Raw genomic sequence first — 144,179 nt, 5'->3', positions numbered from 1 at the left:
TAATATGTCGGTTTTCTGTATTGTTCAGTGAAAGAACATAATAACAGTGTATTTAAGTGAAACCACTAGTAACTGTTGTCGTTTGTAGATTATTTACGAAATAGAGGTGCCTTTCAAATTTACGACCTAGGAATATTGACTATATGGTGTTTACTTACAGCAAATGTGGTGGTATTGCTACGGCTGCAGTTAATGAATATCGCGCACGTTATCCGACTCGGAGGATTCCGAATGCACGAACTATTAGTGGAGTATTTCAAATGTTACAATCTTTTACACCCGGGAGAGCCTACCCTTCACTTGGAGTTGTGTAATTGGTTAAATACTAATCAGCAGTTACACAAATACATTTTATTTACTGATGAGCCACAGTTTACTCGAGATGGTATAAACAGTTTACATAACGAGCACGTATGGTCTGAAGCAAACCCACATGCAACAGTGCAACGCAATTTCCAGCAGCGATTTAGGATAAATGTGTGGTGTGGTATGATCAACATATACTTTATTAGACCATTCATTTTCCCAGGACGTCTAACTGGCGAGACGTACTTACAATTCCTTCAAGAAGAAATGCCCCGCTTGCTCGAAGATGTTCTACTTGCTACGCGACTGCAAATGTATTTTCAACATGACGGCGCACCTCCACTTTTCACCAACGCCGTTACTACACATTTAAATGAACATTTTGCCCAGAAATGGGTTGGTCTGTGGCCACACAGATCGCCCGATTAAACATCAATAAATTTTTGTGTATGGGGATGGATGAAAGATATAATTCATGAGAACGAAGTCAAGACATGTGAAGCATTACTTGCTCGCATTATGAATGCAATAGACGAAATTAAGAATAACCCTGTGAAACTGAAACGAGCAACAAAATCTATTCATACACTTGCAGCTAAATGCATTGAACTTAGTGAAGACATTTTTGAACATTTATTGTGAATGTATTGTGAAATTGTACATATACTGTACAATTCCTTAACGCGGACCTTGTTTTTCGGTTTAACATGAATTCACGTGTGCTGTGGTATTAATAAAAGCAGATTATCTGCTACATTCATACAGTTTCAGTCAACGTTATTACCATCATTTTTCCAAAATCAAATTCTTTACAACTTCTGTTAAAAACACTGTGCAATTGTCTCGAATTTAACAAAAAAAAATTGGGCCAAGTCGTTAATAAATTAAAAATTTTACTAAATTACTTGTTTGCTCCTCTGGATGTTCTGGAAAACTAGTGCAAATACAGGTCTAGAACACCAGATCGATAACAACAAAATAAATGGAAATCGTGCTTTACAGTAACCTCGTATAGTTTTGCGATGGCTCCACATTAGTGTAGTTGCTAAATTTCAGGCAAAATCTTTTATTAGCCGTAATTCCGTAACTAAACTTTTGCGGAGCTATGCTTATATGAACTTTTTTCTTTAGTTTTACTTGCAGAATAACATATTAAAATATTTGTATGTCTTCGTGAATCACCCTTTATGTAGTCCTCAGGGCAGTGCGGGCAACCCGCATTACGCTATTACAGCATTATGACAGGAACTGTGGCTCCGTATCCATTTTTTAAAGTCGCAAGTGTTTCAAAACGTATGAGATTTAGAACACTGAAAACAAGTCTGCCATCAATAACTGTACCTCGAGTTTTCATTCCGGTAGAAAAAAACACGTGTCATTTTAAAAAAAAGTAATTTTGTGTTGAAAGCGATGTTAGTTTACTTGTAGGTACTGTGAATTCCTGCGCATTGTGTGAACTGCTGGCAGGTGCTTTCTTGATCAATTGCATTTTAATTTTCTTGACAACATATCTTTACTCATCCTCATAATTTTGATGGTCCTTCTCAAAGTAGTCTCCCATGAATGCGACGCACTTGTCCCAGAGTTTCTGCCAGTCTTCAAACACATGAAGGAAACCATTTTTTGAGAGGTCCTTCAAAATTGCCTCCGCAGCCTTCACCGCTGCTTCTGATGATTGATAATGCCCCCCACGAAGGCGTTTATTCATGTTAGGGAATAGAAATGAGATGAAATGAATAGAGGGACGCACTTCACGCTGATTTTGGCAAGATATTCAGCAACAACATTGGCAACATGCGGCCGCGCATTATCATGGTACAGTATCCAGCTTGCTTGACGGAAATGTGGTCTTTTGCTCCTGATATGGACTTGCAATATTTTCACGATATACCTGTCGTATTTTCCAGTTACTTATGAGTGCGCAGGTACAACATGCTTATAAATCACCTATGAATATCAGAGAATGAAATGATCTTAACTTTCCCAGCACAAGCAACCACTTTTGCCTTTTTCGGGATTGGTGATGAAGCATATTTCCAAACTGAGCTTTGCTATTTGGTCTCAGGATCAAAATGATGTAGCCAAGTTTCATCAGCAGTGATTACGTTTGAAAGAAACTCCGGATCTTCCCCTAACATCAACTTTAACTGCATGCAGACCTGCATGCGAATGTTTGGGAATCAACAGTCTCGGAACTCATCTTGCACAAACAGGTGTCATGTGTAATTAAAGTGATCTTAAGATAATTCGTCGATCCTCTCTTGCAATGACAGTAGCAGTGTTGATGTTTCCTTCCGTAAGAGCAATAACTGGAGCACCGCGTCCACCTCCCTTGAAACTGATTGTCTCCCCTCTTTAACTATTTTATACCACCTTCGATCTGTGCTGTAGGGAAGAACAGACTCTACTTAGGCCTCCTGTAACACTGTATAGGCCTCAGCTGAATATTTGTTGAGACGAAAGAAGAATTTCGAAGTCGCATATTGTTCCTCGCGTTTTACCTTCATTGCAGCGGTAGGCGATACTGAACATATCGGAACTTTCCTGCCTGTCACAGGCAGGAACCATGAGTCCGACCAGTAAAACTACTACGGCGTGTTTGTTGTACATTAAGCTAACAGAATGACATAACATTAAATTTTAGCTCGAGAAATTATTACCATAAAAATTATGATCATTCTTTATTGAACAGCCCATACATATATATAATTTTCAATAAAGAATGATCATAATTTTTAATTTAATCTTGTGATATTCTGTTAGTTTAATTTGCAACGAACATGCCGCAGTAGTTTCATTGTTGGTACTCATGATTCCCGTTTGTGAGAGGCAGGCAAGGTCAGACATGTTCAGTATCGCCTACCGCTGCAATGGTGGTAACACGCGGGGAAAATATGTGGCTTTGAAATTCTGCTTTCGTCTCAACAAATCTTCAGCTGAGGCCTTCCATTCGTCATTATATATAAGGAGGGAGAAGAGAGTGATATGGGACGGTGGTAAGAATCGAATCCAAGCCAATGGCTGAGCGGTCTCGTGCGCTGTCATCTATACTCTGATGACAACTGACACTGTATCTAGCGGGACGCTTGAATTTGCGCAAAAAACAACCTGACAGGATAATTGCACTGCTAACTAACCCGGAAAGTATGCAAAACATCGAATTATTTTCTTAAAAATTGTTTCTCAGCATAACCTATCCTACAAAACTGTAAAATGCGTTTTAGACAGGTACGTGCCAAGTAAAACTGTGAGGGACGGGAAAAACCCACCGTGGTTCAACAACAAAGTTAGGAAACTACTGCTAAAGCAAAGAGAGCTTCATTACAAGTTTAAACGCAGCCAAAAAACGTTAAATCAGTAAGTGGCTCGAAACAGCATATCCAGACACTCTGGGACGATGATGGCATTGAAACAGAGGATGACACGCGTAAAGCTGAAATACTAAACACATTTTTCCAAAGCTGTTTCACAGAGGAAGACCGCACTGCAGTTCCTTCTCTAAATCCTCGCACAAACGAAAAAATGGCTGACATGGAAATAAGTGTCCAAAAAACAGAAAAGCAACTGAAATCACTCAACAGAGGAAAGTCCACTGGATCTGACGGGATACCAATTCGATTCTACACAGAGTACGAAAGAACTTGCCCCCCCCCCCCCCCCTTCTAACAGCCGTGTACCGCAAGTCTCTAGAGGAACGGAAGGTTCCGAATGATTGGAAAAGAGCACAGGTAGTCTCAGTCTTCGGGAAGGGTCGTCGGGCAGATGCGCAAAACTATAGACCTATATCTCTGACATCGATCTGTTTTAGAATTTTAGAACATGTTTTTTGCTCGTGTATCATGTCATTTCTGGAAACCCAGAATCTACTCTGTAGGAATCAACATGGATTCCAGAAACAGCGATCGTGTGAGACCCAACTCGCTTTATTTGTTCATGAGACCCAGAAAATATTAGATACAGGCTCCCAGGTAGATGCCATTTTCCTTGACTTCCGGAAGGCGTTCCATACAGTTCCGCACTGTCGCCTGATAAACAAAGTAAGAGCCTACGGATTATCAGACCAGCTGTGTGGCTGGATTTAAGAGTTTTTAGCAAACAGAACACAGCATGTTGTTCTCAATGGAGAGACGTCTACAGACGTTAAAGTAACCTCTGGAGTGCCACAGGGGAGTGTTATGGGACCATTGTTTTTCACAATATATATAAATGACCTAGTAGATAGTGTCGGAAGTTCCATGCGGCTTTCCGCGGATGATGCTTTAGTATACAGAGAAGTTGCAGCATTAGAAAATTGCAGCGAAATGCAGAAAGATCTGCAGCGGATAGGCACTTGGTGCAGGGAGTGGCAACTGACCCTTAACATAGACAAATGTAATGTATTGCGAATACATAGAAAGAAGGATCCTTTACTGTATGCTTATATGATAGCAGAACAAACACCGGTAGCAGTTACTTCTGTAAAATATCTGGGAGTATGCGTGCGGAACGATTTGCAGTGGAATGATCATATGAAATTAATTATTGGTAAGGCGGGTGTCAGGTTGAGATTCATTGGGAGAGTCCGTAGAAAATGTAGTTAATCAACAAAAGGGGTGGCTTACAAAACACTCGTTCGACCTATACTTGAGTATTGATGATGAGTGTGGGATCCGTACCAGGTCGGGTTGACAGAGGAGATAGAGAAGATCCAAAGAAGAGCGGCGCGTTTCGTCACAGGGTTATTTGGTAAGCGTGATAGCGTTACGGAGATGTTTAGCAAACTCAAGTGGCAGACTCTGCAAGAGAGGCGCTCTGCATCGCGGTGTAGCTTGATGTCCAGGTTTCGAGAGAGTGCGTTTCTGGATGAGGTATCGAATATATTGCTTCCACACACTTATACCTCCCGAGGAGATCACGAATGTAAAATTAGAGAGATTCGAGCGCGCACGGACGCTTTCCGGCAGTCGTTCTTCCCGCGAACCATAGGCGATTGGAACATGAAAGGGAGGTAATGACAGTGGTACGTAAAGTGCCCTCCGCCACACACCATTGGGTGGCTTGCGGAGTATAAATGTAGATGTAGATGTAGATGTACAACACCCTTAAAAGGTTTTCACAATGTTTCTGACCACTCTGTATATACTTGAACCTTAAAAGATACATATTTGTGGGTTTTGTCAATAAAAGAGCGATGTGCGTTCGTTTGGAAAACAGGAGAGCGTTAAGAACAAAAGACTTCAGGTACCAGGGGAAGGGTTTGCTTGAAGGACCGAGAACACAAGGAAAAAAGAATGAGGGAGGTAACACTTTTACAGAAAACGCAGTAATAGAAAACTCAGAGCGACCATTAATCTTGTTCCCGGGGGTGCGAGTTAATGTGATTGCTATTTTAGCATGGGGCCATTGCTCATCTCGACTAACAAGCAGTAGGGGGCGTCGCGCGGTCTGCTTTTTGTGGGAAAGCATCGCGAACGCTGGACCAGCCACCCAAGAAGAGGCGTGCAGAAGACTGGCATTTCTTGTGATGGACCCGCGCCGGTAAAAAGTGCCACCTGTTGGGGCCGCTTCTTGCCGGAAGGCTCGAGTTCGCTTATAAACAGCGCCTCCTCCGGCGGCAGGCAAATCTCTTAAAAAGATGCACGCTAGGCAAAAAGCCGGCCACGAGCGGTGTTTCTTATCGCTTGCGAGGCAGCCCGTGACCTGAATTTAGTTACGCGTTGCAAACAATATGGTTTTATATCCGGTGCCAGGCAACCGCTCGTTGCTTTTTAAAGCATTAAAATTCAATTTTCCTTGTGCGTGAATATTAGGTGAATTACTCGAGAGTGGAGGAGTCATTTTATAACTAAAAGGGAGAACATTATCTGAAAATTCAAAATGTACTTAGAGATCTCTTAAGCCACTAGACCGTTTCTTTACTGGTCTTGAGAAATGGCTCCGTAGTTTCAGTCGATACTAATGTAGCAGTCAGGTTTAAAACTGTCATTCATACAAGTTATTTCTACCGTATTTAACCACGAATCTCAATATTCTTAGAGTCACGATTATGTAACAGCAACAAAAATAAATGTTAACATTAGCGTTAGGTAGTTGAAGAAACTCGAAAATTGATGGTGTGCAGCACATGGAACTATCATCTGTAGCGCCAGGACTAGTAATCTGAGAAGCAGTTCGGTTAGGTGGAAGTGATGCGACGATTGTACGTCAAAATAACAATAATATTGTAATGACGCACTATTAAACTCAACACATAGCTGAGATATGTGAAGACTTTCGATATGAAATTTACAAAAACTTTCCACGTCAATGGTCAAAACCGTGAAATCAAGTGGAAAAAGTTTTAATAGAGGTTTGAATGTGTGGAATTACCAACGGGATGGATCTCTCGATCTTCTGAACACAAACACGTGGAAATGTAGAATTATAACTTAACCGTTGTTTCTCCACTTACAACGCAAGACCTGGGACAAAATGCCGCTTGTGATGCACTCATGCAAAATTCAAAAAGTACGGAAGTAGTGGAAAATATCAAAATTCCTGGTAAATGTACTTACTGGGAATGAAATCCAGTATCACGCAGCCTGAAATCTACGTTAAAGGATCGGCCCACTATTTTTCTGCCACAAGGAAAGAATATTTTTTCTTCTAATATTTTGCATGATGCTTTCGGATTATTCGAATTTTCCATTCCTGCTGTGTAAAAAACGCCAGTACACGAATAAAAAGGCAAGTAGAACAGATAGGTATGCTGAATTTTACAGATGGCGTAAACTTTAAAGCCGAAAGTAAGTACAAATTGAACGGAATGGAGAGGCTACTTACGTAATTCTGATTACAGATAAACTGTACCGTTAATATGATGAGGACTAACGTAAACGAAAATAATGTTCTGATGAATTCTGAAACTGCGGAAAGCTTAACAGAGAAATGAAAGAATTTTGCCCGTCTGAATAGCAAGACAGTACCAAATAAACGAACTGAGGAGGATGTTAGAAGTAGATTGCCGCAGAGGAAAACAGTATTTGAAACAAACAAAAAAAACATTACACTAGAGGTTCGTTCCAATATATTCAGAGTGGAGAGATTCCCCAGTGTGTAGAAGATGTCAGGAAGCAAGAAGATACAATAAATATTTACAAAGAAAAACACATATGCTAATGTACCTTTCACATATTCCAAGTGAAATGATCCTCCTGAATATGGAATAAGTCAAAAGATCTTAAATATACACTCCTGGAAATTGAAATAAGAACACCGTGAATTCATTGTCCCAGGAAGGGGAAACTTTATTGACACATTTCTGGGGTCAGACACATCACATGATCACACTGACAGAACCACAGGCACATAGACACAGGCAACAGAGCATGCACAATGTCGGCACTAGTACAGTGTATATCCACCTTTCGCAGCAATGCAGGCTGCTATTCTCCCATGGAGACGATCGTAGAGATGCTGGATGTAGTCCTGTGGAACGGCTTGCCATGCCATTTCCACCTGGCGCCTCAGTTGGACCAGCGTTCGTGCTGGACGTGCAGACCGCGTGAGACGACGCTTCATCCAGTCCCAAACATGCTCAATGGGGGACAGATCCGGAGATCTTGCTGGCCAGGGTAGTTGACTTACACCTTCTAGAGCACGTTGGGTGGCACGGGATACATGCGGACGTGCATTGTCCTGTTGGAACAGCAAGTTCCCTTGCCGGTCTAGGAATGGTAGAACGATGGGTTCGATGACGGTTTGGATGTACCATGCACTATTCAGTGTCCCCTCGACGATCACCAGTGGTGTACGGCCAGTGTAGGAGATCGCTCCCCACACCATGATGCCGGGTGTTGGCCCTGTGTGCCTCGGTCGTATGCAGTCCTGATTGTGGCGCTCACCTGCACGGCGCCAAACACGCATACGACCATCATTGGCACCAAGGCAGAAGCGACTCTCATCGCTGAAGACGACACGTCTCCATTCGTCCCTCCATTCACGCCTGTCGCGACACCACTGGAGGCGGGCTGCACGATGTTGGGGTGTGAGCGGAAGACGGCCTAACGGTGTGCGGGACCGTAGCCCAGCTTCATGGAGACGGTTGCGAATGGTCCTCGCCGATACCCCAGGAGCAACAGTGTCCCTAATTTGCTGGGAAGTGGCGGTGCGGTCCCCTACGGCACTGCGTAGGATCCTACGGTCTTGGCGTGCATCCATGCGTCGCTGCTGTCCGGTCCCAGGTCGACGGGCACGTGCACCTTCCGCCGACCACTGGCGACAACATCGATGTACTGTGGAGACCTCACGCCCCACGTGTTGAGCAATTCGGAGGTACGTCCACCCGGCCTCCCGCATGCCCACTATACCCCCTCGCTCAAAGTCCGTCAACTGCACATACGGTTCACGTCCACGCTGTCGCGGCATGCTACCAGTGTTAAAGACTGCGATGGAGCTCCGTATGCCACGGCAAACTGGCTGACACTGACGGCGGCGGTGAGCAAATGCTGCGCAGCTAGCGCCATTCGACGGCCAACACCGCGGTTCCTGGTGTGTCCGCTGTGCCGTGCGTGTGATCATTGCTTGTACTGCCCTCTCGCAGTGTCCGGAGGAAGTATGGTGGGTCTGACACACCGGTGTCAATGTGTTCTTTTTTCCATTTCCAGGAGTGTATTTCCATTACACTGTAATAGCAAAACTGACACAAAACACATGTGTGTTCAATACACTAAGGTGCATATGATAATTTTTAGGTTTTTGTAGCCATGCATAATCGAACTGAAAAATCATTTTACAAAAAATGTTCAAATGTGTGTGAAATCTTATGGGACTTAACTGCTAAGGTCATCAGTCCCTAAGCTTACACACTACGTAACCTAAGTTATTCTAAGGACAAACACGCACACCCATGCCCGAGGGAGGACTCGAGCCTCCGCCGGGATCAGCCGCACAGCCCATGACTGCAGCGCCCAAGACCGTTCGGCTAATCCCGCGCGGCAATTATTTTACAACACTTATTTTCAATGATATCACTACTGCACTGAATTAATACAGAAGTGAAATTGTACTTATTACAAGCATTATTTGATACTGTTGGCAATATATAGACGTAAGCTGGTTCTGTTAAGAAACTCATCAGTGGACTAGAGGGAGTTGGCCACCAATAAATCCTTTACAGATTCCTCTTAAACTGAAATTTACTAGTATTTAAGCCTATCATTGCTGATGGCAAGTTGTTGAAAATGTGTGTTCCTGAATAATGAACACCATTCTGGACAGAAGTAAGTGACTTTAAATCTTCTGCTTTAAGATGGTGGTAAAGAAACGACGAAAATCTTTCTCAATTTGTATAAGCCTAGCGCAGTAGTACATGTTGAGGATCACGTACTTTCTGAGAAATGAAGGGAAAAAAAGAAGTATCATTTGAAATGTATTTCTGCAGGAAGATACCACAGATTAAGCGGGGAGATAACGTAAAGAATGGAGAAACGTACTCAAATGAGAAGGATAAGAACGAAATTTACCAAGATATGTTAACAGAAGAAAGTTCAAGTATACGTTCATTAACAGAAGAAAGTTCAAGTATACGGGACATGTCTTACGACATCCAAGACTGGTGTTTTAACATATATCTTAAAAATTGTAAGGGGATTTCAAAAGGAAGTTACACAATATTATGGTAGACCAAGTAACTTTTATTGAATGCTTTACTATACTTCAAAGTATCTAGCAATCGTTCAATTCCTCGACAATACAAATCCGCTCCTTAGTCACGTAGCCATCCGAGAACAACTGTCTGAACGTCCTCAACGATGAGTCTCTTCTCCCCCTCCCCCCTCCCCTCTCTCCACCAAGCTTGCCGAGAAGTTTCCGTGGATATTATCGTTTGAGGTGGATGTCGATGGCGTTTCTTTCTGATCGTTTTCACTCACGTCTGCGGGCTTGGTCAATAAGTTGGCAACATTTCATTACAGATGCGACATTGTATTTGCTACTCATACCGCTAGAATCTTACGCTGAACGTGTGTGCAGTTTAGACGTTTCGCCGATATAAATCGTAGTCCCACATACTTTTCTTTGTAGTGTGTTTCCAGAAGACACACAGTTTCACTCGCATACTACAATGCACATGTCTTACCGGTACCGCAGCAGAAGTGTGTCGGCAGGACACCCGGGGTACATGTACTCTTTTGTGACAATGGCTCTTTCCTGTTGCTATTCAGCTTGGAATAACAAGTACGACTTAGATATTAACAGCAAGAGACGTTGGCAAGGTTAATAAGCCTCCATCGATAAAGCAAGAATTCTCAAGAAGTCACCACTATTATTCATTTTGTGTGAGGATGATGTAGTCAGAACTTAGCGAGCCGAAGCACATACTGGTAAACAGCTAAGGTGATGGTAAAGAGTAAATACAGTCTATCCATTATCCATCCGGCAATATTAGCAGCCTCAGAGGATGACCCACAAACTTCCCGTTGTCTTCTACACATTTGCAGTGTCTTAACGTGAAAATAACGTGAGATTGTGACGTACCAAGAGAAAGACTCAAATTGATCCTCGATCTGTAGCGACAGCGTGGTAGTACAGTATGTGCAATAGAAAATCGGCTTTACTCTGTAAAGCATTCGCTCGATTTTTCTGTCACGTAGCGGTCCTGGTTAATCGTCACAAATTCAGTTTTGCTTTAAAAGTAAGGGTCGTTTCGTAGTTTTCTTGAGTTTTCCAAGTAAAGTATTCCATATTCTGTAGACGGCCGGAGTGGCCGAGCGGTTCTAAGCTCTTCAGTCTGGAACCGCGCGACTGCTACAGTCGCAGGTTCGAATCCTTCCTCGGGCATGCATGTGTGTGATATCCTTGGGTTAGTTAGGTTTAAGTAGTTCTAAGTTCTAGGGATGCTCAGAGCCATTTGAACCATATTCTGTAAATGAAACGGTGTGTGTGTAGTTGAAGCTTATATCCGTACTTGTTCATTAAGATGATAACGTATAAGAACCACATTGAGGAAACCAAAGCAAAAATCCCAAACGCCGAACGGCATACTAAAAAAATTAACACCGGCAAAGTGGCGGCCCACATCACCGTACTAAGGTCCACAGCGCGCGCCACCTTTTTCTCGGTAGCCGAGTATGGTTGTCCTATTTAGTAGACAACTAAAGGCGCCAAGACACACTCGTTTATGATATCTGCAGAAAGATATCTTGCTGACACCGACCAGGCTGGGTCCTTTGCATCCTTTATTGGTTATCGCTCCACCACACATCAGAAAATAGTTCCTGAGAAAAGAACGGAACGAACAGAAAAATGACAAGCGTCACTCACTAGGCAACCACATACCCGTGTCAAAAAGACTTAAATCTAGGGGAAATTTTATAAATTCAGTGCAACCATGTGAGTTATCCATAAAATCACTCTGGTGACAAGAATGTGCAAACGTCCTTAACAAAGCTGAAGTTCTGCCTTGGGCGCTTACCAGGGCTGGTGGCACTGCAGAATTTCGAAACGACTTCGGCCAGGCACAGTACGGTCAAAAAAACTTCAAATGGGTTTGGGCAGATGATAATAATAAGTGTGAGTGTGGTAAAATTCAGACCAAGAAGTTACTGAAATGCCAGTTAGTGAACTCGCCCAAATTATGCATTAATGAGGATGTTATGAAATGCAGTGAAACTGCTGCAGTCTGCACTGACAAGTGTGTTCTGGATGAGCGACATACGATACCTGTTCAGCGTTTGTTCACGTATTATGTATTTTAGATCTTCGCTTGTGTGAAACATGTCTCCTCTGCTGGAATTTCTTTGCTATTTTCTTAAAAACAACCTGCAGAATATAGTAAGCACGTGGGGACACATTCACTGTCCATGGTTACAGGATGTAGCAAATTTCATTTTACGGTAGAGCGCATACAGAAGTTCTAATGGAGCAAGTTTATGTACTAATAAGTTTGTAAAATGCTTTTAGATTGCTGTTTTCTCTTTGTAATTACCAGTGTAATGGAAGTCTATTATTCCACGACATTGGCACGACGGTTGCTTCTCCGTGGCAGTCTATAACAGATCAGTCTGTCATTTTCGGAATGGGAATATCTGGGAAAAAAGTGAGGCAGCCAGAAGACAAAAGTCCCAGTCCACCACGTCTGACCACTACAAGAGAGAATAGCCATATTGTGCATCAAGCACATCGTAACCGCTTCACATCTGTGCCTGCCATCTGAGAACGAGTAATGGACTCATTGCTGCATTCTGTGTCATTCCAAACGACTGATGTGAGGCTAGCTAAGAGCAGTCGGACCTGGGAGTTACCGTCTCACACGTGGGCTGACGTTAACATCATAACAGAAACAGCTGCCTTTGCAGTGTGCCGAGACCAGGAAGCATGGACATGTGACGAATTGGGTCGCTTCTTCTTCAGCGATGAATCGTCGTTCTGCGCTACTGTGAAGGACTACTGGGGCGAGTATTGCGGTGAAATAGGGAGAAGTATCATCCTTCCAAAGTTTTGGGGAGGTACAGAGGTGTTCCTCTCTGCGTCATAGTAGGGGGAGTCACTGGGTTTGACTTCTAGTCATGTCTGGTGGTGACTGAGGTAACTCTGGCGGTGCAACAGTACGTCACGTGCATCTTGCGTCCTCGTGTGTTACCTTTCGTGTGACAATAATGTGGTGCCATATTTTAACAGGACACTGCTCGTCCACACATTGCACATGTCTCCATGAATAGTCTGTATGACTTTGGGGTACTATCCTGGTCGAAAAGATAGCCAGGTCTGTCTCCGACAGAACATGTGTGGAACAAAGTCGAATGTAAAATACGTGCAGTATCGTAGACCCATAACAGTAATTGTGGGCTAGCTTGTCCAGCAGAAGATACAACGCCTTTGTGACAGTCCTCCCAACCGAATCAATGGATTTATTCAGGTCAAAGCGGGTGCAACGTCATAGTGATAAGTGGACTCATACTGTCAAGTTCTTTATAAATTCATCTCTATTTTGCAATCACTGCAGCAACATCATATATCCTGTAAAACGAGCCATGATTTACGGTAACTTCTTGGAAAATCGAAATTTGCGATACTACATTCTCTTTAGTGACATTTAATCTGGTTTTCAGCAACAAATTATGAGATTCATATTTCCCACGTCTTTACGCTATGTATTGGCACATTTGATAAGTCTTCTGTCTTTCAAAATTTATACTCAGCACCGTAATAATAACTTTGCATATTTTTATGGTTTAATGTTGTGCTAATAAAATTAGTTATACTCTATAATCCACTTTACATGATTTACCAAAAGGTCCACGTAATTTAGATACTTTCTAAAATGTTATTTACGTAATTGTTCACGGAACTTGTTTATTCAATAAATAGGAAACTACTGTTGTGTATGGAAAACATAATTATTTTTTCATAAATGCATTCACATAGTTGAAATAGCTAAATATTTCTTTTCTTGCAAAAGTGGCCTATTTATAAATTTTAAAACTACATTTTCTAAGTGATGAAAACAATGTATATCACTAATTTTGTTACTACATTTTTGTAAGCTTCAAAAGATGGAGACCTGTTTAAATTATTCACTCCTGAAAACCAGGAAGTAAATACAGACAGTAATTGAAACCATTACCATTTCTAAAACATCCAGAAAGCCATGTTCTAATACATAGAAAAAATTCCTCAGCAAGGCACAAAACCGATTTATAGTCGATGTTGAGGCAAGATATAACGTGTAATTTGTGCATCAGGCGCGAGTCCTTTGTGTCACATGAATGTGAGAATATTGCCTCTTTTGCTTACATGCGTGTTCTGTAGATTGGGGTTATCATGAAAATGGCTTACTTTTGTTTATGAAGGTTTTGTGTTCTAACGAGAAACAAAAATTTGAAATAAACCATCATACGTGGTCATTGTAACAAAAGCTTCTTTGCTATTAATCAGAAAACCAAGGACCTGTATTTCATCCTCCATAACGAAGACAGACAACCTGGAGTTGGGAATTAAAATTCAGATGTGTGCAAAATTTCACTCAAATAATAATTTTCTAGAACTTTATTTAATGTCGACCTTTTGATACAATTAGACATATGCTAAAGTAGAAGTGTCCACTGCTAGAAGAGTACGTATTTCTGTTTCGTATCTGCAAAAATGCTTAATTCGTAAAAGAGAAGAGGAAGGACGACATTAAAGCTCTCAATCCTTGGAGTATCATTTCGTTTGCTCCTCCAGTTCTGGGCGCTTAACTTTTTTTCTCGGTCAGTGCTGTCACAAACGTCGCTCTTCTTTACCTGAGGATGGTCTGTTGCTTGATCAACAATGGATAGTTTTAAGATAATGACATAAAGCTAACCTGAAAAACCATGATTATTTTCAAGAAATAGTCATAATTTGTAAATCATCGCTACCTTAAAATAATAATCGACATAGTTTTACTACTCTAATTTTCACTTTTTTTATTCATTGGTTCGGTAAGATTTTTCTATTTTTTTCCTGGTAGGGAGCAGGCAGACAGCTTGGAGTGGTAAGATGCCAGACCACGGATATTTCCCAACTCATTTCATGCGTTGTGCAATATTTGTGACATTAATAAGCAGTGAAGGCCTTCGAATTACTGGTTGAATTAATTAAATGGCTATTGCTCTTCGTAGTTCCGTTAATACTTGAGTAAAACAGACGAATCTCTGAAAGAATTAGATCTACGGGCTTGATATAGGCATTAAACCAGACAACATCATGACAGGTTGCTTCTTAACAGGCCAACTGGAGCCTTGGAATAGTAATAACAGTATTTAAATTAGTCAGAATAACGAATGGTGCAGAAATACAACACATAGAGAAAGAAGACCATTAAAAGCGTTGAGGCACCAATTTAGACAGCTAGTAATATATGACTAAAAAGACGCGGAAGATGCCAATTAAACTGGTTCAACAACACAATGCTTAATACGCTAGAAATACTCTGAAAACATTTAAAAAATTGCAGAATAATATGAATAAACGGTAGGAAACGGGGTACTGTTGGGAGAAAAGCTGTGAATACGAGCTCTGAGGCGTGCTTGGGTAACTCAGTTGGTAAAGCATTTGCCGGCGAAAGTGAAAGGTCCCGAGTTCTGGTCTCGGTCCGGCACACAGTTTTAATTTGACAGGAAGTTTCGCGAATACAACGTAGTTGTAGTAAAGTAATGAGAAAATGTGTTCTCATTTGGAACGTTCTGTATTAACACAGTAACTTAAGGAAAAGGAAATAAGGGACATTAAAGGCCTCCATTTCAGGCAATAAGCCAAAAACGTTAAACACAGTACTCAGCCGTTAGCAAGTGAGCCAGAGGAACGTGAGCTGTATACATTAAATTCGAGAAAAGTCATCACCCAAAATGACATTTAAATAATATTTATAAACATGGAGGTAAGTGAGACGCCCACTAAACCCGGTGAGCAGAACAGGTGATTAGGATTGTGGAAAGCGCCAAATAAGGTTGGGGTCAGTTTCACCTTAAAAGTGTAATTTATTGTAATTTAATAACACATTTACAACCAAAGCGGCACATAGCCGAACTTTAACAACTACGAGTTTGAAACTCCAAATCTTTCACGGCTGAAGGCTTCCAAACAAGAAATCTTAAAAACCAACAAGGTAAATTTCAGTGACTGAAAACAGGCAGTTACAGTTACAAATAAAATAATTAAAATATATATGCATCAGAGCTAGGCTGAAAACTTCGAGGCAAGCGCGGATAGACAAACATAAACAAGATGCAATACAAACGGCTGAAGGCCCACAATAAAAGTTTCAAGATTTTAAAATAAATTACCAAAACCTTTCAAAGGCAGAAGGCCGCAATGTTTAAGCTTGAAAGGCAATTTTAAGAATAAGGTTCCTAGGCTGATGGCCCACAATTTTTCAAAAATTTAGAAAAAATTTAACCGTAAGTCTTAAGTTTTAATTAGCTGAAACCGGACTAAAAGAAAAGACAACACAATGGAAATAACCTTTTCAGCAAATATCCACTTGCCGTAATTCAAACTTACTTAATAAAAGACAGTAACACCAAGAAATTTTCTATCATCATTGGCAATGATAGATTATAAACAGACAATTAAACACCGGTGAGAAAGACAGTAAAGACAACAGCACTCAGAAGCCTCCAGGGGGTCGGTCTGCCCTCGATCACTTAGGTGAGACAGGTGGTGAGCTCAACTACACTTGATCCGTCGGAGCCCAACCAAGGGACAGGCAGAAAATTCCGCCGGTGCACTTGAATTGTAGTCAACCAATATAGTTAATTCCACCGCATGGCGGCTAAATTTCAGCAATACAAACACTAGGTGTTGATCACAGGAAAACCTCCCCAACAGCGAACCACCGAAACGAACCACACAACATGAATTGACGTGGCTCGGGTACTTGAAACCACTACCAAACTTTGACGTCCTGGGTCGGTGAGCCACGAAGCTCGTAGCGATCGGACAGCTCCACACACGCTCCGACACTGCGGAGGTACCGCCAGCGGACCCAGCCGACTGAACCGCGCGGAGATAACTTCCCTGGTCCGCAGCAACCGACCGACTACCCCCAGAATGCTGACAACATCTAAAATAGTCGTCAATGGAAATGACGCCAACTACACACACAACCTGACAAACACTTGCACGACGACGTGAACGATACTCCAACAGTAACTAAGCAAGGACGAAGACAAATCGGGAATCGATGCACGCACACACGCACACACGCACACACACACACACACACACACACACACACACACACACACACTTACACACATACACACACACATGACTCATGAACGATCGGCGAGCCAAAACGCGTCGCCCGGTAGGACGAACGTCTCAAGTGATGCGTGGCGGCAATGGTCGGGCGAGCCATGTCGACGCTCCAACTGACTGGCAGCCCGAACTCGCTTACGACAGACAACGTCCGGGAAGTAACAGCAGTCGAGCAAAGATACTACGAGAGGGGATATATCGATACGCGGTGCTAACGCCGCTCGCGGTCACGCCGAGCAGCAACTCTGTGACAGTATTAATTTAAATTAACGTAGTGAGGTGGAAGTACATTAAAGAAAACAGGGTGTAAAGTACATGATGGCGGGGACACGAGCCACGCATGGTGTTGTGTCTAGACAAGACAGCCTAGACACAATGAGAGGAAGCCGAAAGGCACGCGCTTAAACTCACGCAGGCTGGCGTGAGGTCTGAAACAGGATACGTAATGAATGCTATAAAGAAAAGTACGTAGCTTCTGGAATACTTAACTTTAATCCACATTTGTAGAACATCGCTCTTGATGATACATTAATAGAATCTCAATATCAATTGAATACGGCGCCTTGCTAGGTCGTAGCAAATGTAGCTGAAGGCTATGCTAACTATCGTCTCGGCAAATGAGAGCGTAGTTGTCAGTGAACCATTGCTATGAACGTCGGCTGTACAACTGGGCGAGTGCCAGTACGTCTCTCTAGACCTGCCGTGTGGTGGCGCTCGGTCTGCTATCACTGACAGTGGCGACACGCGGGTCCGGCGTATACTAATGGACCGCGGCCGATTTAAAGGCTACCACCTAGCAAGTGTGGTGTCTGGCGGTGACACCACACATGACTCAGTAAGATTTTAATCATGGCGAGCAGATGAGCTAAGCCATCAATGCCAATTTTCGGGTGGGATCGGACGCGACGATAGCAACAAGTTTAACATAGAGTCCTCACCGTATAATTTTCCTCTGTAACCTTCCTGGATTAACGGATTCGTAGCCTTAGACGTCGTGTACCAGACTTAATCTATTAAGGCTACTTTCCTACTCGAGGCGTTTCACCAAATTAAGAGCCAGGCCTGGATTGAAGGAAATGCGCCGGAAGTAGAAAGGCGCCAAGCATAACTTTTGTCACTCAGCCACAGCCTAGAGTAATGTGGCAATGAACCACGCCTAGCCCATCACCGGTGACAATGTCACAATTCACTCCAGAGCACGTCTCTCTCGACGACTTCGGCCGATCCGCTAAAGTCAGAGTTGCACCGGTTGCTCGCAGGGGGCGCGGAAGGTAAACACGGTCTCGTCAGTTAAGAACAGCGGTGAACCACATTTTTATTCCTACCTGCCAGCGCTTGCATCAAATTAATTGCGGAATGGGATACTGCGATAGCTCTACTTTGAACAACAACTCTTTTCGCAATTGTCTTTAACCTTCCCTGCAGCAAGTTTCCAATCAATGATTTGACGCCAGAATAGAGGCCATGGAATCACCGAATACCTCATAAAGCTCTCACTGGCAAAAACAAGAGTACTCGGAGAGATTTGTAAACTCGCTTTTGAAACTCCTGCGTAATTTCTGGTCCGTCATTACCGGAGTTGATTAAGTGGAGTGAGACCGGAGCCGATCTGGGCCGCGCAATAACTCGACTTTAATGCCGACGTAAATTTGACAGGTCCTCCGCTCGGCCGACCGCTCGTTGCGAAAGGTGACCACGTTCACTCTGCGCCGCGGCTACAAGGAGACGTCCCGGCAGAATAATGGCCGCCATCCTTAAGGACGTCTGCCGAGGGCTCGCAGTTAAACGTGATCGTTTGCCGGTCCCCAGCAATCGGAATAGTGACGGCGTTCGTCGTGCCATCTTCACAAACGTCTGCCTCATGCTTCCTCTTAAATTTGGACGTGTTCAGTTGTCTGCTATCTACCTGTGAATGAATACTTATGGCTTAGGACGTCTCTCGGCTGATATTAAATCAGTATCTATGGGTTTTAAGAGAAATGATTTCCTTTCTTTTCGACATGTTTATCCCAGCATTACGTTCACTACGCATCTTTTCAGTTTGCTCAAATACTAAATGGTTGCCATCTGTGCCCGTCCCAGCTGAGTTGAAGATGGACCTTTCTTCGGACTATTAGATGCCACCTATCTGTCTTTTCCCAGTGTACTGCGAGGCCACTGTAAACGGATTGTTAGGCTACCTCCTTAAGCTGCAGCATTTACATTGATGATCCAAAACATTACGTTTACCTGCTTAATACCTTTTTTGTCCATCTTTGGAACGAAGTACATCACTAATTCTGCGTATCAGGGATCCGACACTTTGTTAGCTTGTGGAGGTATGTGGCTTAGATTTCTACGCGCAGGTCATGTAATCCGCATAAATAACGGGCCGCTGATTTGCGTACGCAGGGATGGCGACCGGCAGCGAGATAGGATTTAAATTAGGAGAATTTGGTAGCCCATACATCAGCCTGAGTTCACTATAACGCTCCTCAAAACACAGTAGCACTGTTCTGGATCAGAAACACGAGCACTTATGCTGCTGGAAAATGGCATCACCGTCGGGGAGACATCAAGCATGAAGGGATGAAAGTGGTTCGCAATTGTCGGCGTGTCTTCGATTACTACCACAGGTTTCATGCAAGCGCAGGAGAATGTCTCCCATAGCATAATACAGCTACCTCCATCCTGCGTCCGAGCAGCGCTGCGTGTTTCGAGCTGCCGTTTACCTCGATGACGGCGGTTGTGGAGACGACCAGCGACCTAGCGTAGCAAAAATGTGATTGACCCGAAGAGCCGACACGTTTCCATCGATCGACAGTCGAATCACTATGGTCCTGTGTCCACTGCAATCATAATTGACGATGTCGTTGAAAAAGAATGGCTCTGAGCACTATGGGACTCAACATCTATGGTCATCAGTCCCCTAGAACTTAGAACTACTTAAACCTAACTAACCTAAGGACATCACACACATCCATGCCCGAGGCAGGATTCGAACCTGCGACCGTAGCGGTCACGCGCTCCCAGGCTGAAGCGCCTAGAACCGCACGGCCACACCGGCCGGCGACGATGTCGTTGGGTCAATATTAGAACACGTAATGGTGATCTGATGCGTAGCTCCACGTTCAACACTGTACAGTGAACGGTGTGCTCCGAAACACTTCTGCGTGCACCACCACTGTACTACTGTACTCTTTCGGCAAAGATGCCAGAGATCACCATCTGTCCTATTTTACTGAGCAGACAAGCGTCCGAGCACCACGTTCTGTGAATACATCTACATCTACGTGATTACTCTGCTATTCACAATAAAGTGCCTGGCATAGGGTTCAATGAACCACCTTTAATCTGTCTCTCTACCGTTCCACTCTCGAACGGCACGCGGGAAAACGCGCACTTAAATTTTTCCGTGCGAGCCCTGATTTCTCTTATTTTCTCGTGATGATCATTTCTCCCTATGCAGGTGGGTGCCAACAGAATGTTTTCGCAATCTGAGGAGAAAACTGGTGATTAAAATTTCATGAGGAGATCCCATCGCCACGAAAAACGCCTTTGTTTTAATGATTGCCACCACAATTCACGTATCATGTCTTCGACACTATCTCCTCTATTTCGCGATAATACAAAACGTTGATGTCATCCACCTGATGCGGATCCCACACCGCACAGCAATACTCCAGAATAGGGCGGACAAGCGAAGTGTAATCAGTCTCTTTGGCAGACATGTTGCACCTTCTAAGTGTTCTGCCAGTGAATCACAGTCTTTGGTTTGCTCTACCCACAATGTTATCTATGTGATCGTTCGAGTTTAGGTTATTTGTAATTGTAATCCCTAAGTATTTAGTTGAATTTACAGCCCCCAGATTTGTGTGACTCAGCGCGTAATCGAAATTTAGCTAATTTCTGTTAGTAGTCATGTGAATAACTTCGCACTTCTCTTTATTCAGGGTCAATTGCCACTTTTCGCACCATACAGATATCTTACCTAAATAATTTTGCAAGTCGTTTTGATCATCTGATGACTTTACAAGACGGTAAATGACAGCATCATCTGCAAACAATCTAAGACGGCTACTCAGATTGTCTGTTATGTCGTTAATAGAGATCAGGAACAATAGGGGGCCTATAACACTTCCTTGGGGAACGCCGGATATTACTTTTTTTTCGATGACTTTCCGTCTATTACTACGAACTGTGACCTTTCTGACAGGAAATCACGAATCAAGTCGCACAACTGAGGCGATACTCCGTAGGCACGCAGTTTGATTAGAAGACTCTTGTAAGGAAGGGTGTCGAAAGCCTTCTGGAAATCAAAAAATATGGAATCAATTTGCATCCCCCGTCCATACTTCATGAGTATAAAGAGCTAGTTGTGTTTCACAAGAAAGATATTTTCTGAATCCGTGCTGACTATATGTCAATAAATCGAATAATCGTGGTCGTCCAAACATTTAGCGCCTTGTGGTAGTTTCACTGTCCTTCTACCTCTATACGTAGATGCTCATGACAGTAGCACGTGAACTTCGACCAGCTTCGCCGTTTTCAGGCTCTGCGTAATAACAATATTCCCATTCTCAAAGCCGTTTATCTCAATGGATTTCTCGACTTGCAACCCATATCTTCACTAGGGTGAACCCCGGCCGTGTCCCACTTACATACTTTTGTTACCAAGTTACGTGCTCGCCACGCCACCACCCGGCATCCAACGTTGATGTGAGCAGTGGTCATAATGTTTTGGCTTATCAGTTTATGTATGTGTCAGTCGGCATGTTATCGCAGTTCATTAATTCCCTGTTTCGACCAAATCTGCAAATAGTGACTGAAAGAAAGGAGCTCCTTTTTTAGTTCATACACGTTGTGTATTTTAAAAGAAAATACACTATTGACCATTAAAATTGCTACACCACCAAGATGACGAGCTACAAACGTGAAATTTAACCGACACGAAGAAGATGCTGTGATATGCAAATGATAGCGTTTCAGAGCATTCACACAAGGTTGGCGGGGGTGGCGACACCTACTACGTGCAGACATGAGGAAAGTTTCCCACCGATTTCTCATTCACAAACAGCAGTTGACCGGCGTTGCCTGGTGAAACGTTGCTGTGATGCCTCGTGTAAGGAGGGGAAATGCATACCATCAGGTTTACGACTGTAATAAAAGTCGGATTGTAGCTTATCGCGATTGCGATTTATCGTATCGTGACATTGCTGCCCGCGTTGGTCGAGTTCCAATGACTGTTAGCAGAATATGGAATCGGTGGGTTCAGGAGGGTAATACGCAACGCCGTGCTGGAACCCACCGGCCTCGTTTCACTAGCAGTCGAGATGACAGGCATCTTATCCGCATGGCTGTAACGGATCGTGCAGCCACGTCTCGATCCCTGAGTCAACAGATAGGAACATTTGCAAGACAACAACCATCTGCACGAACAGTTCGACGACGTTTGCAGCAGGATGGACTATCAGCTCGGAGACTATGGCTGCGGTTAGCCGTGACGCTGCATCACAGACAGGTGCGCCTGCGATGGTGTACTCAACGACGAACCTGGGTGCACGAATGGCAAAACGTCATTTTTTCGGATGAATCCAGGTTCTGTTTACAGCATCATGATGGTCGCATCCGTGTTTGGCGACATCGCGGTGAACGCACATTGGAAGCTCGTATTCGTCATCGCCATACTGGCGTATCACCCAGCGTGATGGTATGGGGTGCCATTGATTACACGTCTCGGTCACCTCTTGCTCGCATTGGCGGCACTTTGAACAGTGGACGTTACATTTCAGATGTGTTACGACCCGTGGCTCTACCCTTCATTCAATCCCTGTGAAACCCTACATTTCAGCGGGATAATGCAGGACCGCCTGTTGGAGGTCCTGTACGGGCCTTTCTGGATACAGAATATGTTCGACTGCTGCCTTGGCCAGCACATTCTCCAGATCTCTCACCAATCGAAAAAGTCTGGTCAATGGTGACCGAACAACTGGTTCGTCACAATACGCCAGTCACTACTCTTGATGAACTGTGGTATCGTGTTGAAGCTGCATGGGCAGCTTTACATGTACACGCCATCCAAGCTCTGTTTGACTCAATGCCTATTCGTATCAAGGCCGTTATTACGGCCAGAGGTGGTTATTCTGGGTCCTGATTTCTCAGGATCTATGCAGCCAAATTACGTGAAAATGTAACCACATCTCAGTTCTAGTATAATATATTTGTCCAATGAATACCCGTTCATCATCTACATTTCTTTTTGGTGTAGCAGTTTTAATGGCCAGTAGTGTAATTAAATTATTTGAGTCTGTCTTAAAAAAAGTAAAAGATTGGTGTTCAACGCTCGCACACCCCGCTCCTCAGCCACTCGTTTGTTTTTCTTGCTCGAGCCTCGTCACAATAGACATTTGCTTGCTATGAATTTAATAGTCACCACCACTAGACATCGCGCTAATATAATGCAACGCTGCTTCTAGCTTAAATAACTGTCTAATTTCACCACAGGAGCGGCTTCTCTTCATCTGCCGGGTAGTTATAATGAAATTGCAACTACCCACATCGTTCCAGCCCGGCTGTAACTGCCATACGGCAGCAAAACTTGGTAGATATTCTAATGCTGTAATGCAGAGCCGTTTTATGCTGAAAAAAGTTTCAATTTTTGCCACCAGGTGCAAATCTAGCGCTGTGAATGTAAGAAATGTTTCAGTGTGTGATGGATTAACGGGACATGGGCACAAAAAGTCAGACAAGTGAGAAAGGCATAATGTTGATCTTATTATTAACCGCCGCTTACACAGTTCGTTCAATATGAGCAGCTGAAACGTCGACGAGATGCTGTAGAGCGCCAGATTTGCACCTGGCGGCCAAAATAGGGAGTATTTTTTCCACGATTAATCGGTCCCGGATTAACGCATTCACCTATCTACGAAGTTTCACTGACATACGATAATTACTTCCACATACGATCTCGTGAGTAACAACACTTTAAATGCAACCACACGGTATGTCTCTTCATTTACTTCACAAGCGGCTGTAGCCCTTTACTGACGACTACATTGCGCTTAACCCGCTGTTCCAAACACTTCCAAAAGTATTGCTCTAGGATTAAGGCTGCCATAATTTGCCACAGATCGTAAAACCAGTAACGTATGCATGCAGCCTTGTGAACAAGTATGTTGTCACCTTGGAAGACGGCAGCATGCTTATCATGGAGAAGAAAGGACAACACTTGGTCACCGAGAATGTTGAAATAAAAGTCCTGTTTCCCGAATCTTCGTGAGGTATTAAAACTGTGTGGTGGCCTGGAACTCGAACCTTGGATCTTTGCCTTTCGCGGGAAACTCTGAAAGGTAGGACGTGATGTACTGTGAGGACCTGTCGACGATAACTAAGTCGGTGCAGCACTCGCCCGCGAAAGGCAAAGGTCCCAAGTTCGACTCCCAATCCAGCACACAGTTTCCATCTGTGACGAAATCTTATATGAGGGCGCACCCCGCTGCAGAGTGAGACTACATTCCGGATGCTGTTTCTTGTTCATGGTGTAGCGCATGTTTTGGATGGAGTGAGTTTTATCTGGGGGTTGATCGAACGTTGGCTTATTATACAACAACATTTGTTTAACAGCAAATATATCGACAGACAAATATAACGAAATTAATAGAAAAATTGGTAGTTAATAAGAATCAAACAATATTTCACACAGAAATAGTTCTTATGGAAAAATCGGCGTCGTGCGGTAGTAGTGTGTTAGAAACTTACCCTAAGCAAACAGACAAACGGTTCAAATGGCTTTAAGCACTATCGGACTTAACAGCTGTGGTCATCAGTCCCCTAGAACTTAGAACTACTGAAACCTAACTAACCTAAGGACATCACACACATCCATCCCGAGGCAGCATTCGAACCTGCGACCGTAGCGGTCGCGCGGTTCCGGACTGTAGCTCCTAGAACCGCTCGGCCACTCCGGCCGGCGCAAACAGACAGAAGGGACTTCACTGAACTAATGCATTCATATCTACATTTACAGCTGTGATCTCTGTGCCACAGATGTTGATACTTCGTAAGCCCGAACTTCACCGATAAAGTTTCGGACCGTGTTCAAGGATATTTCTGAGTAGTTTGATCCATGCTCTCCAATCGTCCCTTACAGAGTAATTACATTTCGTATTATTTCTTGCACCTATTTACCTTTGTATGTATACTACACTGAAAATGTACGTGCAACATTGAAGATGTCCGTGGAGAGGGCTGTGTGTCTTGTTTAGAAATGAATATGTTCAGTTTCACTCATGGTTCTTGCTGCTGACGACAGCAACGCCCACTTTGCTGTTCGTCCCCTAGCATTCATTCAGTACTGCTCGGTTCTGTCTCTGCTTCTTCTCCGGCAATATTAATTCTGCGTTAACAATGACAGATAGAATGTTTCCATGATTGTATATTGCGGCTTCTTCACTGTTGTAAATTTAGCTTCAAATTGTCAGAATTAATTTTCATTTGAACAAAATTAATTAAAACTGAGTATATCGCAATTACGTTATTACTCTGTTAAGAGCCACAGGAGACTATGGGTCCCTTGTACCAAAATACACAGGGAATATCTCTGAATATTCACCGAAATGTCGTTGGTGGTGTTTGGGTTAACCCTATTTATTGTGGTCGTGATACTCAATACGGAATTGATTTGAAGCAGCTCTCTCCAAAACTTCATCCCATTACCAAACCGATGATTTCTTAATAACTCTAGATCTGTCATGTTGTAGGTTAATTAGCTGAGTGGTAACTGGGTAGGTATTCAACCTAATTTTCTGCTAATCTATTTCCTCTTCCCTCCCTCCCTCTACCCATTCCTTCTCCTCCCCAAGTATCTGGCTATCACCTCTTCTTCCACCTCTCCGTCCATCCTCTCTCCTTTGTTTCTGTGTCCACCTACACCTGTCCCCACTCTCTCTCTGTCTATCTCCTCCTCATCCCTTGCTTTGTCTATTTCCTCCTTTTTCCTTTCTGTGTACTTCTTCTCCTCTCCCCTTTCTCTGTCCTTTTCCTCCTTTTCCCTTTCCACCCATTTCCACCCCACCCCATCTCTCTCTGTCGCTTTGCTCATCCCCAATATTTGTGTTCATCTCCCTCCACTCTGTCCATCTCCTCCTACCCTCTTCTCTCATCACATCCCTATCTGAGTAGGAGTGTGCTGGTTCTTATCCTCACAGTATTTTTTTTCAGATAGTGACACAGTCCCAGACGCAAGAGCATGTAAGGAAGCCGAAAAAGGCTCTTACGTTTTAGTGTGCGGTATGTCTTGTGGCCAAGATAGACACAAAGCCCACGCCTACTACAGTAGTACAAGTTTATATGCCAACTAGCTCTGCAGATGACGAAGAAATTGATGAAATGTATGATGAGATAAAAGAAATTATTCAGGTAGTGAAGGGAGACGAAAATTTAATAGTCATGGGTGACTGGAATTCGTCAGTAGGAAAAGGGAGGGAAGGAAACATAGTAGGTGAATATGGATTGGGGCTAAGAAATGAAAGAGGAAGCCGTCTGGTAGAATTTTGCGCAGAGCATAACTTAATCATAGCTAACACTTGGTTCGAGAATCATGAAAGAAGGTTGTATACATGGAAGAACCCTGAAGATACGAAAAGGTATCAGATAGATTATATAATGGTAAGAGATTTAGGAACCAGGTTTTAAATTGTAAGACATTTCCAGGGGCAGATGTGGACTCTGACCACAATCTTTTGGTTATGAACTGTAGATTAAAACTGAAGAAACTGCAAAAAGGCTGGAACTTAAGGAGATGGGACCTGTATAAACTGAAAGAACCAGAGGTTGTAGAGAGTTTGAGAGAGAGCATAAGGGAACAATTGACAGGAATGGGGGGAAAGAAATACAGTAGAAGAAGAATGGGTAGCACTGAGAGATGAAATAGTGAAGGCAGCACAGGATCAAGTAGGTAAAAAGACGAAGGCCAGTAGAAACCCTTGGGTAAAAAAAGAAATATTGAATTTAATTGATGAAAGGAGAAAATATAAAAATGCAGTAAATGAAGCAGGCAATAAGGAATACAAACGTCTCAAAATTGAGATCGGCAGGAAGTGTAAAATGGCTAAGCAGGGATGGCTAGAGGACAAATGTAGGGATGTAGAGGCTTATCTCACGTGGGGTAAAATACATACTGCTTATAGGAAAATTAAAGAGACCTTTGGAGAAAAGAGAACCACTTGTATGCATATCAAGAGCCTAGATGGAAACCCAGTTCTAACCAAAGAAGGGAAAGCAGAAAGGTGGAAGGAGTATATTGAGGGTCTATACAAGTGCGACGTACTTGAGGAGAATATTATGGAAATGGAAGAGGATGTAGATGAAGATGAAATGGGAGATATGATACTGCGTAAAGAGTTTGACAGAGCACTGAAAGACCTGAGTCGAAACAAGGCCCCTGGAGTAGACAACATTCCATTAGAACTACTGACAGCCTTGGGAGAGCCAGTCCCGACAAAATTCTACCATCTGGTGAGCAAGATGTATGGGATAGGCGAAATACCCTCAGACTTCAAGAAGAATATAATAATTCCAATCCCAAAGAAAGCAGGTGTTGACAGATGTGAAAATTACCGAACTATCAGTTTAATAAGTCACAGCTGCAAAATACTAACGCGAATTCTTTACAGAGGAATGGAAAAACTGATAGAAGCCGACCTCGGGGAAGATCAGTTTGGATTCCGTAGAAATGTTGGAACACGTGAGGCAATACTGACCCTATGACTTATCTTAGAAGAAAGATTAAGGAAAGACAAATCTACGTTTCTAGCATTTGTAGACTTAGAGAAAGCTTTTGACAATGTGGATTGGAATACTCTCTTTCAAATTCTGAAGGTGCAGGGGTAAAATACAGGGAGCGAAAGGCTGTTTACAATTTGTATAGAAACCAGATGGCAGTTATATGAGTCGAGGGGAATGAAAGGGAAGCAGTGGTTGGGAAGGGAGTGAGACAGGGTTGTAGCCTATCCCCGATGTTATTCAATCTGTATATTGAGCAAGCAATAAAGGAAACAAAAGAAAAGTTCGGAGCAGGTATTAAAATCCATGGAGAAGAAATAAAAACTTTGAGGTTCGCCGATGACATTGTAATTCTGTCAGAGACAGCAAAAGACTTGGAAGAGCAGTTGAACGGAATGGACAGTTTCTTGAAAGGACGGTGTAAGATGAACATCAACAAAAGCAAAACGAGGATAATGGAATGTAGTCGAATTAAGTCGGGTGATGCTGAGGGAATTAGATTAGGAAATGAGACACTTAAAGTAGTAAAGGAGTTTTGCTATTTGGGGAGCAAAATAACTGATGATGGTCGAAGTAGAAAGGATATAAAATGTAGACTGGCAATGGCAAGGAAAGGGTTTCTGAAGTAGAAAAATTTGTTAACATCGAGTATAGATTTAAATGTCAGGAAGTCGTTTCTGAAAGTATGTGTATGGAGTGTAGCCATGTATGGAAGTGAAACATGGACGATAAATAGTTTAGACAAGAAGAGAATAGAAGCTTTCGAAATGTGGTGCTGCAGAAGAATGCTGAAGATTAGATGGGTAGATCACATAAATAATGAGTAGGTACTGAATAGAATTGGGGAGAAGAGGAGCTTGTGGCACAACGTGACTAGAAGAAGGGATCGGTTGGTAGGACATGTTCTGAGACATCGAGGGATCACTAATTTAGTATTGGAGGGCAGCGTGGAGGGTAAAAATCGTAGAGGGAGACCAAGAGATGAATACACTAAGCAGATTCAGAAGGATGTAGGCTGCAGTAGGTACTGAGAGATGAAGAAGCTTGCACAGGATAGATTAGCATGGAGAGCTGCATCAAACCAGTCTCAGGAATGAAGACCACAACAACAACATCATGTCATGTTTTGCATTGTGATTCTTAATGTTTATTGCTGGGTGGTAACAGAGGGGGTAGGGGTAGGGAACCTTCTTTGGGTGCGCATTAAGTACGTGGGATGAAGTTTATCCATGGTTCGTCCTACCTCACGGTGGTACTCTCAAGCAATTATACATTTTCGTATGGTCAAATATCATTACGTACGAGTATATTTCGACTAAAAGCTGTGTTGTTAACATTTGTTGTATTATGGCGAAATGTGTACTTTCAAATCAAACTGTTTTGATCATCCAGGGCGAAGTTGGTCCTATAATTGTGGGTAATAATTAGATTTAGTATTGTGTAAATAAATGATAAATTAAAACTTGTCCAATAAACCGCCAGCACCATCCACTAACCCATTCCCTTTTCCCACTATAGCCGCGTGGGATTAGCCGAGCGGTCTAAGGCGCTGCAGTCATGGACTGTGCGGCTGGTCCCGGCGGAGGTTCGAGTCCTCCCTCGGGCATGGGTGTTTGTGTTTGTCCTTAGGATAATTTAGGTTAAGTAGTGTGTAAGCTTAGGGACTGATGACCTTAGCAGTTAAGTCCCATAAGATTTCACACACATTTTTTCCCACTATAATTTCTACAGTAGATGAGCATTGCTGTAAATGGGAGCTGGACAGGAATTGAAACATGTGATCACTGTAACTGTAATTGTCAGAGCCTGACTTAATTCACAATAGTGCTTGGTAAAGTTAGTGGCCATTTTGGTCGAGTTGTGGTGCTGTATGACGCAAATTATTTTAATGTTCATTTATATTTTGTGAGCTGTAAATTTTACGAGGGCAAATCGGCCTTTGTTAGTCTTTGTGTGTCTTGTTACGAAGTTCTGGTATAGCCTGGCCTTTGTTTCTCCCAGCCTCTTGTACTTGTGGTACTTGTTGATAAGGTTGGTCTCTTTGCCTGTCCGATACGTTGCAGTTTTTTGGCCACTCGTCTTCAGGTTTAAGGGGGAGAGGGGGATATCGAATTCACTGTCTTGCCACGAGTGCACTGTGGGGCTTATTACCTGTGGTCGAGATGGAAGCGCAACGGCGTTGGCTTTTGCAGGCGCCCATTCTGGAGGCGGCCTACGAGTGAGGAAGGGAATGCATGTAGTTAGTGCCTTAGGTAGGCAGCCAGCTTGTATATTGCAATTGCGGGCCGCAACCGTGAGCAATGAGGGTAGCCACGAGTCATCCCCACTGAGTGCAGGCTGTTTGTTTGCCGCTTCTCGGTGGGGTGCACGCGTTGCGGCGCTAGTATGGATGTTGTGGCGTAACTGGCACTGAACGTAGTCTGTCTGTCATTACTCCGGTGCTGTGTCCAAACACGACGTCGGGATGGACGCTGCGAACTCTCTGACAAAGAGTGTATGCTGTCGGCTTGCCACTTTCCAGCTGCTGTGTGTGGGGTGCTGCCACTGGGACACGTTAAGCGTTGGTATAGTGCGCGCAGAATACCGTGGCCGCTCAGTGCACAGACAGCATGGCTCGTGCGGGGGAGAGCAGTAATGAATAGGTTACGGGGATGCGCTGTAGGGGAAATGCCGAGGGCTGGAGGGGAAGTGCCGTTCTAATGAAACCTACACGCACATTTTCTGTAAGCATCAAGTGGGCGCCGGCCGGTGTGGCCGTGCGGTTCTAAGCGCGTCAGTTTGGAACCGCGTGACCGCTACGGTCTCAGGTTCGAATCCTGCCTCGGGCATGGATGTGTGTGATGTCCTTAGGTTAGTTAGGTTTAAGTAGTTCTAGGTTCTAGGGGACTGATGACCTCAGTAGTTAAGTCCCATAGTGCTCAGAGCCATCAAGTGGGCGCCCTCCAGGTCTAGCCTTGTATGGGGGCCATTCAATAAGATCTACTGACATATCTGCTTTGGTTAGTATGTAAAAATAATTTAGCGGAAAATGCAGCGATTTGTATTCGTCTGGCTTGTTAACCATTCGCAACTTTCAGAGAAGCGTCATGACTGGCGAATTTTGAGTGAAACCTACACATTTCTCTGATTTCCATGTTAAAATTTGGTTTTCTTTCCAAAACGCAGCGGAGTTTACACAGTCTTACCTCACTAACATTTTGTCCAAATGCAGTTGCAAAAGTATTCTGAAAAAGTCGTTTATTAAGTTTGTTAAGAGAGGAACTGAGGAAATACGAGGTCAGTAGCTTATGAAAAAGTACATTCTTGGTGCAAAATAAATTTGGAATGTCTTCACATATGTTATTCTAAAACCCATAAGATATCTCGTTACCACCAGCTATCGCAGCTCTTAAAAATTGCATTCCTTCATCGAAAAAGACTGTAGTTAGTGGAATAACACGGTAGGTAATGAAGTTTTGCGTAAGAATCATTTTGCAAATTATAATCCTCTTTGAGTGCCATCATGTGCCAAAATCTCATTTCGACGTCTCAAACCGTTTATGAAATATGAGAAATGATGTGTATATTTCATTCTGGCTTTATTTCTGGTACTGTGCGCTAGCAAATGAGTGTGCTATGTCAGATCAGTTCTCTCGAGAGTGATGACAGACAGAGACCTCCACCCAAGTTCAAATGGCTCTGAGCACTATGGGACTTAACATCTGAGGTCATCAGTCCCCTAGAACTCAGATCTACTTAAACCTAACTAACCTAAGCACATCACACACATCCATGCCCGGGGCAGGATTCGAACCTGCGGCCGTAGCAGTCACGCGGTTCCGGACTGACGCGCCTAGAACCGCACGACCACCGTGGCCGGCTCCACCCAAGTCTAAAGAAAAATTCAATATGTTAGTTGAATTTCATACGCTGCAACATCTTATGTAATATGCACCAAACGCAAAATCATAGCGATCTCTATTTTTCATTGCAAACTTTTTCGAATTTTGCTCAGTGTGTATGAAGATAGTAACTGTTCTCGAAAGAACAGAGACAATTGATGACCGTGCAGCTTCTCTAGAATAAATGATAATTAATTGAAACACCCAGCTGCCGACAGGTGTTGTTGACATACCTTGATGGGGACAGCTGAAAATGTCCGACCGGGACTCGAACCCGGGATCTCCTGCTTATTGGTTGGTTGTTTTGGGGAAGGAGACCAGACAGCGAGGTCATCGCCCTCTCATCGGATTAGGGAAGGACGGGGAAGGAAGTCGGCCGTGCCCTTTGAAAGGAGCCATCCCGGCATTTGCCTGGCGCGATTTAGGGAAATCACGGGAAACCTAAATCAGGATGGCCGGACGCGGGATTGAACCGTCGGCCTCCCGAATGCGAGTCCAGTGTCTAACCACTGCGCCACCTCGCTCTCTCCTGCTTATATGACAGACGCTCTATCCATCTGAGCCAGCGAGGACACAGATGAATAGCGCGACTGCAGGGACTTATCCCTTGCGCGCCTCCCGTCAGACCACCATTGCCAACTGTCCACAATCTACATACGTAATGTTCCTACTAGATGCTTTGTCGATCCACTCGTTACTCGCGCCCACTTAAGTTGACGATTCCCGTAAGAGTTCGGGGAACCTGTGCGCACTCGCACAGACAAAGGTCAATGGCCGGGTAGCCATTTAACTACACTCCTGGAAATGGAAAAAAGAACACATTGACACCGGCGTGTCAGACCCACCACACTTGCTCCGGACACTGCGAGAGGGCTGTACAAGCAATGATCACACGCACGGCACAGCGGACACACCAGGAACCGCGGTGTTGGCCGTCGAATGGCGCTAGCTGCGCAGCATTTGTACACCGCCGCCGTCAGTGTCAGCCAGTTTGCCGTGGCACACGGAGCTCCATCGTAGTCTTTAACACTGGTAGCATGCCGCGACAGCGTGGACGTGAACCGTATGTGCAGTTGACGGACTTTGAGCGAGGGCGTATAGTGGGCATGCGGGAGGCCGGGTGGACGTACCGCCGAATTGCTCAACACGTGGGGCGTGAGGTCTCCACAGTACATCGATGTTGTCGCCAGTGGTCGGCGGAAGGTGCACGTGCCCGTCGACCTGGGACCGGACCGCAGCGACGCACGGATGCACGCCAAGACCGTAGGATCCTACGCAGTGCCGTAGGGGACCGCACCGCCACTTCCCAGCAAATTAGGGACACTGTTGCTCCTGGGGTATCGGCGAGGACCATTCGCAACCGTCTCCATGAAGCTGGGCTACGGTCCCGCACACCGTTAGGCCGTCTTCCGCTCACGCCCCAACATCGTGCAGCCCGCCTCCAGTGGTGTCGCGACAGGCGTGAATGGAGGGACGAATGGAGACGTGTCGTCTTCAGCGATGAGAGTCGCTTCTGCCTTGGTGCCAATGATGGTCGTATGCGTGTTTGGCGCCGTGCAGGTGAGCGCCACAATCAGGACTGCATACGACCGAGGCACACAGGGCCAACACCCGGCATCATGGTGTGGGGAGCGATCTCCTACACTGGCCGTACACCACTGGTGATCGTCGAGGGGACACTGAATAGTGCACGGTACATCCAAACCGTCATCGAACCCATCGTTCTACCATTCCTAGACCGGCAAGGGAACTTGCTGTTCCAACAGGACAATGCACGTCCGCATGTATCCCGTGCCACCCAACGTGCTCTAGAAGGTGTAAGTCAACTACCCTGGCCAGCAAGATCTCCGGATCTGTCCCCCAATGGGCATGTTTGGGACTGGATGAAGCGTCGTCTCACGCGGTCTGCACGTCCAGCACGAACGCTGGTCCAACTGAGGCGCCAGGTGGAAATGGCATGGCAAGCCGTTCCACAGGACTACATCCAGCATCTCTACGATCGTCTCCATGGGAGAATAGCAGCCTGCATTGCTGCGAAAGGTGGATATACACTGTACTAGTGCCGACATTGTGCATGCTCTGTTGCCTGTGTCTATGTGCCTGTGGTTCTGTCAGTGTGATCATGTGATGTATCTGACCCCAGGAATGTGTCAATAAAGTTTCCCCTTCCTGGGACAATGAATTCACGGTGTTCTTATTTCAATTTCCAGGAGTGTATATATGAAGATAGTAACTGTTCTCGAGAGAACAGTTGCCATTGATGACCGTGCAGCTTCTCTAGAATAAATAATAATTTATTGAAACCATCAGCTACCGACAGGTGTTGTTGACATACCTTGATGGGGACAGCTGAAAACATGTGCCCCGACCGGAACTCGAACCCGGGATCTCCAGCTTACATGGCAGACGCTCTATCCATCTGAGCTCAGCACCTCCCAAACAAACGAATGCACTCGCCCAGCGATTTGGACGCAAATTTGTCACTGTACATGGGCCACCATATCCTGTACGGGCTGTACAAGGGCCGGGCCTTCGAAGGTCAACGTTGAGTGTGTCGAGTTCAACGTGCTGCTGAACGCTCAGAAACGATGCGACTTGTGCATACGCTGCTTTTTCTCAATGTGCTTTAAGCAGTCACAGTGTGCTCAGGAGGCAGTTGTCGGCTGTATTTTGATCGCACTTAACACTATTTACAAAATGTACAGTGGTAAAATTCCTGCGTTATCTATAGTATAATGTGCATATGCTCTCTTGTCCCTATGCAGGTCATGTTGCTCCTCTGTAGTATACATAAATATGAACTTCAGTATGCACGGATATGTTATAATCCTAAGAGGAAATATCGTGTCCGGTCAGTGAGAACAGTACAAAAATTTCATTACAGATAACACGATTGAAATTTACAATGTTTGTCCTCGTAAGATAAAAATTAATTAATTGCACTCACTTTTCAGTAAAATCCTAAGGTCATTCTTACGTGAGCACTGTTCCTATTCAGCAGCAGAACCTTTACAACATCTAAAACACAAAACATAAAACAAGAAGGCGCCAGAGATCTTAGTGCTAGTAGCCCACGTTGGCTTTTATATTAAACCTATCGAACATACTCACTTCTCAGAATGAGCCCACTTATATTTACATAACACCGAATTTATTATGAGCCATGCCTCGTTCGATATGTCTCGTCACGCTCTCGCACTCGTTATCAGTGTTGTGGCTCGTGCCAGAGCCCAAGTTTTGTAATGTTTGGTTGTCATTCATGCCGCCTTACGCGGATTTCTATAAAGTAGTTGACAGATGCTTTAAGCCTATTTTCTTGCGTTACCTTGTTGGTTGGCCGGCGTACATGTCACCATTTGAGAATGTAAACTTGGACAAAAATTAGTAATGGTTTCTGTCCTGCAGCGCAAATCTCAGCTCGTTAAATTGCTCCTTTCCCAAGCTTGATTATTAATACCGTGGTCTCACGTTTTGGATGCATGTGGCGTCAATCTTTAAGCTGGCATTTGTTTATTGAGTTACTACATTGTGAAATATTTATTACTCTGATTTGCCTTTATTGTGTGCAAGTGCTATGTTAAATATTTCATTGCGGGGCCACGGAATGTTTAGAATAGAAGTCTTGTAGTTATAAATATCTTCGACACATTTAACTGGGTCGGGGATAATTGTTTTGTTCCGATCTGGAGCTTAAGAAGAACTGTCGACGTTTGGGCTTTTCATTGCTTGTTGTCACTTTAGGCTAAGTGGACCTCGGAACGGGTCCTGCAATGGCTGTAAATGTTCGTGTATGTGATGTGTTGGTATTTATGTTTTAGAGAGGCGAAGCCTGGGTACTGGGGGTGACTGTAAGACGTCCCGAAAGTATTGGCATCGTCGGGGCATTTTATTAGCCACTAAGTGGTTTACTTAGAAGCAAAATTTCCTTGTGTACAGATTTTGTTGCTCTGTACTTTACTAAGTTCGATAACTTGTTTTGACCAGTAACCTTTTCAGTGATTTTACTTACGCAGATGTCAAGAACATTAGCTGCTAACGCTAGTGTCAACCTTTTGAATATTTTCCTTTAATAATTGTTTTAAATCAAAGCATTGGTTTTGTGATCTGACGTGCACAACACTTTCATTATTCTATATTTGATACCCATATTGTGTCAACCCTTATAATCACAATGGAGGAAAGCCTGTTGCTACCACGAATGATGTTCAATACCCCTTTGCTCCAGAAACAAGGCACGGCAAGCCGTGTAGCATTATAGAATATACGTTTATGCAACTAGTAAGGAAGTATTTGAACCTATTTGAAAACGAAAAAGCTCGTGAAGAAATTTTGTGGGTCTAGTGAGACACGAACCAGCAACACATCATTCGTTTCCTTACTATTCTGTGACGTTACTCATTGCACTGTGCCATCAAGGAATATTGTGCGAACATACTTTGCGTGTCACCGGCTCCTGAAAACTTTAATCGTAGATATGTTATTAATTGACATTTATTTGTAACAAATCGTATCGAGAACATACCATTTCTTATGGATCCTCAGCATACCGTTGACTTGAAACGACTTACTTCCACAATAAACAAATTATATCAATTATTTAACCACAAATATGACGTATCCCGTGATTTTATTGCAGCAGAAATATAATTAACGACGGGTTTGTGAGAGCTCCTCAATTACGCTCAATGCTCAATGCATGATCCGTGAGCTAACAGCTTTACACATGGTACGTCCCTGTTGGTGTGGATGTTAAAGTGACGGCATCACATTAGCATCCTATTCAGATGCGACTGCAAGTCGTCGACAATGAGCGGGAGCGACGTTATTTTGTCGGCCATTGTGGTTCAAACGCCATTTGCTTCCCAGTGTATTTGATTTTATGTTTGCTTAGTTCGCTGAGTTGTGTTAAAGTTACCTGCTACGCCTGATCTTGTGTTCTTGTTAAACTATGTATCTTAGTGCATAGGGATTTCGTACGAGTGAGTGGCCCGTTTTCGAATGTGATATCTCTTTTCTTGTTTGTTGCTGTTGGTTGAAGTTAGTGTTTTGCTTGGCTTGTGGTTTACCTCGCTGCGTCTATATCCATGTGTGTTACCTACTGCAAAGGTCAGTCATTTTTTACTGAGATGTTAAATTGCGAAGCTTCCCGCCATTCGAGTATTGCAAAATGTTTATTACGCTGCTAGCGATGAGGTTGTCTGTTAGATGGTATCAAATATGTCAAGCTGTTGATCTCAGGTTGCTACCGTTCGATTCTTTAATGTTTAGTGCGCGTGTTGGGCCAAAGCTATGTATACAGACTTTGATCTGTGTTAAGCTAAAAGATATACATGTCATGTACGTTCTTTTTTGCTGTGTTTTATTTTGGATATTAGTTTTAAAGAATTCCTTAGTTGCTTGTAACTGAGTCATCACATGAATCTGTAGAGTTTAGTGCTTCAGTTGCGCTAAGGTTAATGTAATTGATGTACCGAGTCATGTATGTTTTTATACTGAAAGGTTTTTATGTGAAAATTCATTTTAAGGAATTTGATGTTAGCCAGCCGCTGTGACCGAGTGGTCCTAGGCGCTTCAGTCCGGAACCGCGCTACTGCTACGGTCGCAGGTTCGAATCCTGCCTCGGGGATGGGTGTGTGTGATATCCTTAGGTTAGTTACGTTTAATCAGTTCTAAACCTAGGGGACTGATGACCTCAGATCTTGAGTTACAGCTTCCACAGCAGCTGTTATGCGATGTCTCAGTTCATTCATTGTTGTTCGTAGCGGAGGAACATAAAGAGAGTCTTTTATAACTCCCCCCCCCCCTCAAGAATTAATCCCATAGTGCTTAAAGCCATTTGAATAATTTTTTTGAATTTGATGTTTCCTTGTAAATACCCTTCACGATTCTCGAGAAGATTATAATCCATCGTTCAGTAATCCTTTGATTTAAAAATTACCGCACTTCCAGATGCCAGTGTGGAGTGCAGCATCCTGTTAGTAAATGAAGTCGTTCGAATCAATCTCCAAAAGTGTAGAGTTGCAAGGCGAACGCATTTCTGCGGATTCCTTGCGAAACTATGGCGGAATGCGAACGACGTCTGTCTCAGACACACACAACACAAACAACCTGTTTCTCGGAATTGTTCATGCCGTCGTCTAACGCTCTATGCTGTAGGAGGATCCACACCATACCTGATACGAAAGTCACGCTGAACAGTCATTACTGCGCAAAACGTAGAGCCCAAAACGCTTTCTCTTGTTCCGATACCATTATTACTAGCACTGAAGTGGGCGCACACTGCTGCTACCTAGCGGGAACCATATAAAACTCGAGAGTTCGCTCTTTCTAACAATACGTTGTTTATGAACGTATCTCAAACAAAATAATAGTTATTATTTTTTTGAATCGGATGATTGTTTTTGATACCCACTGTATTTAACGTACATTTAAAATATTTCACACGTATTTCTACAGATATGTCACCTGCTTCTCTAGCAAAATTTCTCCCGGCAGTTCCGTTTCGACCAAGCTCAATATATACACCGAAGCGCCAAAGAAACTGGTATAGGCATGCGTATTCAAATACAGAGATACATAAACAGGCAGAATACGGCGCTGCGGTCAGCAGGGCCTACATAAGATAATAAGTGTCTGGCGCAGCTGTTAGGTCGCTTACTGCTGCTACATTGGTTGGTTGGTTGGTTGGTTGTTTTGGGGAAGGAGACCAGACAGCGTGGTCATCGGTCTCATCGGATTAGGGAAGGATGGGGAGGGAAGTCGGCCGTGCCCTTTCAGAGGAACCATCCCGGCATTTGCCTGGAGTGATTTAGGAAAATCACGGCAAACCTAAATCAGGATGGCCAGACGCGGGATTGAACCATCGGCCTCCCGAATGCGAGTCCAGTGTCTAACCACTGCGCCACCTCGCTCGGTGCTGCTACAATGGCAGGTTATCAAGATTTAAGTGAGTTCGAACGTGGTGTTATAGTCGGCGCACGAGCGATGGCATACAGCATCTCTGAGGTAGCGATGAAGTGCAAATCTACGACGTCGCTGCGGCCGGGAAAAGATTGTGCAAGAACGGGACCAACGACGACTGAAGAGAATCGTTTAACGTCACAGAAGTGCAACTCTTCAACGAAACATCTTCGATATGGGCTTTCGGAGCTCAAAAAAATGGCTCTGAGCACTATGCGACTTAACTTCTGAGGTCATCAGTCGCCTAGAACTTAGAACTAATTAAACCTAACTAACCTATGGACATCACACACATCCATGCCCGAGGCAGGATTCGAACCTGCGACCGTAGCGGTCACGCGGTTCCAGACTGAAGCGCCTTTAACCGCACGGCCACACCGGCCGGCCGAGGGCTTTCGGAGCCGGAGAACCACTCGTCTACTGTTGATGACTGCACGACACAAAGCTTTATGCCTCGCCTGGCCCAGTCAACACCGACACTGGACTGTTGATGACTGGAAACAGGTTACCTGGTCGGACGAGTCTCGTTTAAAATTGCTCGAATCCTGCCTCGGGCATGGATGTGTGTTATGTCCTTAGGTTAGTTAGGTTTAAGTAGTTCTAAATTCTAGGGGACTGATGACCTCAGATGTTGAGTCCCATGGTGCTCAGAGCCATTTGAACCATGGACCCTGAATATCAGCAGGGAACCATTCAAGCTGGTGGAGGCTCTGTAACGTTGTGGGGAGTGTGCAGTTGGAGTAATATGGGACCCCTGATACGACTAGATACGACTCTGACAGGTGACACGTACGTAAGCATGCTGTCTGATCACCTGCATCCTTTCATGACCATTGTGCATTCCGACGTACTTGGGCAATTCCAGCATGACAATGCGACACTCCACACATCCAGAATTGCTGCAGAATAGCTCCAGGTACACTCTTCTGAGTTTAAACCCTTCGGATGGTCTCTAAATTCCCCACGCATGAACATTATTGAGCATATCTGGGATGCCTTGCAACGGGCTGTTCAGAAGAGATCTCCAACCCTTCGTTCTCGTACGGGTTTATGGACAGCCCTGCAGGATTCATGGTATCAATTCCCTCCAGCACTGCTTCAGACATTAGTTGTGATGCGGCACTTCCGCGTGCTCGAGAAAGCCCTACACGATATTATGCAGGTGTACCAGTTTCTTTGGCTCTTTACTCTACGACATAACATCTCCTGAACTATGTGTCGTACAAAAGTATAATTGTATAGATACATTCAGTTGCATACGTAGATACTCTCTGTAAAATGTGTCGCCAAGACAATTAGTAATAAAGAAGTAATAAACTGAAATGTTATACCTGATGCTGCAATTTTGCTGCATGAGCAGCTAAAATGTAGTAAGCGAATAGCTTTCCCGTTTCATCATTTTGTGCGACTGTCAGCGAGAAAAAGTTTCTCAAAGGTTTTAAAATTATGTATCAAATTTGGCGCAAGTCACTAAGTGCTGTCATTCTCAAATACTGGATGAATAACGTCTGAGTATTCGAGCGTCGTGGGCTAAACTTCTTTTTCATCCTCACACTCACTCCTCCGATAGGTAGGTGATTCTGACCCCCGCAGCTTCTTTACAGGCAGTAAGTGATACGTGTACGAAGTTCGGCTGAAATCGGTCCATTGGTTTGGGAGGAGATATAGAATATACGTACATACGTATAGACGTATAAACGTACATCTTTATAGTTTGCATAGTTTCTTACAGTGCGTACAGTGCAATCTACATCTACATCTACAAGGATACTCTGCAAATCACATTTAAGTGCCTGGCCGAAGGTTCATCGAACCAACTTAACAATTCAATCTCGTATAGCGCGCAGAAAGAATGAACACCTATATCTTTCCGTACGAGATCTGATTTCCCTTATTTTATCGTGGTGATCGTTCCTCCCTATGTAGGTCGGCCTCAACAAAATACTTTCGCATTCGGAGGAGAAAGTTGGTGATTGGAATTTCGTCAGAAGATTCCGTTGCAACGAAAAACGCCTTTCTTTTAATGATGTCCATCCCAAATCCTGTATAATTTCTGTGACACACTCTCTCATATTTTGCGATAATACAAAACGTGCTGCCTTTCTTTGAACTTTTTCGATGTACTCCGTCAGTCCTATCTGGTAAGGATCCCACACAGCGCAGCAGTATTCTAAAAGAGGAAGGACAAGCATAGTGTAGGAAGTCTCCTTAGTAGGTCTGTTCCTTCCAATTTAAGTTGTTCATAATTGTAATACCTAGGTATTTAGTTGAATTTACGGCTTTTAGATTAGATTGATTTATCATGTAACCGAAGTTTAACGAGTTCCTTTTAGCACCCACGTGGATGACCTCACACGTTTCGTTATTTAAGGTCAACTCCCACTATTCGAACCATTCAGATATCTTTTTTAAATCATTTTTCAGTTTGTTTTGATCTTCCGATTACTTCATTAGTCGATAAACGACAGCGTCATCTGCAAACAACCGAAGACGGCTGCTCAGATTGTCTCCCAAATCGTTTATATAGATAAGGAACAGCAAAGGGCCTATAACACTACCTTGGGGAACACCTGAAATCACTTCTGTTTTACTCGATGACTTTCCGTCAATTACTACGAACTGTGACCTCTCTGACAGGTAATCACAAATCTAGTCACATAACTGAGAGGATATTCCATAAGCGTGCTATTTCACCAATAGCCGCTTGTGTGGTACAGTGTCGAAAGCTTTCCGGAAATCCAGAAATACGGAATCGATCTGAAATCCCTTGTCATTAGCACTCAACACTTCATGTGAATAAAGAGCTAGTTGTGTTTCACAGGAACAATTTTTCTAAACCCATGTTTTTCTAAACCCATGTAGCGGCGCATCGAAAGCTAAGTACTAATTAATTGTTTGTGTATAGTAGTTTATTTAGGAACTTTAGTAGTCTTCAACCGGTGTTCTTGGTATTTTCCGGTGAAATAACTTCAGAAGAAATTTTTGCGAACTGCTTTCAGTTTCGTTACTGTCATTAGACGTTTGATTTTCTTTCTGTGTTAGTATTTTGTTATATTCTCATTTGTTGTTGATTAATACTGTCAATAATAGCAGTTACTTACCTTGTAGAGCAAGTTTGTGATAATTGTAGTCAGTTTTTAACATCTTCTTATTGTAGTAGCGGAACTTAGATAAAGTTGTTTTCTTGTTTCAATAATTGTAAAATTTTACCATGAGTGAGAAGTGTGGGCTTTGCCGTAGGTTCGTGAGTAGTGGATTGCGGTGTGAGACTTGTTCGAAGTATTTTCACTGGGGGGAATGCAGTGGGGAAGCCAGTGGGCATTCTGGTGAGATCCTCTCCTGGAACTGCAGGTTATGTAGCAAGAGTAAGTTGATAGAGGAGCAGGAACGTAAGATCTGTGCCCTTCAGGTGCAGTTGAAAAACGCACAGGAGGAGCTAGATAGGATGAGGAGGGAGAAGGGGGTTGGGGAATGGGAGCTGGCTGTTGGCAAGAGATCTGCTAGGAGAAGGAGATTTTCAGATAGTTTTACTATTGGTGTTTGTAATAGATATGACCAACTGTCAGAGTCTAGTGGAGAGGAATCTCTAGTAGCTGTAGATGTAGGAAGTATGCAGCAGACCTCAGCAGTTACGGTGGCTAGGACAGTTGCAAAGTCTAAGAGAAAGAAGAAGGTTCTGCTGTTAGGTAGTTCTCATGGTAGAGGTGTAGGCCAGCAGTTGCAGGAAGTTTTGGGGAGTGAGTACCAGGTCACCAGCATTGTGAAGCCTAATGCAGGATTGGCTCAGGTGACTTTTAACATAGGGGGGTTATGTAGGGATTTTACTAAAGAGGATCAGGTAGTGATTGTGGGTGGGGCTGGTAATAGTATTGATAGGGATGGGGAGTATGACATAGATGGTGACCTGGAAAAGATAGCCACTCAGACTGGCAACACGAATGTGCATTTCGTGGAACTGTTTCAGCGTCACGATTGGCCTCATCTTAATACAGCCGTCAGGCGTAATAACATGAGACTTGGGGGTGCGCTGATGACAGAAGGCATGAGTCACATTTCAGTGCTGTCGGTGGAGTCTATCAGTAGGACGGGTTTCACTAGACATGGCCTGCACCTCAACAGGTATGGGAAGGGGAGGTTGGCAAAACTTATAGGTGACAGCATAGGTGGGGGTGGTGGGATCACTCATGGGAAAATTCCGGTAGTTGTGGGTGTTAGAGCTGTACCTTTTTTAGATTGAAGTCAGCTGATAGGTATTCCTGCTTAAGGGAAGTCTCTCTAACAAAGAAACCACTTTCTACAAAGCTTGGGTATCCGATTAATGAGGGAATTAGTATATTTCATCAAAATATACAAGGTATTAGAGACAAAGTTAGTGAACTGCTTATAGATGTTGACTCTGAAATTATTGGTATATCTGAACACTTCTTAAATAAAGAGATAATTCAGAGGCTTCCTTTACCAGGATACAGGTTGGCTGGCAGCTTTTCTAGGAGCTCTTTGCGGTGTGGGGGAGTAGCCATGTATGTGAAAAACGGTATCCCATTTGAGTCAATTGATGTTTCAAAGTACTGCACTGAAAAGGTGTTTGAATGTTGTGCAGGTGTGGCTAAATTTAGTGGAGCTAAACTTCTTACTGTTGTTATTTATAGATCCCCAGACTCCGATTTCACAACATTTTTGCTAAAGCTAGAGGAGGTTCTTGGTTCACTTTATAGGAAATACAAAAAGTTAGTTATATGTGGTGACTTCAATATTAATTGTATAAGTGATTGTGCAAGGAAAAGGATGCTGGTAGACCTCCTTAATTCATATAATCTTATGCAAACCGTATTCTTTCCAACGAGAGTGCAAGGGAACAGTAGAACTCAAAAATCTTAGCAGTAGCCCAAACACTTTTAAGTCTAAACTGAAGAGTTTCCTCATGGCTCACTCCTTCTATTCTGTCGAGGAGCTCCTGGAAGAGATAAAAAATAAAGCAAATTCCAGTGTTACATTCTTGATTTTCTTTATTTAAACTAACGACTTGTCGCCTGAATATGTTTCTTATATTTCATTTTACCTGTTTCTACAATCGTGTTATAATTTCATGTATTGACTCGTTCCATGACCATGGAGAATTCTCCTAAATGTGGTCCCACGGAACAATAAATAAATAAATAAAAACTATGTGTCAATTGACCGTTTTCTTCGAGGTAATTCATAATGTTCGAACACAATATATATTCCAAAATCCTGCTGCATATCGACGTTAACGATGTGGGCTTGTAATTTAGTGGATTACTCCTACTACCTTTCTTGAATATTGGGGTGACCTGTGCAGCTTTCCAGTCTTTGAGTACGGATCTTTCGTCGAGCGAACAGTTGTATATGACTATTAAGTATGGAGCTAGTGCATCAGCATACTCCGAAAGGAACCTAATTTGTATACAGTCTGGACGAGAAGACTTGCTTTTACTAAGTGATTCAAATTGCTTCACTACTCCGAGGATATTTACTTCTACGTTACTCATGTGGGCAGCTGTTTTCGATTCGAATTCTGGAATACTTCGTCTTCTTTTGTGTAGGCATTTCGGAAGTCTGTGTTTAGTAATTCTGCTTTGGCAACACTGTCTTCGATAGTATCTCCAGTGCTATCGCGCAGAGAAGGTATTGATTGTTTCTTGCCGCTAACATACTTCACATGCGACCAGAATCTCTTTGAATTTTCTGCCAAGTTTCGAGACAAAGTTTCGTTGTGGGAACTGTTATAAGCATCTCGCTTTGAAATCCGCGCAAAATTTCAAGCTTCTATAAAAGATCACCAATCTTGGAGATTTTGCGTCTGTTTAAATTTGGCATGTTTGTTTCGTTGTTTCTGCAACATTGTTCTAACCCGTTTTGTGTACCAAGGAGGATCAGCTCCGTCGTTTGTTAATTTATTTGGTATAAATCTCTCAATTCCTACCGATACTGTTTCTTTTAATTCAAGCCACATCTGGTCTACATTTATATTATTAATTAGGTAGGAGTGGAGATTGTCTCTCAGGAAGGCGTCAAATGAATTGTTCTCTGCTTTTTTGAATAGGTATGTGTGGTGTCACCGCCAGACACCACACTTGCTAGGTGGTAGCTTAAATCGGCCGCGGTCCATTTAGTACATGTCGGATCCGCGTGTCGCCACTGTGTGATCGCAGACCGAGCGCCACCACAAGGCAGGTCTCGAGATACGGACGAGCACTCGCCCCAGTTGTACGACGACTTTGCTAGCGACTATACGGACGAAGCCTTTCTCTCATTTGCCGAGAGACAGTTAGAATAGCCTTCAGCTAAGTCCATGGCTACGACCTAGCAAGGCGCCCTTAGCCTTACATAGTTTGAGAGGTATCGTATAAATGTCTCAAGAAGAACGTTGTAAACCAACAAAGAATAAAGTTAAGTTTTCGAGGAGCTGCATACTTTTCTTATTAGCATTCAATAGTTATCCTGTTCCAGACTTCACGCCAGTCGGCGTGTGTGTACGCGTGCCTTTCTTTCGGCTACCCGTCACTGTGGACTGGCTGCATTGTCCGTCCACATCAGTATGTTTTTCGCTTATTTTTCGAGGATTTGGGGTTTACAATATTCAACCTTGGTACGACAGCCCTGTGTTCACTAATCCCTGAATCGGTTTTGATGCTCGTTATTAACTCAGGATTATTTGTTCAAGTGATTCAAATGGCTCTGAGCACCATGGGACTTAACATCTGAGGTCATCAGTGCCCTAGAATTTAGAACTACTTAAACCTAACTAACCTAAGGACATCACACTCATCCATGCCCGAGGCAGGATTCGAACCTGCGACCGCAGCGGTCGCGGGGTTCCAGACTGAAGCGCCTAGAACCACTCGGCCACAGCGGCCGGCAATTATCAACAATTCTTATCGGAAACGCTGCAGGAGCGTCTTCATTGCCCCTGCAGTGTGCGGCCGAGAAGTGGCATGAAGAAGTATCCCAGCATAATACTTAAGAGAAGAAAGATGCGTAAGCGCTTAATAGATCTTATTTAAAAGTAAAGAAAATGTACGCCAGCAGCGGCGATCACTACTCAAACTGCAGAAGCAACTGACACTTGGATTATTCTCGATTGCTTGCCTGCTGTTGGAACTAATAGTATGATTTTATCGCATAAAGATCAGAATTTCTAAGCGCTAAGGGTTATCGTCCAGTAATGTCTGAAATTCGAGAACTTCTTAGACTACCAAGAGCGTATCAACCTGTCCTGGATAAAAGTGTACTGCGGCCTTAAGGGAATGTAAAACGTGAAAGTTTTATCCTGCAGAGATCTCTAATATACGGACGCTGACGCAAAGGAAGGCGAATCATGGGGGTAATGAATGAAAAACATTTTACTATGAACGTTTTTATTTTTACGTGTGTCAAGCTCCGGATTTTTCAGTTAACGTTCGAAGAATGAAGTAGCATGAAAACTGAGGATTAACACGAAAAGGCAAAGGATCCTAGAACATAACGCGCTATACTTAACACAGGATTATGTTCAATGCTTACATAGGTACCTTCCACCCTGTGTTACTCCGCTCATACAGACAACGAACCAAGATGTGCTCACGACCGGTTTAATCTCATCAAACAATTTGTGCAAGAAGTTTCAGACAGTCCTAGTTTCTGGAAATCCCTGAAGGTGCTCGATGTAATACGTGGTATTTTTAAGGCTTGAGACAAACAGAAAACATGGAGCCCCTTCCTCTGAAAGAAATTTAGAAAGTTCTAACAGTGAGGAATGTGATACTGCTACTTGTTTGACCGATGTGGTGCAAAAAATTCGTTAATGGAGAGACGTAGACGACAGTAGCAACCGCGAGTGGTTAAATGACTATCCTAATGTACAGAGTGTGTCAAAAAAATGTATACACACTTTGAAGCGTCATAGAAAATTTGCTTCCCGTTCTACAACGTTAAATTTCTGGAAATGGGAAGCTTTAAGTCCAATTGAAAAAATAAATGTACTTCGCAAATGTGATTAATATTCAAACTGGTGGCCTTCAGCATCAATACATTCCTAAGTACGAGTCACCACTGATTCCGTACATCGTACCAAAGTGTCCAATGAGATTTCTGCGCACACCGCCTGAATCTCATTCCAAAGTGTGTCCAGCCTACGTGGTTTACGTTTGTACACCTCATCTTTTACTGTGCCCCATAAGAAGAAATCCAGCGGCGTGAGGTCTGGAGAGCGTGCAGGAAACTCGATTGGTCCCCTGCGTCCTATCCACTGGCCTGACACATTGTGATTCAGGTATGCTCGTACGTCCCTATGATAGTGCGGCGGGGCGCCATTTTGTTGGAAATAAAACTCATCATTACCGTATAATGCACGAATGGCAGGGAATATGGAGTCATCAAGCACTGTTAGGTACGTTTCTCCAGTAACAGTACCTTCAAAGCGGAAAGGCCCAATGAGTCCCCTTGTAGACAAACCACACCACACATTTACACGAGACAAATTCACAGACTTTTCCACTGCAATGTGAGGATTATCTTCAGCACAGTACACACAATTGTGCCTATTCACTGTTTCATTGAATTTGGATTGGGCTTCATCAGACCAAAGTATGCTACCCATAAATCCCGGTTCACGTCTCACCTTCTCCTGAACCCATTCACAAAATTGTAACCTTCGATCTGGAACGTCGTCACTTAGCTGTTGCACCAGCCTTGGAATGTGCATACGAAACTTGCCTTTCTTCAGAATGCGTAGCACACTACTAGCACTTACATTACTCTCACGTGCCGCTTGCCTTGAAGATTTTTGAGTCGAACGCTGAAAAAGTTCCAAGACCGCAGTTGTGGAATCATCACTTGTAGCTGTACGAGTTCGCCCTGATCGACCTCGCACATCACTGTACCATGAATTTAGAATTTGTCTCGTAGACGTGTAATTGTTAACCTTGAAGGTGGTTCTGTACCCATACTCACTTCTCCACTGCCTTCGAACCGCAGCTACATTATCAAACTTCCAGTACCACTTAATTATCTGTTTCCGCGCTATAAAGCTCAAACGCACGTCCGCCATGGTGCAGTTACTTCCTTGCCCTGCTGAAGAAACGTAACATTACTTTCTCACAGATATTTAACCTTGTAGAACGGGAAATAAATTATCTGTGACAGTTCAAAGTGTGTATACATTTTTTGACGCACCCTGTATTTAACAGTGTTCACTAGAGGAAGCAGTCGAAGACGATCGAGGAACCTCTTATCAGGCCCGTGGTGACAACGAAATGTGTTGATCTGTTATTAGAGCATACAGAACGAAACTGATTCCACTGTACTAAATATCTGAATTTCTGGAAAATAAGTACCACAGTCAGTAAGAAATTGAAACTTGAAACGGGTTTTTGCTTATATGACGCGTAGCTTGATTTGTAAATGAAATTAATAGCATGCCATGTAAAAATGTGTATTTTGGATTAGCCGTGTTTTTCTGTATCCTAGAAGGCTTGGATTCGTGTTAATCGAGGAAATCAGGAACTTGCTGTAATTATTAGCATGAACATCAGCCTCGTGAAGCACTGCAGATCCAGTTGTGTACTCATTTTGCGTCAAACCATTTGTGCTCCAGGTGCTACTGACTCATGCCGCTCGCTTACACCGTCCGTCCAAAAAGTCCGAAAACTTATTTTATTTCTGGTGTAGAAGTGACGTCAGACAGTAATTACGGTGGTAGCTTGAACTAGTAACTGTGCACGACTGATGTACATTCGATTAGCCCGTTATAAGCAGGTGGTGTTCAGTAGTTGGCATGCGACCGTAGTGTGTCAACGTTGAGTCATACTCTCTGTAAATCTATTGTTCAAGACATTCTCAAGAATTTTTTGAAGAAGGGACAAGAATGTGTTAAGTTTGTCTCTCACATCTTGACTCCAGAGCAGAAATAACGACGCGTGGACGCCTGCTGCTACTTGATTGAAATGCAAAACATGGACAGTCTTGTCATGGAAAAAATTGTCACGGGTGATGAGACTTGATGTTATCAATACGACCTGCCACATAACGACAAACTGCAGAAATTCACATGAAGGGTCACCGCATTCACCACATAATGGACAGTCAGGCGTCACTTGGCCATTTCGATAACATCCCAAAGAAGGGTTTTTCTGAATGTTTCACATGATTGTATGATCGTTTACGGCGTTGCGCCATATAGGACACCTGAAGCATTAAACCGCCATCTTAACTTCTCTCTATGTTGTATTAGTCCACTATCGAAACTTTTTCGACTAAGGACAACGTCAGCACAGAACACACCTGAGTTCCCAGTGGTTCTGTTCGTTGGAAGCAGTGAATGTTTTAACAAAGCAAATGAAATATAGTGCGAGTTCAGGCTCATGTATTATTTGAAGAGGTAGCGTGAAACAGCACGGTAGATGGCTAACAGAAGTGCTGTGCGCTTTGAATGATCACTATGATCTTTGTACGGCTTGCGATAAACTCGAAATGTTACGCGACTAACGAAAGTCACTCTTGAATTTTGCCGGGAACTTTAGCAGTCAAACTGGTCAGATTAGCTGAACGGTCAAAGATGGAAAGATGCTTCATATCTTTCGCATATGTAAAATTGTAAGGCATGAAATCCTGAGTTGTTTTCAAGATTCATTCATCCCTAGTGTTGATGCATTATCCATAAATTTTGAACTAATGTCGGTGTCTAGTGTTTTCTACAGAGGTTCCCTCAACACCATGAAGTACTAAGGGAACATAAATAAGACAGAGAAAGGTACTGAGGAAATTAAAGTTTAATTTCATTACCTGCTTGTGAATGACACAGTGATTAGGAGACACACTAAGAGAATACTCTGACATATTTGCCTTTCTCTCTAAGTACTGAGCGTTCCACTTAGATTGCAGTGTGTTTATTGACCACCTAGCGTAATGCAACATGTAAGGTATTACACTGCAAAACACGCTTAGGTCGAATCCTCGCGCAGTGTAACTGCTTTGATATGCTGCGTCGGTTAAACTGGTTTTAGATTTAGAGAATTTTTCAGACCAGTTAAATTTATCCTCAAGTTTCGCTATAGACTTCAAGCGCACAGACAAAGAGAATACTTTGCCGACGTAGACCACGCCTCCTCCTCGTCACCAATAGCTTTGATGAGGCAACATTAAGAACGACAAAAGCCAGTCCTGATTAAGGAAATAAAAAAGGCGCAAATGTTCTACGTCGTTACGTACCTCTTTCCCTCGCTTGCAAAAGAAAGGAAGCAGCTCACGGCATAAAGATGAGAAACGAGACAGCAGTGAGCTAATTACAAACGGGGCAGTGTCATGTCACTTTCACGTTGCCACTGCAGTAGTTAGAAACATTCAGAATCGTCAGCGGCAACAATGGTGACAGCTCAGTATTAGCCACTAATGACTCAGCATGTGTGCAGGATAGTGGTTAAAATTGTACCACAGGAACGCAGAGAAATTTTATACAGCTCTATGCAGCACACTTCACAAAAGATATGACTTTACCATTCGCACACAGTCGTCACAAAATCCTTTTAAAAAGTGGAACGTCGAGCATTCATTAAAGCTTGTCACTTAAATTGAGCTAGAGCGGAATTAAATACGCAAGATGCCATTGTAATTCTTATAGTGTTAGACCAAATAATTTTTGGCAAATGTCGAGGTGGTTACTTTTGACTGGTCTTTTGCTGAAAACAATAAAGCTGTTTACCAGTGGGCGAATAAATAGTAATAAATATTCAAATTATAACAATGTAGATAATTTATAGTTAAAAAGGGAGACACTCTATCTAAGAATCTTTGATTTATTGACATTTAAATATAGCATGAAGGCATCCATGCACTACCGGTACTTTGCAAGGTTCCAGTGTGAATTCGTACAGATGTTTGCTTCTAACTTGATTACCTGAAATTTTGGTCATCCTCTTTTTAGATACCGTACTTCATAATCACATTACTTATTTTTGAATATTGACAGGTGGGTTGAAGACTCAGACTATTTTCTCTGATATGCGCAAGTAACATTACATATTCCGTATATGAGGTATTTGAGCCTGAAAGTGCGGAAGGTCTGATGTTTGACAGCGATCGGTTATTGTAGTTCTCTCAAGTAGAAATTATCGTTTTCAATCTTTTTGCTGAAAAACGTTGCAGTCGCTGAGATTTTGTTGAGAAGTAGAGAAGTGGTTTAGTACGGTTCGTGACAACAAGACTTCAAACTCGCAGGCTGAATGCATAACTACCCAAAGGAGGATGGCGGGAGGGGGTCGGGGGGGGGGGGGGGGGTGGCTGCTGCTCTAGGGAGGATTCATTAATTTTGCGAATATGAAAAAGGACCTGTAACAGCAGGGCACGGATTTTTGTGGCTTAAAGTACCTGGAAAATTATCGCAAAATGACCTGAAATATATCGGTGAAACGAAGTAAAATGATGTAACACATATCTAAAATGAAAATAAGTTAAAGCAATGAAAAACTTTATAGGTGATTGGAACTGAAATTACAAAAGAGGATGATTAATTTAAAATCCCTGTGTTTTTCTTTAAGAAATCTTATTCTTTGAAGGCGTACGAAAATTATAGTATTACCATATTAGAAGTATTGTAATGTACGACAGTCAGTTTTCAGAGGTCCTCGAAAGTGTGTGAACGTCCGTTTTCGTTAACACGTGCTTGTAGTTAGAAAATCTTCCAGCATTTGTTAAGAGTTCACTTGGATATTTTCCTATAGTTTCAAAAACTAATCTACAAATTCAGCACATGTACTGTACATCGACATTTAACTAATGATCATTACATCTGTTACAGTATCGATACAAAATATCGATGTTTTTGTTTCAGTATCCATACCATCTACAACTTACCGACTGTACATGATGCGACAACAAGCAGAGGAATCATCTTTTTTTCTACATGTGTGAATACTTTAGCCGGCCGAAGTGGCCGTGCGGTTCTAGGCGCTGCAGTCTGGAACCGCGAGACCGCTACGGTCGCAGGTTCGAATCCTGCCTTGGGCGTGGGTGTGTGTGATGTCCTTAGGTTAGTTAGGTTTAACTAGTTCTAAGTTCTAGGGGACTAATGACCTCAGAAGTTGAGTCCCATAGTGCTCAGAGCCATTTTTTTTTGTGAATACTTTGTTGAACAACATGTTGCATTTTTCTAGAGGCACGTGCACTGTTCATTCTTGCCAAAATTAAAAGAATAAACTGTCGCGTCATAAATGGACGTTAAGCAAAAACTTTTAAATAAGGAAATAAAATCTAAAAAAGCAACGTCACCCTTGAAAAATGAAATACATTACGGCACATGCATCATGTAAAGTGCAAAATTAAATTTACATTTCTACAGCCAGAATATTCTGGATTTTAGTGCTTGGGAATAATGTGTGGCTCATTAGGAGAAAGAAGATTGCTGCCAACAAACATGATGTTGAGGTTTTTGTTTCGTGGGGCGCTCACCTGCGCGGTTATCCGCGTCCGTGCAAATTCCCAACCTTTGCTCAGTCCAGTCTCGCCACTTATCATGAATGATAATGAGGACAACACAAACACCTAGTCATCTCCAGGCAAGTGAAAATCCCTGCCCCTGCCGGGAATCGAACCCGCGACCCTGTGCTCGGGAAGCGAGAACGCGACAGCGAGACCACGGGCTGGTGACGTCGACAAACTCCATGCACTTATTAAAAAGCTGTAATTAAGTGAAATGAACCTGCCGCTCGACTGAGTGACGAAAGTACTTGAAGCGTACACTGTGCCATTATAAAGGCAGAGTCTGTTTAAGGCACAAGCGACAGAAGCCGCTGCTTGGGACGTTTGGGGAATGTTCGTTTCACATACAACTTGAAACATCATATCTACCTGCAACAATGGCTCCCATATATCTGATGACTGATAAATGCCGATATGCGTCATGTTAGCAATAGAGTCATTCCTTGCCTCATGTTTGACTTTTACCAGTGAGAAACAGTTTGCTTGAATTCAGAACTACCGCTTTTTTAAATTTCGAGTTTGATGTCGGATAACAAATGACCACAGAAATACTTTTTCGTGTGGTTAATTTCAAAATTACAATTCTATGACTTTTTCCTTTACTTGTTCTGTGAACTTTTCTGTCTGCCAAATTTCATGATTTACGCCAACGGGAAGTACCCCAAAGTTTTTGATGAGAGAGTTCGCAAGTATCAAAATATGTGACTAAATAGTCATATCTTTTGACTGCATTGACTTAGAAGCTAACTTTTTGGAAAACTATGCGTTTTTTTCCTACACAATGCACTAACGAGGCCTGATTTTCTGACTAGGGGTATCGTTGCTAGGGCGACATGAAAGCAGCTGTAGCGCCAAGGGACCATACACCTCAGTACGTGACATAAATTTCAACTTCTTACGTCTACCCGTTCCTGAGGAAACGGGGTCTTCACGAATGGACAGTCAGATAAGGAATGACAGAAAAGTTTTTCTTGTTATATAATTACAAATTTGCAGTTTTCGAACTTTTTCTCTGGATGTACTGTGAAAACTTCCTTTCTGCCAAATTTCGTAATTGTAGGCCAACGAGAAGTTTTCTTTAGGTTCTGATGAAATTGTTTGCGAGTATCAAAATATGTGCCATAAATAGTCGTATCTTTTCAGAATGAAATTTTCACTCTGCAGCTGACTTTCGCGGGCAAGTTCTCTCCCATCTGAGCTACCCAAGCACGACTCACGGCCCCTCCTCACAACTTTAATTTCGCCAGTACTTCGTCTCCCACCTTCCAAACTTCGCAGAAGCTCTTCTGCGAACCTTGCAGAACCAGCACTCCTGAAAGAAAGGATATAGCGGAGACATGGCTTAGCCACAGCCTGGGGGATGTTTCCAGAATGAGATTTTCATTCTGCAGTGGAGTGTGCGCGGATATGAAACTTCCTGGCAGATTAAAACTGTGTGCAGGACCAGACTTGAACTCGAGACCTTTGCCTTTCGCGGGCACTTGTTCGAGTCTCGATCCGCCAAACAGGTTTAACTTGGCAGGAAGTTTCAGCCGTATCTTTTGGTTGCACGGACTTAGTAGCTTCAATTTTTTGCACCGTCAAGAAGCAATACACCTCAGATTGTGACCTAAATTTCAACTTGATACGTCGACTCGTTCCCTATCTTTTGGTTGCACGGACTTAGTAAGTTCAATTTTTTGCACCACCAAGAAGCAATATAGCTCAGATTGTGACCTAAATTTCAACTTGATACGTCGACTCGTTTTCGAGAAAAAGGGTTTTTAACAGTCGGACAGACAGACAGGAGGATAGCATTTTGTTATTGAGGTACGGAATCCTAAAAACCTAAAGGCGTAAGTTCTGGCGATCTTGGTGATCAGTTACTTGTGCTACTACGACCAATCCATCAGTCAGGGTATGTTCCCTCACGTTGCTGATAAACTTTGGTATAACACTTTGTAGTGATATGAAATGGAATGATCACATAGGCTTGGTCCCGGGTGAAGCAGATGCTAGACTTCGATTTATTGGTACAACAATAGGGAACTACAATTAGTGTAGAAAGGAGACTGCTTACAAATGACATGTGGGACACATCCTAGAATGCTGCTGAACTGTGTGGGACTCGTACAGAATGGGAATAACAGAGGTACACAGAAAAGGGTGGCATAATGCTCATAGGTTTGATCCGTGGAGTGTCACAGAGATGCTGAAGAAACAGAACTGGCAGACTCTTCAAGAGAGACGTAAACTACCCCGAGATAGCCTACTTACTAAGTTTCAAGAACCACTCCTAAATGATGATACTACAACCCCCTACGCATCGCTTCCGTAGGAATCGTGAGGACAATGGTGGATTAATACAGTACGCACAAAGGTTTTTAAACAATCATTCTTTCCGCACTATATTTGTGAATGGAGCGCAAAGAAAACCTAGTAACTGGTACAATGTGATACAGACTCTGCCACGTATTTCATAGTGGTATGGAGAGTATATATGTAGATGCAAATGTAGTTGTAAATATAAATAGCGGTGGAGGTCCGTCATGTTGGAAGTTCAACGCAGTCCGCGTAGCAAAACGAACGTCCTCAGTTATCCAACAAACGAATTTTGGGTTGTAAGACACATAAGTGAGTAACAATGGCCCAAAAATAGATGTACATTAAATTAGTTCTCTCTCGGAAACCATTTGGAGTAGGCCATATGTCAATACGACGTTTTTTTACTTCAACTGATAGTGCATGCCGTATCCTTGAATACTGCCCATTCTTCATGAGACAACCTGCATGAAATACTGTCTTCCTTCAAATTGTTTAAAACTGCCTCTCTGGCCCGTTTACATATCCTGAAGACAAAATGATCGTCGTGCAACAGGTCATCAATTATGTTTTCCATTCATCTGTATACGATTCTTGTCAACAACGTGGAAGCATGGCCTGCTAATCTGATTATGCGAACGTTATCTCATTTATTTGTCCTTGTTATCTTTCTTATTGCATCGCTGACTTTCCTCCAAACGTATGTCTCAAGCCACTTAGATTCTGCGCAATAACTTCAGTAGGCGTTCGATTGCCACTTCCCGCGGCGATTCTAGAAATTCTGAGGGATTGTTATTTGTCTGATAGGATACGGATCACTAAATTGAGAGGATCGTTTTGAATCCCACTTTTTGTCATTTCATTCTGCCACTTGTGGGAAGGCTGAAACGGGAAGGAAACTAAGAAGAAATAATACTGGTTTTTAGGCTGCACGTTCTTTTAATTGTACATGATTTAAGAGAAATAATGGAATGTGTTAAAATAAACCGAATTTGATACGAAGGAGACGTCTTTAGAAAAGAGATGAAATGAATATTGGATGTCACGCAAGGATGTTGGCAACAACGCTTTACAATGTTTATGCTGAGTAACTAACAAAGTATTAAAAAAGTAAGCGGTACAGTAACATGAACGGAAAGGATGAAGACTGTCAACTACGCGGTTGATATTGCGGTTCTGACTGGATCACAGTCAGAACTACAATAGAGAGGATCATAAAAGACGGAAAAGAATATTTATTGATTTAACCTCATCCCCTTAGGACCAGCAGATCCCCACTTACATCGGATCAGATTTTCGCACGTGCAGTAACTTTTTTACATTAGGCCTTACCGAAGGATTGCTGTAGAAACGATTTGAGTTTGATGGGGGTGGATTTCTGTGGGTGACCGACTGATATTAGTTTGCCGTGTAGATGGGAAAGCAAGTGGCTATGAATGGTAGGAAAAATAAATTTTTTGTGTAGATTTCTGGACCAGGAAATGGTAGTCGGTTAAGGTTATCGAAGAGCACTGCTTGGTCCGGCGTCACTTGTCACCCATTTGCAACACAGAAATGAACATGGGAAAGTGACTAGGTTTCGCTTTCATGTAGTCATCAAACGACTGGTGTTCATACCTCCTAATTGGTGCATTATTATTATTATCATTATTATTATCATATTCGCTTGAACCCTTTGAAAAAGCACTTGACTAACATCATGGACAGTATTGATTGCGAGGAAGGGAAGAACTGTACCAGGAAAACGGAACATTAATGGTGACAGAAAAAGAGGATAAAGTTTAACACATATTTGTTTAGGAAGTATGAGAAGAGGCTGACAGGTGTCTAGTATACTTGAAAGCAGATACAAAGCTTTCGACAAATATGCAAGGAAGGTATGAAAAGAACCTTGAACAGGCTTCGTGAGACCGAAGAGACACATCCGACCGGACAAAGTGTAAGTCACTTATGGATAGCTGGGCAAGGGAAGGACAGAGGAAAGAAAAACGGCCACCATAAAAAGAATGCAAAGATCTTGGACTGCAAAGAAGAATTCCTGTAATGTATCATTCCCACATAACGAGGTCTTTACTTGTAGTTATCGAACAATCTAATAATAGTAATCATTAATCGTATTTCCATGATTGGAGGCGTTTCCTACCTCACAGTCAGATTCACTTTAACTATGAAGACACATTGTATGCGCATCTGTTTATGAATCGTGAGAGTTTTAATAGTTTTAACAGTTCGTGTTGTATCCCCAGGGCAGAGCAGGAGGAGTTAGCCCAGTATTTACATAGATAAGCGTAAGCGATTGCCTGAGGAATCGCATGCAGAGAGTTCGAGTCTCGGTCCGGCACACAGCTTTTATCTACCAGGAAGTTTTGTATAAAACATCTTCGACTTCTTGCTGCGTCGGTTCTGGGTTAAACGTCAAGCTTTCGTCAGTTCCCAACTTTGTCGGGAGCATCTAACTGTCTTGGTTGTGTTCTGTGGTGGCCTTGTAGAGCCCGCGGACGGCTTCTGATTGGTCGGCATACGTTAATATTACGTCACGCACTCGTCGTGGTGTCTGTGTCTGGTCTGGTAGCGGCATGACTCCCGCTGGCGAGTAAACGATTCGGCGAATTTCTTGGTTTCTTCGCAATGTCGACAACTCACTTTCACGCATCACTGTCACAGTTTACGCATGTTCCCGTTTCTACTGTCTCTTTATCCAGTATGTAGAAACGTGGGAAAAAGCTTTTGTTTCGCCAGACATTTGTCGTTATTTGTTAGTAAGTGTTCAACAGCTGATGATTTCTTAAGTTACTGATTTTTAATGTGTCGTCAGTGTTCGGTAATGGTACGGATGGACTGACCGACGTAGTTGCTTCCGCAAATGATAGGGGCTCCGAGGGCGAGAGTGTCTTTTTACTGGGCGCAGCACATCCTTTATATTCTTAGGTGGTCTTATTTCTCCTCTTCCGAGAAGCTTGCCTGTTTTGCTAAATGTAGAACCGCAGAAAGAAAGGACCGCAATCTGTGGCTCTTCACGAGATTGTTCACTATCGTTTTCGTTCCCACTTCTTGCAAAGTGCCAACTTCATATTAACTGCCCCGAAGCCATTCTTTCGGATCATGTACTTCTGAGGGTTCATTTCGGAATTAAAGTGGTTGTCGTCAGAACCATTGGTAACTCTGAATACCAAAGCTTTTAAAATGATCGTCTTCTGGACTGGATGGTGGAAGCTCTGCGCACTGAGATATAGATCTCCGTGCGTCGGCGTGCATTACACAGGGTGACCGAGCCGCTCGCCTGACATTCGTCGTACCAAAACATTTAAAAATGTCAATTTCTTTCTCCACCTCTACAGTGAACCGGATATTTGGGTATATGCTCTCAAGAACTTCCTCAAGTTGATCCATTAGCCAAGCAAGCGAAACCTTTAAGTACTGTCCTGGATCTGAAATTACCTTACACAGACACTTACGTGAGGTCAAAAGTCGCGCGAACCAAAAATGGCAAGAGATGTGGGATGTTTTCCGGCAAACGAAAGGCAGTTATTACGCAGTGCTCCAACCTCAGGATCCTTCACAGCCGTGCTTCATGAGGACATATTTGGACCGATCCACGATTTCTACCATAGTACGACTTCGCTTCAATCACGCCTCTTTTCCTCAGCATCTACATCGGATCAAAGTTCACTCTTCGAAGGCATGTGAGTGTGATTCTGAGTCGGAAGCTGATGTCAGCCACATCTTATTTATTTATCCCTAATTTGACTGCTAACGGTTGGACTTTCTGAAGACACTGCTGAGTATCGGATACCACCTTTCTCAATCAGCTACTTCTCTTTTATTTACCAAAGACGTTCGCCTTTATAAATTGATTGTAAAGTTCCTCAAGAGTACTGTGCACAATCTCTAGGTTTCAATGGTGTACATGTTCTGTTTTTCTGTCTTGCTTCTGAAGATATTTCAGGAATGGTGTGAACTGTAACTCAACACAATTTTAACTACCTTTCAATCTGATTATTGCAAAAAGATGGTCGACACTGCTGTGACGGTTTGAGCTTTCTCTAGTTGTTAATTTCCGTTTCTGTATTCTTTTATCCGTTTTGTGAATATTATGACAATATGTTATTGATAGCTAAATCGAGTTGCTACTCGGAAGGACAAATAAATAAATGATAATAACAAAAAAGTTGCTCAACAACTTCGACACCATTTGGCCAGACCATAAACATGTTGTCAACATAACGATTAAATGAAGATGGACGAAATGGAAGAAAATTTAACGCACGTTCCTAAGAATACGGAAAAAGTAATTTGGCCTCTGCTGGAGCCATCCTTGTGCCCTATAAGGACATAAAAACAGCAGTAAGGACGGTCAGCTGCTTATCACGAGTGCGATGGTGATAATCAGCGAAATCTTGAGTTTTTACTAAGGAATGACGCGGCAATAAATCGGAGAACGTTTTGTACAAGTATGACGTCGCGAAAAACTTTGCTTTCATAGTGTCTACTAGGGCTGTTGACAAAAACAGGTATATCGATACTTTCAACAAAAAATGTCGATATATATCGGTGGTATATTTTCATCCTGTATATCGACATCAAAATGACAACATCGAGTGCCGATATTTCTATTTTATATTGTACTTTTTCACAATTTTCGGTAAATAATTAAAGTTGTTCTTTCGAGATTGTGGTACAACATGATTTTACTTTCACCGTGTGAAGGAATCTTACTAGTTTTAGCGTTCATCACGTCCAATTTTTCTCTTTGTGCGAAGCAAGTATATGTGGCCGAAAAGAAGAAGTCCAATTGCACTGGGCGGTGGCGGTGTGAGTGCAATAGATAGATTTCTGATGGGAAGAAATAGCACGCCAGTTGCGTTAAACTAGTGCGCTATTTCCTCACACCAGCAAAATATTCAAGCACAGTTGGTGAAAATGATGAACAAAAATCTAAATGACAAGATTGGTCTTTAGGTGGGTGGAGACATGTGAGGGAAAATGCTGACGTAATCGGCGCCCGACGCTACGACCAGAAACTGCAATGTTTAGCTTCACCACGCAGTTTTGACACTACAGCTGTTAGGTCGCTGGCGTTGGCAGAAATGAACAAACAGGGAAGTCGACATCAAGTGTTCCGAACTAATCCGGTATATGAAGAAACCGAACAACGGACCCACTTGACACCTTTTATTGTGCAACTTCTACATCTACATCTACATCTACATGGATACTCTGCAAATCACATTTAAGTGCCTGGCAGAGGGTTCATCGAATCACCTTCACAATTCTCCATTATTCCAATCTCGTACAGCGCGCGGAAAGAATGAACACCTATATCTTTCTGTATGAGCTTTGATTTCCCTTATTTCGTTCATCCCTATGTAGGTCGGTGTCAACAAAACATTTTCGCATTCGGAAGAGAAAGTTGGTGATTGGAATTTCATGAGAAGATTCTGTCACGACGAAAAACGCTTTTCTTTTAATTAAGTCCAGCCCAAATCCTGTATCATTTCTGTGACACTCTCTCCCATTTTCCGCGATAATACAAAACGTGCTGCCTTTCTTTGAACGTTTTCGATGTACTCCATCAATACTATCTGGTAAGGATCCCACACCGCGCAGCAGTTTTCTAAAAGAAGACTGACAAGCGTAGTGTAGGCAGTCTCCTTAGTAGGTCTGTTACATTTTCTAAGTGTCCTGCCAATAAAATGCAGCCTTCGGTTAGCCTTCCCCACAACATTTTCTATGTCATCCTTCCAATTTAATTTGTTCGTCATTGTAATACCTAAGTATTTAGCTGAATTTAGAGCTTTTAGATTAGACTGATTTATCGTGCAACCGAAGTTTAACGAGTTCCTTTTACCACTCATGTGGAAGACCTCACACTTTTCGTTACTAAGGGTCAATTGCCAGTTTTCGCACCATTCAGATATCTTTTCTAAATCGTTTTGCTGTTTGTTTTCATCTTCTGATAAATTTATTAGTCGATAAACGACAGCATCATCTTCAAACAACCCGAAGACGGCTGCTCAGATTGTCTCCCAAGTCGTTTATATAGATAAGGAACAGCAAAGGGCCTATAACACTACCTTGGGGAACGCCTGAAATCACTTCTGTTTTACTCGATGACTTTCCTTCAGTTACTACGAACTGTGACCTCTCTGACAGGAAATCACATATCCAGTCACATAATTGAGACGATATTCCATAAGCACGCAATTTCACTATGAGCCGCTTGTGTGGTACAGTGTCAAAAGCCTTCCGGAAATCCAGAAATACAGAATCGATGTGAAATCCCTTTTCAATAGCACTCAACACGTCATGTGAATAAAGAACTAGTTGTGTTTCACAGGAACGATGTTTTCTAAACCTATGTTGGGTGTGTGTCAATAGAACGTTTTCTTCGAGGTAATTCATAATGTTCGAACACAATATATGTTGAGAAATCCTGCTGCATATCGACGTTAACTATATGGGCCTGTAATTTAGTGAATTACTCCTACTACCTTTCTTGAATATTAGTGTGACCTGTGGAACTTTCCAGTCTTTGGGCACGCATCTTTCGTCGAGCGAACGGTTGTATATGATTGTTAAGTATGGAGAACACTCCGAAAGAAACCTAATTGGTATAAGGTCTGGACCAGGAGACTTGCTTTATTAAGTGATTAGGATATTTACTTTTACATTACTCATGTTGGCAGCTGCTCTTGATTCCAGTTCTGGAATATTTACTTCGTCTTCTTTCGTGAAGGCATTTCGGAAGGCTGTGTCTAACTCTGCTTTGGCAGCACTGTCTTCGATAGTATCTCCATTGCTACCGCGCAGAGAAGGCATTGATTGTTTCTTGCCGCTAACATACTTCACATACGACCAGAATCTCGTTATATTTTCTACCAGGCCTCGAGATAAAGTTTCGTTGTGGAAACTGTTATAGGCATCTCTCATTGATGTCCGCCCTAAATTTCGAGCCTTGTAAAAGATCGCCAATCTTGGGGATTTTGCGTCTGTTTAAATATGGCATGTTTGTTTCGTTGTTTCTGCAACAGTGTTCTAACCCGTTTTGTGTACCAAGGAGGATCAGCTCTGTCTTTTGTTAATTTATTTGATATAAATCTCTAAATTTTTGACGATACTATTTCTTTGAATTTAAGCCACATCTGGTCTACACATATATTATTATTTTGGAATGAGTGGAGATTGTCTCTTAGGAAGGCGTCAAGCGAATTTTCATCTGTTTTTTTTTTTTTTTTTTTTTTTTTTTTTAATAGGTATATTTTTCGCTTATTTTTCGAGGATTTGGGGCTTTCATTATTCAACCCTGTGTCTACTAATCCTTGAATCGGTTTTGATGCTCGTTATTAACTCATGTTTATTTGTTGCTAAGAGGTCAAGTTTGTTTTCAAAAAATGGTTCAAATGGCTCTGAGCACTATGGGACTTAACATCTGAGGTCATCAGTCCCCTAGACCTAACTAACCTAAGGACATCACACACATCCATGCCCAAGGCAGGATTCGAACCTGCGACCGTAGCGGTTGCGCGGTTCCAGACTGAAGCGCCTAGAACCGCTCGGCCACACAGGCCGGCCAAATGTGTTTTCACAAGCGTTTACTATTCGCGTGGGTTCATGAGCTAACCGCTCGAAATAATTTTCAGAGAATGCGTTTAGGACAATTTCAGATGATATTTTACGCGTACCTCCAGAATTAAACATCTATTTTCGCCAACATATCGAGGGTAAATTAAAGTCACCACCAACCATTATCGTATGAGTCGGGTACGTGTTTGAAATCAAATTCAAGTTTTCTTTGAATCTTTCAGCAACTGTATCATCTGAATTGGGATGTCGGAACAAGGATGGTACTATTATTTTATTCCCGTTGCCAACAATGACCTCTGCCCAAACTCACAACAAGTATCTACTTCAATTTCACGACAAGTTAAACTACTTCTGACAGCAACAAACACGCGACCGCCAACGGTGTTTAGCCAATCCTTTCGGAACACCGTTACGTTCTCCGCAAAAATTTCGGCTGAGCTTATATCCGGCTTTAGCCAGCTTTCAGTGCCTATAACGATTTGAGCTTCAGTGCTTTCTATTAGCGCTTGGAGCTCTGGTGCTTTCCGAACACAGCTACGACAATTTATAACTGTTATACCAATGGTTCCTGTATCTAAGTTTTTCCTGTGTTCAACCTGCACCGTTTGTGACTGAAGCCGATCTTGTGTTTTCCCGAGACCCTCTAACCTTAACATGCAATTATTGTTAACAGAGTGGTTATCGCCAAGCGTGAACGTGCTTCGTTTTTCTTCCGATTCTTGTTTTAAGGGTAGGCTGCTAACTTGTTCAAATGGCTCTGAGCACTATGCGACTTAACTTCTGAGGTCATCAGTCGCCTAGAACTTAGAACTAATTAAACCTAACTAACCTAAGGACATTACACACATCCATGCCCGAGGCAGGATTCAATGCCCGAGGAGGTCGCTCGGTTTCAGGCTGTAGCGCCTAGAACCGCACGGCCACTCCGGCCAGCTGCTAACTTGTTGATGTACAGAATATGTAATAATAGATCAATACTCAAATATACAGCTCTACAACCGGCAGTATACCTGGTGATCAAAAAGTCAGTATAAATTTGGAAACTTAATAACCCACGGAATAATGTAGATAGAGAGGTAAAAATTGACACACGTGCTTGGAATCACATGGGGTTTTATTAGAACAAAAAAAACAAAGTATTGCTAGATGCATAAAAGATCTCTTGCGCGCGTCGTTTGGTGATGATCGTGTGCTCAGCCGCCACTTTCGTCATGCTTGGCCTCCCAGGTCCTCAGACCTCAGTCAGTGCGATTATTGGCTTTGGGGTTACCTGAAGTCGCAAGTGTATCGTGATCGACCGACATCTCTAGGGATGCTGAAAGACAACATCCGACGCCAATGCCTCACCATAACTCCGGACATGCTTTACAGTGCTGTTCACAACATTATTCCTCAACTACAGCTATTGTTGAGAAATGATGGTGGACATATTGAGCATTTCCTGTAAAGAACGTCATCTTTGCTTTGTCTTACTTTGTTATGCTAATTATTGCTACTCTGAGCAGATGAAGCGCCATCTGTCAGACATTTTTTGAAATTTTGTATTTTTTTGGTTCTAATAAAACCCCATGTCATTTCAAGCATGTATGTCAATTTGTACCTCTCTTTCTACATTATTCCGTGATTTATTCAGTTTTCAAATTTATACTCACTTTTTTATCACCCAGTATAGAGGGTATTACAAAAAGGTACGGCCAAACTTTCAGGAAACATTCCTCACACACAAATAAAGAAAAGATGTTATGTGGACATGTATCCGGAAACGCTTAATTTTCACGTTAGAGCTCATTTTAGTTTCGTCAATGGAGGACGTTATCATGATTTCATACGGGATACTCTACCTGTGCTGCTAGAACATGTGCCTTTACAAGTACGACACAACATGTGGTTCATGCACGATGGAGCTCTTGCACATTTCAGTCGAAGTGTTCGTACGCTTCTCAACAACAGATACGGTGACCGATAGATTGGTAGAGGCGGACCAATTCCAAGGCCTCCACGCTCTCCTGCCCTCAACCCTCTTGACTTTCATTTATGGGGGCATTTGAAAGCTCTTGTCTACGCAACCCCGGTACCAAATGTAGAGACTCTTCGTGCTCGTATTGTGGACGGCTGTGATACAATACGCCATTCTCCAGGGCTGCATCAGCGCATCAGGGATTCCATGAGACGGAGGGTGGATGCATGTATCCTCGCTATAGGGGGACATTTTGAACATTTCCTGTAACAAAGTGTTTGAAGTCACACTGGTACGTTCTGTTTGTGTGTGTTTCCATTCCACGATTAATGTGATTTGAAGAGATGTAATAAAATGAGCTGTAACATGGAAAGTAAGCGTTTCCGGACACATGCCCACATAACATATTTTCTTTCTTTGCGTGTGAGAAATGTTTCCTGAAAGTTTGGCCGTACCATTTTGTAACACCCTGTACACTATGTGCAGCCAGTATTTTCATAGGCAGGTACGTCGATACGTTTTCCGTCGATATATCGATACATTGGCACTTTCTTCGATATATCAATGCCGATAACGACATGTTCCAAACATCGATGTATCGGATCCCGACGTTTTTAAAAAAGTCAACAATCCTAGTGTCTACACTTCACGCTATTCTAGCAGGGAACAGAAGTGACAGTATCGTTTGAATAACGAGAAGTAGCGTATTCTGGCAGCGAAATGGCACTGCTGCTGCCTCCTCAGATGGTGAGTGACTGTGGGAGCGCTCACAGGGCGGTGCGAGTGTGGCGGTGACGGCGTCTGCCGGCCGTGCCGCGGCGAGAGCCCGCCGGCCATTAACACGTCCGAGTGACAGTGCCCGATGTACTCCGCCGATCAAGGCGTGCCACCGCGCCGCCGCCGGCCGGCCACAAAGGAGTCTCTTTCCCGCGGGGCTTACATAATTATTTCGATCCGCGCATATTTCCACTATCAAGGCCGGGAACACTCCGCCCAGACATCTGTAGAATGAGCCAGCGGAAATTCTTGGTCCAATAGCAGAGTTTCAGGAACGCTGCGGGGCGACTTGTCGTTTCGGCGGCAAAAGCAAAGGAAGCGAGTTGCCCGCGAGGTAGAGGTCGCTCGCTGCCGTGTCCGGCTCGGCCGCGTATCTCGTCTACATCGGGCCACGGGCGCGCTTTTTACCTTCCCACACCCTCCAAACCCACTACCGGCGTTTTTTTTCCCTCCCCGTGCAGTCGATCGAAGGTTAACATTTTTTGCCGTGTTCTACCCCCGGTGTGTTGAATTAACATCGGAGGGCAGCGACTGACGATGCTATGATATATGGCGAGCGATCCGTAGCGGGTGAGGAATTTTTCAGCAGCTACTCTCCGCTCGCTACCGACTATATAAATCACGTGGAGCTGTCCTCGAGTGAAGAAATTTGCACCTGAAATTATCCTGACATTCCTCTGTTTTAACAGCGTGAGAAGGCGGAAGCGAGAAGGAGCGTTTTCTGACCGAAGGGCTATGCATCTTTCGGTGCGTTTCAGCCGGGCGGGGCTCCATCGACTGCTGTCTGAGAGAGGCGGCTTTTAGCGGAGCTGCCGATGCGAGGAAAAACTTCACAGCGCCAAACTTTGTAAGTAGGGTGTTTAGGTTTTTATGTTGGTAACGCCACGTAGCGCTCTGTATGAAAATCGCTGACTGTGCTGTGTGCAGTCTGTGGCTGGTTAGCGTTGTTGGAATATTCGCTATTGTAGTGTTGGCCAGTTGGATGTGAACAGCGCGTAGCGTTGGAAGTTGGAGGTCAGCCGCCAGCAGCGGTGGATGTGGGGAGAGAGCTGCCAGAGTTTTGAGCGGACGATTTGGACGTGTGTCCGTCAAAAAAAAAAGGAAATTTGTTTAATTGGATGTCACAAAATTATATGTGTATTATGACTTTTGAACGCTATTAAGGTAAATACATTGTTTGTCCTCTATCAAAATCTTTCATTTGCTAAGTATGCCTATCCGTAGTTAGTGCCTTCAGTAGTTAGAAACTTTTATTTAGCCGGCTGTATTGGCGCTCGCTGTATTGCAGCAGCTCGAGTAACGAAGATTTTTGTAAGTGATTCATAAAAGGTATAGGTTATTGTTAGTCAGGGCCATTGTAGGGATTATTGATAGTCAGATTGCGTTGGGCCAAAAATATTGTGGCCGCGCGGGATTAGCCGAGCGGTCTGGGGCGTTGCAGTTATGGACTGTGCAGCTGGTACCGGCGGAGGTTCGAGTCCTCCCTCGGGCATGGGTGTGTGTGTTTGTCCTTAGGGTAATTTAGGTTAAGTAGTGTGTAATCGTAGGGACTGATGACCTTAGCAGTCAAGTCCCATAAGATTTCACACACATTTGAACATTTGAAAAATATTGTGTGTCAGTTTAATGATGACTAGAATAAGTAAAGACAGAAATGTCTGAGTACGTTCAGTTTTACTCAGCTGTCTGTATCAAATAACGTAGAAGTTTACTAGCCCAGTCCTTCATAATTTTTCTATGGGGTCGTTTCAACTTTAAACCACGATACGCTGATTGGTGGGGCTGACTGCTTTCCCACCAGGGGTTACAACTAAATCTACACCGCCATGCCATCTTCCCTAACCATGATGGGTATTGTCCGTCTGCAGTTTAACTGTCGCCTACTTGGCTTTTAGTGTAGGACATGCAGTTAATTTTTTACGTTTTGAGAAAACTTAACGACTAAGAAATGAGAAGAGCAGGTATTTCCACTGATTTAAGAAACTTAATTAACTATGTTGAACACACATATAGAGGAGAGTACGATAACTGTGTACAACGGGTAATCGTACGCATTCAATATCTGCATCCTGAAATAAACGTGATGACGTTCGACTATTGCTGCCCTCTTCTAATTCCTGCAAGTAACGAACAGCAGCAGAAAGACAGGCACCCTTGGAGCTGTGGAAGGCGTGAGTGTGAGAAAAAAGGCTAGTTCGTTGTCATTTTGAGCAGACAGAGAAGAAGAAGGTAACTTTACATCCGATACTGATTTACTTTTGCCCATGTATGTCATTAAAGTCTGTAATTCATGGTACCATTACATGGACTTGGTTTCTAAGTTGTATATGAAACTATTTAACATACAGAATATGACCTCTTTCGTGATAACGACAGACTTGGTAATAGTGCGCTGAAAGAAAACAGATGGGAAGGAACAGGGAGATGATATTAAGAAGAAACTAAGAAATAAAAAGAAACATCAGACTGGCTTGAAGAACAAGTACGGGAACGCTGTACATTGGTGCTTTACTGTGGACGCAGAAAAGAAGAAAGAGGAAACTTGAAGTAAGGAGGGAACACCAGATATTGAGATATCAGATTTATCTAGCATTTATGATGATGACAATAATGACTATTATGGCAGTCAGTCTACTGGCTCACTGCAATCGCCACTTGCATGTAGTGAAGAACCTAGTGAGTTATGTTGCGTCCCTGCAGGAGTAGACAAAGACAAAAAATTGTAGTGCGGTTACGATGGGGGCTCTGCTTGTAATCATGTTGCATATACCGGAGAAGACACCCCGAGATTGTCTGTGATTCTAAAAACTTTTGAAATGTAAAAATTGTTTAATAGACGAGGGACTCCATTGCATCACGCGCCAAGGTGGGAATTTGCGTTGGAAGCAAAGCCTGTCTGGATGGTCGACGTGATTAAGGCAACTTTCTAGAGAAGAAGAGCAGCTGGGTTCGTGTCCCGTTCTGGCAAAAATTCCCAGCTGTCGCCATTGCATTACCACAATGCTCTGTGTGTCTGGAAGTCACGAGTTCCGCACCCATCCTTTCCATTTCCTTCTCAGTTCTCTACTTCATATGAATGAAATAGATTACACGTTACAATGCACTGTAACTGTTCTACGAGTATATTCTAATTTTCTGTCAGAAACTGGCATATAATTTAAGTGTCTATTATTTTCACTCATGTATAATATAAGCCTCCCTTCTCATGCACATAATTCTCCAACCATAGTGACTAATTTTCCCAAGGGATGAGGTTCAAATGGTTCAAATGGCTCTGAGCACTATGGGACTCAACAGCTGAGGTCATAAGTCCCCTAGAACTTCGAACTACTTAAACCTAACTAACCTAAGGACATCACACACATCCATGCCCGAGGCAGGATTGGAACCTGCGACCGTAGCAGTCGCGCGGTGCCAGACTGAAGCGCCTAGAACCGCTCTGCCACCATGGCCGGCAAGGGATGAGGGAACGAACGAAATCCCATATTTGTAATTAAATTTTGTTGTGCCGTTTTTCACATTTAAATTGATTTGGTTTAGGAAAGTAGAGAAACTACAGCAGTCTTACTTATTGTCGAATTTATGTTACTTATTATAAATGTGTGAAAATTATAATTTTTGCTATTTCCCATTTTCTCTTATCGTTTGATGTTTCATACAGCGCAACGAGGAGAGAATATCATCAGTTGTTCTTTCTTATCTGGGAAATAGAAAGTAAGGAGTGCTTTTTTAGTGACAACCAGCACGCAACAAATTCCCATCTTTGGAGCTGTGTAAGGGTAGATGTGGATGCAACGTAGTTTTCTGTACTTGGCCCACCGTTCTTCTCGAAGTATAGGGTGAACCCCAGATTCACCTACAAAATGTCGTAGATTGTTCAGGGATAATTTCTGAATATTTTGATCTAAGGGCCCTGAGATTTCCACTTGCTCGTTACAGAGTGATGAAGTAAGTATGATTTATTTAATTTGTAGCTCGATTTACTTTTGTTTCTGTGATAATACCTTGGCATTGCTGAAAATGCTGGTAACATGCAATTACCGAAACGCGCAGTGCAAAACACAGAGTTATTAAACAGCGCTCAAACGAAACATGAACTCTTTCATCACAGTGTGTTCTATCTGTTCCGTTAGTATACACTGAAGTACGGAAAAAGTGAAGAACTGTTACACGTCTTGTTCAAAATGTCGGTCACCATGATCGCGGCAGAGTCACAGCGACTGTCTTCGACATTCAAGAATCCCAAGAGTTTGGCTTACTACTTTCGCGAATGCGTCAATCCCAGTAAACAGGTCCACTTGATTACGACTTGAGCCTCCTAAATTGGGCTTTTCACACGCCACTCCACAAGAGAAAGTCCTCTGGTGTCCACTCTAGTGATCGAGATGGCCATGGAAAAGGACTACCGTGACCAATCCACATTTGTCCAAACTGTACATCAAAGTGGTTGCTAAAACTAAGATCTAAGTTTCCCGGCACCCTCTAAAGCTGATGAATTATCAGCAGCATATCTGCTAGGAGCTGAGCTTCAAGGAACGTTTTGTACAGGACTCCGCACTGTTAATTGCGAAGTAAGCATTTTGCACCTACTTAACGTTGGCAGTACAGCGTCACATGTTTGCTAAAAACTGTTGAACGTGCCCTCCCTTGTAAACGTGACCTCGCCCTTGATCAACATGGAACCAGTATAACTGTGTTTTTTGCATGTTCCTGTTGGAATCAGTTTTCAAACCATCCCGATTGTGGAAGTCGGCTGGCTGCAACGATTGCACCTCTGTGGATTATTCAGTAGAAATTGTTGTTCGTGTGAGGTTCTCAAAACACTTGTTCTGCTGGTGTTTAGAGCTTGTGAAACGCGCTGGCTACTCTTGACATGACTGTCACAACCCCTTGTAACACATTATCTTCCAGATAGTGTGTCTCGCACACTTCGCGCGACCAGTATCCTCTGTTCTAACACTGAAAGATCCAATTTCTCCTAGGAGCCTAGGCAAAGGTGCAAAATGTACTGTTGGTGTGCTTCCGTCGGTTCGGGAACACCTTAGCGTAACGTCGTTGTGCCCTTCTGCCTTTGCGTTCCGTGAACCCCATACACGACGTGTACGTCGGCCGTGTCTGTCAGTATACATATCCATACTGTTGTGTGTCACTTATGATGTAGAGTTAATACTGCAGGAAAAACATGCCCGTGACAGACCCGAGCAATACTCAATGCAAGTTTGACGGGGAAAAGTAAACTGGGTGTTACTGTAAAGTACCGCAACAGAATTTTATTATTTGGTTTCTAAGTATATCGCACCCAGGCCAGAGAAGTGAGACAACTCAAAAAAACAGCAATTTTTAGTTTATGTCGTTGAAAAATACGTTCGAAGTGCCCCAGCGTACACGAAAAACGTCACGTGTCAGTCTTGTTGTTGGCTGCTACTTTATGATTCGCCACGGTGAGAACAGCGTCGCTTTAGCGTTGCTACTGGCAGCTACGCATTGGATCATTCAAAAAGTACGGCACTTTCGGAGCTGTGACACTTTTAATCTATAAGGTAAGTTGAACGCAGTTCTTAATATTATTAATTATGATACAATGTGTGCCTATACGTGCATCTTACACTACAATGCCCTTCAGACGTGCTAGCATATCTGAAGGAACGGACATTGTTTTGACGATTATTGCTGTTGAAAATATTACGAAAGTTCGTGTGTTGCAGCGTGCAAGAAGAAATGGAAATTTATACTGTAAAGAAAGTTCATATCGAATTTCTTTTGTCGGCTGGAGGTATTCGTGCATTATGGAGATCCTTTTATGATTCTGTGTTTTCGTAAATTGTGTTCCTTAAACTGTCCCTAATTGACGTTAATTATTAAATTTCATAAACTACAATTTTGCTTTTTGTCAGTTTGTTTTTAGTTTTTTATTCTAACTTAAGTAGTAATTTTGGCTGATACTGGTTCAAATGTCGTATTATATTACAATAAGTATAAAAATATATCTTATTTGGGATGGAAAAGTGGCAAAAGTATGGCATGAGTAGTCATAAAAAGCAAAAAAGTTTTTAAAAAGCAAGGAAAGTGACTCAATTCAGAGAACTAATTATTAATTATCTGATAACATCTCACATCGAAAGAGAACAGAATTACACGGCCACGTTACTGTTGTACAGAATATAATTGAATTTACTGCCAAATATACTTAATTGAAATTTAAAGGAAGCTTATGCTATTTCAATATAAGTTTTGTAGAATTCTTTCAACAGTTTTTCTCATGTGTAGTATTTTTGAGATGTGTCACTGTTCTTGCCATGACGCGGTATACTGTCGACATTTGCACTGTTATGCACTCAGTAAATACAGGAAAAGGAATAATCGCGGGGGGTGGGGGGACGGGGGATAAGAAATCAAATAAATTGGATTGGTTGAAATAATCAGCAACCAGCTGCACAAAGGAAATTTTGGCCTTTACCGGTTTCAGGCATCTAGTGCCCTTCTTCAGAAGGTTATGATTATCGCTTTTTGTGCAGCATATTACTTCAGCAAATAGAAATAGAGTTATTGAAAGTGGATGAAATCCTAATTCAAAGATATGTAATTAGCCTATACCGAGCTATCGGTCAATGGATGCTCCATACCAAATTACTCACAAAATATTCCTGATCAACCTTCTAGATACTGTTGGTGGCGTTTGGGTACTCCATGTAGACTGGTAGTTTGGTCATCAACATTAAGATCGTTTCATGCAGTTCTCCATTCCTGCTCCTTTCCTTTAGAATTGTATTAATACCTTCTGCTGCTAACGGGCGTTGATATATATCAACGGTGACAGGTGAAAATGTGTGCCCCGACCGGGAGTCGAACCTGAGATCTTGTGCTTACATGGCAGACGCTCTATTCATCTGAGCCACCGAGGGCACAGAGAATTGCGCGGCTGTAGGGACTATCTCGCTCATGCCTCCCGCGAGACCCACCTTGTATGTCCACACACTACATTCGTTGTGTCCCACCCCGACACACTCATTACTCGTGGAAGACGTTCTTATCAAGTCCCGCTTGAGTTTGGGGAATATGTGTGCATCCGCACATAAGAAGAAGGTCATGGTCGGTATTGCCAGAACTATATACTTATATGGACATGTTATTACTAATTGCACAGTTACCTAATAATTAATCCAACTGCCGCCATTATCGATTGTAGCTTGGCACCTTAGCCCTCTCTCCACGTTTCGCACCTTAAAATATCGTTTGACCCACTTCGCAACGAATGTCTTCAACTTCCTAAGAATTTTTGCAGCAGTTCCATATGAAAGCTTTGGTGCCTGTGGATGATTTACAAGGAATACTGCCTCGTGACCCTTCAGATGTTTAGCATTAATTTTAAACAGCAACCGACAAAACAAAACTTTCAACTCTCACACTGTTTATCTATACGCTGTGCAAAAACGCATTACTTACAGTTTAGAGACCACTACCAGAGATGTCGCTGCCGACGTTACATCTACGATTATGGCGTACACTTTCTTGTGGAACTGACTGTATGTTTTAAGGGGGGACGTTGATGAAAAACACACGCTATTTCAAAAATGCACCAAATCCACAGTTTTGGAGACATGGCAATGAAATTTTGTACCACGCTTTACATGAAAGCAACACGTTTACGTATAAAATCCGTTGATTATATGTATTCAGCTTTTTTTGAATGAAATATGAAGTTTTATTTTCAAAAAATTATCGATGCTCCTTATTCTCGGAAAGTATTCAAGAGATTTCTACAAAAATTTCTCTGTTTCATCTCTTCATATGTTGTAAGCTTCTCTCATGAGGTTTTTGGAATAGGTGGAAGAGGAGAATTTTCATAATTTTTTAATTATAATTCCACAAGTTCAATTTAGAATTCATGCAAAATTCCAACCACTTTGCCCCATATCTCAGCAAGCAATCAGAATTTAAAAATTTGATCTTGAGACAACGTTTATTATGTTTACAGAAATATGTGTACAACATTTCATAATTCTAGCATTCGTAGAATCTGAGGATAAGGTACATAAACTTTTCAGGAAACGCAATTTAAAGTTCAACCTAACTTTCTCCTTATGTCACTTCTTCAGAAGGCACCACATTTGTGCTCTGGGTCGTCTTTCTCTTCAAGGGTTCTCTTCTGGTTTCTTGTTCTCTGTCTTCTTTCCTTTACCAGGTCTTCAACATTTTTCAGCTGCCGAGACGCGTTGTAAATCTATTTTTCTCAGGATGTCTTGAGTAGAGTTTCCTATGTTGAAGCCCATTCTTTCTAATAACTTCATCCTCCTGACGTACCCATCATTAAATACAATAATTGCATCGTTAGTCGCAATTCTGACAACTGTAGCAGATGCAAATGTGTTTTTAGTGCATCGTTTCCATATGAGTGAATTTAGAGACTCATTTGGATTTTGGGCTTTGCCATGAACACACTTTTTGAGAAGTGCAGGATCGGCCATCAACCTGTAAGTGGGCTTGAGAAGATCCAGGATACAATTTGGAAGCCTCTCCGTGTGAATGTAGGGGTTGTTATCCCTCTGAGCTTGGCGTGGCAGGGAGGCCGCGTCACACTTTTAATTAATTTTCAGGCAGTTCGGATGCGATTTCAACATTGAAAATTTAGGAACTTATTATCTAGGAGTTGTACTAACAAATGAGAAATTAAACGAAAGTTGGCATTTTTGGTCAATTTCATCAACGTCCCCCCGTAAGTCAGATTACGAAATCTCTTGTACACAGTTATCTTCTTCTTGCCTTAAAGGCAAGGTGTGCAAAATCTCATCAAGATCAGAATAAAACTGCACATTTCAATGAATTACAAACAAACGGACGGACACTAAATACAGGGTGGTCCATTGATCGTGACCGGGCCAAATATCTCACGAAATAAGCGTCAAACGAAAAAACTACATAGAACGAAACTTGTCTAGCTTGAAGGGGGAAACCAGATTGCGCTATGGTTGGCCCGATAGATGGCGCTGCCATAGGTCAAAAGAATATCAACTGCGTTTTTTTAAATAGGAACCCCCATTTTTATTACATATTCGTGTAGTGCGTAAAGAAATATGAATGTTTTAGTTGGACTACTTTTTTCGCTTTGTGATAGATGGCGCTGTAATAGTCACAAACATATGGCTCACAATTTAAGACGAACAGTTGGTAACAGGTAGATTTTTTAAATTAAAGTACAGAACGTAGGTACGTTTGAACATTTTATTTCGGTTGTTCCAATGTGCTACATGTACCTTTGTGAACTTATCATTTCTGAGAATGCATGCTGTTACAGCGTGATTACTTGTAAACACCACATTAATGCAATAAATGCTCAAAATGACGTCCGTCAACCTCAATACATTTGGCAATACGTGTAACGATATTCCTCTCAACAGCGAATAGTTCACCTTCCGTAATGTTCGCACATGCATTGACAATGTGCCGACGCATGCTGTCAGGCGTTGTCGGTGGATCACGATAGCAAATATCCTTCTACTTTCCCCACAGAAAGAAATCCGGGGACGTCGGATCCGGTGAACGTGCGGGCCATGGTATGGTGCTTCGACGACCAATCCACCTGTCATGAAATATGCTTTTCAATACTGCTTCAACCGCACGCGAGTTATGCGCCGGGTATCCATCATGTTGGAAGTACATCGCCATTCTGTCATGCAGTGCAACATCTTGTAGTAACATCGGTAGAACATTACGTAGGAAATGAGCATACATTGCACCATTTAGATTGCCATCGATAAAATGGGGGCCAATTATCCTTCCCCCCATAATGCCGCACCATACATTAAACCGTCATGGTCGCTGATGTTCCACTTGTCGCAGCCATCGTGGATTTTCCGTTGCCCAGTATTGCATATTATGCCGGTTTATGTTGCCGCTGTTGGTGAATGACGTTTCGTCGCTAAATAGAACGCCTGCAAAAAATCTGTCATCGTCCCGTAAGTTCTCTTGTGCCCAGTGGCAGAACTGTACACGACGTTCAAAGTCGTCGCCATGCAATTGCTGGTGCATAGAAATATGGTACGGGTGCAATCGATGTTGATGTAGCATGCTCAACCCCGACGTTTTTGAGATTCCCGATTCTCGCGCAATTTGTGTGCTACTGATGTGTGGATTAGCTGCGACAGCAGCTAAACACCTACTTGGGCATCATCATTTGTTGCAGGTCGTGGTTGACGTTTCACATGTGGCTGAACACTTCCTGTTTCCTTAAATAACGTAACTATCCGGTGAATGGTCCGGAGACTTGGATGATGTCGTCCAGGACACGGAGCAGCATACACAGCACACGCCCGTTGGGTATTTTGATCACAATAGCCATACATCAACACGATATCGACCTTTACCGCAATTGGTAAACGGTCCATTTTAACACGGGTAATGTATAACGAAGCAAACACCGTCCGCACTGGCGGAATGCTACGTGATACCACGTACTTATACGTTTGTGATTATTACAGCGCCATCAGTCACAAAGCGAAAAAAGTGGTCCAACTAAAACATTCATATTTCTTTGCGTACTACACGAATATGTAATAAAAATGCGGGTTCCTATTTAAAAAAAAAACTCAGTTGATATCCGTTTGACCTATGGCAGCGCCATCTAGCGGGCCATCAATAGCGCCATCTGGTTTCCCACTTCAAGCTAGACAAGTTTCGTTCTTTGTAGTTTTTTCGTTTGATGCTTATTTCGTGAGATATTTGGCCCGGTCACTATCAATGGACTACCCCGTATATGTTAGGTCATTTTCTGGAATACTGAAAGGCCTGTGTCGTTACAAACGTTTCAGATCCAAGTAAGTGCGTTCAACGGGACTTCAATCCACAACGCCGCTGCTGCCGCTGTTGCTGCGGCTGCCTGTGTCCCACGCTGGCCTGGTCGCTCCCGCACCCTTTAAACGTACTGCTCGTTAGCCGGCGAGGCCGCGCGCCGTATTGTTTCTGGCCGCTGCGGCAGCTATTGTGGACGGTGACGCTGCTCTTCTCGCACAAATTGCAGTCGGCCCTCTGATCTCGGCAGAAGACGTCGTCTCTCGCTCTGAACGAACCACTGCCGCCTTTGTTTTGACGGAAGTTATTGGATAACGATGGCCTGTGAATAGTTAACCACTGTCGCTTATCTTCACGCCCTCTAGGCGATTACTGTAATGTGTTGGCAATTCCGTTTCAAATTTAGCGCCCTTGAAAACAAAAGAAACTTGCGGACGGAAACGCGGCTGTTAACAATTACGTACGGAGATAGAACACACATCCTACGATTGCTTTTCCTCTATTTTTTTTTTCTCTAACGATCTAGCAGGAGAAACTGATTCACTTACGGATCATGCGAACGCGTCCAGATTTAAAGTAACAAAGTAGTTGAGAAACTTCCATATTTCAATATAGTAATTTTCACCCTATTGAATGGTAAAATATTCTTTCTGTACCCTGATTTGTTTTCCGTTGTTTCTTCAAAGTATTCCTCGCAAATGCCGGAATGGTTGCCAGACTTTCGCCAGCCTCTTCCTCGTTCCTAATGTTGACACTTCACAAAACCTTCTTATACTGAGTGGTTGTTATCATTAGTATTACCAACGGTATTATTTAATATTTGGTATCACAAAACACTTCAATCTGTGTTCATTCTTTATCGTTTCTTACTTTTTCAGTGCTCCATATTCTCTCCATTCTGTGTTTTGCCTTCTGTCCATATTCTTCTCAATTTCTTATTTCTTCTGCCTTGAAAGTCTTCTAAATTTAGTATTTCATTCTTAACAAGTTCTGTTATTCCCAACTTTAATGTTCCTTACAGGTCTTAACTTATTTCTGTCATCCATGATAGTGCCGATTTGTTTTTCTGTAAAAGTAGGAATTTTTGTTTCCTGAGCCTGTTCTCATTCATTCGGTAGAGGAGTACAAAGGTGACTAGTCTTCGAATTGCCATTACTTCTGAGATTTTCTGTATAATTTCGTACATCTCATTGTTAATTCTCGTTTTCCAACCAAACTTTTGTTCATGTTGCACCCATTATTTTTCTAATAATCCATATTTCAAATATCTCTACTGTGTCCAGCTTGTAACTCATATTTAAGTGTTTACATGCATACATGAATTGTGGTCTCACCATTAGGCTGTAGTGTTTTAGGTTTATTTTCTGAACATGCATTTCTGGTTGTAGATATTTTTGTCAAATCGTATACCCTTTCCATGTTATTAACCGTTACATCTATCACAATTTTTTCTAGTCCTTCCTGTTGTATAGTTTCTCCGTGATTTTCGATTTACTAGCTCGGTATTTGTATGTATTTTAGTTCTAGTTAATGTTTATGATGAATTTCCTCTTTCGCCTGACATTCTGAGAACAGTTCTAATCGCTACTCTTTCCGGGAGATTTATATGCTAACTGATTCTATCAGATTTCCTGAAATTGTTCTTAAACATTTCGAAAAAAAAAAAACAGGTAGATTACCTGAATTCCATTTGATTTCCCTTCTGCATGTGTTGGCACAGTTTTACGAATTTTTAGCTCTAAATTCCAAAACCTTGCAATTTTTCTAAAACACTGGTAAACAGCAAAGGCGATAAGCGATCCCCTTGACTAACACCAATTTTTATTTCTAATGGAGATACTTCTCCTACAAATTTCACCTTAGGTTTCTTATTTTTTTAGAGTTTCACGAATTATATTTGCTAATTTTGCTTTAACACCAATTCTGTAATAAGTTTCTTCAAATCAACAAATGATACTATTATAGGTATGCTGGTTAACATTCTGTGGCGAATTATTGATTTTAAGTTAATAATGTGTTACATACAGGACGTTACTTTTCGAAAACGATCCTGATATTCTCCCAGTTGTTTGTTTACAGTTTCCTCCTGTCCAGGTGAATTTTTGATTGTATTTTGCATGCCACTGGCAGAAGTGACACTTCTAAGAAATTGTTGACATTTTCCATGTGTCCGTGTATTGACTCTATTAGAGCCATTTTACGCTCCTCTGGAACCATTTATGTTTTCCAAATGTTCTCACAAAGTAAGTGTACATCTTTTATAACCTGTGGTTCGGACCATAATTTTACTCCTAAGTTCATCCACTTGCTACGTTGTTTTTTTATTGTTTTGATGGTTTTACGAATTTCTGTGTTTGTTGATGGTAAATCAACCTCAAGACTGTGTGGCATTTGAGAAAAGATAAAGAGGATGCAATATGTTTGTACGATTGTGGGCATGATATTATCGCCTACATGTTGCATAGCGTTATATTACAGAAGCTCTCCGTGGGAAAGGATTTGTATATACAGGTTATAAAGTTAAGCTGTTGCTTTCGTATTAGTCGGTATCTAGTGTTCCAGTTTGCTTAGGCTTTAAGTAACTTGCTGATCGTAACACCTTTAATACCAAAAGAAAACGCGAGTTAAACTACTTTCGGGTACTTACTCAGACAAATTTGCGGGTTTCTGTTGCCACGCCTGGACGTATGACCGAGGATGGTCTTGTAACGGAAACGCGTTCTTACCTTTGGCGTCGGGTAACATCTGTAGCGTGTTAAACTGACAAACTACCACCCTCTGAGAGGAGCGTGTTGCACGCTGTAGTGTTTGACGCAATTCTGCCGTACAGCCCCTTCCCACTCTTCCCACTCTTCTTTTACATTCGCTTCTGGTTCCAGCATGTGCCTGAATGTATTGACATGAGAGATAATTAAAAATCCATCTTGAGTAGAATCGTGTGAGAAGAGACACTGGTGCTCGTATAGTTGTATCATCGGGCTCGGAAAGAAATTCACCGAAAGTATGTGCCAAACTCTGCCATCTTCCGTATTGTGCTCATTAGGTGAACTTTATGGTCTTTCCATGTTTCTGTCATTTGTATACCTGATACGACACCTAATGATTTACCATATCACGATCTTGCCAGTCCAAACGCTCTAACAAGCCGGATACCTTGCGAGATTGCTATGTCTCTGCTCTTGTTTTTACATTCGATTTAATCACTGTTTAGATACGTCTCTGTCGACTTTCTGCACAGTAAGGAAACCAATCCTTTCACACAGGCATAAAATTTTTTTCTGGGAGTTATGTATTGAAATATGTTTCAATATCCCACAGACGCTATACGTGTCTCAAGTGAATTGTTAAATTTCCACCCATCTCAGTTTCCAGTTTTTATTTCTTTATGTGTTATAGCAGTTACTGTACATAATAATATTGGCTTGGTGCGTAAGTTCGTAGTGTTTTTACACAACTAGATTTTAGTAAGAGCATATAGACTATCAGACCAATTGTGTGATTGGATTCAAGAGTTCCTAGATAACAGAACGCAGCATGTCATTCTCAATGGAGAGAAGTCTTCCGAAGTAAGAGTGATTTCCGGTGTGTCGCAGGGGAGTGTCGTAGGACCGTTGCTATTTAGTATATATATATATATATATATATATATATATATATATATATATACTCCTGGAAATTGAAATAAGAACACCGTGAATTCATTGTCCCAGGAAGGGGAAACTTTATTGACACATTCCTGGGGTCAGATACATCACATGATCACACTGACAGAACCACAGGCACATAGACACAGGCAACAGAGCATGCACAATGTCGGCACTAGTACAGTGTATATCCACCTTTCGCAGCAATGCAGCCTGCTATTCTCCCATGGAGACGATCGTAGAGATGCTGGATGTAGTCCTGCGGAACGGCTTGCCATGCCATTTCCACCTGGCGCCTCAGTTGGACCAGCGTTCGTGCTGGACCTGCAGACCGCGTGAGACGACGCTTCATCCAGTCCCAAACATGCTCAATGGGGCACAGATCCGGAGATCTTGCTGGCCAGGGTAGTTGACTTAACACCTTCTAGAGCACGTTGGGTGGCACGGGATACATGCGGACGTGCATTGTCCTGTTGGAACAGCAAGTTCCCTTGCCGGTCTAGGAATGGTAGAACGATGGGTTCGATGACGGTTTGGATGTACCGTGCACTATTCAGTGTCCCCTCGACGATCACCAGTGCTGTACGGCCAGTGTAGGAGATCGCTCCCCACACCATGATGCCGGGTGTTGGCCCTGTGTGCCTCGGTCGTATGCAGTCCTGATTGTGGCGCTCACCTGCACGGCGCCAAACACGCATACGACCATCATTGGCACCAAGGCAGAACCGACTCTCATCGCTGAAGACGACAGCCCAGCTTCATGGAGACGGTTGCGAATGGTCCTCGCCGATACCCCAGGAGCAACAGTGTCCCTAATTTGCTGGGAAGTGGCGGTGCGGTCCCCTACGGCACTGCGTAGGATCCTACGTTCTTGGCGTGCATCCGTGCGTCGCTGCGGTCCGGTCCCAGGTCGACGGGCACGTGCACCTTCCGCCGACCACTGGCGACAACATCGATGTACTGTGGAGACCTCACGCCCCACGTGTTGAGGAATTCGGCGGTACGACCACCCGGCCTCCCGCATGCCCACTATATGCCCTCGCTCAAAGTCCGTCAACTGCACATACGGTTCACGTCCACGCCGTCGCGGCATGCTACCAGTGTTAAAGACTGCGATGGAGCTCCGTATACCACGGCAAACTGGCTGACACTGACGGCGGTGGTGCACAAATGCTGCGCAGCTAGCGCCATTCGACGGCCAACACCGCGGTTCCTGGTGTGTCCGCTGTGCCGTGCGTGTGATCATTGCTTGTACAGCCCTCTCGCAGTGTCCGGAGCAAGTATGGTGGGTCTGACACACCGGTGTCAATGTGTTCTTTTTTCCATTTCCAGGAGTGTATATATATATATATAAATGACCTTGTGGATAACATCGGAAGTTCGCTGAGGCTTTTTGCGAATGATGCTGTAGTATATCGAGAGGTTGTAACAATGGAAAACTGTACTGAAATGCGGGAGGCTTTGCAACGAATTGACGCATGGTGCAGGGAATTGCAATTGAATATCAATGTAGACAAGTGTAATGTGCTGCGAATACATAGAAAGATAGATCCCTTATCATTTAGCTACAAAATAGGTCAGCAACTGGAAGCAGTTAATTCCATAAATTATCTGGGAGTAGGCATTAGGAGTGATTTAAAATGGAATGACCATATGAAATTAATCGTCGGTAAAGCAGATGACAGACTGAGATTCTTTGGAAGAATTCTAAGGAGATGCAGTCCGGAAACAAAGGAAGGAGGTTACAGTACACTTGTTCACCCACTGCTTGAATACTGCTCACTGGTGTGGGATCCGTACCAGAGATAGAGAAGATCCAACGGAGCAGCAGCTCGCTTCGTTACAGGATCATTTAGTAATTGCGAAAGCGTTACGGAGGTGATAGATAAACTCCAGTGGAAGACTGCTAGAGAGACGCTCAGTAGCTCGGTACGGCTTTTGTTGAAGTTTCGAGAACATACCTTCAGCGAGGAGTCAAGTAGTATATTGCTCCCCCCAACGTATATCTCGCGAAGAGACCATGAGGATAAAATCAGAGAGATTAGAGCCCACACAGAGACATACCGACAATCTTTCTTTCCACGAACAATGCGAGACTGGAATAGAAGGGCGAACCGATAGAGGTACTCAAGGTACTCTCCGCCACACACCGTCAGGTGGCTTGCGGAGTATGGATGTACGAGATGTAGATGTAGGTGTAGTCATCAGTAATATATTCTCCTTCATCATTTACGACAGTCTGCCAACGCCGGGGCATCTTTTCGATTCCACGACTGTAGAAATTACGTGGTTTTGAGGCGAAGAAGTCCGGAACCACGTGGCTGCTACGGTCGCAGGTTCGATCCTGCCTCGGGCATGGATGTGTGTGATGTCCTTAGGTTAGTTAGGTTTAAGTAGTTCTAAGTCTAGGGGACATGACCTCAGATGGTAAGTCCCATAGTGCTTAGAGCCATTTGAACCATTTTTGAGGCGAAGAACTCGTCCAGCTATGCTCGGAGGGCATTTTTATCCGGAAAGGAAGTTCCTTGAAGTTTGTTCCATAGAGAGCGGAAGGCGAAAATCTGAGGGCGCGAAATCAGGTGAATAATGTGGGTTTGGAATTACTTGTCAACCCATCTCCTGTATGGTGTTTTTGTCAGTCTAGCTGAATGCGGGCAGGCGTTATCGAGGAGCAGTATCAGTTCACGCTGTCTTCCCGGTCGTTGTTCTTGGATTGCGTCTGCAAGATGTCACAGTTGTTGGCAATAAACGTCAGCATTGAAGAAATTCTTAGTAATCACACCGTCGCTCTTCTACCAGATACATAACATTATCATTCGCATCTGGATGGAACGTGGAACACGATTTCAGGACCGAAATATCGTGCAAAGAGACCGGTATTGAGGGGAATCCCTCATCGTGTGGACAGTGATTATGTTGACCACTCGAAAACCTCTTCATGAAACTGTATGGGTGATGCGGTAAATTTTAACGCTGTCAGGTATCGTGACGAGATCTTGGCACATCATATGCGGTGTTTACGGTGTGCTGTGGGTCGTATTGATGGACGACCTCATAGAGCAATCACAGCATGTCCCGTCGTCGTCAGGCCTGTGTTATCAGATATGGTCACACCACATACTGAGCACATTAATCGGTTGCCGGAATGTGCGCGCAAATCCGTTAAGTTGGAAAAAACGAAGAACATTTTTGTCTAAATGGTTCAAATGGCTCTGAGCACTATGGGACTTAACATCTGAGGTCATCAGTCCCCTAGAACTTAGAATTACTTAAACCTAACTAACCTAAGGACATCACAAACATCCATGCCCGAGGCAGGATTCGAACCTGCGACCGTAGCGGTCTCGCGGTTCCAGACTGCAGCGCCTAGAACGGCACGGCCACTTCGGCCGGCACTTCCGATTTCCAACAGATTATGCTCAGATTTGAAAGTTCCTGACAGTTTAAAAGACAATCTGGAGCGGTACTCACCTAGAGGTGGAGTGAAAATGAAGGCACTGAACTCGAATTTGGGCAGAGCGGGAATCAAATCTCCGGCTGTCTACATCGATTTAGGCTTGTCCCTAGTTTTATTACATCTCTTGAGGCTATTACTGGCGACGGCCGATTTATTGTCTCCTTATCTCCGACTTATCCGAGCTTCGTCCCCTCTTCGTCGCCTCTTCATTGACAGGACGCGAGAAAATTAGCTTTCCTTCAGACAGGATGTTTGCACTGATTGGGTTGTGCTTAGCCTACGAGAGGGTAAGATGTGGTATGCAGTCATGGTACGGTGTACAGTTAAACTGTGCCGGTTTGATTGACACTGTGTGACAGTCCTCTCAGAAGGCGTCGGTAGCTTAACATTTATAAAATTTTATTAATAATGAGATATATGTACATAGTATGACTATTCATTATTTTGTCGTATAGTAGCCCTGCATAAGCCTCTAGTGATGCTTTTATCTAAATCTCTGCAAACAACGTACCAAGGAGTTCATGATTAATGAAACAAAAGTTACCAAATACGTAATGAAGTAGTTGCTACTTCTAAAATCACCATGGCAATCATCACAATTCAAATTTCCGGAGCATGCATTTACGTGGCAACTATTTATTTACAGCTCGCACAAAATAGACACTTGTTTCAAAGTTTTACTGACCTTCAAAGTAGTCACCAGTATTGTGTATAGCCCGTTGCCAGCCATGTGGAAGTCATAGGATACTCTTAGCAGTGCCAGTTGTACTGAGAGTTCGAGCGGCGAGGTCTATTGCCCGACGAATTTGTAGCAGTTCTGAAGCGAATGCCGTGAAGTCTTTCCTTCATTTTAGAAATCGAGTTGAACTCACGTGGATGTAAGTCAGGAAAGTGCAGTAGGTGGTATAGCACTTAGCACCTGTAATGTAAAAATATAAAAAGAGTGATATGTAATAAATATACGGCAGTCTGCCAATGTCATCGTATTCTTAATGACTCAATAGTAGCGGTTGAAAACACTTTTCTGAAAATGACTCACAAGAATGTTTTTAATAGTGCAATATCTTTTAAGTTAGCCCAACAGAGATCAGTAACTAATATACTATTTCAGTTCTCAGGGTAGTTACGTAATCGTCGATAGTTAATTGTCCTTTCCTTCTTTACCCAACACCACAGTTATTATTCCAGGCTCGTGAGAAGTCGTGTGCTTATTGCACTAGAGAATATTTCACAAGTCTGATCGATGTAAACTACTGCAATACGTAACTTAATACTGTGGTTTCGTCTCGATTCCTCAGTACAAGATAACAAGAGTAGCATCTACAAATGAAATCCTATAATGGAACTGGAGTCCTGTGACCAGACCGTTTCTGCCTGGGATGTTATCTCGTTATATAAAGAAAAGCTGTAAGTAAAAAATTGTTAGATTATCATCAGCGGCCGCCGGGCTCGTAGGATCTGCAAGAAAGTTAAGTGGCCTAACCGACGGTACGTCTCGTAGACGAGCTAAAAGAAAAGTGTTGAAGATTTTCTAAGATGGCGCCTAACAGTGAAAATTCTTTGTTAAGGCCCATATCTACTTAGGACAATCCAGGTATCAGATTACAAATTGATTGACCCCATACACGAATTCTATTGACAAAATAACCATTATATTTTTCTGATTTTAAGTGCAACTTACATTATTAGGTGGTACAGCAAGATAAGCTTTACACAAGAACGTCCTCTTAGGTCCGAGTCCAAGCAGATAAACGAATGAGAAAGGGAAGATAGTTCATGCACAGAAGCGCACGAGTCCATGGAATAACATGTCCATTGTAGTTTTATCTCTTCTTCCTTGGCGTAACTCGTCGGTTCTTTATAAAATTTATCGTAATATTTAGTTTATATTTTTTAAAACCCACCCAGGAGAAACAGTACACACCCCCATCAGTCAAACAATCAGTAACTCCTTGCACTGTACGTGCTTGAGCATTGTCCCGCAAAATGATAGTCAGGTCTTGCAGAAAGTGTCATCTCTTCTGTCTCTAAGCTGTTCATTTTTGGAACACAACCTACGACCAAGTTAGAGACAGACGTGATGACACTTTCTGAAGGACCTGACCATCATTTTGCAGGACAATGCTCAAGCACGTACATTGCAAGCTGTTACGACTGATGGGGCTGCTAAGCGCTATACTACCTACTGCACTTCCCTGACTTAATCCCTCGCGAGTTAAACTCGATTTCTAAATTGAAGGAAACACTTCCCGGCATTCGTTTCAGAACCTCTACAAATCCGTCGGACAATAGACCGTGCCGCTCGAACTGTCAACATAACTGCACTGCTAAGAGTATCCTACGACTTCCACATCGCTGGCAACGGGTTATACACAATGCTGATGACTGCTTTGAAGGTCACTAAAACTTTGAAACACGTGTCTATTTTGTACGAGCTGTAAATAAATAGTTGCAACTATTGAAGTTCCAACTCTCGTACATCCACGCTCTGAAAACCACTGTGAAGCGCATGGCAGAGGGTACATCCCATCGTACCAGCTACTACCGTGTCTTTACATTCCTGTTTAAAAGGCTCTAATCAGTTTAATCTTGAGCTCGCGACCACTAGGGGAACGATACGTAGGCGTTGTAGTTCCTACAGCCACCATTTAAAGACGGTTCTTGGAACTTTGTAAGATGGCTTTTATGGGATGGTTTTCATTTACATCTGTATGTACAGATATACTGCGCAAGCCAAGATAGGGTGCGTTGCGGAGCAGAGGGTACCCTATGCCTCTACTAGCCATTTCCTTTCCTGTTTCACTCGCAAACAGAGCGAGGGAAAAACTACTATCTATATGCCTCCGTATGATTCCTAATTTCTTGTCTCTTACATTCGTCGTCCTTACGCGGAATGCATATTGGTAGCAGTAGAATCGTTCTACAATCAGCCTTATACGTCGATTCTCTAAATTTTCTGAGTAATGTTCCTCTAAAAGTATGTCACCTTCCCTCCAGGGATTCCAACCTGAGTTCCCGAAGCATCTCCGTAACACTTGGGTGTTGTTCGACCGGCTGGTAACAAATCTAACAGCAACTCCTGTGAAGTACTTCGATGTCTCCCTTTAATCCGATCTAGTACGGACCCCAAACGCTCGAGCAGTACTTAAGAATAGATCGCACTAGCGTCCTATATGCGGTCTCCTTCCCCAAAATTCTCCAAATAAGAAATTCTCCAATTAAAACGAAGTTGACCATTCGCCTTCCCTTCCACAATTCTCATAAGCTCGTTCTATTTCATATCGCTTTTTCAACGTTACGTCCAAATATTTAAATCACCTGACTGTGTCAAGAAGGACACTAGTAATACCGTATCTGAATATTTCGGGTTTGTTTTCCCTACTCATCCGCATTAATTTACATTTTTCTACATTTAGAGCTAGGTGCTACTCAGTACACCAACTATAAATTTTACCTAACTCATCTTGCATTCTCCTAGTCACTCAACTCCATTACCTTTCCAGACACCATACCATCATCAGAGAACAACGGCAGATTGCTGCCCACTCTATCCACCAGATCATTTACATATAACAGCCCTCCTATCACAGTTCCCTGGTGCACTCCTGACGATATTCTTCTCTCTGATGAACACTCACCGTCGAGAACAACATACTGGGTTGTGTTATTTAAGAAATCTTAGAGCCCCTCTCTCATCTGGGAAACTATTCCATATGTCCGTACCTTCGTTAACAAACTACAGTGAGGCACCGTGTCAAATGCTTTCTGGAAATCTAGAATTATAGAATCTGCATGTTGCCCTCCATCCATAGCTCGCTGTATATCCTGTGAGAAAAGTGGAAGCTGAGTTTCGCAGGAGCGATGCTTTCTAAAGAGCAGATTCGAGGACATATGCTTCTCGCTCTCAAGAAAATGTATTATATTGCAACTGAGACACTGTGATTACGTCCAAGGATCTTCAAGCATATGCCATTTCGGGTTTTCACCATCTTCATGATACACTCTCATGGGTCAAAGAACGTCTTACCATACGTCTCAGTATTGATTGAATACCCTGTTAGTCCTGCTTGGTACGGCTCCCAGCAGTCTCCTTTGTAGATTGAATGCGTTATCCTAGTATTCTACCAATAAACCGTAGTTTGACAACCTGCTTTACGTACGCCTTGAGTGTATGTGATCCTTCCATTTCATACCCCAACAAATTGTTACACTCAAGCACGCGTTGAGGAATTCCAGTAGTGACTCGTTGTTATTTTACTCAAGGGATACTATGTCTTTTCGTTTTGTCAAGTGCACAATTTAATATTTATGAACATTTGCAACAAGCTGCTACTCTTTGCATCACTTTGAAACATTATCAAGATCCAGTGAATTATTTGTGCAGCTTTCTTTTAGACTGTACTTTAGTACAGATAAATGCATCATCTGTGAAAAGACTGAGTCTACTAATATTCTCTGCAAGGTTATTAACATACAACACGAACAACAAGGAAGGCTACACCCGTCCGTGGGGCACACCTTAAGTTACTTCCACATATGTCGATCACTCTGCATTCGACATCATATGTTGCGTCCTCCCTAACAAGAAATTTTCATTCCAGTCACAAATTTCGCTCGATATCCTGTACAACCGTACTTTAGGTAATAAATATATGTGCGGTACTGAGTCTAACGCTTTTCGGAAATCAGGAAATACTGGATATACTTGACTGTCTTAATCCGTGGCTTTCAGGATGTCATGCGAGAAACGTGCGAATTTGATTTGCATGATCGATATTTTCGGAACCCATGCAGGTAAAACATTAAACCACAGCTACTGTCGATGTTCTTGGCTGCTGCTGTATGGTTCAAATGGCTCTGAGCACTATGGGACTCAACTGCTGTGGTCATAAGTCCCCTAGAACGTAGAACTATTTAAACCTAACTAACCGAAGGACATCACGCACATCCGTGCCCGAGGCAGGATTCGAACCTGCGACCGTAGCGGTCGTGCTGTTCCAGACTGTAGCGCCTTTAACCGCTCGGCCACTCCGGCCGGCTGCTGCTGTATGCATATACTACCTGATCAGAGGCGGGATGTAGGAAGGGCGATGTATTCACGAGCCGTGAGAATTCGGCTGGGGGTTAGAACAGTGGCTGCCCACACCCCTCACCCCTCACCCCTCACCACATGCACCGCACCCTCTGACAGAGTCGTCCTTGGCCTGCCGAAGGGTAGCTCCCACTTGATTTATTCTGCCTGCTTTCCCATTCATTCACGCACCGGAGACGTGTTTTATACACGGACGAGAAGCCATTCATCATTTTCTTTGGCCTTTCTTCGACCCGTGTTTGAATTAAGATATCCGCTCGTAACATGTGTACAAAATACTTTTTTGTCTTCCCTAAAATTCTTTCCGGCATTTGTTGATAAAGATCTGATACCACTAGCTTTAAAGAGCTGTCGATAATTGCACGATTAATGGCTATATATATCACAACCATAGAAATATTTATGAAATGCACTAGACCAACAATAAATGTTTTAGTCGATCTTCCCGACAGTTTCTCGTTATTATAGAAATGTTAGTATTTATAGCCTCGCTTATACTCTACACCGTAAAGACCGTGCAGTCGAAAGAACCCAGTCGCAAAAGTTGAAACATTACAGGTAAATACGACATCGCGAGATTTTTTACTGATTCATTCGTAAATGGGACTTACACTGGGATTGGGGAACTATGACGCTGTTTCTAAAAATTTATAGTAAACTTTCGGGAAAGATGAGTCCTAGTATCAAAACAATTAAGACTCGTCTAATGAAAGCATGTCCTCCAAAACCTCCATAGTGACGCACGGTATTGCACAAATAGTGATACCGTGTACGCCTACTGAAACGGTTTGTTCTTCGAAGTTTCCATATTTCGACAAGATAGGTTCATAAACGTAAGAAACACAAGGAGCCATGTGCCAATATGTACAGGAAGGTTATCAATAGCCATCTTCACAGATGTGGATTAACTGTTCGGCGTCGATTATCGGTGATCACAAGATATACAACATGCAACAGTCCATTAATACCATCTACGCAACTATTCCACAGGAACCACACCGAGACACTGAGAGGTATGCATTATAGCTATTGTAGGACTCCTTCTCACTTCACTCATCATCTGTGATGGGCTGCTGAACACCATGTAACGTTGTACCATTTAACTCAGCAATGAAGGTTTCTGCGACATATGTCCGCAGAAACATTTGTCATTCACTAAACCTAGAAGTCTACCCTCCTGCACCCCATCTACCTTCGCCATGTGATATGATTTACATGCCTAAAAATCAAATGTATGTGCAAGGTCGATAACTGATATCTTAACACATGTTCTATCATTCTATCGCTTCTTCTTGTCAGAGTTTTACGTATCTTCCTATTCTCGTCGATTCTGCGGAGAATCTCCTCATCCGTTACCATAGTCTACCTAATTTTCAATATTTGTCTGATGCACCACATCTCAAATGCTTCGATTCTCTTCTGTTCCGGTTTTTCCACCTTCCATATTTCACCACCAAAAATGCTGAGCTTCCAGCGTACCTTCTCAGAAATTTCATCCTCAAATTAAAGCCTATGTTTGCTACTAGCAGACTACCCTTGGCACTTTTTCCAATGCTGATTGTTTTTTATGTCCTCCTTACACCGTCCATAATAGGTTATTTGCTACCCAGGTAGCAGAATTCCTTAACTTCATCTGCTTCGTATTTCCCAATTCTGACGTTAAGTTTCTGCCACTTCTCACTACTTTCGTTTTTCTTGATGTGCTCTCAATCCATAAACTGTACTCATTAGACTGTTCATTCCATTCAGCAGGTTCTGTAAGTCTTCTTTATTTTCGATAAGGATAGCAATATCATCAGCAAATCTTACCATTGATATCCTTTCACCCAGAACTTTAATCCCACTCTCGAACGTTTCTTGTATTTATGTCAGCGCTTCTTCGATGCACAGATTGAACTGTTGGGGTGCGTCTTTATTTACCTTTGAGGCATCAGTCTTCTGATCCCTGTCCTTTTTTTTTATTTTTGTGCCTTCGTCTTCTGATTGGTTTGGTGCAAACTATGTCCTCAGTTGTTTTCTGAACGTATTCTAGTCTCTGTTCTCTTCTAAAGCTTTTACCCTCTAAAGCTCCCTATAGTAACATGGAAGTTGTTCTGTGATGTCTTAGCTGATGTCCTACCATTCTCTCTCTTGTTCTTATCATTTTTTTCCATGAATTCCTTTCTTCGCCGGTTCTCTGTTGAACTTCCTCAGTCCTTAATTTATCAGCCCACCCAGTTTTCCATGTCTTACCCCCACTGATCTTCTAGTCTTATTGTTCACTCTTGGTTTTTGTTCAAATGCATATTACTCTTCTTTCCCTGTAACTTACCACTATTTTTCTCAGAATTTATACATACCGTATATTACTAGCCTTTCCCTATAGTTCACCTCTATTTTCTCCGAATTTCGAGCATCTTGCACCACTTTACTTTTTTTCAGATCAACAAATTCCATTATAAACCTACCTCTACTATTTTTACCTAAATAATATATACTATACCCCAACAGAGCAAATAGCTTTTAGTGTAGCCGCCATAGTTGTCCGCCACACGTATGCCTACAGCTACCAGATAAGACTTTTATAGTAAATCTACTTTTGTACAGCGTGAACCATTAATTTAAACTGTGTAAGAGGTCCATGATTAAGGAATTTGTTGCTAGCGCACTTGAGCAGATGTAATTTCAAAGGATTGCTCACGCGCTGCCTGCGATATGTAAACTATAAGAGAATCTCAGACCAGAGAGCAGTGTTGTCAGCAGTAGGAACTGCGCAGTAGTAGTAGCGAGCAGTCTGGTGTATGGAGTTAGCTGGGCCGGTCGTGTGGAGCGATGGCGGTGCCTGAGCATTGTAGTATAAGGTAAAAGCAGCCTCGCGCATATGTAGTATTATTATATCAAGTCCCATGTAAATGTTTTAAAAAATATCTTAATAATAATCTTTCTCATAAAAAATAACTTTTGACAATCATTCATCTCAATTTAAAGATTTTACTAATTTCTCCAATCCATGCCCATCCCAATTATTGTAAAGAAAAATCAGTTGTTCCTTTTTATACATGACAAATCTATCGGCCAGGGTTGCACTGGGCTGTGCCAGAAAAATTTCTTGTAGGAGCAGATATATATATGCGTTATCCGGCGACCTTATTGAGGTAAGAATTTTGAATTTATTCAGTATGATCTTACAGGGCCATGATGCAGCACTGCTGACGTCCAAAATTTTCCACTTTAATTTCACAGTCAATTATTGAAAGGTTATAAGTGTTCCACAATTTTATTGAGTGATTAGTCACATTTTTATTATTGGTAGGTTAGGTTACGCTAAATGTCAATGTTATAATTATATTTTTTACTGTTGGGAGGTTATTATACAATTATCTGTTGGGAGGCTAGACTGAATGTGAATGTTATATACATATTATTTATCTGTTGGGAGGTTACACTTGTCGAACAACCCTCCAGGATCGTATTTTTGTGAATTTCTGAGAAGTAGTCAGTTATATATCTGCTCTTATTTACTTAATGTTAAATGTAGTTTGCATCTGGCGCAACGCATTTACTAATTTGTCACTCTTTCTTTCACAGATCATCGGCAATTTTTGCTCTTTGTTGTTGTTGTATTTGTTCCATTTTGGTTTGTCTTTGTTTGATTTTGTGCTTATCTTTGATTTGTGAAAATTCCGCTAAAAACTGCTACCAGTACATCGCGATGCGCAATGAGTGAAAAAGCCGACTTGAATAATTTGACTGATAATATTAGCGACACTCAGTGCCATAATGATAATCCTCCAATTATAGATAATCAGTGTGTGCCGACCACCAGTAATGAATTTATTTCAAATGATGAACAAGCAAATTCAATCATGTCCACACTTAATTTAACGACAATTGATGACGCGGAACGTTCCGTTACAATGAACGCTGCCCAGTTTGACACACCTGATTTGCAAAATTTACACATTGAACAGACTAATGTTGATTTGCAAATTTTACACATTGAACAGACTAATGTTTCTAACGAAGGTGAACAATGTACTCAAAGTACGTCAGTGACCAGCAGTGCACATCCAATTGGCAAACCTTTTCAAGAATCAGAGAATGACTAAATGGTTACACAAAACGTGACAAATGCAGATACACCATCACACAGCACAGAAAATAGAGTCGCTAATTTTGGCATGGATCAAGTTATGGCAGTATTGCTACAACTTAATGAATCGTACAAACAACTTAATGTATCGTACAAACAACTCAATGAAAAACAGGATGAGCTTAATGAATCGTACAAACAACTTAATGAATCGTACAAACAACGTAATGAATATCTTAAACAGTGGAATGAAAAACTAAACAACAATTTCAAACAACTTAATGAAAAACAAGACAACAGTTATAAACAATTTAATGAATCGAACGAACAACTTAATGACAGTTTCAAACAGTGGAATGAAAAACACAACAACCTTAAGGAGCAGAACAAACAACTTAGTGAACGGATTACAGTCGTTACCGTGCAATGTCATGATACTAAAGAACAATTATGTGAGGAAATTAAGGCTTGTGCTAGTAACAGTAGTGAAGAAATAAGATCTGTTGCACAAGAATTAAGTAATACACATGGAGGCACAACGAAATTACTTAGAGACGAAAGTAGTGCAGTCGCTAAACAATGTTCTGAAAATGCAACACAGTTACTCGACGAGTTTAAATTAATGTCAGCAGAAATTTCACGCACTCTGGATGCTAAAGTTGATAAGAAATTTGAACAACAGAACAGCCAAATTGACGAACGTTTTAAAGTGACAGAAATGAAAAATGTTTCAGCCTTTAACACGTCACAGCATACGCCACATTCCGAACATTTGTCACACTCACACAGCCAGTGTAACTTAGGTAATTTACAGAGAGTACGTGACTTAGATTCAGAACAGACATAGACAAACGGATTATCATCCAATCCTGAACCAGCTCAGACATTCAGAGACGATTATTGTGATTATAAGCACTTTCTATCAGTGAGAAAACTAAAGGTATTTAATAATGACAGAACACAGATCCACCCTTTGGACTGGATACAACAATTTGCTTTTGAATTTTCACCGGCATTGCCTGTAATGTAGAAACTAAAATTTATTTGCAGTGCGTAAGAGACCTCAGGGGATTCATTACACTTCGATGAATTTGTGCCGTAGCGTACACGAGGCCCCGAGCCGTAGTAGTGCTATTTCTTCTTTAGTTTTCTGCACTGCTGCCTTCTCTTTTACTATCCTTTATATCTATCAAAACAGCTCTTCAACTATTGATCTATCTAGAATTAGGAATGAGTAAAGAAAACCTGATATGACGAGTTTTACCTGAAAGTGACAGTTTTTCAATAGACACTCCCGAAATGACGAGAATTACCAGCATAATTTTAATAACAGATAAAATTTTAATTAGTAGTATCGTCACAATTATCAGCAACAGCAAAGACATTTTGGCAACAATAGAGGCTTTTCCCCACAACATCAACAAAACCAGTCGGTTAGCATACGTAACCAACAATGTAGTCTGCAAGGTCAACCAAGCTTTAATGTTTCGCCGCCTACACGCATGGCGTTGGCTCCGACAAATAGTAACGCACAGCAACAAGGAAATCACTACGTACAGAAGACACATCATTTCAGCTCCTACTGCAACGCGTCGTATTGTAATGACTACCATGACAGACGTAAAAGTAATGAGCACAGTTTTCAGCGTACATTTAATTGTCGGTTTTATCGGCAGCAGAGTCAACCACAAGAACAGATTATTATGAATGAACCAGACTAGCGCTATCATCCCGAGCGAAATACGTCAGTACAAATAGTCGAAATGCCACAGCATCCTCCTGCAAATAACAGCACGTCAGAAAGAATTTGATTAGATACAGTACAGATTGGATGTTCCAGCAACATAAGCAACACTTTTTGACACAGAGAATCTTGTTCACGAAAATGTTATTACTTTTGACGACATCCGAGACACTCTTTTGCATGAAAAACCAGTTATTCAAAAAACCATTTCCCACCCTGTCATTGAAGTAAAGATTGGATCATCCACATTTTCAGCAGTAATCTATTCTGGATCACCTATGTCAGTTATAAATGAAGAAACCTTCAACGAATGTAACAAAGAGAATATTTATCCTACGTTACCATTAGGCAAAACTAAAGTAAAAGGAGAAGTATCTAGTAAAGGAGTAGATGTAAAATTACAACCACACTTATCATTTTGTATTGCAGGTCTTACGTTCCACTCAAATTTTTGGATTGTTCCCTTATTGACAACAGACGTTATTTTAGGTACGAATTTTCTGGTACAACATGACGCAATTATTGACTTTCAAAATTCCTATTTAATGTTAAAGGATGAGAATGTACAACTGGCATTAGAATTTCAGCACGCTTTATCTGCAGATGAACAGGCAATTAATCGAACAGAGGTGTTTTCTACATCGCGTAACACGGACTGTCATTCCACATAGTTCGAGGATACGTACGTACACAATTATAATACATCAGACGAAGCCGACTATGACGTTATGCAAATGAATTTCTGATAAAGTAAAACAAACAGTGCAAATACAGACGACGAACGTACGCAACTACGCAAAATTCTTTTCCAGCAAGCTCTAGTTTTTGACAACATCCCTGGTACTATGTCGGGTTTTATGTATGAATTTCAAGTTACAACAGCATGACACATTTAAAGCTAAACATTATCCTATTCCGAATATCCGTACACAAAATATTGTAGCAGACGCACTATTCCGTTCTCTCAGCAATAATCAGCAAGACATCGCAACCAACTTCTGCCAAGTAAATTTTAGCGTCATGTATATTCAACAAGCTGCATTCGAAAATTTCATTTCGTCCTCATTACGAGACATAGCACAGGAGCAGAGCAAAGACAACGTATGGAAAGAAATTAAACACCTTTGGCGAGACAAGAATAACGTTACCATTAGAAACCATTACACTGTACGCAAGAACATTCTGTTTCGCCGCTCTCACCCTTATAGCAAGAACTAGTTATTATGTATTCCTGACGAAATTGTTAACAAATTGCTTTGGTATACTCATTTAAGTTACGCACATTATGGAGCCAGAAAATGTTTTCTTATACTGAGACAGAACTGTTATTTTGCCAACATGGAGAAATGTATTCGACGAGTTTTAGCGTCATGTAAAATCTGCCAGAAAGCTAAATCAGATACGACTTCACATATTCCTCCGTTACATCCCATTGTACCGATTAAGTTGAGACATATGGCCGCTGTAGACATTTTTGGTCCGATTCCCAGATCTAGTAGAGGTTTTTGTTACATCTTTGTTGCTGTTGAACTCACTTCGAAATTTGTTACCTTCACTCCGTTACGTAAAGCTACTGCTAAATCTATTTCGAATGCATTTGTAAAACCCTTTTTATTCCCTGTAGGACATGTATTAAAAGTAATTTCCGACAATGGACCACAATTTCGATCTTCGATATGGACACGTATGTTACGAGCTAGAAACATTTCTCCGATCTAAATGTTTCCAAGTATCACGCTTCTTCGAACCCTTCTGCGCGATCGATGAAAGAAATTGGTAAACTATGTAGAATATACTGCCATAAAAGAGATATTGATTGGGACACATAGATACTCTCATTCCAGGATGTAATTAATTCCATACCAAATGAATCTACTATGCTATCTCCGACTGCTATATTGAAAAATGTTGAACCACCTAACAAAATTAAAGAATTAGTATCTTTTCCTACATCTCGTCGACTACGCCACCATGAAATAATTGACACAGCGCTCAACAACATCAAACGTGCCGTAAAGCGCCAGAGAAGACAGCAAAAACAGGTTTGTACGCGCCGTGACTTTCACATTGGACTGAAAATATTAGTACACACACACTATTTATCCAACAGAGGAAAAAGCAGATGCAGTAAATTTGAGCTTCTATACGCAGGTCTGCATAGAATTCGCAGCATTCCTCACCCCAATGTAGTACACGTCGAAACTTTGAGAACCAGAAAAAGCAAGGGCAATCACCATATTTCCAATATTAAATCCTTTATTGAATGAACATACTTTATGATTTCTCACACATTAATGCCATTTCCAGATATGACCCCTTACTGATGATGATTATATTTTTTCTTGGCAAGTGCCCGGCAAGGTAAGGTTAGCATGTCGCTTTTCTTGTCGTTATATATCAGACCGTGCACATTTTCCATTTTTTTTTTTTTTTTTTTGGTGTGTGTATGATTGTTTTCCTATCGTAAGTAGCATTTTTCTCTGTATGCACCATGAAATCTTTAAGATGTAACAAACCAGTTGACTTTGACATTTTTCCTTATGATATCCCAATATCTTGATTATTCTACATTTTTTTTGCTACTACATTATGATATTGTGTTTAGATTTGGTGCACTTGAAAACTGTCTATGTTTTTAACTTAATACGTTTTCTGTCATGCTATACTGTATGCTTAGTTATATCACTAGAAACAAGTTTTTATTTAATGGGTATATGAATTAAATGCAAGATATTAATCCATATTCATCATTTTCAGAAAGCAATACTATGTAAAGGAAATAAATTATGCAACCAAAGTGGTTTACTATGAAATGGAAATTTCACAATTGGAATGAAAGAAAGAAAATGCAATTCCTTGTCATGAAGAGTAAATGGATCGGAATTAGCAAGCATTAACAAGAATATACTATACACACTGTATAATAGCAGTCTTAACTAATTATTTTTCTTTCAGAATACGAGACAATTGATGCAGACTGTGAGGAAGAAATACACATGTTAATTTTAGTGATGAAATATGCTAGAAGTAAGAAACTCTATACTATATGAAGTAATCAATGACAATGAATAGTTGTATGAAGTAAATGGTAATATGAATATAGATAATGAAGTGTCTATTTTTTGCAGATGATAATAAATGATGACGAATAGTTATATGAAGAATATGGTAATATGAATAATGAAGTTTCTCTTTGCAGATGACAATAATGACGAGGTTTATATATTTTGTATTAGTTAGGAGATGCTATGTAGTTATTTAAGTATTTGTTCCAGTTCCTTTTGACAGTATGACTTATGTCGCATAGTATAATAACTGAATGTTTTGGGAAAGACAGCTAGAGTACATACATATTATACATTGAATGATGACTTCTGAGTAATACTGAATGATGTTTTGTAATAATGCCTAAATGCTACACCAATGATTACTGTTATAAGATGACTTATGCATAAATGCAATGTCAATTATTACTATAATGAGATGACTTATGCATAAATGCTATGCCAATAATTACTGTAATAAGATGACTTATGAATAATGTTCTGTAACACTCCATACATATGACAGAAATGTTTAGTAACTGGCCAATGAGTGACAATAATTATTCAAATCGGTTGACACACTAGTGTAATTCTGAATGATGACTAGCATAAGACTTAATGTATTCTTCACCTTCTGACCTAATTACCAGCAATTACTGCAATATCCGTATGTCCTGACAATCCTCATGATCATGGAGCACTATATTTGGTTTCTGCACTATTTCTACGTTGATGTAAGAGTATGGATTCTACCAGAATGTGGTGTAGACATAAAACTGTCCTCCACTGTGACCACAGGAGATGTCATTATGGTCCTATTGTTGGTGTACCTAATGTACTACCAAAATGATAACATACAATATTAATGCAACATTTCAGTGTCTTGGCTGCACTGATAAATACTTCAGGAAGAGAACTTCAGATTGTCTCACTTGGTGTTGTGCTTCTGTAGAAAGGTATGGACTTTCAGCACAGCTACTTGCAACTCACTGTGCTACAACCATGATGCTATCCTTCCCATTCCTTTCGTAGTTCTTGTAAAATGGTAAAGAGATATACAGTGCATATGGACTTTATTTCATTTCTCAATATGTTTAAATTCTTGTAATGCAGTTTGTGTGCACTTTATTTCATTTCTTAATGTATTCAGTTCATGTAAAAATGCTAAAGACTTTTACAGTGCCTGTGCACACTATTTCACTCTTTGATATGTTTAATTCATGTAAAAATGCTAAAGACTTTTACAGTGTGTGTGCACTTTATTTCATTTCTTAATGTATTCAGTTCTTGTAAAAAAAATGCTAAAGACTTATACAGTGCGTGTACACTTTTCGTCATTTGTTAATATATTTTGTACTCATTGCGTATACATTTTGTCATTTCTTAATATGTTCTGAACTCAGTTCGTGTGCACTCTATTTCATTTCTTAATATGTTCTGCACTTATCAATAATGTATATACTCTGTGGCTGTAGACTTAGTTAACTAAATAGATTATAGAAAAATTTGTTGCTCATGGCAAGTCCAATCGACTCACCATTGCTAACAAATTCCCCCCCCCCCCCTCCCCCCAGTGGATGGTTATGTAAGAGGTCCATGATTAAGGAATTTGTTGCTAGCACACTCGAGCAGATGTAATTTCAATGGATTGCTCACACGCTGCCTGCGATATGTAAGCTATAAGAGAATCTCAGACCAGAGAGCAGTGTTGTCAGCAGTAGGAACTGTGTAGTAGCAGTAGTAGCGAGCAGTTTGGTGTATGGAGTTGGCTGGGCCGGTCGTGTGGAGTGATGGTGGTGCCTGAGCATTGTAGTATAAGGTAAAAGCAGCCTCTCGCATATGTAGTATTCTCTACACCAAACAACTTAAATACTAAAATATGTAGATACTAAAGCACACACTTTTTATACTGATCCTTTAAGTTCAAGAAAACCTCTTTCTCACTAGAATTTACTTTCAAAAGTCCCATGTAAATATTTTAAGAAATCTCTTAATAATAATCTTTCTCATAAAAAGTAACTTTTGGCAATCATTCATCTCAATTTAAAGATTTTACTAATTTCTCCAATCCATGCCCATCCCGATTATTGTAAAGAAAAATCAGTTGTTTCTTTTTATACATGACAAATCTATCAGCCAGCATTGCACTGGGCTGTGCCAGAAAAATTTCTTACAGGAGCAGATATATATATATATATGCGTTATCCGGCGACCTTATTGAGGTAAGAATTTTCAATTTATTCAGTATGATCCTTCAGGGCCATGACGCAGCACTGCTGACGTCCAAAATTTACCAGTTTAAATTCACATCAATTATTGAAAGGTTATAAGTGAGCCACAATTTTACTGAGTGATCAGTCACCTTTTTATTATTGGTAGGTTACGGAATTTATTTATTGGGAGGTTACGCTAAGTGTCAATGTTATAATTATATTTTTTACTGTTGGGAGGTTATTACACAATTATCTGTTGGGAGGTTACAACTGTGTTCTAATAAATTTTCTTTAACTTTAAAGAAATTGGTTCATCCTGTAATTTCATCCTAATCATACACCTGTAAAGGGTTCCTTCCTGGTGTCTGATGAATCCGAGTATCCTATTTTACAAACTCATGAAGGGCCAAGATAATATAAAGAGGCATCATTTAAATTGTTTTTGTGTTTCCTTAACAACTGAAAAGTGTTATAGTAAAAGTTTGCTTATGTAAAATTCAATCAGAGTGTACCCATGTTACTAGAATCTGGTATATGACTATATGGAGTTAGTTCGATGAATAATAACTTTTGAAAGTAAATACCAATGAGAAAGAGGTTTTCTTGAACTTAAATGATCAGTATAAAACGTGTGTGCTTTAGTATCTACATATTTTAGTATTTAAGTTGTTTGGTGTGGAAAATGCTTTTCTGTAGATCTCCCCCCCCCCCCCCTCCCTCCCACCGGCCAAATATTTTGTATCTTCCTTGAAGTTATATACCGAGCTTTTTCTCTTTTTGAAACGTAATGTATAAGGGTGTAATAGTCAAAAAGAAATTCCAGAGTCTCCATTAACATTGTTTACGTGCAGTAATATTAATTTGAAGAACCAAATTAAATTGTAGGAAGAAAGTAGGCAAAAACTCATACTTCTGCTTTCCCAATACATCACTGTTTTATTGCCTGGACAGGCTGGCGACCAGTAGTACATGTCTGAAACCACTAAATGAAATTGGAACTCAGTTGTCCTAGCTGTAGTATAACATTATTTATACTGCGTTTCTATTTAACCGCTGGGTAAAATCCTAGGAAAAGAACTGAAGAGTCTGATTTACTTATCCATTGCACAGAGCACAAGGTCAAATCCTGTAAAAAGGGTAACTCTATTGATCAGATTTTCCTATTAACAGGGCTATTCCACCATTGTGTACTTTATTTGGAAACTAAACTTAATTTTAGTAAGAGGGTTATACGTGGTTTTTGTGTTTGGATACTTCTGAGCATTGCAAACATTGCTACATTATGATTATTTCATTTCGATAGCATGTAAAATACAGTGCTCTGACTGTTGGATAGGGGAGGGCAGAGAATAGGCAGGTGTTATACAGCGCAACTGAGCTAGTTCCAAAGTCACGTATTTTTTTAAATTTGCTTTATACGTATAATTATTGCAACTATATTCTGATTGGCTGCCACGTTATAATAGTACTCTCTGATTGGCTGGAGTGGAGAAAGAGTGGGAAAGGAGGTAGTGTGGCTTGTTATGTGATGATGATGATGATGATCATGATGATGATGATAATGATGATGATGATATTGATGACACCACTGATAGGGGAGCATGGCTTGTGATGTAACAGAGATATGCTGACTCATCAAAGTAACCTACATCGTTAGCGATTTTTTTTGCAAGGTAGGCAGAACATCCTATTTGGTTCATAAGTGCCACTACATTCCTACTACGCTCTCTGTCCCTGTTTGCCTGGTTTTTGTTTAGTCGTAGTTGATCCGCCACATTTTTGCTCCACAATCATGTCATCAGTCGACTTGGGCAGCTTCATGGCGATAAGTACATCTTAAATATGTTACCTATCTTCGGTGATTCCATTACAAGTGACTTTTTGGTGTAATGGTTCTCGTAGGATGAGGAAAAACGGTCACTTTTATCTACCACGAGTCGCGTTATTATGCACACTAAGTAACATATTTTCATGGAATTTCAGATTAGAATCGTCATTTCCGGTTTGAATTAGAAATGATTGCTCGAAGTGGTGATGGTATGTAAATCAGCCTTTCGTGCCCAGAAGAAAAACGACGCCAGTTCTCACACGTCCGATGATCCCGATTTAGCATCTGCTTGATTTCTCTTAATCATACTCAAAGAACGTCGCAAAAGTGCTACCAATAAGCTTTGGAACATTCTTTCTTCCATACCTGCTCAGTTTGGTTGTGCCCCATTCGTGGTAGTCTCGATTTCTATAGAACTGTAAACGCTAAAAAAATTTTCGTTTAAAGAAAGGATTTCAATCACTTACTGGTTCACAGAGTTTAATCTGGGAAGAAATTGTGTCTGTAGGTTCGTACATGATTTCATTTCATTAAAAAGTGAAGAAATACGTTTTTCGTCTCTCTTGAATAAGAGAATTCATTAAGTCTTTGTACTGTTAGTGTAACGATTGGTTCGGCTGTTTTGCAGACTGTTTTAGCAAGTGTATATTTATCTGAAATGCATGACACGCAGTTGTCTATATGCCTTTTATCACTAGTGACTGCGATTAACATCCATCATCACGTTAAAAATGTTGATGCATTATTTACGTAGTTTACTGTAACAAGTGATCTGCTGCGTGATTCTCTCTAAAAAAAATGGCAAAAATGAAATTATTGTGGATGATTTAGAAACGTTCTTTAAATTATCTGTTGCTCTGAATGAAACTTCGTCCTAGCGATTTTATCCAGGTCGCCCTAGCGAATCTAGGTGCTATCTTTTTTAATTACGTTATTTCTAATTCTTTGTACTTTAATTTTCATTTTCGGTGTTCGGGTACAATTCCTTGCGGACCGCGTGTCAAGCAGTATTGTCACGGCAGCAGAGGTTGTTTGATTCCGTAAGATGCACTGAGCGACGAACGCGTAGCAGCACTTTTGGAACAGCCCATAAGGAGTGTGAGAGAAGAATCACTTATTGGCTTCAGGACCCAGCCGGAGTGTCGGTCCAAGATAGGACACTCTAGGTATGCGAAAAACCTACCGGTTAAGACCTATATCGGTATTGTAGTTCTGAATAACCGTAATTTTTCGGTATTTGTTTGGTCTCGGTTATAAGATAGGATTTTTACTTTTTTGCTAATAACCGAGTAAAAGAAACGAAGTATCAATTATCCTAACGTTTTTCGTTTTTCAATACACTTTTTTTAAAGGATGAGTACTTTTTATTCGTAAAATTCGCGTTGGTTTGAAATACTGGGTTGTTGTAACACATGGGTAAAGCGATCAGTGTATTTTTAATAACAATGACAACAGAAACGAGCAACAAACATTCGACATAAGAATTGCTACAGTATTGTTGAGACTATAGCGTCCCTGTTACCGTTGGTCGTGGCTTAAGATACGCACACATTGTACGTGCAGTCTGCAAGATTTGCCCCCACCTGGTCCATAACACTGTTTCTCGCTGTCCTCGCCGGACATCCGTTATACTGCAGTCTGGCACCTACCCTAGTGTGGAAATACGAGGTGTCGTAGCAATGAAGTACAATTATTCATTTCCTTTAAAAAAATTAAAGATTCGTCAGCTATTTTCATGAAATAATAAGAGGAAGAAGGTTACGGTAGCAGTAATAAACTAAAAAGTTAACAACAGCTCATTCACAGTTAACAAGAAAAATAGAAAGTGGCTCAACTGCTGCCTGTGTCTACATAATACTCCTTTATCTACCTGTTGTCCTTGAAAACGGACAAATTAACATTGAAAATATATTTCTTCAGTCTGTCATCACCCTTCAGAGTTGACTATTCGTTATGCTCAAATAGTGACATGGTCCCGGATTACAACATTACTGAGTTTCGGACAGTTATAATGATTTTTTTAGTATTCAAGCACTTGTCACTTTTCGAGAAAATTTGTGAACTGTGGACATGTTAAATGTTCTTTCATTTGATTATTTAATTTAATATTTTGATATTATTTATCTTGAACCTCAGTGATTTCCTCTTTCAATACAGGACATAATAGGAGTAAAAAACAAAACTGTTTATTTGAGAAACCAGTTAAATTGAAAGGTTTTAACTGTCAGGTTAAACTGGTGCGGGGAAAGAAAAACGATATAACCAAAAACCGGTTGTTTCAGTCCTAACCGCCATCGCTAGGACACTCCCACTGGTTGCAGCCTCCAGCTAAACATGACGTGCATGCCCTTGTGTCTCTCCTGATTGTTCGTAACTCTGTTCCGATACAAAGAGACATGTTACCATGACCACCTTGCAAGGCTAATAGTATGGCAGTATTGCCGAGGCTCTCCGGTATTTAGATGGCACCCCAGCTTTATATGTAATGGAGAAATCCTTATCCCATATCTACATGAAACTGCGTTTAAATAGCTCTTTCATTTACTCAAGAACAGCCGTTACATGTCCATATCATTGATCATCCGGACAAGGACCCAATGCACCCGTGCAGATTATTCTGTAAGTAAACTGAGAAATATTGCTGTCTTCCCAGTAAGTGTCACAGAATAAACCTCTCAGTTTAAAGCGGAGAGAGTTTTGAAATTAAATTTCTTGGACGTACTTTTCTAGGTCTGGCCCCGAGGCACATTTTTTTAAAATTTTATCTGCTGTTCTCTCCTACAAAAAAGTGTCGCGTATTCTTTCAAAGCAAAGTTTAGTACTACTTCCTCTAACTTTTTTTGTTTGAGTATTTCAAGACAGTTGAATACGAAAGTTAATGGTTTCATGGTTTCTTTTTTGCTATTACTGCCCTCTTATGTTCACTGCCAGTTACGCAGTTGCAACTGATTTAATTCGTCAATGAGACAGTTGGCAGAATGACTGATTAGTGACGTCATTCATTCCACAATTTGTCTCGTAGCTCAAAATCTCTAAGCCAAGATTCTATTGCAGGCGGAAGAAGGTAGAAAAGCTGAAGTAAAGGACTTTGTATGGTCACTATGTGGAGTGTATGTGGTTGGGTGCAAACTAAGGGAGGGAGAAAGAATAAGACTTTTAGGTGTATTACTTGTGATCTCAGACTAGGAATCACTAAACTTAATTACATTATAAAGCTCAAACGACATTGTTTCGGTGTACATCTGCATCTACTCCTACATGACTGCTTTGAAGTTCACATTTAAGTATGACAGAGGGTTCATAGAACTACTTTCACATTCGAAGCGATTTCGGGATTGCAGCTGGTCGTCGTGGATTTCACTCCCAGCTGTTTCGACTGGACACCAGCCAGTCATTTCAGGTGAGCCACCAGTTTTCGATGGTTCACCAGAAGATGACTGGCCGGTGCCCAGTCAAAACATCGTAGAGTGAAGTTTATGATGACCGGCTGCAATCCCAACACCTCTTCGAACGTTTAATTCGCCGGTAAAATTTTAAATTTCACACTTTCACAAATTTCTCGAACATTCCACCCCCGAATAGCACGTAGGAAAAGTGAACTATGAAATCTTTCCGTGCGAGCTCTGACTTTCTTATTTTATTAGAATGATCATATTTCACTATGACGGTGAGTGTGAAAACACATTATCTCATCAAAAGTTTCCGGACACCTGTTAGTGGACAATAATACGAGATGAGTCTAGTCAACGCGGTTCGTCTGGCTTACGCCGTGACAGCGTTCCCCAGTCATTCGCCGCATCCAACCGCTTCCACCGCGTTATTACAGGGTGTGTAGCGTGATTTATCACTCCAGATCACTCACTTCCAGTTATCCACTGTCCAGTGTCGTCGCTCTTCAGACCACGTCTACCGTCGACACAGCACTTGTTTTCAACTCGTTACGCGCAGTAATTGTGCTAACTGGTCCGCTGATAACAGTTTGGAACTCACGAGTGCTTCCTTCCTCTAATTTCAGACGATTTCTTTCAACTACCCTCCGCAGAGTTCGACCGTCCCTTTCCGTAACTGCATGAGTTCGGCCTAGTTTAGTGTGGTTGTCTCCATCGCGTTTCCACCTCACAATAACATCACCAGTAGTCGGGTAGGGCAGCTTTACAGGAGTTAATGTGTCTCTGATGGATTTATTACTCAAGTGTCATCTAACAACAGTCCACATATGAAGTCACTGACCTCTCCCGAGCGACTCGTCCTCCTGTTACTGCTTCACGAAGACAACGCAATACCAGCCGCATACTTTTGTCCTGATGAGTGCGCCTCTCGGTGACCTCTGTTTTATTCAGGGGTGTCCGGATACTTTTGATCTGATCGTGTATTCTGTCATTCGGAGGAGATAGTTGGTGTATGGAATTTCATAGAAAGAGCTCAGCGTGACGGAAAATACTTTTGTTTTAACGATTGTCATCCCAACTACCTAACCATACAATGGCACACTTCATCTATTTTCCGATAATACAATACGAACTGCCTTCCTTAAACTTTTTCGATATCCTCCGTTAGTCCTGCTGGTAAGCATCCTTCCCATAACAGGACATTACATTTGTTAGCCTAATTGTTCAGCCAATAAAACACAGATTTTGCAACTACCCAAAAAAATTCTATTTTATTTAAACTTATTAGCTTTAAGTTTGTATGATTTGAGTGTGCAATTGACATATCACAAGATCTTTTTAATTCCTAAGTGGAGCAGCTGACACTTTTGTTGTTCAAATTGAGGATGATGATGACCAAAATGGTTCAAATGGCTCTAAGCACTATGACACTTAACATCTGGGGTCATCAGTCTCCTAGACTTAGAACTACTTAAACCTAACTAACCTAAGGACATCACCCACATCCATGCCCGAGGCAGGATTCGAACCTGCGACCGTAGCAGCAGCGTGGTTCCACACTGAAGCACCTAGAACCGCTCGGTCACAGCGGCCGGCGATGATGACCATGTTACTTGGTTTGTGCGTGATTATCAACGCCTGCACAAATTCCTAATCTTTTCACTGTCCAGTCTCGCCACTTCCCCGAATGATGATGAATGGTGAGAACAACACGAACACCCAGTCCCCAGGCGGAGAAAATGCCGAGGAATCTAACCTGGAACCCTGCGATCCAGAGACAGCAACGCCACTCACTTTTTTTTTGGTCATGGGTCCATCTTCCCATCTAACTAAGTTTAATCCCTTGAATAAAAGAACAAAAATGAAATCTCGTCGTACTTGGCACCGCCACTTTAACTCTACCATAAAATGTGTACCTCTACAGGCATTGCCCCTAGCTATTCCCAAAAATTCTCCCAAGGGATAAGTTCCAGAAGTCTATATTTTTATTTATTTATTTATTTTTGTAATTAAATGATTATAATTTGTAAACATGTACAAATGAAAATGCTATAAAACTAAATATTAGAATAAAATGTCATTCAAAATGTAAAGTAAAATAGGTTTGTATGTTGATTGCTCTACTTCAGAGAAAAGAGTCTTTCTTCAAGAAATGGAGCGACGGGAGTTTTCTTGCCCACTGCCACTTTCGTTTTCTGTGTCCAACAATACCATCTAAAATATCCAAACAAACTCACGCTGCATGGCTAATGCCTCAACCAATGCAGTTACAGAAATCAGCTAATCGCTTTACTTTAGCTAATCGCTTTGATTTTTCACCGTTTTCAATTCACGTAATCCTGTCTTCAGTAAGATGCTGAGCCATACTACTAGACCACGGGCTGCGGACTATCGTTCAGGACCGGCTTGCATATTTCTGGTGTAAATTATTGAGAATTTTTTTGATCTTCTTACAGCACCCAGGTGCGTCGTTGAGTACACCATCGTAGGCGCTCCTGTCTGTGATGCAGCGTCAAGGGTAACCGCAGCCATGGTCTTCGAGCTGATAGTCTATCCTGCTTCAACCGTCGTCGAACTGTTCGTGCAGATGGTTGTCTTGCAAACGGCCCCATCTGTTGTCTCAGGGATCGAGACGTGGCTGCACGATCCGTTACAGCCATGCGGATAAGATGCCTGTCATCTCGATTGATGATAAGAGACCTTTGGAATCCAGCACGACGTTCCGTATTACCCTCCTGAATCCACCGATTCCATATTCTGCTAACAGTCATTGGATCTCGATCAACGCGAGCAGCAATGTCGCGATACGATAAACCGTAATCGCGATAGGCAACAATCCGACATTCATCAAAGTCGGAAACGTGATGGTAAGCATTTCTCCTCCTTACACGAGGCATCACAACAACGTTTCACCAGGCAACGCCGGTCAACTGCTGTTTGTGTATGAGAAATCGGTTGGAAACTTTCCTCATGTCAGCACGTTGTAGGTGTCGCCACCGACGCCAACATTGTGTGAATGCTCTGAAAAGCTAATCATTTGCATATCACAGCATCTTCTTCCTGTCTGTAGCAACTTTAATGGCCAGTACTGTGTGTGCCTCTGTATGAGCTCTAATTTCTCGTATCTTCGTGGTCCTTACGCGTAATGTATGTTGTCGGCAGTAGAATCGTTCGGCAGTCAGTTTCAGGTGCCGGTTCTCCAAATTTTCTCAACAGTGTTTCTAGAAAAGAACATCGCCTTCCTTCCAGGGATTCCCATTTGAGTTCCCGAAGCATCTCCGTAAGAGCTGCGTGTTGTTCGAACCTACCGGTAACAAATCTAGCAGCCCGCCTCTGAATGGCTTAGATGTCTTCCTCCAATCCGACCTTGTACGGATCCCAAACACTCGAGGAGTATTCAAGAATAGGCGACACCAGCGCCTTATGTGCGGTCTCCTTTACAGGTGAACCACTCTCTCCTAAAATTCTCCCAACAAACCAAAGTCGGCCATCCGCCATCCCGACGACAATTCTCACATGGTCGTTGCACCTCATATCGCTTTTCAAAGTCACGCCCAGATATTTAAACGACTTAATTGTGTCAAGCAATACTCTAGTAGTACTGTATTCGAACATCATAGGTTTGATCTTCCAACTCATCCACATTAACTTACATTTTTCCACATTTAAAGCAGCTGCCATTCATCACACCCCTTGCGTCTTCTTACAGTCATGCATTGTAAGTGGGCTGCTTCTGCGTTGGCAGCGCTGTATAGCGCTTTGCATTGGATCTTTGTACGAGACTCTGTGGCTTGTTGGACTCGTTGTTGGAAGTGAATCGCCAGTAGTGTTGGGCAGTTGGAATTTAGTCGCCAGCAGTGATGGAAGTACTGTTGGGCAGTTGGAGGTGAACAGCCAGCAGTGATGGATGTTAAATGTGAGAAGTTAGCATTGATGGAGGGTAGAGGTCTGAAGTGTCAGCGTAGGCTAATAATCTGTACATGTTCGACTTGGATACTGAATATTATTCATGATTATATACCTTTGTACTAGATGTCAATGACGATTTATATTCGAGATTGAACTGCATGACACATTATTAAGGTAAAAAATACATTATTTGGTTTGCAAAAAAATCTTTTCTTTGCTAGCCACATGCCTATTAGTAGTTAGGTTCAAATGGTTCAAATGGCTCTGAGCACTATGGGACTCAACTGCTGTGGTCATAAGTCCCCTAGAACTTAGGACTACGTAAACCTAACTAACCTAAGGACAGCACACAACACCCAGCCATCACGAGGCAGAGAAAATCCCTGACCCCGCCGGGAATCGAACCCGGGAACCCGGGCGTGGGAAGCGAGAACGCTACCGCACGACCACGAGATGCGGGCTATTAGTAGTTAGTGGCTTTAGTAGTTAGAATATTTTATTTAGCTTGCAGTATAGAGGCTCGGTGTATTGCAGTAGTTCGCGTTATGAAGATTTTTGTGAGGTAAGTGCTTAATCAAATGGATAGGTCGTTGTTGTTGTGGTCTTCAGTCCTGAGAACTGGTTTGATGCAGCTCTCCATGCTACTCTATCCTGTGCAAGCTTCTCCATCTCCCAGTACCTACCGCAACCTACATCCTTCTGAATCTGCTTAGTGTATTCATCTCTTGGTCTCCCTCTACGATTTGTACCCTCCACGCTGCCTCCAATACTAAATTAGTGATCCCTTGATGCCTCAGAATATGTCCTACCAACCGATCCCTTCTTCTAGTCAAGTTGTGCCACAAACTTCTCCCCATTCCTATTCAGTACCTCCTCATTATTTATGTGATCTACCCATCTGATCTTCAGCATTCTTCTGTAGCACCACATTTCGAAAGCTTCTATTCTCTTCTTGTCCAAACTATTTATCGTCCACGTGTCACTTCCATACAGGGCTACACTCCATACAAATACTTTCAGAAACGACTTCCTGACACTTAAATCTATACTCGATGTTAACAAATTTCTCTTCTTCAGGAACGCTTTCCTTGCCATTGCCAGTCTTCACTTTATATCCTCTCTACTTCGAACATCATCAGTTATTTTGCTCCTCAAATATCAATGTAATTCCCTCAGCATCACCAGACTTAATTCGACTACATTCCATCATCCTCGTTTTGCTTTTGTTGATGTTCATCTTATATCCTCCTTTCAAGACACTATCCATTCCATTCAACTGCTCTTCCAAGTCCTTTGCTGTCTCTGAAAGAATTACAACGTCATCGGCGAACCTCACAGTTTTTATTTGTTTTCCTTGGATTTTAATACCTACTCCGAATTTTTCTTTTGTTTCCTCTACTGCTTGCTCAATATACAGATTGAACAACATCGGGGAGAGGCTACAACCCTGCCTCACTACCTTCCCAACCACTACTTCCCTTTCATGTCCCTCGACTCTTATAACTGCCATCTGGTTTCTGTACAAATTGTAAATAGCCTTTCGCTCACTGTATTTTACCCCTGCCACCTTCAGAATTTGAAAGAGATTATTACAGTCAACATAGTCAAAAGCTTTCTCTAAGGCAAAAAATGCTAGAAACGTAGGTTTGCCTTGCTTGATCTAGCTTCTAAGATAAGTCGTAGGGTCAGTATTGCCTCACGTGTTCCGATATTTCTACGGAATCCAAACTGATCTTCCCCGAGGTCGGCTTCTACTAGTTTTTCCATTCGTCTGTAAAGAATTCGCGTTAGTATTTTGCAGCCGTGACTAATTAAACTGATAGTTCGGTAATTTTCACATCTGTCAACACCTGCTTTCTTTGGGATTGGAATTATTATATTCTTCTTGAAGTCTGAGGGTATTTCGCCTCTCTCATACATCTTGCTCACCAGATGGTAGAGTTTTGTCAGGACTGGCTCTTCCAAGGCCGTCAGTAGTTCTAATGTTGTCTACCCCAGGGGCTTTGTTTCGACTTACGTCTTTCAGTGCTCTGTCAAACTCTTTACGCAGTGTCATATCTCCCATTTCATCTTCATCTACATCCTCTTCCATTTCCATAACACTGTCCTCAAGTACATCGCCCTTGTATAGACCCTCTATATACTCCTTCCACCTTTCTGCTTTCCCTTCTTTGCTTAGAACTGGGTTTCCATCTGAGGTCTTGATATTCATACAAGTGGTTCTCTTTTCTCCAAAGGTCTCTTTAATTTTCCAGTAAGCAGTATGTATTTTAACCCTAGTGAGATAAGCCTCTACATCCTTACATTTATCCTCTAGCCATCCCTGCTTAGCCATTTTGCACTTCCTGCCGATCTCATTTTTGAGACGTTTGTATTCCTTTTTGCCTGCTTCATTTTCTGCATTTTTATATTTTCTCCTTTCATCAATTAAATTCAATATTTCTTCTGTTACCCAAGGATTTCTACTAGCTCTCGTCTTTTTACCTGCTTGATCCTCTGCTGCCTTCACTATTTCATCTCTCAGAGCTACCCATTCTTCTACTGTATTTCTTTCCCCTGTTCTTGTCAATCGTTCCCTAATGCTCTTCCTGAAGCTCTCTACAACCTCTGGTTCTTTCAGTTTATCCAGGTCCCATCTCATCAATTATTGTTAAGATTTCCTTTTGTTGTATGTTAACCAGGGTCCTAGAAACGACGGAGAGGCTCCGTCCACGCCGCAGCCGCAGTGGTCCACAACCCCACGACGACTACCGCAGTCCACTTAACCCCTCTGCCCTCGCACACCGAACCCAGGGTTATTGTGCGGTTCGACCCCCGGTGGACCCCCCCCCCTCCCCCCCAGGAAACAGCTCACAACAGACGAGTGTAACCCCTATGTTACCGTGATAGAGTAATGGTGGTGTACGCGTACGTGGAGAACTTGTTTGCGCAGCAATCGCTGACATAGTGTAGCTGAGGCGGAATAAGGGGAACCAGCCCGCATTCGCCGTGGCAGATGGAAAACCGCGTAAAAACCATCTACAGACTGGCTGGCTCACCAGGCCTCGACACAAGTCCGCCAGGCGGATTCGTGCCGGGGACCGGCGCTGCTTCCCGCCCGGAAAGCCGTGCGACAGACCTAACGGCTAACTGGGCGAGCAAGATTTCTTTGAAGCCAGGGCCATTCTTTTGATTCAATTATTTGAAATCAGGTTGTGATTCTTTTGAGCAGTCAAATTGCGTTGTGCTAGGATATTGTGGGTCTCAGTCATTCAGCAATTTAAGTACAGCCACACTCATTTAAATAAAGAAGTTTCAGCATGTACGAAGGAACGTTGCAACGTAATTCAGAATAGCACAGGCACTGCAGTATCGTAAATTTCAAATGTCCTCATGTTAATTAATTCCAATTTGAATCGTTGAATATTACCTCCAACTGATTTGATCAACTGCGGCATTTGTGTCCACTTAAACTACGTCAGCGTTCTGTCATTGTTCCTAACGTATTATAAAGTTCAACGCTCATCAACGTACTTCGTTGTGTTGTCATCTGTACTTATGCTTGTTATGCACTGTTCGCTACAAAAGATGAATTATACGTAAACTGAAGGTGGAGACGTGAAGAATGGAATGGAAAGAGGAGGGATCACTGCTGTTAGCTGCTTTGGGACATCACGCGGAATCGGCAGCAACGGGTGCAAATGTGTACCGGACCGTGATTCGAACCCGGGATCTCCTGCTTACGTGGCAAGAGAGGTAACCACTGCGCACTTCCGTGATTTCCACAGGAGGTCGTAAGTATTTGTGCGTCCGCACTGAAGAAAGTGGATTCATTCCTACCTAGGCCTATCACATTATATGAATGTGTTGTCTTGTTCTTTCGAACATGTCCGAAAGAACAGGCACCATACATTCATGAAAAGATAAATTGTTGGTGACAGTCTAGTTAAGGCACTAAAGCGCTGTGTTTGCGATTATAAATTTTCGTGAAGAAATAAATTAGTTCAAACTAGTCGTTACACATAATCTTCGAAAGCGAAAGAGGAAGTTAGTTAAATGTTGTCACTTTACACGTGAATAACTGTAGTGATAAATGTGTGATATGTCCATCGACTGGTTCTCGACGGACAAATTTGCCGGATTAGTGTCAACGTGAAGAATTAGCCGAGACAGCCTAACAGATCGCCAAACATGAAGAACTGGTCGAACGACAGGGCAACCAGTCCAGATTCCTTGCAGCAGCGGCTTCACCGTTGTTACAAGAGCTCTGCCGGACACATGGACGACCAGAGCTCTTGTGGATCGCTTTATAGGAATACATGCGTCCGCTTTCTCGAACAACAAACAATCAACACCGGTTCTTGGCGGACAGTACGAGCAGAATCATTGTCTTGCTACCCCGAGACAACTAAACAGGAAGGCACTGGTAAATGAATGGGAGAGTAATGTCTGTGCACAGTAATGATCAAGATTATGAGATTACTGTTTCCTAAGACAATATGTCATTGTATTTCACTGCTTTACAAAACTCAACAACAGACAATCACTTACACTTCCGACAGGTATTGAAGAGGAATATGAGTGTTACTCGAGAAACAACTAATGAAAAAATAAGAACTGATGTTCACATCTTCCTGAGTCATTGAAACCACTGAGTGAAATTCGAGATACATATACCATTAGACACAACTTCTCGTGGTTGTTAGCTACATTGTCTAAGTCATGCAGGACTTACGTATTTGATTCGCTAAAACGTCCTTGAATATTAAACACACCTTGTTCTTGCACTTACAGATTGTAAAATTAATGTTTGTTTAAATGTTACACCAAAATTATGTGAATAATAACACCATAAAATTAACAACTAAATAGTTTTGTTTCTCTGGCCTTCCTACCGCGAGACTATTATGCTTGAGAGGGTGAAGTTTAGATCGAAATATAACCGTAGTTATTTCTTTCTTTCATAACGCTTACAAAATTCTTTCTCATATCATCCTCACAGGATAGTTTAAATTACTAATATCAGTAAAATAAAACTTTCAGGTGTCTGGCCAACTGAGCCAGTGGCGTAAGACAGCAAGAGGATATTCAAAACCGCGCGTGGTCCGCATGCGCTGCGGCTTTAGTAACTTTTGTAGTCCAGTTTGAGGTTATTTCCCGGCTTGATATATCACAAGAGACGGCTGTCAAGTTGGTGTTCTCGACTTGTCCTACACCACTGTCGAACCTTGTAAACAGTTATCGTTTGTATCCTGGATGCGTTACGAAAATAGGGAGTAAAGTTATTCCACAGAATTGACGATTTTACGAGGAAGTTTCGAGAAAGCTTTTTCACAATACGTGCATGGAAGTTTCGCAAAGCTTCGTCATATGACTTCCTAGTGCACTTGCACTTAGAAATAATATTCGAAAACCAAACTATAAAATCCAGAACAGCAATATGCGAAAATTATGTGTAACTAGCGGACGAACCCTGCATTTTACGGGTATTTATTTTGCAAATTTGCTGTTAGAAACTCAAACAAAAAATGAACTCTGTTTGTAATGCAGTATCGTAAAAAAATTCACTTCCACATATTCGTAAAAACATTTTTGAAACTACGAGCACACGAACTTAGAAAGCTACTCTGTATTGTAGCACAGACCTCATTAATTACCTGCAAGTAGGCAAAATCCGCAATTGAGACCCCATACAATAAATTAAACGCAAACTTTTTACTGCACATATAATATTTCGTGAGTTATTTTTCTATGGCCATGGACCAAGTTATTCTTTTCGACAGTTGTCCTTAAGCATTTGAAATGAAAGCTGTCAGAATCTGAAATTTTGGTACTTCTGTGGATTTACAAGCTAATTTTCAATCAATTTTATCAGTACTTCCAAGTATTTCTGAGCAGCATGTTCTTACATTGTTGCCTCTGTATCATGAAAACTCATTTTGAAAGAGGGCTGGAATCCAGATAAGAAACAATTTCTACGTACACCGTACGATCAGAATGTGTCTGTATCCAGAGTCAGACAATGCGAGACCTAAGCATGATCTTCGATAAACAGATGACACACGGACTGTCAGTTATTAAAATAAAACAGATAACATGTTATTACAATAACTGTAAATATCACCATTATTGACCTTAAGAGAGGAACTACCTATTCCTTAATTTTACATTGTACTGTGCAGTTTTTCTCCTCAAAGTCGGTACCTCTTTCGTGAAAATATTTCTTTTGTAACTTAATTACGTTACTGTAATTTTTGTTCTCCTGTCATTTGTTGTATGAATGCCGCATGAAACAAAGTCTGTTCCTAAGGAGTGAAGTACTTTAAGTAATTTCTAGCAGGAGTGAACCTCATTATTTTACCCACGTTAACAACATTATCAAAAGCTGACATGGTTACTTCGCTTAGGTCATATCCGACGCGATCTGTATTCTTGACATCAAATATAGGAAGCTCTACTAAAATGGAGTGTGAAAGGAAAACAGTATTTACACAGGAGATGCTTTTCCTTGACATATCGCACGGATAAATTGCTTTGGAGATTGCCATTAAATATTAGAGTAGGAGACTGGCGTCTTTAAAACAGTTTCTAGAAACACGGATTCGTGTGAGATAGTTCTAAAAAAATTGTGAAAATCATCTTCAGTAGTTAGGGAATCGATGCGTGTGGCCATTGTCTTACCTTTCCTGGTAAATACTAGATCCGATTTTCATAATGCAGTTAACGCGATTTGCGGTTTCATAGCATCAGTGTTATCATCTTAGAAACGTATTTGGGCTGAAACATCGGTAAAGGTTGGTTTCATTACAGCAATCGAGGTTGATAGTTTCTTATATATTACATTATCACGATTGCTGGCTGGGCTGCAATGTTGAAAGAACTAAAACTTTTATTATGTTTCCATGTTTCGGCAAATTTCATCGTTATTGCGTAATTGTGTAACTTTCCATAGTTGTCCCCAATGGTCAACTTTTCTAATATTTCTAGTTTCTCTAGATTGTTGTTTACATGCTAAACATTCACTTTCATGTAGAAATTCTGCCTTCACTGCTGTATTGTAATGCCTTATTTTTGCATTTTGCAACAGGCATTTTTTATTATAGCTATACCATACAAGTATCCCATACCTGTATCCTTTCTTCAATAGCAGCTTTTCCCATACTGTTATTTTGGTCTATCTCCCCAAGATATTTAAAATTTATAACCTCCACTATTTGCTCAATACACGTTTTCAGAAATTTTGGTGCATTTTTAGCGCTTGTTAAGAATTTTGTTCTTTTACAGAAATTCTCAACTCAGTCCTTCTGGCTATTCCTTCTAAAAGATGTATTTGTATGACAACAGATGTTGCATTTTCGGAAAGTATACAAAAGTCATCAGCAAATGCAAGACAATTTATTCCAGTATTTTTGTTTTCTGTCTCCAACCTTATCGGTGAAAACATATATTCATTCAGTTTTTCATCCAAATTCTCACTGTCTTTTTCTAGAACACATTTGAAAGGAATTGAAGACAGGCCATCTCCTTCTTGTACACAAGACAAGCACCGATGTTTTGACCACAGACAGGCTAACAGGGCGTGTCGTCCACCAGCCATCGGACTCGTGTGGCTGCGCTGCGGCGGGGTGAGGATAAGCATGACGTGCTCCCGGCCTTCGTCTGTTTAGCAGATCTGGTGCCGTTACTACTCGATCAAGCAACTCCACCGTAGGCATGACGAGGCAGGCTGAGTGCGCCACGTTGCAGTCCTACCACGGAGGAGAAATCGAATCAGGTCTCCATCATGACTGCCAATCCCCTCTCAGTTGTGAAGGCAGGCACCTTGTCACATAACTGCGTTTATTTCAAAGTGCTGAGTTATTTCCCCATAATTTTCACTTTGGATACAGTCCAACTCCTCCGCGGCGGGTCTAAAGCTCGGTTGAGGAAGGAGGAGGGGGAAGAGAAGCACCTCTTTAAAACACCATGGTTCATTTTGCCTGGAAGATAGTACCTTGCCAGGGTCGAGTCCCTTTCCAGGGTTAAGGCGACGACTACAACGGTCGATGAGGCAATATGGGACCAGGCGCTCGCTACAAAGTGCTGGAAAAACTGTGCTGTAACTGAAGAATGGAACACAGCTAAAGTTATTTCTATATTTAAGAAAGGCAATAGGGAAGACACCGGAAATTATGAAGCAATAGTTTACTAAATGCAGGACATAAAATGTATGGGAAAATACTTAATCAAAGGTTAAAAACTATCGTTGATGCAATAATCTCGAATGATCAATCAGGCTTCATAAAGAGACGTTCGTGTCGTGTAGTGATCTAATAAGACAAATTATTGAAAAACGTCGAGAATTACGCATTTAGCATTTATTGATTTTCATACAACCTTTGATAAGACAAAAATATTGGAAATAAAAGGTTTTCCAAAACATCTTAATAATACCGTAAAGAGTCTAATAATAAATACAAAAATAGTTACAAGTTCAGGTTCGAAAATGTTAGATGAAATTTTAATAAATCGAGGTGTTCGACAAGGGTGTAGCCTATCACCAACTTTATTTAATTTATATATTGACGACCTATTTATGAAGCGCGAAGATGAATTACACTTCGGAATTGAAACAGAATCTAGGGTACCATTAAACACTCTATTAAATGCTGATAACCAGTTAATTATACAGTAAACATAAGATAAGTTACAAAGAGCAGTATACAGATTGCGCCAAAACGCAATACATTGCAACTTAACTATATTTGCAAACAAGACGAAGATAATGAATTTCAAAGGAAAGAATCCGGTCAGATCGAAAAGAATAATAAATTAGAAACTTTTAGAACAAGTATCCCACTTCAGCTATCTAGGATATGTTTTAACTATGACAAAGACATTGAAAAGAAGATTAATCAGTTTCAAGCTGTCTGCGGAACAGTTGGAACAATTTTGGGAAAAAAATGAGGAAAAAATGCAAAACAAATTCTACAAAGTTACGGCTATACCTACTCTTGTTTATGTCCCGAATCATGGGCAGTAACAAAAAATGAGAAATCACGTATGCAAGCAGCAGAAATGAAGTTCAAGAGATATGTAAGAGGCTGTAATGAAACGGATAAAATAAGGAATGAAACTATAAGATCAGATATACTTTTCAGTTAATGACAAGACAGCAGAGAGTAGAATGGAATGGAAGGATCATGTTGTAATAGAACCCATTACGTTGTCCTCGATTGTGAGTGTTCATCGGAGGTGAGGGTATCATCTAGAGTGCCCCAGGGAAGTGTGGTAGGTCCGCTGTTGTTTTCTATCTACGTAAATGATCTTTTGGATAGGGTGGATAGCAATGTGCGGCTGTTTGCTGATGATGCTGTGGGTTACCGGAAGGTGTCGTCGTTGAGTGACTGTAGGAGGATACAAGATGACTTGGACAGGATTTGTGATTGGTGTAAAGAATGGCAGCTAACTCTAAATATAGATAAATGTAAATTAATGCAGATGAATAGGGAAAAGAATCCTGTGATGTTTAAATACTCCATTAGTAGTGTAGCGCTTGACACAGTCACGTCGATTAAATGTTTGGGCGTAACACTGCAGAGCGATATGAAGTGGGACAAGCATGTAATGGCAGTTATGGGGAAGGCGGATAGTCGCCTTCGGTTCATTGGTAGAATTTTGGGAAGATGTGGTTCATCTGTAAAGGAGACCGCTTATAAAACACTACTACGACCTATTCTTGACTAGTGCTCGAGCGTTTGGGATCCCTATCAGGTCGGATTGAGGGAGGACATAGAAGCAATTCAGAGGCGGGCTGCTAGATTTGTTACTGGTAGGTTTGATCATCACGCGAGTGTTACGGAAATGCTTCAGGAACTCGGGTGGGAGTCTCTAGAGGAAAGGAGACGTTCTTTTCGTGAATCACTACTGAGGAAATTTAGAGAACCAGCACTTGAGGCTGACTGCAGTACAGTTTTACTGCCGCCAACTTACATTTCGCGGAAAGACCCCAAAGATAATATAAGATAAGAGAGATTAGGGCTCGTACAGAGGCATATAGGCAGTCATTTTTCCCTCGTTCTGTTTGGGAGTGGAACAGGGATTGACGATGCTAGTTGTGGTACGAGGTACCCTCCGCCACGCACCGTAAGGTGGATTGCGGAGTATGTATGTAGATGTAGATGTTGGTAAAATGGCAGAAAATATGGTGCCAAAAGAGATAACGAATTATCGGCCGACTGGAAAGAGAGAACTAGGTAGATCTCGTAAGGGGTGGATGGATGGATGATAGAGTGTGGAACAAGTGATTACACCTTATCTTCGGAAGGAGATGATAACGATGAGATGCTGTGCCTTTAACTGCTACTGTACCGTGGTACGGGAATTTCAGTGCGTACCCGGACTGCAGACATCTACCTACACTTTTTTAAGAAGCTTCAGAGCTGTCCACTGACGTATCAGAAGAAATCAGGCTTGAATCGTAACTACGACGAGTTCAGACGGAGAGGAGAGGATGCGGGAAAGTGCGAGCTAGACGGGGGATGAGGGACAGGACGTCCGGCAAAGAGCTGATACTCGTGGAGAGGGACAGAGCCAGGAGGGGGGAAGGCAGATGAGCAGCGAGCAGCGGGCGAGGGCAGTCTGACCACTCCCACCAAATTAAAGCTTCCTGTCGGCCGGGGGTGACTGAATAAAGTTCTTATGGGAAACCTGTCTACCTGCGAGGCCGCCTGTCCATTAACCTATTAACCCCGGACGCGCTGGGAACACGATCGGATAGCGCCTTAAACCAACAGTCGCGCGGGGCACGCTTCTCACGCCCACAGCGCCGCCGCCGACTGTTTATTGTGCTGCTCGCCCGTGCGTGAAGCCAGGCGGCGGGGAGTCTCCATTCAGGAACCTGTGGCACGTCCGTCAATGACAGGCAGTCGGCCGCTGACGGCGAATGTGGCCACTTGGTTGGCGCGTGCTGGGTGAATCCGTACTCCACCGACGAACTTTCGGATTGTCATTTTCCTATGTTTTCCGTCGTTACCAATTGTTTAGTGGTCCGTCCACGCAACTAAATGAATGATTGTTTTTATGTGTCATGTTCGATTCGTTTGTTTTTAATGTAAAAACGTCTATTCGCTCGTCGGTCGAACTTTCTTGTGCAGCAACAGACTGTTAGATTGAATCGCTTATAACTACGGGACTAATAATGATGCATAAGTTATAGGGCTTTTGTTTTGCGTTTTGGTATTCCGGTTTCTATGGGTTTATTTTATCGAGTGTAGTTTTTTGTTTGTAGTTAACAGTGTAAGTAGGCTGTTTAGGTTTTTATGTTGGTAATGCCAACGTAGCGCTCTGTATGAAGATCACTGACTGTGCTGTGTGCAGTCTGTTGCTGGTTTTGCATTGTTGGAATTTGCTATTGTAGTGCTGGGCAGTTGGATGAGAACAGCGCGTAGCATTGCGCAGTTGGAGGTGAGCCGCCAGCAGTGGTGGATGTGGGGAGAGAGATGGCGGAGTTTTGAGAGCGGATGATCTGGACGTGTGTCCATCAGAGACAGTAAATTTGTAAGACTGGATGTCATGAACTGATATATATATTATGACCTTTGAACACTATTAAGGTAAATACATTGTTTGTTCTCTACCAAAATCTTTCATTTGCTAAGTATGCCTATCAGTAGTTAGTGCCTTCAGTAGTTAGTAGAAAAACTAATGAATGGTTGTGCTGATAAGCATCTTACGTTATTTGATTTTCCAACAGCTGAGCAAAACTGAACGTACTCAGACATTTCTCTCTTTATATATTCTGATCAACACTAAACTGACACACAATATTTTTAGTGCAACGCAATCTGACTTTCAATAACTCTACAAAAGAATGGCCCTGACCAACAATAACCTATACCTTTCATGAATCACTTACCTCACAAAAATCTTCGTTACTCGAGCTACTGCAATACAGCGAGCGCCAATACTGCCAGCTAAATAAGATTCTAACTACTGAAGGCACTAACTACTGATGGGCATACTTAGCAAATGAAAGATTTTAGTAGAGAACAAACAATGTATTTACCTTAATAGTGTTCAAAAGTCGTAATCCATCAGAAAGAGTAAATTTGTAGTAATGGGTATAATGAACTGATGTAATATATAATCAGTTCATGATATCCAGTATTACAAATTTACTCTTTCTGATGGACACACGTCCAGATCATCCGCTCTGAAAACTCCGCCATCTCTCTCCCCACATCCACCACTGCTGGCGGCTCACCTCCAACTGCGCAGCGCTACGCGCTGTTCACATGCAACTGCCCAACACTACAATAGCAAATTCCAACAATGCAAACCAGCCACAGACTGCACACAGCACAGTCAGTGATTTTCATACAGAGTGCTACGTGGCGTTACCAACATAAAAACCTAAACAGCCTACTTACACTGTTGCTGTTTGAGTTTACATGTTGTCATTTCGTTATATGGGGATTGTGAGTGGAGCTGTAATCTCTAGAAGGTCGAGTGCCAAATTTCCGACATATTCTTCTGAGTCCAATAGAGAAGTGACATCAGCCTTATATGGGGATAATGCCGCTGGACAGGGCATGGCAAGAAAATGATTTTGTCGTTTTAAGAAGGATCGTTTTGACATTAGTGATTCTCCAAGTTCAGGAAGACCTTCGGGGTTTGACGATCATTTAAAAGCATTAAACTACAATGATCCACGTCAGTTTATCGAGAAATTAGAAACGTAATGAAATGCGATGAATTCGCCATCGTGCGACGTTTGTGTGCAATGTGGATGGCTAAAAACACACAAATCAGCGGGCGCGTCTTGCTTGCTCGTCATCAGTTGGTTCGTGAACAACACCGATCATTCTATTATGTATCGTTACTGGTGGCGATAAATTGAGTATTTATGCTAACACAAGTAGAAGAAAGGAATGGTTGAGCCCAAACAAACCAGCAATTCCCCGGACCTGGACGCATCACACAAAAGGTAATGTTATGCATGTACTGGGACAGCGACGGTGTGGATTACTAGGAATTGCTTCCCTGAGATGTAACCATCACTGCTGACATTTACTGCCAACACCTGAGACGTCTTGCAGACGCAGTCTAAGAACAACAACGAAAAATATTGCGTGAAGTGAAGCCACTCCACGACAACGCCCGGCCACATTCTGCTATACTGACAACAAACGCTACACAGGGGCTGCGTTGGAAAGTCATTCCGCACCCACCTTGTTCACATGATGTTGCGCCCTCAAAGTTTTATCTTTTCCGCTCTCTATGGAACAGCCTTCATGGAACTTCTTCTCCGGATGAAAATCCACTGCGAACAGGGGTCGACGGGTTCTTCGCGTCAAAACCACGTGATGTCTACAGTCGGAGAATCGAAAAGTTCCCCTAGCGCTGTCAGACTGTTGTAAATAGTGAAAACGAATAGCCGGCCGGGGTGGCCGAGCGGTTCTAGGCGCTACAGTCTGGAACCGCGTGACCGCTACGGTCGCAGGTTCGAATCCTGCCTCGGGCATGGATGTGTGTGATGTCCTCAGGTTAGTTGGGTTTAAGTAGTTCTAAGTTCTAGGAGACTGAAGACCTCAGAAGTTAAGTCCCATAGTGCTCAGAGCCATTTTGAAAAAGAATATATTATTGATGACAAAACTCTCTGTTACGTGTATCTGTTGTGTTTATTAAACTTAGGGAAAAAACGCTGTGTATTTATGCAACAACCCAATAGTTTTGAGCCCACAACGTATAGATCGTGTTTGTTGGTCAGTATTTGTTCTACCTGCGACATCATCGTATCAATGTAGGTGCATGCGAGTGATTGTTACCAATTAGTTTTGTCTAAAGTTATAAATTGGTATAGCGTGGAAACGCGTGTCTTGGATATTAGTTCGGGAGTCACTGTGAAGAGCTTGCATAACACAAGTAGAGCCCGAACTGAGACAAAAGCATCCGCCAGAATGTAAGTGAAAAGCGGTATTAAACTGAAAAACCACAACATAATTAAATGCGTCATCTCAGATGACTCGTAAATATCGACGGAATTACAGATACGCGAGTGAAACGATAGCTTGCGTCGGAAGGAAACCAAAAGAAAAAAAAAGGTTCAAATGGCTATGAGCACTATGAGACTTAACATCTGAGGTCATCAGTCCCCTACAACTTAGAACTATTTAAACCTAACTAAGGACATCACACACATCCATGCCCGAGGCAGGATTCGAACCTGCGACCGTAGCGGCAGCGCGGTTCCAGACTGTAGCGCCTAGAACCGCTCGGCCACTCCGGCCGGCAACCAAAAGGAAACAAAGAAGTCTAACGACGAGCGTATCCGAGAGCTACAGCAGCGTCGAAAAGAAAATGAATAACAACGGTGCAAAGAGATTACGTGGCTGGTCCATCTGGCTTACAGCAGCCACCCAAAGTCCAAACTTGTGTTCATCTGTTCTGTAACCGCAGGCCGGCCGCGGTGGCCGTCCGGTTCTAGGCGCTGCAGTCCGGAACCGCGGGACTGCTACGGTCGCAGGTTCGAATCCTGCCTTGGGCATGGATGTGTGTGATGTCCTTAGGTTAGTTAGGTTTAAGTAGTTCTAAGTTCTAGGGGACTGATGACCTAAGATGTTAAGTCGCAAAGTGCTCAGAGCCATTTGAACCATTTGTTCTGTAACAATGACGACATACCAGTGAATTTGCTTAAAGAAATCGGAAATGAAAGTTTGAAAGTTCTGACACAATTGACAAACAAAACCTATGAAACTGGAGAATGGCCTGAAGACTTTTTGAACGTCACAATGGTTACTCTTGAGAAGAACAAGCAAGCCAAGAAGTGTAGTGATTATAGAACAATTAGTCTGATATCGCATGTGGCAAAGATCATTCCAAGAATACTAAATAGACGGTTGGAAAACAAAATTAAGGAACTGATGGGAGAAGACCAGTTTGCCATCAGGAAAGGAAGGGGGACCAGAGACGTCAATGGCATGATGAGGATATTGTCTGAGAGAGTTTTGGCGTTAACGAAGAAGTTTACGCTTGTTTTATAGATCGGCAGAAGGCCTTCGACAGTGTCAATTGGAATATATTGATGAACATCCTTAAGGAAATAGGAATCAACTGGAGAGGTCGGAGACTTATAAGGAATTTGTACCTGGGACAAAAGGTATAGCTACGATTGAACTATGGAGAAACGAACAATGTGGAAATATGGAAGAGGAGTGAGACAAGGATGTTGTCTGTCGCCAAGTCTCTTCAACCCGTATGGAGAAATGCTGGCGAGAGAAGCGCTGAAAGGATGCGGAAACTTCAAAGTAGGAGGACGTCTCACCAAGAACATCAAGTATGCAGACGACCTGGTAGTGCTCGCCAAAAATCAGAGACAGCTGCAACACGTGATGAACTATTTGGTGGAAACGGGAAGAAAATACGGCATGGAAATCAACATCGAAAAATCGAAAGTGATGCGCATATCAAAACGTGAGAAACACTTGAAGATAACTGTTGACAATCGGGAACTGGAAAATGTGAATCAGTTCAAGCACCTGGGAAGTTTTATCACAAAGGATGCCCACTGCACCAACGAAATCCGAGCAAGAATCGCCAGGGCCAAAGCTGCTTTCAACAAGAAGAGGACTCTGCTGACCAGCAATTTGAGTTTGACATTGAGGAAAAAAACTGATAAAGTGCTACATTTGGAGCATTACACTGTATGAAGCAGAGACATGGACCATGAGAAAGAAGGAGAAAAAGTACTTAGAGAGCTTTGAAATGTGGTGCTGGAGGAGAATGGAAAAGATCAAGTGGACAGATCGCATAAAAAATGACGATGTACTGCAAAGAGTAGGAGAGAAGAGAAGTATTCTGCGTACAATTCTTCAGAGAAAGGCCAAATGGATTGGACATGTACTTCGACACGAGGGACTCATACATGATGTCATCGAAGGGAAACTCAGAGAAAACGCAGGACGAGGAAGAAGAAGAATTCAACATCTGGACGACATGAAAGATGGAAGGATATACAACAGACGGAAGGAAGAAGCTGAAGACAGCGAACAGTGGAATCAGAAATTCTCCGAACGAAGACATGGACCTGCCACTAGGCAGAATACTACATAATAATACTAACCATTATATTGTTTTGTGTAGCCACTGTATGAAAGAGGTTGTTAATTAAATTACATATCAGCACGAAACAATTGCAATGATTTTATCCAGAAGTTTTCGAGAAAAATCTACACCACGGACTAGAACTCACAGATTTTTATTTTTAAAGCACATCTGCTTTGTGGTGTGTTTAAGCCGTATGTGTCATCCTAGATTTGTATTTACTTGGCCTGTGTACACCATGATGCCCTATTTTGTGTGTGTGCCGGCCGGAGTGGCCGCGCGGTTCTAGACGCTACAGTCTGGAGCCGAGCGACCGCTCCGGTCGCAGGTTCGAATCCTGCCTCGGGCATGGATGTGTGTGATGTCCTTAGGTTAGTTAGGTTTAATTAGTTCTAAGTTCTAGGCGACTGATGACCTCAGAAGTTAAGTCGCATAGTGCTCAGAGCCATTTGAACCCTATTTTGTGCGCTTTCCGAACACGCTATAAGTGGACGCTCAGCTTTCACAGTTCACTATACGGTAAAAAAATAGAATCAAAACACAGTTTTCGAAGATATTGAAGTGTTTAACAGAATCGTGTTCGAAAAACACTAAAAACCGCACTCCTATTTATTGTATGCAGGCCAACTAAGTACAACTACAGAACAACCATAAGATCGCAAAATTGCACTGTAGGTGCTTCACAAATGAAAGGATGAACTGAAGACTGGCCTCGCCATCAGTGTGCAGTAACGATGGCAGATAGGAAGGAGTGTGCGGCGGTGCATCCCAGTCATTCGCAACAGCAGCGTTAATGACAGGGAGCGCTGTAGGCGCCACACGTTGTGGTCCCTGCCGCCGTTGGATAAGCAGCTGCCAGGAGAAAGTCGTTTACTCCTAGCTCACTTACTTGTTACATAGTTTAATTCTTAATTTCTTTGCGTGTTTTTGGTACTTGCATTGCTTAATTCATAAATTTCGGGCGTATTATAGTATTTGAGAGTTGTAGCATCGCGTTTTAGTACCTGAATACTGTAAAATCGCGTAGTCTCCTTCCGCCGCCGAGCAGTGTGTCAGCAGTGCGCAAGTACCAGCATTACTTCATTTACTAGGCAATCTTGTATTTTAATAACCGTTTCAATTTTGTGTCGATTTGTTTGTGCTCTCTGTAGATTAGTTCAGACGTTCTTTGCACAACAGTTTTTAGCATGGATAGGGACTGCAACTGCTGTGTTCGGATGCAGGCTGAGTTGGCATCCCTTCGCTCCCAGCTTCAGGCAGTGTTGGCTTCAGTCACACAGCTTGAGGCTGTTGCCAATGGGCATCACTGTGGGGGTCCGGATGGGGGTTTGTCGGGGACGGCCAGCTCGTCCCACGCATACCCCGATCGGACTAAGACTGTGGCTGCCCGGGATACTGCCCACATTGAGGCTGATCCCTCACCTGTGGTAGAGTGGAAGATCCTCTCGAGGTGTGGCAGGGGGCGAAAGACATTCTGGAGGGCTGAACAGAAGGCCTCTCCAGTTTGTCTGACGAACCGGTTTCAGGCTGTGTCTCAGGCTGATACTGATCTTCGGCCAGACATGGCTGCTTGTCCTGTTCCAGAGGTTGCCTCTCAGTCTGCAAGATACGGGCGGTCGCAGAGGGTGGGCTTACTGGTAGTTGGGAGCTCCAACGTCAGGCGCATAATGGGGCCCCTTAGGGATATGGCAGCAAGAGAGGGGAAGAAAACCAATGTGCACTCCGTGTGCATACCGGGGGGAGTCATTCCAGATGTGGAAAGGGTCCTTCCGGATGCCATGAAGGGTATAGGGTGCACCCATCTGCAGGTGGTCGCTCATGTCGGCACCAATGATGTGTGTCGCTATGGATCGGAGGAAATCCTCTCTGGCTTCCGGCGGCTATCTGATTTGGTGAAGACTGCCAGTCTCGCTAGCGGGATGAAAGCATAGCAGCATCGTCGACAGGACTGACTGCAGACCTTTGGTACAGAGCCGAGTGAAGGGTCTGAATCAGAGGCTGAGACGGTTCTGCGACCGTGTGGGCTGCAGATTTCTCGACTTGCGCCATAGGGTGGTGGGTTTTCGGGTTCCGCTGGATAGGTCAGGAGTCCACTACACGCAGCAAGCGGCTACACGGGTAGAAGGGTTTGTGTGGCGTGGACTGGGCGGTTTTTTAGGTTAGATGGCCTCGGGCAAGTACAGAAAGGGCAACAGCCTCAAAGGGTGCGGGGCAAAGTCAGGACATGCGGGGACCAAGCAGCAATCGGTATTGTAATTGTAATCTGTCGAAGCGGCATTGGTAAAGTACCGGAACTTCAAGCGCTGATAGAAAGCATCGAAGCTGAAATCGTTATAGGTACAGAAAGCTGGCTGAAGCCAGACATAAATTCTGCCGAAGCTTTTACAAAGGCACAGACAGTGTTTAGAAAGGATACACTGCATGCAACCGGTGGTGGCGTGTTTGTCGCTGTTAGTAGTAGTTTATCCTGTCGTGAAGTAGAAGTGGATAGTTCCTGTGAATTATTATGGGTGGAGGTTACACTCAAAAACCGAGCTAGGTTAATAATTGGCTGCTTTTACCGACCTCCCGACTCAGCATCATTGGTGGCAGAACAACTGAGAGAAAATTTGGAATACATTTTACATAAATTTTCTCAGCATGTTATAGTCTTAGGTGGAGATTTCAATTTACCAGATATAGACTGGGACACTCAGATGTTTAGGATGGGTGGTAGGGACAGAGCATCGAGTGACATTATACTGAGTGCACTATCCGAAAATTACCTCGAGCAATTAAACAGAGAACCTACTCGTGGAGATAACATCTTGGACCTACTGATAACAAACAGACCCGAACTTTTCGACTCTTGTAAGTGCAGAACAGGGAATCAGTGATCATAAGGCCGTTGCAGCATCCCTGAATATGGAAGTTAATAGGAATATAAAAAAAGGGAGGAAGGTTTATCTGTTTAGCAAGAGTAATAGAAGGCAGATTTCAGACTACCTAACAGATCAAAACGAAAATTTCTGTTCCGACACTGACAATGTTGAGTGTTTATGGAAAAAGTTCAAGGCAATCGTAAAATGCGTTTTAGACAGGTACGTGCCGAGTAAAACTGTGAGGGACGGGAAAAACCCACCATGGTTCAACTACAATGTTAGGAAACTACTGCGAAAGCAAAGAGAGCTTCACTCCAAGTGTAAACGCAGCCAAAACCTCTCAGACAAACAGAAGCTAAACGATGTCAAAGTTAGCGTAAGGAGGACTATGCGTGAAGTGTTCAGTGAATTCGAAAGTAAAATTCAATGTACCGACTTGACAGAAAATCCTAGGAAGTTCTGGTCTTACGTTAAATCAATAAGTGGCTCGAAACAGCATATACAGACACTCCGGGATGATGATGGCATTGAAACAGAGGATGACACGCGTAAAGCTGAAATACTAAACACCTTTTTCCAAAGCTGTTTCACAGAGGAAGACCGCACTGCAGTTCCTTCTTTAAATCCTCGCACAAACGAAAAAATGGCTGACATCGAAATAAGTGTCCAAGGAATAGAAAAGCAACTGGAATCACTCAACAGAGGAAAGTCCACTGGACCTGATGGGATACCAATTCGATTCTACACAGAGTACGCGAAAGAACTTGCCCCCCTCCCCCTTCTAACAGCCGTGTACCGCAAGTCTCTAGAGGAACGGAAGGTTCCAAATGATTGGAAAAGAGCACAGGTAGCCCCAGTCTTCAAGAAGGGTCGTCGAGCAGATGCGCAAAACTGTAGACCTGTATCTCTGACGTCAATCTGTTGTAGAATTTTAGAACATGTTTTTTGCTCGAGTATCAGTCGTTTTTGGAAACCCAGAATCTACTCTGTAGGAATCAACATGGATTCCGGAAACAGCGATCGTGTGAGACCCAACTCGCTTTATTTGTTCATGAGATCCACAAAATATTAGATACAGGCCCCCAGGTAGATGCCATTTTCCTTGACTTCCGGAAGGCGTTCGATACAGTTCCGCACTGTCGCCTGATAAACAAAGTAAGAGCCTACGGAATATCAGACCAGCTGTGTGGCTGGTTTGAAGAGTTTTTAGCAAACAGAACGCAGCATGTTGTTCTCAATGGAGAGACGTCTACAGACGTTAATGTAACCTCTGGCGTGCCACAGGGGAGTGTTATGGGACCATTGCTTTTCACTAAATATGTATAAATGACCTAGTAGATAGTGTCGGAAGTTCCATGCGGCTTTTCGCAGATGATGCTGTATTATACAGAGAAGTTGCAGCATTAGAAAACTGTAGCGAAATGCAGGAAGATCTGCAGCGGATAGGCACTTGGTGCAGGGAGTGCAACTGACCCTTAACATAGACAAATGTAATGTATTGCGAATACATAGAAAGAAGGATCCTTTATTGTATGAGTATATGATAGCGGAACAAATACTGGTAGCAGTTACTTCTGTAAAATATCTGGGAGTATGCGTGCGGAACGATTTGAAGTGGAATGATCATATAAAATTAATTGTTGGTATGGCGGGTACCAGGTTGAGATTCATTGGGAGAGTCCTTAGAAAATGTAGTCCATCAACAAAGAAGGTAGCTTACAAAACACTCGTTCGACCTATACTTGAGTATTGCTCATCAGTGTGGTATCCGTACCAGATCGGGTTGACGGAGGAGATAGAGAAGATCCAAAGAAGAGCGGCGCGTTTCGTCACATGGTTATTTGGTAACCGTGATAGCGTTACGGGGATGTTTAGCAAACTCAAGTGGCAGACTCTGCTAGACAGGCGCTCTGCATCGCGGTGTAGCTTGCTCGCCAGGTTTCAAGAGTGTGCGTTTCTGGATGAGGTATCGAATATGTTGCTTCCCCCTGCTTATACCAACCGAGGAGATCAAGAATGCAAAATTAGAGAGATTCGAGCGCGCACGGAGCCTTTCAGACAGTCGTTCTTCCCGCGAACCATACGCGACTGGAACAGAAAATGGAGGTAATGGCAGTGGCACGTAAAGTGCCCTCCACCACACACCGTTGGGTGGCTTGTGAAGTATAAATGTAGATGTAGATGTACACATCTCCTACCGGCGTCTGACTTAAACGCCTGCAGAGGCAGTTCTACCGGAAGTCGCCCTAATGTCGAAAACCCGCAGAAGCTCACGGCACTCCGCCAATCATCAAATAAGAAGGCATGTGCTTCGTCATTTGAAGTCTGATTTAAAACGTGATAAGTCTCGAAAGTCTGCCACTTTTCTGTGATGTGAATGAAGGTCGAAAGCTACATACGACCGCGTGTTGCGGCACCTCAAAAGAAAGTTCGGAAACCCGGAGAAGGCCACACCCTGTGAAATCAATGGAAGCGGTTCCGACGTGGCCATCATTAGAGTGTCTGAATTTCAGACCCTGTGTGAAACGTCGCACAAGAACAACGCAAAACATAGGTCCGGAGTTTGACGTACACGGCACTGCTCCTGATGGAGAGGTCAGTTCCTACATTGTGGTGTTCGAGATGAAGCTCGTCAATAAACTATTTCACTTCGTACGCTTGGGCTCGTGCATGTTCCGCTTGAAATTTGATCTTTATACTCGCACGGCGGTAAGATAACGTCATTGCAGATCAGAACTTGAAGAAATATGGCAACGTAGCATCACGTGCTAACGAGTGAAGAAAAGCATGCCTGCTCAGAGCTCCGAACAGGTCCGCTTCGAGTCACGGCTACGAACCGACTGCGACCCCTCAGCTATGGAGGCGGAGGTGGCATACACTTTCCGATCAACAGTACCCGAACACTCCTAATGTAATGCAGAATTGACCGCTAGATGTCACTAGAGGCGCACCCAACAGTATAACAGGAGTCATGGAGTACTATGTTGTCAGTAGAGAAGCAACAGATACAAAACGAGGCACTCAGCAGAGCTTAGCGACTTCGAGCATGGGCTATAGTTGGGTCTCACTTGAGTAACAAATCCATCACAGACATTTCAAGCCATCAAAGCCGATTGTTGGTGATGTGACTGAGAAGTGGAAACGCGTAGGAACAACCAGAGATAAACCGGGTAGAATTCATGTGCTGACGAGCACTGCTAAGTGTGTTGCAAAAAAATGCCTGAAACGGGTCGATCACTTGTGAGTTTCTAAGTGCTGCCAGCAATCAAGCTAAAACAATGACTGCGCGAATAGAGTTAAAAGGAGTAGGGTACAGTGGTCGAGCAACATCTCATTGGCCACACATTTGTGTAGTCGATGCTAAGTGACGATTGAGGTGATGCAAAGAACAACGCCACGGGACAGTGTATGACGGGAACCGATTGATATGGAGCGATGAACCATCCTATACCCTGTTGCAACCGATGAAAGCGTTTGGTTTCGACGAATGCCGGACGAACATTGCCTGCCATCATGAGTAATTCCGGCAGTGAAGTACGTGTGGGGGGGTTTTACGCTATGGCGCTTGATTTCATGATTAGGCTGTGACGCCACACTGCGCTTAAGAAACGCTGAAAGCGTAAGGATATGAAAGTATTTTACACCACTGCTTACAGCAAAGGAATAGTTGAAGAGGATGACATTGTATCAGCATGACCACCCTGTCATAAAGCAGCTATGACTCGCCTAGCCAGAGTCCCGATCTGAACCGAATGGAACACCTTTCGATGAGTTAGAACATCAACTTTGTTGCAGACCCCCACATCCAGGGCTACTACCTCCTCTGGTTTCGGCTCTTGAGGAAGAATGGGCTGCCATTTCTCTGCAGCTATTTAGATAACTCATAGAAAGTGTCCCCAGCAGAATTTACGCCATCGAGAGAGCGAGGGGTGGACTCACCTCATATTGACGTTCACTACTAAAAGTCTGGATATCTCTGATTATAAATTTAAATGGCTGTGAGCACTATGGGACTTAACATCTGAGGTCATCAGTCCCCAAGGACTTAGAACTACTTAAGCCCAACTAACCTAAGGACATCATACACATCCATGCTCGAGGCAGGATTCGAACCTGGGACCGTACCAGTCGCGCGGTTCCCGACTGAAGGGCCTAGAACCGCTTGGCCACTGCGGCTGGCTCTCTGATTTTACAGTGTGCGCAAGGGGAATTAATATGTTGCGTAACTCTCCCTGAAAAGTACGCTCTCGGGATCTTAACAGCAAACCTCTCCATGACATACAACGTCTCCCTTGTAGCGTCTGATTTGTTAAGCATTTCAGCAACATTCCCCCGCCACCTAAGCGATCCCTCGACGAAACGTCCGATCTTTGGAATTTTCGTCAAATTGGTAAGCAAAACTTTACTTTCGAATTCGTTAGTAGATTCTCATTTTGATGGCTCATTCTAATTTTAGTTCTGTTCAGCTATTATCAACAATGCTCTGACTCAGTTTCAATCTGTGGCGAAGCTTTCTTTGAGTTCGTATAAACTTTCTAACACGGTTGTTGAACAACTATGAGTTTATTCCATCTTTTGCAGCATTTCTCAGAAAATATATGTGGTAAAGGTGTCGTACCATGTTCTTGAATTTCATACGTTATTACTGCTGTTCCTCGTCCGTAGAGATGAACGTTTTTTGTTAACTGTTCAGATAATCTGCAATGTGTTTGACAGATTTACTTGCAAAAGTAAAATATGTTCTTCGGGCGATGAAAGGGCGTTGCACGTCCGTTCACGCAATTACCATATTTATTACACGTAAAACATAATTTGACCTATGTTGGACATTTGCTATTACATGGCGAAGAAGTGGCGTTGTTCGTTCACTCACGCTTTATTTTTAGTAATAAGATATACAAATTAACGTTGATAATATTGTTCATCCAGTGCGTGTCAGCAGTATGAAGAATATCTACAACAACAGATAAAAACACCTACTCAACAATCTGTGTACGGGTTAACCGAGATTATTACATTATGGCGTTTACATACTACAGTTTCGCTGTTTTATGTCCAGTGTCATCTTTCATTAATAACGATGGGTGCGATATGCAACATTCGTTGTGAAAGGGCCGATATATTCTAATAGTGCAAGTCGGGGTAGTGTCTTCGAAGTTATATAAATCGATGCACAGTTTGTTACATTTGTCATAACCTGGTGCAGAGGCTTTATGTTTAAAATTTTCAACCTTTCTATGAGTTATTTGTTTTAAGATGTATAGCTCCGTTGGTCTTTTATCTTTGACAGTCATGGTCTCAGTTAGACATGAGCAATGTTCCCCGCCATGTTGTTTTCCAGCGCGATATCTAGTCCTACTTACACTGCTGGCCATTAAAAATGCTACACCAAGAAGAAATGCAGATGATAAACGGGTATTCATTGGACAAATATATTATACTACAACTGACAGGTGATTACATTTTCAAGCAATTTTGGTGCATAGATCCTGAGAAATCAGTACCCAGAATAACCACCTATGGCCGTAATAACGCCCTTGATACGCCTGGGCATTCAGTCAAACAGAGCTTGGATGGCGTGTACAGGTACAGCTGCCCATGCAGCTTCAACACGATACCATAGTTCATAAAGAGTAGTGACTGGCGTATTGTGACGAGCCAGTTGCTCGGCCACCATTGACCTGACGTTTTCAATTGGTGAGAGATCTGGAGAATGTGCTGGCCAGGTCAGCAGTCGAACATTTTCTGTATCCAGAAAGGCCCGTACAGGACCTGCAACATGCAGTCGTCCATTATCCTGCTGAAATGTAGGGATTCGCAGGGATCAAATGGTTCAAATGGCTCTGAGCACTATGGGACTTAACATCTGTGGTCATCAGTCCCCTAGAACTTAAAACTACTTAAACCTAACTAAGCTAAGGACATCACACACATCCATACCCGAGGCAGGATTCGAACCTGCGACCGTAGCGGTCACGCGGTTCCAGACTGAACGCAGGGATCGAATAAAGGGTAGAGCCACGGGTCGTAACACATCTGAAATGTAACGTCCACTTTTCAAAGTGCCGTCAATGCGAACAAGAGGTGACCGAGACGTGTAATCAATGGCACCCCACAACATCACGCCGGGTGATACGCCAGTATGGAGATGACGAATACACGCTTCCAATGTGCGTTCACCGCGATGTCGCCAAACACGGATGCGACCATCATGATGCTGTAAAAAGAACTTGAATTCATCCGAAAAAATGACGTTTTGCCATTCGTGCACCCAGGTTCGTCGTTAAGTACACCTGGCAAGCATGGGGAAGAAAATCAAGAGCCACCCCAGATTTTGTCCTAAGCTGTTTAGTGTAATAACAGAAAACCTAGAACTACGAGGGTTGCCCAGAAAGTAATGCACCACATTTTTTTTTCTTCAACGGTTCTTTATTGAACAATATGAGAATCACAAACACGAAAGAATGGTGTTTAACCTACACACCCTATTTTTCCACGTAATCTCCATACCGTTCTATGGCCTTCCTCCAGCGTGAAGCAAGGGCATGTGTGCTCTCTCGATATCGATTCTTACCCTGGTGGTGGAACCAGTGCTCCACTGTGTGAATCACCTCATCGTCCTCAAAATATCTTACACAAATGGCATCCATTAATGGCCCAAACAAAGGGAACTCCGAGGGTGCCAGGTCAGGTGAGTCAGGCGTGACAACAGTGGATGGTCTCCCTAACCGCCGCAAATCGTGGAGCTCCGCCGAACCACCTTCTGGTGGCCTCACCCTCCGTGCCCAGCAACTAATTGTACTTCTGTCGACAGCAGGTGCTCCATAGACTTTGCACAAGCGTTTGGGAATGTTCACCACAGTTTCTTTCGATGCAGTGAGAAATCCAATGACGGCACGTTGCTTGTAACGAACACACCTACAGACGCCATTTTGAAACTGTCCTGCAGCTATACTATCTGTCGGAAGTGACGGAAACTTGGCGCGCTCACTCAGGAGACTTTAAATAACACATACGGAAAGTTTCGCATTCCTAGCATTATTTTCGGCTGAGGAAAAATAAATGCAGTGCATTACTTTCTGGGCAGCCTTCGTAAATGAGTGGACAGGAATTGAACCTTATTGTGTCCAAGGTTTTACCACAGGATGGCACAGAAGACATGACCTCGTGAAATGCTAAAATTTCGGTCTCTGGGTAGATAGATCGTATCGTCCTTGGATTCAGCAGAGTCGTTAGAACGTAAAATCAAAAAATGGTTCAAATGGCTCTGAGCACTATGGGACTTAACTTCTGAGGTCATCAGTCCCCTAGAACTTAGAACTACTTGAACCTAACTAACCTAAGGACACCACACACATCCATGCCCGAGGCAAGGTTTGAACCTGAGACCGTAGCGGTCGCGCGGTTCCAGACTGTAGCGCCTAGAATCGCTCGGCCACCCAGGCCGGCCATGTAAAGTCGCTGAGGTAAGAATCCGAATCTTAGATACTCTTTAACGAATCGTTGTAATTCGTAAAATAGTTTTAGGGAGAACAACCACCAGTTGTCTGTTTAGTGCATGTTTTCACTCATAATAATTCTTTGTATATCACACAAATAAGAGAGCATTTAATATGAAAATTCAGTGATACAAGCTATAAAGGCATTTCAGAAAGAAATAGATTGCCGTAGTATTACAATAAGTGTATAACAGTTGAAAACAGTTCAAAAGGCTGTAAATAGGTGAGAAAAAATTTGAACAGAAGACAGGAAAAGGAAAAACAATTGAGAGAAACTACACGAGCGAAAGCCATCGCCATATAATGAGAGCACATCAAATATGTAACACATACGGTATTACAGAAATCATAACTAGAAAATTAACTTTACAAGTATTTTGTATTCTTGTTTGATCCATGATTTTTCACGTCCTGTTCAGTTCATAGAGTAATATAAAGTAAATACGTTCAAAGTGAGGTAGAAGGAAGTTAAATGTACACCACTCGCCATTTCCCACAGACCGCAACAGTTAACTTTAAACGTGCGTCATTGAAATGCCACAGAACCGCAGGTCTTGCTACATTATTGCACCATTACCATGAGTTTAGTAGCTGTTTAAAAGGAAACTGGCGTCGTGTAACGGAGGCTCCACTGCAGACGAAGCTCAAACGGCTGAGGTACACTCGGAAGTTGCTGAGTCGCTGGTTTTCCAGGCTTGACGAGGGTTCCGTGTGATGCGTTCCGCGCCTTACGGCGTTCAGTACCCGCCGCAAGAAAACGCGCAAAGCGATGTAGACTGTCAATAGCCGTGGTCCGAGCATAAATTGCTTTGTGGAATTCCGCGAGTACACTTGGACGGTGGCGTTAGCACCTTCACACTTTCACGATCGTAGTCTCTCTCTCTCTCTCTCTCTCTCTCTCTCTCTCTCTCTCTCTCTCTGAGTGTGTGTGTATGTGTGTGTGTGTGTCACACACACACGCGTGCGCCCGCGCGCACATATTAAACAAGATATTGGTGCAAGTACAATCATTCTTGCACTGTCATTGGAGTCCGCAGGAGCATAGGATGAGGTGGATTGGTGCTGCAAGGGTGGGGGGGGGGGGGGGGTGGAGGGGGGGGGGGGCAAGGTGAAACACTTGGCCTTCCCTCGAATATGGAGAAAAAGCTTACTTCTCTATACACATAACTTACTTATCTTTGAACACATATCAAACATGGTGATCGGAAATTCCTGTTGAAAACTTCTGGGTCTTGTAGAGGGTAGTGAGTACGTACGAAAAAGCACCATTTCCTCGCTAAAACTATTTGAAAACATGTTGGTAAGGCAACCAGTTTTACAGTTATAAAAGCAGTAAAAAAAACCAGCCTTGATCGCGATGGTTATTTTATTAAAATCACCGGTTTCGGCCTTGGCGTAGGCCATTTTCAGACAGCATCATCAGCTGAAGCTGACGGTGCGTATAACTGCAATTTTAGAGACTGAGGTCAAGTGACTGTTCTACGCATCTTCAACTTCAGCTTATGATGAAGTGTGGAGATGGCCTAAGCCTAGACCGAAACAGGTAATTTTAATAAAATAACCACCATGGTGATCAAGACTGTTTTTTTACTGGCTTTATACGTATTACAAGACTGCTGTTTACCCAAAAATGTTACCAAAAATTGTGAACTTTTACATTAATTCATTATACGTGACCCAGTACACCACTAGTTTCACCATTCCCCAGAAAATAACCAAACAAACAGAAAGCACATTTAATCAGTTTTCGCAAGCAATTCGATTCTACTTCGGGTAGGAGAACCAAAGTCACGCCTGTTGACATTGAAGGTACCCCTTGTTCGAAGCCGTTATGTAATCGTGACGAAAAGGATACGCGATGGAGTAGGCCGTTGTGGAGAACGATGCTGATAGTGACGAACAGCTCTTCCTTTATAGTGAGCTTCGATATATAGAAATATTATGTTGGTGTATTCTGCAAACGTGTACTCAACCACGTTGTTCTAACACTGACAGACACCTGAACGAATCTCGAATAGGATAGAGGTCAAACGACGTCAGCGATCCGACGTAAGTCCCTCCCCCCCTTTCCCCAACCATGACTACCCTGTTATATACCTACCTAGTAAACATGTTTTCAAACGTTTCGGGGTGTTAGGTTGTGGTCCAAGAAACTCTTCTGTTCCTGACATTTCGTCCAGGACTGCGCTGGACATCCTCAAGGGCACTTCTCTGCCGAGCTGTGTCGACTGACCGCTCGGACGTCCGAAGCGACATGCATACTGTAGGAAAGGTGGTTTGGTCGAAGTAACACGTCATGAGCAGAGATAATCCTTGTCAAAGATAAAACTTAACTATCGATTGTCGTCTTGTCAAAGATAAAACTGTCTAGCGATTCTGCAGATATGCTGTCCATATGTCGCTCAGTTTCATTACCTCCTGTTTCCTATTAAAATTATGCTGATACTTATAAATTTCAGTCGCTTCTCTACATAGCCGTGGATAATAATTTGTCTTTGTCGATAAAACTTCCGTTTCAGAAAACTTCAATTCGTGGTTTCCTGACTGAAGAGCTTGCTCTGCTACAGCTGATGTCTCTACTTTTCCAAGTCGGCAAAGACTTTTGTGCTCTTTTTGCCGTGTATTTACGCTCCTCTTGAAAGTTCCAATATAAACACGTACACGGAATTTTGTATACACCACATGTCGACAGAGGAGGGCGTTTATCCTTCACAGATCGGAGTGCTTGACTTATTTTCTTTGTTGGCCTAGAGACCAGTCTGATGTCATGTTTCTAAAATCTTACCGATCTGATCCGTTAATTGAGAGAAACTCTATTTTTCCGTCGTTGTGGTTCATCCTTGTCCTTCGGTCTTCTGCTCGCTGGTCGCAAAACTCTCTTTACCTCTTTCCCTGAGTAGCCGTTTCTCTCGAAGTCCTGCTTCACATATTTTATTTCAGCGTCCAGGTGTTTCGATGTGCATATCCGTTCGGCTCTATCTACAAGGCTTTTAATGACACTTCTCTTTTGTTGTGGATGGTGATTGGAGTTTTTAAGCAAATATCTGTCGGTATGTGTTACTTTCCGAAAAATTTATCCTCCAATCTTCCATCGGACCGTCTTATAACTAATACATCCAAAAAAGATATTCTGTTATTTTCCATTTCCATGCTGAACTGGATTTTTGGATTAATTTTATTTAGATGATCAAAGAATTCGTGCAAAGCCTTTCTACCATGGGACCAAACCACAAATGTGTCATCTACAAACCGATACCAGAGAGATGGTTTCTTATTTGCTTTGTCCAGAGCCGATTGTCCGAATTTCTCCATATAGAAATTAGCGACCGCTGGAACTAATGGGTTACCCATTACTACCCTATCAAGTTGCTCATAAAATTCATCGTCCCAGTTGAGCTGCCTCGAAGTAAGGCAATGTCTAAAAAGAGCAGTCAAATCTCCTGGAAATATTTCCGTTGTGAAAATTATAACTTCGTTAACTGGAATCATAGTGAATAAGGACACTATGTCAAAACTTACAAGAATATCTTCAGGAGCTAGACTTAGTCCTTCAAGTTTCTCAATAAAATGACTCGAGTCTTTTATATATGAGTCAGTTTTCCCAATATATAGTTGTAAATGAGTTGCCAGATATCTCGCTATATCATACCTGGGAGAGTTGATGGAACTAACTATGGGTATCAAAGGAAAATCTATTTTATGAATTTTGGGTACACCGTACAGTCTAGGACACATAGCATCACTCTTCAACAAAGCTCTTTTACCTCCTTTTTGAACAGAGGTAGACGACAATCAGATTATTTGATTTCCTCAGTACGCTGCCTGTAGGGTCCTCCTGAGGTTAAAAGATTCAAAATTTTGCCTCGATAATCCTCTGTATTCAAAACAACAGTAGCATTCCCTTTATCAGCAGGAAGAACCACTATCTTTTCATCTGCATTTAAATCAATAAGACCCTGGTGGTTTCGATTCGAATTGCATTTGAAGTTTCCTTGGGGAGATTTCGTATACCTGCTTCTATATTCGCTATAATATCTCCAACTGGTAATCTCATAGGTGTTATAGCGTAGTTTCCTCCTTTTGCAAGGACGGAAATCTCGTCTTGAGATAACACTCTCTTCGACTTGTTAACAACAGTATCTGACATTATCGTATTGCTTGCAGCTGCTACATTAGTTTGTAATATTCCGAACTTTTTCTTATGTCTGCTAGTAGTCATTACCATCATAGCTTCCGTAGATGTAAATGTAAGATAATCTATTTCATTCCTCAGAGCTATCTGTACCTTACTAGCAAGGAATAAATGCATAGTTAGTGCCATCAACTCTCCCACATACGATATAGCGAGATATCTGCCAACTCGTTTACAACCATATATTGGGAAAACGGACTCATATATAAAAGAATCAGCAAGGAAATGGAAAATGATAACAGAAAATCTTTCTTGCATGTTTTAGTTATAAGACGTTCCGATAAAAGTTTGGAACAAAGTTTTTCAGAGAGTAATACAAACTCCAAACAACATCCACAACAAAAGAAAAGTGTCTTTAAAAGCCTTGTCGATAGAGTCAAACGGATATGCACACCGAAACACCTGGACGCTGAAATAAAATACCTGAAGCAGGCCTTCGAGAAAAACGGCTACTCAGGGAAAGAGGTAAAGAGAGTTTTGAGACAAAGGAACAGAAGACCGAAGGACAAGGATGAACCACAAGGACGCAAAAATACAGTTTCTCTCCCTTAACGGATCAGATCGGTAAGATTTTAGAAACATGACATCAAACCGGTCTTTAGACCAACAAAGAAATTAAGCCAAGTACTCCGATCTGTGAAGGGTAAACGCCCTCTCTGTCGACATGTGGCGCTCAGAAAATTCCGTGCCGCGCGGAGTGGCCGTCCGGTTTGAGGTGTCATGTCTCGGAATACGCAGCCCTTCCCGCCGGAGGTTCGAGTCCTCCCTCGGGCATGGGTGTGTGTGTTGTTCTTAGCATAAGTTAGTTTAATTAGTGTGTAAGTCTAGGGACCGATGACCTAAGCAGTTTGGTCCCTTGAACATTTCGAACAAAATTCCGTGTACGTGTTTATATTGGAACTATCAAGAGGAGCGTAAATACACGGCTAAAAGGGCATGCTCTTCAGTCAGGAAACCACAAAGTAAAGTTTTCTGAAACAGAAATTTTGTCCACGAAGACAAATTACTATCCACGGCTATGTAGAGAGGCCACAGAAATTTTTAAGCATCAGAATAATTTTAATAGCAAAGAGGAGGCAATGAAACTTAGTGACATATGGACAGTAGCTCTGCACAACCGCTAGACAGTTTTATCTTTGACAAGACGACAATCGATAGTTAAGTCTTATCTTTGACAAAGATTGTCTCTGCTCATGACGTGTTACTTCGACCACGGCACCTTTCCAACACTATATATGTCGCTCTCGGACGTCCGACCGGTCAGTCGGCAAGGATCAGCGCAGGAGTACCTCTGAGGATGTCAAGCGCAGTCCTGGACGAAACGTCAGGAAGAGAAAAGCTTCTTGGACCATGGCCTCACATACCGAAAGGTTTACAAGCAGCCATGTCATCCGGTCGTGTAAGCCTTCATTCTATGATGTTTTCAAACGGCTTCAGCACGAAAGCGGCATATTTCCGGACATGGATTCGTAATCTAAATAATAAAAAAAAGCTCTCGACTTACGGCCCTCGACCAAGTCTTACAAGTCTGTAACGGGAATTTCCGAACACTCTGTATACATTGAAGCGCCAAAGAAACTGTTACAGGCATGCATATTCAAATACAGAGATAAATAAATAGGCAGAATACGCCGCTGCGATCGGGAACGTGTCTTTCGCAGCTGTTATATCGGTTAAAGCTGCTACAATGACAAGTTATCACGATTTAAGTGAGTTTCAACGTGGTGTTATAACCGGCGCACGAGCGATGGGACACAGCATCCCCGAGATAGCGATGAAGTGCGGAATTCCCCGTACGACCACTTCACGAGCGTAGCGTGACTATCGGGAAACCAGTAAAACAACAAATCTCCGTCATCACTGCGGCCGGGGAAAAGTCCTGCAAGAACGCGACCAACTATGACTGAAGAGAATCGTTCAGCGAGACAGAAGTGCAACCATTCCACAAATTGCTGCAGGTTTCAATGCTGGGTTATGAAGAAATGTCAATGTGCGAACTATTCAACGAAACATCATCGACAAGGGATTTCAGAGCCGAATGCCCACTCGTGTACCCTTGCTGACTGTACGACACGAAGCTTTACGCTTCGCCTCGGCCCGTCAACACCGACAATGGACTGTTGATGACTGGCCGGCCGGATTTGGCCGAGCGGTTTCAGGCGCTAGGCGCTACAGTCTGGAACCGCGCGGCCGCTACGGTCGCAGGTTCGAATCCTGCCTCGGGCATGGATGTGTGTGATGTTCTTAGGTTAGTTAGGTTTAAGTAGTTCTAAGTTCTAGGGGACTGATGACCTCAGCAGTTAAGTCCCATAGTGCTCAGAGCCATTTGAACCAATTTTTTTGTTGATGACTGAAACATGTTGCCTGACTCTCATTGCAAACTGTATCGAGCGGATGGACCCCAACGAATATGGAGACAACCTCATGAATCCATAGACCCTGCATGTTAGCAGGCTCTGTTCAAGCTGGTGGAAGCTCTGTAATGGTGTGGGGTGTGTGCAGTTCGAATGATATGGGACCCCTCATGCATCTAGATAAGACTCTGAAAGGTGACACGTACGTAAACATGCCGTCTGATCACTTGCATCCATTCACGTCCACTCTGCATTCCGACGGATTTGGGCAATTCCAGCAGGAAAGTGCGACACCCCACACGCCCAGAATTGGTAAAGAGTGGCTCCAAGAACACTCTTGAGTTTAAACACTTCCTCTGGCCACCAAACTTTCCAGACATGAACATTATTCAACCATTATTGAGCATATCTGGGATGCCTTGTCACGTGCTGTTCAGAAGGGATCTCCACCCCCTAGTACTCTTACTGAATTATGGACAACCCTGCAAGATTCATGGTGTCAGTTCCCTCCGACACGACTTCAGACATTACTCGAGTCCATACGACGTCGTGTTGTGGGACTTTCGCGTGTTCGCGGGGGCCCTACACGATATTAGTCAGCTATACCAGTTGCGTTGGTTCTTCAGTGTGTTTGCGGATCAACTGAAAGCTGCGTGTTAAAGGTCACGCTAAATTCTTCGATACTGCGAACTGGTCTTTTGCTAAGACATCCTGTAACCAGTATCGGCATGCAGTATAAGTTCTTTCATTTCTCTCTCTCTCTCTCTCTCTCTCGATCTCTCTCTCTCTCTCTCTGAGACGTGGCGGTGGGAGCGTGTTGTCTCTGGTGGTTTCCACGCGCTCCCAGCCAATCAGGTAGCTGGCGGTCAGTTGGAGGTATGCTCACGAATAACTCTGAAAGACACTTGTTCCGGGAAAAGAGTTATGAGTGGAGGCAGGACGGAGCGGGACAGCAGTCGGCTGATTTCGTGAGAACGTTCCATTTATCCGAAGTGGTTGCTAATATGTAAGCTGTTGCAGTCAGTTCGTTCATGCGGTACTCGCAGCGTACGATGATTTCGCATAGTAAGCTTGTGATGATTTGCGAAAGCGTGCTGACATTTAAACGCGAGGCGTTATAAAATTTCAGAATGTTTGTGTTTTTTGTGTGGCTTAAACTGATAGTAGGAGCTGATCTGGTCAACCAGAAGCATTATGCATTAAATTTCCTCGCTCTCTCCTACAATTTAGCTTATTTTGATGGTGCTGAAAGTCGTGCACATACTCACAAATTTTAATCTGTATGACTACTGACCCCCCCATGAACCATGGCGTTGGTGGGGAGGCTTGCGTGCCTCAGCGATACAGATAGCCGTACCGTAGGTGCAACCACAACGGAGGGGTATCTGTTGAGAGGCCAGACAAACGTGTGGTTCCTGAAGAGGGGCAGCAGCCTTTTCAGTAGTTGCAAGGGCAACAGTCTGGATGATTGACTGAGCTGGCTTTGTAACAATAACCAAAACGGCATTGCCGTGCCGGTACTGCGAACGGCTGAAAGCAAGGGGAAACTACAGCCGTAATTTTTCCCGAGGGCACGCAGCTTTACTGTATGATTACATGATGATGGCGTCCTCTTGGGTAAAATATTCCGGAGGTAAAATAGTCCCCAATTCGGATCTCCGGGCGGGGACTACTCAAGAGGATGTCGTTATCAGGAGAAAGAACACTGGCGTTCTACGGATCGGAGCGTGGAATGTCAGATCCCTTAATCGGGCAGGTAGGTTAGAAAATTTAAAAAGGGAAATGGATAGGTTGAAGTTAGATATAGTGGGAATTAGTGAAGTTCGGTGGCAGGAGGAACAAGACTTCTGGTCAGGTGACTACAGGGTTATAAACACAAAGTCAAATAGGGGTAATGCAGGAGTAGGTTTAATAATGAATAGGAAAATAGGAATACGGGTAAGCTACTACAAACAGCATAGTGAACGCATTATTGTGGCCAAGATAGATACGAAGCCCACACCTACTACAGTAGTACAAGTTTATATGCCAACTAGCTCTGCAGATGACGAAGAAATTGAAGAAATGTATGATGAAATAAAACAAATTATTCAGATTGTGAAGGGAGACGAAAATTTAATAGTCATGGGTGACTGGAATTCGAGTGTAGGAAAAGGGAGGGAAGGAAACATAGTAGGTGAATATGGATTGGGGGACAGAAATGAAAGAGGAAGCCGCCTGGTAGAATTTTGCACAGAGCACAACATAATCATAACTAACACTTGGTTTAAGAATCATGAAAGAAGGTTGTATACATGGAAGAACCCTGGAGATACTAAAAGGTATCAGATAGATTATATAATGGTAAGACAGAGATTTAGGAACCAGGTTTTAAATTGTAAGACATTTCCAGGGGCAGATGTGGACTCTGACCACAATCTATTGGTTATGACCTGTAGATTAAAACTGAAGAAACTGCAAAAAGGTGGGAATTTACGGAGATGGGACCTGGATAAACTAAAAGAACCAGATGTTGTACAGAGATTCAGGGAGAGCATAAGGGAGCAATTGACAGGAATGGGGGAAAGAAATACAGTAGAAGAAGAATGGGTAGCTTTGAGGGATGAAGTAGTGAAGGCAGCAGAGGATCAAGTAGGTAAAAAGACGAGGGCTAGTAGAAATCCTTGGGTAACAGAAGAAATATTGAATTTAATTGATGAAAGGAGAAAATATAAAAATGCAGTAAGTGAAACAGGCAAAAAGGAATACAAACGTCTCAAAAATGAGATCGACAGGAAGTGCAAAATGGCTAAGCAGGGATGGCTAGAGGACAAATGTAAGGATATAGAGGCCTATCTCACTAGGGGTAAGATAGATACCGCCTACAGGAAAATTAAAGAGACCTTTGGAGATAAGAGAATGACTTGTATGAATATCAAGAGCTCAGATGGAAACCCAGTTCTAAGCAAAGAAGGGAAAGCAGAAAGGTGGAAGGAGTATATAGAGGGTCTATACAAGGGCGATGTACTTGAGGACAATATTATGGAAATGGAAGAGGATGTAGATGAAGATGAAATGGGATATATGATACTGCGTGAAGAGTTTGACAGAGCACTGAAAGACCTGAGTCGAAACAAAGCCCCCGGAGTAGACAATATTCCATTGGAACTACTGACGGCCGTGGGAGAGCCAGTCCTCACAAAACTCTACCATCTGGTGAGGAAGATGTATGAGACAGGCGAAATACCCTCAGACTTCAAGAAGAATATAATAATTCCAATCCCAAAGAAAGCAGGTGTTGACAGATGTGAAAAT

The sequence above is a fragment of the Schistocerca americana genome, chromosome 2, assembly GCF_021461395.2.
Source record: "Schistocerca americana isolate TAMUIC-IGC-003095 chromosome 2, iqSchAmer2.1, whole genome shotgun sequence".
Lineage (NCBI taxonomy): Eukaryota > Metazoa > Arthropoda > Insecta > Orthoptera > Acrididae > Schistocerca > Schistocerca americana.
This window is presented reverse-complemented; position numbering follows the sequence as displayed.